At 39.4% G+C, this 144,179-nt stretch overlaps 4 protein-coding genes across 7 annotated transcripts; 1 reads left to right on the top strand and 3 right to left on the bottom strand.

Moving 5' to 3' along the window:
• Positions 1-29,983: 29,983 nt before the first annotated feature.
• On the bottom strand, positions 29,984-84,326 carry abcb7 (ATP-binding cassette, sub-family B (MDR/TAP), member 7). Its single transcript, XM_079892303.1, has 16 exons — positions 84,127-84,326; positions 77,655-77,735; positions 77,450-77,524; positions 72,537-72,656; positions 63,958-64,090; positions 56,520-56,788; positions 51,779-51,867; positions 51,607-51,694; positions 43,225-43,399; positions 42,099-42,256; positions 41,346-41,509; positions 40,762-40,891; positions 38,909-39,080; positions 38,687-38,790; positions 36,134-36,241; positions 29,984-30,810 (listed from the first exon to the last, which is right to left on the bottom strand). Exons 1-16 carry the CDS (start codon positions 84,274-84,276, stop codon positions 30,595-30,597), a joined length of 2,232 nt encoding a protein of 743 aa, XP_079748429.1. The 5' UTR covers positions 84,277-84,326; the 3' UTR covers positions 29,984-30,594.
• Positions 84,327-92,126: 7,800 nt separating this feature from the next.
• Positions 92,127-98,146, top strand: LOC307170983 (GTPase IMAP family member 9-like). Of its 3 annotated transcripts, XM_079892323.1 has the most exons (4): positions 92,127-92,304; positions 96,028-96,150; positions 96,291-96,408; positions 96,552-98,145. In XM_079892323.1, the coding sequence occupies exon 4, from the start codon at positions 96,560-96,562 to the stop codon at positions 97,523-97,525; it is 966 nt and encodes a 321-aa protein (XP_079748449.1). In that variant the 5' UTR covers positions 92,127-92,304; positions 96,028-96,150; positions 96,291-96,408; positions 96,552-96,559; the 3' UTR covers positions 97,526-98,145. The 3 variants fall into 3 exon arrangements, with proteins under 3 accessions (XP_079748449.1, XP_079748448.1, XP_079748447.1); XM_079892322.1 differs by lacking the exon at positions 96,291-96,408; XM_079892321.1 differs by lacking the exons at positions 96,028-96,150; positions 96,291-96,408 and having other exon boundaries at positions 96,552-98,146.
• A 9,613-nt stretch (positions 98,147-107,759) lies between these two features.
• LOC307171401 (kelch-like protein 10) lies at positions 107,760-110,720 on the bottom strand (the record flags this gene model as incomplete). Its single annotated transcript, XM_079893009.1, has 7 exons — positions 107,760-107,892; positions 108,014-108,105; positions 108,385-108,501; positions 108,677-108,826; positions 109,026-109,223; positions 109,645-110,124; positions 110,211-110,720. 7 exons carry the CDS (start codon positions 110,718-110,720, stop codon positions 107,760-107,762), a joined length of 1,680 nt encoding a protein of 559 aa, XP_079749135.1.
• An 11,340-nt stretch (positions 110,721-122,060) lies between these two features.
• On the bottom strand, positions 122,061-143,550 carry zdhhc15b (zDHHC palmitoyltransferase 15b). 2 transcript variants are annotated; one of them, XM_079892292.1, is made up of 12 exons: positions 143,396-143,550; positions 142,992-143,018; positions 140,642-140,736; positions 139,486-139,606; positions 139,275-139,344; positions 139,102-139,134; positions 137,531-137,651; positions 129,336-129,468; positions 129,014-129,140; positions 128,745-128,857; positions 125,648-125,711; positions 122,061-123,779 (listed from the first exon to the last, which is right to left on the bottom strand). In XM_079892292.1, exons 1-11 carry the CDS (start codon positions 143,511-143,513, stop codon positions 125,671-125,673), a joined length of 999 nt encoding a protein of 332 aa, XP_079748418.1. In that variant the 5' UTR covers positions 143,514-143,550; the 3' UTR covers positions 122,061-123,779; positions 125,648-125,670. The 2 variants fall into 2 exon arrangements, with proteins under 2 accessions (XP_079748418.1, XP_079748419.1); XM_079892293.1 differs by lacking the exon at positions 139,102-139,134 and having other exon boundaries at positions 122,064-123,779.
• Between the last annotated feature and the right edge of the window lie 629 nt (positions 143,551-144,179).

Here is a 144,179-nt window from a genome sequence, read left to right as displayed (position 1 = left end):
CTTTAGGGGCGTTTACTCTAAGACAATCCCTCTACCGAATGAGGTGATGAAAAGCCACTTCTTATTGAGCTCACCCAATCAATGATAGCATACAACCCCCAAAACAACACCCTTCAAGACCCAACAGGGGCCAATTCCCACTCGCACAGTGGCCCGTGACTCCGCCAGCTCGTAAAGGGACGTGCCATTTTAGGCTTAGCGATGGCCAATTAAAAGAGTCCAGTGCGGTGTGTGGGGGGGTGTGGGCATCCCATTAAGTGGATAAGGTTAATGAGTTATTTGTATGGTTGACGTCTTCTATGAGTTGGAAAGGTTAGGCGCCTCTACTCAGCTGCCCTTTGGAGTTGTGCTGAAAACTACCCCATTTACACGCTCTCCCAAGCAACCATAATGAGGGTCACGCTGGTCCATGTGTACGACTGAAAGCTCCTGGAACAAACAAGCCACTCGGAGACAAACATAAAGTCCCACTTCCTCTAAACCAATCTAGCAACAGGACCCCTCCATATATTCGGAGCACTAGTTTTAGGATGCATTTGAAGTCAATCCTAATAGTGCACATCCCTAAAATGTGTTCCCTTCAATACCATGTGGATGGTACAATAACAGCTCACAGACGCAAAAAAACCCCCACAAAAACAACAACAAAAAAATCGCACAATACGCTTGTCGCTTCCATCCGAGTGCAGTGTCAGTGTGATATTATTCGACTGACCGCAAGAACGACATGACTTTTGTCAGGTCTCTCATGTCAATGGGCAGCGGGTGCTTCTTAAGAGCAAGTATTGGACAAACACAAACAAATGAGGCAGCTTGCAGTGACTCAGTGCTCTAATGAACCAGTGTATTGACTCACTGAATTTGCGCTCGGTCTAAAATGTCTATGTGGCTCCCAGCTGCCACTCTGAATACCAATTACTGTGTGCTTACAGAGGGGAGGGGGGGGGGCAAACACGGCTAGATCAGTGCTACCTTTACAGAGAGAGAGAGAGAGAGAGAGAGAGAGAGAGAGACTAAAACACAAAACAACAAGAAGGTCTTTGCAGCTTCCAAGAAGTTATTTTGAAGCGGTGTTGCTATTTGACAAGCAGCTTGATGACTGGGTCTGGTTTTAGTTCATGAATACTAAAACCAACTAGATTGTAATGTCCCTTATGTATAAAGGATCTGAAATGAGTCCTGTCTCTGAATGCTGGATTTTCAAAAGTATGTGAAGTTTGACTCTTACATGCCGGTCTGTTATTGAAAGGACATCAACGTTACATTTCCACAATTTCCCTAAACATGACGCTGAACAAAACAAACTGTGATCGGTTGCTTTACATGTCAGTCAGATAATTATGTACAATTATACATAAAGAAACAACGGTTTTGTTTCTTACATTTCTTTGCATATTTATTTATTAATGAACATTCTTTAGATGTATTTATGTGTTCATTTATTTCTTATTTCGGCAGCTTTGGCATTCCCTTCTATGGAGTCGAGCCCTTCAGTCTACAGGTCTGGCTATAGACACAAGCATCAGGTTCTGCATGCGTGTTTCTAATACAACAGCTGAGGGAGCGATGGCAACCAACAATATGTTTACTATGAATGTAATCAATCTTTCGAAAAAAATCCTCTTTTGGAAAAATAGTATAAGTATATAGATAGAATAAGTGATTGTTGTTTGATTCCACATAAAGACCAGGGCCCGGTTCCCCAAAACGTTCTTATCGCTAAGTAGTTCTTAACCTATTCCTTAACCTCTCTCTTAACGTTATGGCACGATTCCCGAAACGTTCTTAGTTAAGTATATCTTCTGTAAGTCACACTTTCGGAAGGTTGGTCTGGACCACTCTTAGCTTTACCTTATCACTGTTGCAGGTCTATATGAATATAATTCTGAAGTTTTAATACACCAAGACAGTATTAAATTAGGCTAATTCAAGTGTTTTCATGCAAAGAATAAAATTGTCATTACACTGATTGTTGTTAGATTTTTAATTATATTATTATACAATAATATTCATTTAATTAAAAAGCACTTTTAAAGGCCAGTGAAAGCATAGGCTACTGTCAGTTAAAGCTATGGTCTACGATTTCAAAGATTGTTCATTATTAATAACCTCGTTTAGATGCTGGTTATGGTTCTACAGTACAGTCCTAACAATATGAAGAGAAAAAAGAATGAAAAAAATCCATTCACTCTATTGGGTGTACAGCTGCAGAGAAGTTGACCAATGTAAGCTGTCCGGCCGGACAGCTTACATTGGTCAACTGCTCTCATCCAATCCCCCGCTCCTCTTGACGCTCGCGTCTCCACCCCACCGCACCCCACCCCGCCCCCCTCCTGCGTCATGAAATTTCGCGGGCAAGCAGCTGACAGTCTATGGTAGCTAGCAAAGTAGCATCAGCTGAGCAATGGAGAAAAAACAAACCAAAAAAAACGACGCTGACACGGCTGACTTTTTGTTGAGCAGGTAAGCATTTATTTTTTACTTTTATGGTGTGAGGTGTTACATAATAGCTTTTTATCAGTCTGACAACATGCTTATGCTGCCGGTCGGCATTGGAATGTTAGCCGTTTAGCATCGCCTATCACGGGTCAAAGTGATTATATTTCTTGAAGTGCTTGAATATATTTCAGTATATATTCAGTTTCTGTTCGAGCCGATCGGAATTTGAACAAGATGCGCCAATGTTTACTACCGGTGATCACAGCTTGACTGAGTGACGTTGTTTAGGTCGTTTCCCGGTGGGAGGGATCAGGTAGCACAGAAGGGAGGGGGGTGTGTGTGGAGGGGCGGGATGAGTTTTTTAAAACTTCACAACTGTCTCAGCCTTTCTCGACCGATTTTCAACATCGTAGACTACAGCTTTAAGTCCTATTCGGACGCTAATATTATTTATCATGGGCTTGTATGGTATTTTAAACATTTATAGGGGTAAGTCGGTGATTTTAGTGCCGTCCGAATCCATAATATCAGTGTTTTTCTCACCCAACCCGCGTAAAAATCCCTGGCCAAATTAGTACCTTCTGTTTTTTGACAAACAGGTCGTGTGGTAATTTAATTGCCGTCTGAATCCACATCTCTGAGTTTACAAGAGATTCAAAATTCACGGTTTAAATCCTTTTTGATCACTGCCGAGCACCGTACGCAAGATGTAAACTTTTATTACTGAAATGCTGGAAAGTATTTACAAGAACAATATTTCATGCAGCTCCACCTCAGCGAACAAAAATGGGAAAGAGAAGAAAGCACGTAAATTTTTGAAAAGGTTATTGTGGCAGCAATATATGTTACAATTTTAAAATATGTAGGCTAGGCTATTATAGGCTATTATAGTTTGGATTATTTTTTATAATATCCAATAGTGCTAATAAATGCAATTTCAACTATTTCTGAAGTGCTTCATTTATAAAGATCACCGCTTTCTCACATAAACAGCCCCTGCACGAGAGAATAATTGATTCTCGAGCCATCGATATCAAACAATTCAGCAGCATCGCCACGGACAGCGCCGGGTAACGTCGCACGTAAGAAGGTATATCTTAAGCAGCTTCCTAAGGTATGGTTCGGGGAACACACTTAGGAACATAAACAACTTTGGTAAGATATAGCTTTCGAGTCTTCTTAGCGCGCTAAGAGTGAGCGTTATCGGGGAACCGGGCCCTGGTTTGTTGACAATTCTTTTTTTTTCGGAAAAATATTTTTTGGAAAAAAACAATCATCTGCATAATAATGATATTTCAACTGAACAGACTTGACAAATCAAATATGAATCCTGTACATTTCTTTACTTTTCACAGACCTGTCAGTAATTGGTCTTTTAAAGGGATCATTCAAACAAAAATGTAAAGTCTCAGTCCCCATCACTGTCACTCCATCGGAAAAAAGTTTGTCATTCTTCCTGCTCTATGGAAAAAAAGAAAGTTTGGGGTGAACTATTACGTTACCTATAAATGAAAAAAATACTAAATAAAAAAAATGTGGAAGGTAACATTCATTTCATTCATGTTTATGATCCACTAAAGGTGGAGAAACATGAGAGTCATTCATTCATTCATGAATCGAACTGCACTGCTCATGTTGCTGTAGATCCAGAGCTCTTGATCAGTAGTGTTTAGAATAGTGTTTGTTTACATCGGCAGAGGAATGTATTTCCAAAAATAGTAATGAGAGCATAAGTCATTTGCCAGGCAGTATTTCTGCAATCAGTTCTGAATAAGAATCTGAACAAGAATAAGTTATCAGTTCCCAACCCTATTCCCTTGCGATTACGACTCCTAGATATGAACAGCAAAACCATATGACGCATGTTTTGTAACAAATAATTGCTCAGGTGATCAGGACCATAAAAAAGCTATTAGTAACAAATTTAGAGGACATCTACTGTACGTGGTAGGGGTGTGACGATACCCTCATGTCACGATTCGATACATATCACGATACTCCAAGACATATGATAAAGGTTGACAAAAAATGCACTGTTGATTAAAATGCTGAATTTGATATTACATTGTGTGTGTAAATGAATAGTCTTGGACTTGGTGCTGGAAACCCAAAGCACAGGACAATAGAGACACCAGACTAACAATATTCATGATCCTGAAGATGAAAATACTGAATTATTTTAGACGAATTTGCTTGCACACTTTCACTGATTAGCTATATTTAAATTAATGTAAGCCACTTTTTTACTGGTAACATCAGACATTTGGCATTATCAGGATCCACAAATATTCTCCCATTGCATAATTATACATTATATTCAACATTATATATAGCAGTTTAATTTAGTACTGGCACTAAAACTCTGAAAGCTTGAATTTTTTCCTCACACAGTAATTAAACATTTTTATTAACTGCACACAATTATTAACTGTTCCACCCCTGGCCCGTGGTGGGCGTGGCCATTACATGTAGCATGTAAACATCTCGTTTAGCTCAGGAAATGAGGAATTTGAACAGGTTAATCCTGCTTGCATGTCCTACTGTGAAGTGACCACAGCAGCCGTCCTCATTTCTCCTGACAACCCTAATGAACATCCTCGCATTCTGCACGATACCACTAATTCGAGAAATTTCCAGCACAAAGACATAATTAGACAAACTAATTAGACGCAGTCTTCGCTGCACAGAGATCCTCCGCAGTTCAAGTCATCCGCCTACCTGGCGTGTCCTAAAATAGGCAGGAGCCGTCAAGAACATATATGTTAATTCTGCTCGGCAAACACGCTTCGCACCGTGTGCATGGAAGCGTGTGCACAACCGTTACAATGTGTCGAGGCAGCAAACATGTTGATCCGTAGGTTTTCCGTACAAGAACGAGACATATGGGAAAGACTTGTTCATTACGTCCAAGACTGGAAAGATGCAGTAATATGAATCTCTACAGAAGCATTAAACGAGAGTCAATAGCACAAGGAAGGCACGTATGGATATTCGAGTCTCTGGAGAGTTAATTATTTATCGCAAATTGCCCCTAGAAGGGCTTTAAAAATGTTCCGAAGAAGGGAGAACCTGAAATGAGGAGAGGCCGGGGAAAGTGAGAAATGCCGGACGGAATGAGATGTAATTGATTTTAAATGTGACGGGGGAAGCCAAGGTCTCCAGAGAAAAGTGGAGCTCGTCGCAGCGGAAATGGCAGTGGGAACGCGGCTCTATGAAGATTACAATTAACACTCCGGCAGTATTAAATACTCTGCTAAAATAGACATTAGCAAGAAAAAAAAAAGTGTTACGTGAAGCCTTTCAACCGAGAAGGGAGAAACGGAATATGTGAACATTTCTTGTTTGGGGGCTTGAAGTATGAAAACATAATTATTACAGCATAAATTCAAGAAATGTGGATCAACATTACAAACCTTCCCCGGATCAAGCTGGATTGATTTTACTAGGCAAATTCACGTCTTCTCATGAAATAAAGTCAAGTCAAGTCACCTTTATTTACAATACAGATTGTTTCAAAGCAGCTTTACAGTGATAACAGGAAAATAATGCAACAAAGTTTGTTTCCAGAAGAAAATAGTCACAGTCCAGCTTAAGCAAGTTCAGTGATGGTTCATTTTTGTTGTAAAAATTAATTTAGTTCATTTATATATTCAGCCGATCTGTAGAAAACAGTGATACCATCGTCCAGCTCAGTTCAGTTCTCATATAATGGGTGTCAATGCAGATCAATAATATTGTTGAATATTAAGTGTTCCCGACTAAGCAAGCCAAAAGCCATCAGGTGACAGAATGGAGGAGAAAAAAACCTTGGGAGAAACCAGGGCTGCGTTTCCCAAAAGCATTCTAAGCCTAAGTTGATCGTAGATAGCATTGGTGGCAATTGTTCAACGATCAACTTGAGCTTACGATGCTTTTGGGAAGCGCAGCCCAGGCTCAGTCAGATAGTGCATGTGCATAACCACTAGTTTGGGTAATGATTCAGGGATGTGCCGGCCGTCTCGATGAATGGTGCGAGTTGAGGGTGGGACTTCTCGTTTGTCCTGAACAATGGCAGTTGGGGAGAGAGGATGACTATAGTTTAAACAACTAAAGCACGGTTTGCCAAATAGAGGCTTGTGTATTAGACATATTAGAATTGTAACTTACAGTGTAACATAGTTTGTCGAATGGGTTTGGCTGACAAAACAATCCCTGATCTAAGGTTAGATGAACAATCTACAGTAAGTATAGCCCCAAAACTGCATCCATAAATTGACAAATCAGTAGGAGAGGGGTTCATCCAAGATTCTTGCACAGGCCTGAACCTTCAACCTTCAATCTTTGTTTACAATAACTCATATTTAAACGATGTGCCGGCTCAGTGCATCTTCATTAGAGTATTGAACTGACAAATAAGAGCAGGACTGAGTTTGTGCACTAGGCCTGAGTGTTGTTCTGCTTTGGCTTTTCCCATAAGCCCTGCTCTTGAGTCAGAGCCCCAGGGGCGGCTGATTTAACACGCCTGCTTGTTGTGAAAAACAGGTGCATGTGCAGGGCCTGTTCATCACTGGTGTAGCTACATTAACTCTTCCCTAAACATTCACTGTCCTGCAAACACATTAGCTATATGTTTTAAAGGCTAGTGCACTGCTTCAGGAAGCTTATAAGGCAGCATGCTCACTGAAATGAAACCTCATAATGCATATTTATAAATAAAATGTATTTAGACTAACTGGGACTAGTCACAATGTGCAAGTGCATATTGTTTCCCTATTGGTGGTTTGATTGCTTCTATTGCTCTCCTGATCTGTTAATCACTTTGGATAAAAGCGTCTGCTAATTGATTACAAATTCACACCCAAAAATGTTTTAAATTTACACAGCATTGCAGTAATGCCTATTATTAGAGATAGCCCAGTGAATTAAATACTTCACATGTGAAAGGTACTTTATCTCACTTGATTATTTTCTTACTTAAAGCATGATGTAAACAAGCCAAAAACAACTTCACATTATGAACAACCGAGTTAAAACAAGACACTACACATTAAAAACTAACATTATGAAATGTATATTGATGATAGCTGATTTACAAACATTAGATGAGTAATATATTAATGCAGCAAGTTGCTCAGCAACTATAAACTACCTGCAATTACCCTGAATCTAGACGTGAGTGGCACAATGCATCAAAACTGAAGTGTTCCCATTAAAATCAACAAAGCACCCATCTGCAACACTGTTTACATGCTAGACATGCCGGCCACTTCTACTCATCGATACAGTGATCAATAGAGTTTACCAATAGCATGTTGATAAGCTAAAAATGTAATGAAGTCCCTTTAAGCCAAGTCATTTCACTCGGCGGCCATCTTTGAAACGAGTAGAGCTCCTCTCTCTTTGAATGGGGAAACATCAAATTCGCCAAAACTGTTCACCAAGCTTGCGCTTACATTTCATATTTGAAATCACCAATGAAATCTGACAACAACTGTCTCATACCCCTTTTCCACCAACAAGAACCGGGTGCTGGTTCAGAGCCAGAGCCAAAGCTGGTTCAGAGTTGGTTCAACTGACGAGCTTACTAAGAACCGGTTTGCCTTTCCACCGGCTAGAGAGCCACAACAGAGCCAGATCTTACGTCACTGTATACGTCTCATGTTGCCCAGCAACCGCTAGTGCGGTAGCGCCAAACACAAACACGCCAGGCTTGTTCGAGATGCATCGGCTTCTCGCAGATCGATCGCCGCATGACATCAAAGCACTGCGATAGCGATCTAAAAGCACAAGGAGTCGTATGCTCTCCAAACACTCCCGCAGCTCCGATCGGTCCTCGCCGCTCCGATGCATCTCGAACAAGCCATCAACAATAACGGATGTTGCAATACTATGGATGCTCATGGGTTTACAAAAATACATCGGAATCCAACGCGTTCGTGCAGCTCGCCGTAACTTACATAGACGGATATTATAATCGAGCTGCTATTAGCTCGACTAGCTGCTATTTAAAAATGGCGGTCACAAGTTTCTATTCGTCTTGTTGGTCACGGTAACCCCGCCCCCAGCCCCTGACGCAACGCGGTTCTTTCTTGGCTCCGTTCTAGACCCTGCAATGATTTGGTGCTACTTAAGAACCAGTTTTACTGGTTCGGAGCTGGTGCTTTGGCGGTGGAAAAACAAAGAACCGATTTGAAACTAGGCTCTGGCTCCGAACCAGCACCAGCTCTGCCTTGGTGGAAAAGGGGTATCATAAATTTGGTTTCTAAACGCTTTAATCGTGACAGAAAACTACATTTTTCAGGCTGGATTAAGCTAATGCACATGTGCACTGGTGTTTCTATGCGATTGGCTCTTGTTTAGAAGGCGGGACTTGTTCCGCCATATTGAGCGTTGCACTTTTCCCCATTCAAAACAATACGAGTGAACCGTCTTTGCTTTGAATAGTCTTTGCTAATAAGTACAATAAATAAATAGTGCAAAAAACTAAATACTAGTTAAAATAGTGAGTTTTCAGTATTAAATTTAATATATAGTTTTAATCACCAATTTGGGATTGTCTTTCTCATGAAGGACACATGCAGTCCTGCCTTAGATATTGGCCAAAATGAGATCCATTGCAGAGCATCATGAAACAGCCCTCACTTTTGGGAGCAATGCCGTCTAGGAAGGCAGCTCACTAGGGTTTCATACAGAGTCATTGTCATCGCTAGCACAACTGAATCAGTCGGTGACTAAAGCGTGCAATGACCTCGGGTTAATGCGTGAGTCAGACTAACTAAGGAACACGAATTTAGAGTGGTGTTATTAATACAATTATGATTAAATACGCCACGTCTTAGTGATTTGACTTCCTACAGATTCATCAACGCTCTACAAATGAAGAAATTAAGCAAATTTGAACCTTAATAGAAAATTAATTGGTGGTGCTGAAGGCGTTGGAGCAGATACACGGATTAATAATGAATAAAAAGGAGTTTTCCTTCTCTTCCTCTCCTGTTTGGATCTGGTGGTGTGTTTGAAATGTCTTGAGTCCAGTGAGGTTGTGCCAGTGAGGTGGAGAAGCGAACCCTTGACAGGTCCCAGTGTGACACCGCATGCTGATGACAGCCCTGTCTGCCAGCTGGCTCAAGCTTCCCGGCCAAGAATGAGTCTACAAACAGGTGAAAGTCTCGCTGCCTACACTGAGAGATGAGACACCGTTTACAGAATAGGTTCACAGTGGGACTAGGAGCGATGGCGGTATGCTGTGCAATCAGAGTCTGAAATGAATGCATTATTTTCATATTTAAACCACCAAATATAAGGAAGCAAATCACAACGTGTCGTAATTTTTTAGCAGTGTGTCACTGAGAGATGTGGACTGGCTCATTTCATATAGAATTTGTGAAAACAAGAGGGGAGTGAGCCTTTGCAGCTGCCGACCCAAGAGTTTACCACAGTATATTAGATTATCATCAACCCTTAGTGAGTTCAAAAGGCATTTAAAAACATGTTTCTTACACGTTAGCTTTTGATCATACATGAGTGTCGAGGAACTGTTGTCACAGGTATTGGTTTTTAAGAGTCTGAAGATTTTGTAGGTGTATTTAGAATCTGAGAGTATACATTTTGCATATTCTTTATGTATAGTTATTTGTGTTTGTTATATGTTAATGTTTTATTGTTTGAGCAGCACTATGGTCAACATTGTTGTATTATCATGTGCTTTATAAATAAACTGGAATTGGAATATACAATGCTGCAAGTGACCCAATAACCTGTGCTGTTATATACTAGATGTAATATGCGAGGAAAATGGGCAAAATAATGCAATACAATGTAAGAAATGTCCTCACTGCATTTTGCATTGGCAGCTGTGATAAACACATGGACAAAGCATGTGTAAAAAGTGTTTAAAATGATATTGGCTTTTCAAAACATCCTTCAAAGTTCTCAGTTCTGAACAACTGAAATCATTTGCGGCACAGAGTAAAAAGTCAAAGGACTTCAAAACATGATACTGCCAACAATAAACGAGTTTAACGCTTATCATCTGACAGCCATACCACATGAAACAGACTAAGGGTGCGTTTACTTGACAACGATATGCTTGAAACGGAGAAGTTTTTCCTTTGAGCTTTCCGCGTTTCCATTGTCAAAATGATCCCCATTCACACGCGAAAACGCCTAACAACACTGTATTCTGCTGCCGGGCCATTAGATGGCGATGAAACACTATAGGCTGAATAAGTAATACGCATGTGCATGACGCCATCGTCTTCAGAGATTTGCGTTTTTATTGTTTACACGGAGACCGTTTTCAAAAACTTACTTTATGAAACCCGTTTTCAAAAGTTTGCGTTTTCAGGCACCAAAAACGCCGCTGTTGTGTAAACAAACGGCCAAAACGCATAAAAAGTTTGATGTTTTTAGTTGAAAACTGTCGTTTAAACCGCCCCTAAAACAATTTCCTACTGCTCCACATTACAATACATTATACTATCGTTAAATTACACCGAGAATATACAATATTTGGTCTCACTTTATTATTTTTAGGTGTCTTTAACTACTATGTACTTACATCAAAATTATTTTTAGGTACAATGCACTTATTGTGTTGATGTTGTATTGTAAGACACTTGTGCTGCTGTTGAGGTGGATACGGGGAAGGTTAGGACAGATTTAGGTAGGTTAAGGTCAACAGTGTAATTATAGATACAGAAATTAATTACAGCTGTAACTACATGCAGATATTTTTAAATTTACAGTAAGTACAATGAAACATTTATGTACACAAGTGCATTGTATCAAATGATTCATTTAAATGTTAGTGTAATGTAAAGTGAGGCCCAATATTCTTACTATATATACCAAAATAAACAATGTTTATCTGTTTTGATTGTTTTTGGTCTTCCACTAATGAGAAGACCATTTTTTAAACGCATTGGAAATTTAACCCATGAAATAAATCCAAAATGGTCACTAATTCCCATTTATTCCTTTTGCTTGACATCTAATTACGTACTAAATCTTCCCTCTATAAATTGACCCTACAGGGGCTTGAACTCAATACCCTCTGTAACAGCCGTGATCACCATCATACCAACCTTTTAAAAATTGGATGAAAGAGACGAGCATGAAAGATTATTACAGTGCTCATTTTTGGCGCTCATTTGGTGGTGTTTAAAGATCCTGAAACCAGAGCCGCCAGCCTCAGAGGCCGAGACACACAAAGACTCTAGTGTCACTGCAGTCCACTGATGATGGGGGGTTGGGGAATGGAAACGCCACCGAGCACACAATTAAAACCCCCAAGATAAAGCAGATCTCTTTCTGTGAAGCCTCTATATATAATGCATTATAAAGCTATTTTAATGTATTATGAAGGCATATAGCATTCATTACATTAATTACGTTATTTGTTGCCCGTGTCACTGCAGTTCAGAAATGAAATGTCTGGTAAGTGGCGCTAAAAGATTAAAGCTCTGTTGTGCTGGGAAATAACGTACCGCCTATATTAAACCCGACCCTAAACATAACCGATAGTGTTAACGAAAGCAAACGAGAGATAAAAACAGTACATTTGCTGAAGCAATCATGCCATTTTGAGCTCTTTTAATGTGATTGGTGTTTCACAGGACTTGCTTCACAGAGCACTGCTCTACCAGGTGAGCTTCCGAGCAAGTTTACTACAGTAGAAAAGCCTATGGTTTTACTATGGTAAAAGTGTTTTGAGGCCATAGCATAGTATTGTGCAAGGAATCACTAATCTGACCCTTATCATAACTGTGAAAAAGAATCTTTTCACGAGTTCTGCAAAAAATTTGATGTATATGCATGTTTTTCTAATGAGCCTGGGTTGATCTAAAATATATCAGTAAAGTCAATTAATCGGCTGCCATTTTGAACCGGCATAGGCCAATGACCAGGTTTGCTTGGTGGATTTACAGAAGCTTACCTTTGAGTCAGATCTACTGTCATCCTCATCAATGCATAACCAACAATTTTGAGGAAATTTAGATATATCTTTAGTTTGAACTGGATATTGAAAAACACATACAGCTTGAGTACTTATGTTGATCAAGTGTTTTGACACTCTTGCTACTCTTTTAATAGGTATAACTATTATTTGGTGACCATAAAGTCTTTTGTTTTGAATTAAGAAAATGTATAGGCCATAAATACTTCCTACTGGCCATTAAACTTTAATTTTTAGTTTTGTTTAGGTGGAATAACATCAAGAATGTGCTCTGTTGGTGTTAGTAAAATGTATAGTAAATGTAAATGTACATGTATAAATGTAACAGTTAGAACAGAGAAAAGACACTTTTGTCTTCCTAGCTAAACATCAGTTTTCAGTCACTGAACTTTTCTGAGGTCGGCTGTTTTTATCTCTTACAAAAATGCAATTACAATAATATTTAGTGTGGAGACGACCATTCACTTTGTGATTTTGCCTTCGATGAAATCAAGCGCTGCGTTGCACCTGCAGTCATCTCTACGTGAATCACCACTGTTGACAAGCGTCTGCGTCGCACATGGCTGGAATATGATTTCATCAAAGAGCTCTTGACCACAGCCACTACAACCCAGCAATTTACATACAGCGTAAAACCACCACAGCGTTCACAATGAAAAAACCCCGCTCCATCAAGAGCTACTTCAGCCGAACAGCTCTGCTTATTCAGATGTGTGCTTCCACACCAGATTCTCATATCATGCAGATATGTGTGTTCAGTACAGATAGAGCGTATTCCATGTGCGTGGCATTTTAATATGGTTTTAAATGTGAGGGAAACAAAGATGTGCGCTTTTAACATGTGCCAAGAATGAGCAGAAAAATGTGCTGTGTGCCAGAAAGACAAAGTATACAGCTTTCCTGAAGGCTTTGCTCACACTGTAACAGCATGGGGAACTGCACCAAAAGTCAAGCATGGCTGAAAATACCACTGGCTAACATGGCTAAGCCGACTCGAAACGTGCTTTGGACAGGCAGCTTATGTTTTGAGACCGTGATGTCCAAAGGTGTGGTTTAGATAGACTGCTCGCTAGGTCTTGAGACCGTGATGCCTAAAAGTGGCATAGACATTGACAGCTCACTTGATTATAAACCATGACGCAGAGTAATGTCATCTAGGTAGGAAGCTCACTAGACTTTATGACTATGGTGCCCAAAAAATGCTATGTTGGCAACTCACAATTCAGTCTAGGTAGGCACCTTACTAGGTTTTTTTTCAGACTGTGGTGCCCAAAATCCACTCTACGTAGATAGCTGACACGGCATTTTATACTAAAATGCACAGAAATTCTGTCTAGACAGCTCACTAGGTATTCAGACCACGATGCCTTAAAATACTGTCCAATTAGGCAGCTCTACTGAAGGGTTCACTTACACTGCAACACCATAAGAAAAGCATGGCTAATGCCCAACATTACTAGAAGCATCTCAGTAGAGTGCATTAGTGCATTCGTTTTCAGTGGCACTGGTTCCGTATTTTTCCCCCATTCATTTTTCCCCAAGGGATTTTAATGAAAGTTTTTGTTAAAGCATTATAAGCCACAAATCAACCAAACCAGCTAGGTTTCGATTTGAAGCAAAAAAAAAAGTACTTGAAAATCAGACAAAAAGGAAAAGGTACAAGACGGTGAACTTAACAGCTTTAATGAGGAGAAGAACTGCAATCCCATGAAGCATTGTAAAGGACATAATCGCATTAAAAACATGGTGAAATATAAAACTATTCATTTAAATCAATTGATTATATATATAGAAACAATATATTTTAAGGTTATTGATTACACACACATATATTTTTTTTTATAATATATATTTGTACTAATTTGACTAATTTGGCCCTGGATCGTTCAAGATTTTCCTGTGGGGTTTCATAACGTTTTTTTCAATTTATGAGTAAAATAAAGCCTGTGGTAAACATAACTTGACGATACTTTGATGTTTCTACAGATAGAATACTTTATGTTCTACAGCGTAAACTGCACACACTCGCACCCCAAGCAGTCTTATCTAGTATTAACATACTTATTTCAAACATAAACATAACTGCTTCAAAATTCACGTTTTCGCCATTTACGTTGTAGAACAAAACGTCAAGTTATGTTCACCACAGGCTTTATTTTACTAATAAACTGAAAAATAAACATATAAAACCTCATAGGAAAATCTATTACATCATTTGCAGTGCGTCACGAGAGAGGGAATTTTCTCTTCTGGCACGATTTGCTCGCTGCGAGTCATTGGTGGAATTTTCTGCACAGCATCATGGGTAATGTAGTTTTCACCACGCATTTCACTTTTAACCACAATTACTTTAAAAAATAAGTTGAAATAATGTGAACAGATGGCTTCAACAGAAGCATTTAGCATTGATTAACAACCTCTGAACTTTGTCTATTAAAGGTTTGAAGTTCTGGTTAAACATCTTTATTTTTTTAACTTCCAGAGCCCGAATGTTGCACTTTATTGTCAATTAGAGAACAAAGTCAAATCAAAAGCAAGACATTTTAACAGGCCAAACATGAATTATTATTAACATCTCTGTGATTGCCTTCACTGAGCTGAAACGCTAGCCTGGCTCCTGAACTTTAGCCTCAGGTGAGCCGGGTGGAGAGTCTCAGGAAGCCTGACGCTGAGGCCTGTGTCCCTCAGGAAAAGCCTGAGCTCTCTCCCCCTCCGGCCATGAAAAGCAATCAAGAAGCGGAACAATCTCCCATGGACCTCACCTCTGTTTAATTACAGCGCCGTCTCACTGAGCTTATCCACGCTCCGAGAGAAGACATGCTGCAATCTGACTCAAACACAGAGAACATGAAGCATGTAGCGACCGAGTGCTACTGATATCAGTGAGGACAATGCAAACCATCCAATGATTGGTGGACCTATTTTTGAATGATTTTAATACCTAGGAAACAGTGTTACTGAAGGCTACTACAATTTTTAATAGCGGTTAATCACCATTTTGTACGATTCGTCGCACACTTATCGTGAAATTAAGCATACACCATTTATCTTGTTTAACATGTTTATTTTGTAATCATTTGCTATATCCAGCAAAGTAGGGTGATTCTCACAAAACTGTATTTTCTGCAAGCTTTTTATAAGGTTCATTTAGGTGTCTTTTAGGGGTGTAATGGTACACGTATTCGTACCGAACCGTTTCGCTACAGGACTTCCGGTACGGTGCACATTAATGTCTCCTGTTTGGGAACACTTGGGTTTCCCAGTGAATTACGGAAGACAACGAAAACAGCGTTGTAGCCTAACCACCATTGACCACCAATACTCGCAATAAGCTCTGCGTTTTGTTCCTTTCGATATGAAACAAAGTGTCATCTTTCAAATACTGTCCATTTTATCACGTAATTAAACAGAAAAACGTATCATATCTTGTGTAATCGCTCAATCAGTGTTTCAACGGTGGAAAGACATCAGTAAAACAGCTTGTAAACAATATCCCACGCCACGTAGCATTACGCCATTCACCTCAGGAACGTCATGCAGTGTCCACAGCTTGTTAGTCAGCTAGAGAAATCAACTCTTTCGCTAAATATATACACCATATTAGCCTATATATTTATTATATTTTACTTAACCTGTTAGTGATGTCTTGATTATTTAATGTAGGTTTAAATAAATCTGTCATAGAAATGACAGCCACTGTGTAAATGATTACATTTCAACAACGAATTGGAGTAAAAACATATAATTAGATTTAGAAGTTAATGCAAAAACGTGTAGTTTACATTTTCGCATACAATTTGTTTTTTGAGTGTTGATTATTATATCTAAAAGTAAATAGCAACTGAATTTAGGCTAACAATTTAGTCTGTTGTTCACCTTTAATATTATAGTAAGTGCAAGTAAGAGCTCACACAATATAGTTTACAGCATTAGGAGAGATAATTTGATTATCCTTAAGAAAGTTTTAGTTAATTGAATTTATTTAAAGACAGACACAATTTGTTCAGTAAACCACTGTTTAATAAAAAAAAACAGTGACGTCAAAACCAATGTACGTACTTATTTTGCCATTTTCATGTTTTTGAATTTTGTGTTTATATATATATATATATTTGTGTGTGTGTGTGTGTATGTGTATATATATAGCTGATAACAGATAGCAAATAAAATAAACAAAAAAAAATATTGAATTAAAATGAACAGTATTTTGCACAATATTTATGCCAAATTCCATTCAAAATATTGAAAAACAGAAATCACATTGATTAGAAGACCCTATTAGAACTGACAACGTTTTGGTGCAATGAGCAGTTAATCAGGCATTAATAGCAGCTAATGCTGATAATCGCATAACGACTGAATAACGGCGATTAATCTGTCCGGGCCGTAACTTGGTCTCACTAATTGAAACATACTCAAGTTTCCTGTGAATCATCAAGGTAGCCTATGTTCTCTACTCACCACAAAACCACTTAGCAAAACTGTTGTTGTAATGTGGCTAAGAAGGGATTTTTCCCACTGCAGTGGCTTAGTAGTATAGAAGCTTTCAGAAATCCTTTCAATTAAACGAACAAAAACAATACATTCACAACGACAGCGACGATGCTTGCAGTCCAAGGCAAATCAATGCAAGAGAGCTGTTTTATGAAGAGATGCATGAAAAAGAAACATAACGGTGGAAATAATGAGTGGAATTAATGGAATGCTGCAAAATAAAGGATAAAAAATAAATAAATAAATAATAGAAACCAGACCTGGAATGTCATTAAATCAAAAAAGATTGAGAACAAATACAATGTGGGGGTGGAAGAGGTTGTTCAACACAATTTCACTTATTTTTATTTCTCTCGCAAACTGGTTCAATGCCATCTGGTCACCTCAAAAACATTCATCCTTACAGAGGGCATTGTTGAGAAGACCATAGGGAAGAAAACCAGCAGACGGTATGACTAAACGCAGGGAAAAGAGACCGAAAGAAACACACTAGTCCATTGATAGACTTGTGACTCAGTGAGTGAGCGGCACAGATTGAGCTGACATAGTGCTCAAAACTGCCAATGTATTCAATCAGAAGAGATTCGGTTCTTTTATATGACTACAAACAAACAGTCGTCACCACATCATTCTTCAAATGGATCGTGCATCAAGCAGCTCTGACACATGCTTTAGTCTGGACACAGTCACTGATGGGCACTAGGTTTTGAGACCATAATGTCCAAAAATGCTGTCTAGGTCAGTCATTAATTGTCAGTTCTTGAAACTGAAAGGACTAGAGCTTGATGAGACAAACACTGCATTTCCATACTGTTACTGAATAATGACAATAAGTTAATGAACTATTATGCATCTCGAAGGGACACAAGCATAATGTATTTTAGGACTATTGAAAGATGACCTCATATTTGTTTGTTTGATCTGATTTGAGTATTAGGCAAGAATGATCCAACACTACCTAGATAGCATCATTGGGCATATTTAAAACTGTGCCTATGATGGAGAAAATATGAAATGTAAGTAAGCAGTCCACTTATGATGACCATAAATGTAGGAACTCGTAATGTCCAAAAACGATTCCAAGGCTCAGTGGGGTTTTTTTTTTTTTTTTTTTTTTTTTGTTGGCACCATATGAAGTCTCCTAAAAATGTCTAATGCAGCTCTAGAGATCATGATGTTCCACAATGCTGTCAGTGTAGCTTGAGTCTATGGTGCCCAAACATGCTGTCTATGGCAGCGCACTAGGTTTTACGACACATCCCCCCCCCCCCCCCCCCCAAAAAAAAAATGCTTGGTTTTGAGTCAAGTGTCAGAAGTGAGCAGGGTTTCATGAAGCCAAAAGTAACATTAATACGCACATCATGAACACCTCCTCATCACATCTCACAATATCAATATGCACTGTATAAGAACAGTCATGCAATGCATGCATATTGGCAAAGTGGTGCGTTTTCGTCCGTATTTCATGCAGAACAGCACTTACCCATTCTTTATGCTGCCAGATAGTGTTTATTTCTTAACGCCGAGTTCTTTTGACCACAATGTTGAAATAATTTCCTTTAATCAGAGGCACTTGTGCATGTTTTCGCGCATCCCGGGCCTCCAGTGCGAGCGCAGGTGGACGCGCCTCCCGTCAGTGATGGAGAACAGCCCGCGGATTCTCTCTCCTCTATCGCTCCATCTGTAAGGACAGCGTCTTAAAAGACCACTCATCAGCTCCAGCGCGTCTCCATCTGTGCATCAGCCGCTGGATGCTGCCATTGTTCGGGCTGCGGGGTCTCGGTGTGGTGGTGGTGGTGGTGATGATGGGCGCAGTCTCGTAAGCGCGTCTCTCCGGCTCCGGCGCGTCAGAGTGCGCGCGCCCTCAGTGCTCAGAGGCTCGTGACGTGTGCGTGAAGGGGAGGTGCTACAGGTGAAAAGGCCACAAAGTTTTGATTCTCATTTTATCAAAATGGAACGTTACCAAACACGCAATATATAAACATAACAATGTATTGTGACTCTGCTGGTTCATGTTTCTTATGAATGCAGATGATGTATAATCTGATTAGATGTGTATTTAATAACGTAAAGGTTTTATGGAGAGGTCAGGGGTTAGTTCATTAATACAGCTTCAAACACTTTTTCACTAATGAAAATTACTTTCAAAAATCTACTAATATTTTTTTTTTCAGCTGATGAAAGATAAAAACATTGACAGCCAATCAGAATCCATCCTGCTTTAAAGCGCTTCAGCATTAAAAATGGCATGCAAAATTGTATTAAAGACCCACTGAAATGCATTGAAACGCACAGCATTATTCAATGTGTTGGTGTAATTTCACCATGTAGAAAATAGTTAATGTTTGAACAAATGACCGATTCTAGCCGCAGCTTCAGCATCTATTTGTAATGTAGGGGGCGGAGCCTCAGATTATAGAAAGCATTTGATTGGACAGAAAATCTGATGAAAAGCTGAAGTGCAGAATGATGTCTTTAAAATCATTGATCCATATTGGCGGAAGTGAGAGACTAAGCTTTGAAAGCTTATATCTTCTAAATGTGAATTGGGTCATTGTTTTGCAGCACACTAGCTTATAAATAACAGTAAGGCTAACATATTAATAAAAGACAAAAAAACAGAACAGTATTGTGCGTTGGTGTGGACTCTAATCTAGTTTGTTAAACTGTAGTTACTCACTTAATGATGTTGGGTTAAAAATAACCAAACGAGTAACCCAAATATGGCGTGGTATAGCACCTTCCCAGCTGTGGGTTATTTTAACCCAACACATTGGGTTAAAAGCAGGTTGGGTTGAAAGTAACCCAACAGTTAAGTGAACTATTTATGACATTATTTTAATAAATAAAACACACGTTGTCTTCAAATACAGATTGTTTATTTGTATAAAACACTAAATATGACTCAACAAATATATTTTTAAATTACAAACTAAATATTGGGGAGTCTAGAATTTAATATAAAAATAATTGTGTACATAAATTCATAATACACAAGTGTACATACTGTACAACATATGTATTTAACCCAACAGCCGGTTTATTACTAGAAATTACCCAACGATTTAAAAAAATGACCCAACATCTTTTGAAAATAACCCAACATAGTGACCCAATATGTGAATATGTGACCCGATATGGTTGTTAAAAAAAATAACCCAATGTTTTTTACTGTGTAGTTATCATTCTAGGTGTGAACGAGCCTTTAGACCAGAAGTGCTGATAGATTAAACAAACACACGTGACACAAGGCAGAATCGTGAACAGATATTTTAAAGTTATCTACAACTGATGTAAAAAGCCATTGTATGTCAAAAAACTAAAATGCTGAAATCCAATCTGTGGTGTTGAGCAAAGCAGCATATTAGAGGCAATCGTTCAAAGCTGCAGTTTGTGTGAGCGCTGCCCTCCTGCCGTCTCCGTTTCCATTGTGTGATTCCCAGCCTACGTATAGAAGCATTATCCTGGTAAACAGAGAAATATAGTCCTCATTAAGCTCTGATCTCTGGAAGCAGCACACACACATCACTGTAGACATGGACATCTGTGGATGCTAAGGTTCAGTTGGCCTTTCATCACAAACCAGCTCAACTAACAAACGCTTCTACAGTTTAACCACTTCAGCTGCCAAATACTCTATAAGAAATGGCAAGGACGTTGTTCTTCATCACAGTTACAAATGAGTAAGAATCAGCCCAACCAATTTAGAAATGTCCGTTTTGATTGTGCTTTCATCTACTGGATAATTAACTGTAAGAAAACTAGACTAGAAGACAAGCAAAATGTTCAAGTCAACATTCCAAAATATTGAATCGCAGATTTTTGTAAGTTCGGAGTTGAGATGAGATGATATACAGGGCACTGCATCACCTCTAAATCCCAGTCAGCGTGTGTATGAGGGCCACACATGCTGGATTATTCTTGGGTACCAAGTGGGCATTGGCTCAAAATGGGCATTTTATCTGCGGCAACTTGGGTAATTCCCAAAAAGCTCCCTATGTAAGTCGGGTCACTATAGGGAAATGAGTGTATGGGCTCAAAAAGCAGAATTACTGGTCAATCTCTACATTTACCAACTCAGCACCAATCATGCACATTTGCTGTGATTCTGCATAATAATTACACTTTCCTCAAATAAACCATAAGTTCATCACAGTCTGTTGCATACATTTAATCATCTGTTGTGCCAGTCTAATGATATGATTTATTATCAGCATTGGCTCTAAAATGCCACGATTGATGTTCATTGTCTATGATGTGGAAGTGTCTGTTGGTAATTTGCTGTTATGATGTGTCGGCTTACGTTAAATTTGGTGGGTTTTGTGTCATACATTTTGCAGCCTGTCCTGTTGTCACATTAATTCCGCTGAAATGCACACCCTGATTGTGCGATGATGCAATTATTTGTGATGAGGATTTGCATTTTATTACATTTTGTTTTATTTTGGTGATAACTCTCTGATTGCTTGTTGCATTTCTTGTCAAAGGTAACTTACAGAAGGACATGGTAATCTAGGCGGATTTTAGGCTGTTTACTTTTTTTCCTGACAAGGGAAGGGGATGAGAGGGCCACGGTTTAAGAGTTACGGTTTGCTATTATTACAGAATATCTCTGGAAAAAGATTTGGGATCACTGACCAGGTGAGAAGTAATATGAAGTTCTATGAATATGCAAATGAGCCCTGCCTCCACTCACTCACTCAGCTCAGAGATCCACTCGTTGGCGATCACACGTTGATCTGATTGGTTACAAGGTAGTTTGTGACGTCAGAAACACCAGCGATTTCAAAGCGTGTTTTTGAGACTGTCTTTGGTTCACTGCCGTTTTAAGGAGGAAATACTCAGCGATGGTGTCGCCTTATGAACTTACACATGGTGTGTCTTAAAGCATATTAAAAACACCACATAGACATATAAATTTTCACCAAAGGGGGACTTTAAAGGGTTCCTTTTAGAGGTTCCCATCATGGGATCATTTTATGGATTTAGTTTGAATTAATTAAAGGTAAAGTATGTAGCTTCAAAACAGGCTGAATGAAGAAGGCGAAACGAAGGGTCTTTGAGATGTCCTTTCAGGGAGCTTGATGACGTGCCAGCCGAGATATGCAGTCTTGAGACCCCGATAAACTCACGGCGAAGTACTTTTTTGTTCTTTGCTTAGGGGTAAAGCAAAGTTTGAAATACGTGATCAGCGATATACTGTTTAGATGAATATGTAAACATATGCTTTCCTCTCCATTACCAAATAAACACAAAACTAAATTGAGAAAAGGGAGGGGGGAGTCCAAGATGGAGTCTTGCTAACTTAACTTTCGCCGAGCTTTGCTGACAAATTTTTATAACGGCATAAATATCATTCTTTAAAGGTGCAGTATGTGAGATTGACAGCTAGGGGTTGAAATGGGTAAATATTGGAGATCGCTGTTTCCCCCGGCCCCTCCTCCCCAGACTCGACGCTCACGCGGGTTGCCAGATTGAGGACACGCAACAGGAACGAGCGCAATCGACAATGGAATGCGAGGAGACTTACACACTGTTGATATCGTGTTTTAATATGCTCTCGTTCATAGAGATTTTTTGATGGGTGCGGAGGCTTTTTAGGTCGGATAGAATCTGTGATCTCTAACCCAGTTTGTTCGCTGGCTTTCAAGGCTGCAATACGCTGTGTTTTCCACCAACTGGGAACCTGTGGTGGCGAAATACTATTGGCTGAACTGGCAGTGGGCGAGATTACAGACCAAAACAAAAACTGACATTCTGACACGGAAAGTAAAATAACTGGCTGTAGAATCGTTTTTCAGAAAAACGAGTATGTATATTTGCTAAATATCTGCAAACATATTATGATATTTTTATGCTTTAGTACAGTAAAAAAAAACAACTTACAATACAGCAACTTTAAAGTTCATTTTGAGCAAAATCATCCACGTCTATCTTTCTGCTTTCTCTGTGCTTTGAAATATTAAGTCGACCGCTGACAAAATGAAAGATATGTGGCGTTTCGTGGCAATCCGACAAGATGTGCTTTCACAGAGCTATGTGTCTGAGGAAACTCTGACTGGGGCCAAAACACTTCCAGATATCCCAGCTAAACCTGCATCCAAAAGAGGGAGGCAAATGATGATATCTCACCAGTTATCTCAACACTCTCTAATCTGACTAACACTCTCTTACACCATAGAGAAGATGCTGAGTGAAAATGCCCTAAAAATTGAAGGTTTGAAAAAAACAGTGGACTTCGTATGTGCTGAATTAAATGACATCAAAGGCAAAGTCAGTCATGTTGAGATGAGACTGAACACTGAAGAGAAGATGATGGGTTTTGTGAAGAAGTCTCACTGACTTGGAAAGGTCCTCCCGTCACTGGAGAGAATGTCGAGCGAAGTCTATCCGTATCTGTGAATCGACGTTCCCTGAGAGAGGAATCAGCCTAGCACACTAAACACACACAGTTCACTGCACTGATGGAAGCTCCAGGATAGTTCACGACCTTCACCCATCATTATTCAGTTTTCTTGGTGAGTGAGTGGCGAGGACGTCTGCATTTCTTCACACCAGTCAACTTCGCTTCACAGAGGATCTCGTGGATTCTGATTGGGAAAGAAGGCGGCTGGAAAGTGGCTGCAACCCTACTTAAGGCCCGTTCACACCAAGCACGATAACTATAAAGATAACGATAAAGATAACTATATATGCGTCCACACCAACGACCGATAACGGTCTTTTTATTCTAAGCGCGCCCGCGCTGCGGTTTCAAAGTAGCGGAAATGGATGACCTGCTGCTGCTTTACGTTATAAAAAAAAAGATCAAAAGAAAAACAGGCGCTTTTGGGTACACGATATCCTTAAAAGACGAGAGGAGTTGGGAGAATCCGTCACTCTGATTAGAGAGTTGTCGTCTTTTGAAGACAAATTTGAATCAACAACAGTTTCCTGGACATCGTGAAAGAGGACATCAGCAAGAGCCAAACAAATTTAACAAAAGTAAATGTAATGCTAGTCAAAACTAGCGCTGGATAGCCTACCTGAGGTAATTTTGTTACATATGCTAAACTGCTTAATATCTCATCGTTAATACTTCTCACCATTTATTCCCAGGATACGACCGATTGCTTTCCATATATCCATCTTTTTTAACGTATCCTTGAAAAGGGGGTTTGACTTGTCAAACAGTGGAGGATTTTTTTGTACCTCGACGATTAACTTCTCTGCAATGTCATCTGCCATTTTAAATGCGCGAGACCGTTAAATTAGAATGGATTCTGATTGGCTGTCAGTGTTTTATCGTTGGACAGCTGGAAAAAAATCGTTCTGAAAGTGATCCCAACGATATCGTTCCTCATATCTTTATCGTTATAGTTGTGGTGTGAACTCTGTTATTCTTTAATATGGAGAACGACTTTTAGAATTATATCTTTATCGTTATCTTTATAGTTATCGTCCTTGGTGTGAACGGCTGACACACACAAATACACTCTCTATAGTTGTTTTTGTTGAAAGGAAAGGCTGTGTTGTTCTCTGCTTTTCGCCAAATCATTTGCACACTCATCTTTTTATTTTCTTCCTTTTTTCCATCCGAAGCTAGCAGCAACATTGAGAGCTCCAGTCTCCGTGTTTAGCATGACTGCCGCCAGCTCGCTGTGCAGGACGGTCGTGCCGGAAAAACTATCCTTCCAGTTGGGGAACATTGTCAGAGCAGAAGGAAGCAATTTTTCTTTCATTTTTCTAATCTTGTACGTGGCTTGAGTTATGCATCCTTCACAAAAACAGATCTGCCAGATTCTAGCCTGATCCTGAAGAAGCACCAGAACATCACCAATCCTCCACCAAACTACACAGTGTGTGTGAGAGACTGTGGGCTGTAGGACTCTCCAGGTCTCCGTCTAACCATTAGAGGACCAGGTGTTGGGCAAAGCTGAAAACTGGAGGAATCAGGAAGATCTGTCTTTGTGAAGGACGCGTGACTCAAGGCACGTTCAAGATTACCCTGGAAGAAAAATTGCTTCCTTCTGCTCTGACAATGTTCCCCAACTGGAAGGATTGTTTTTTCCCGCAGGACAAATCTCCAATCCACACAGCCAGGACAATCGAGCTGAGGATGGAGGAGCACCAGATTGAGACCCTGTCATGACCAACACAATCTCCAGACCTGAAGCACTGAACACCTCAGGAACGCGATCAAGAGCTTCACCAGCCATTACATAAAGACAAACTGGGTGATGTTTTTCACCAGGAGTGGCATAAAGCAAATGTGCCTCAGCAATGTGACCGACTGATGGAGAACATGCCAACACATGAAAGCTGGGATTGGAAATCAGGGTTATTCCACCAAATATTGATTTCTGAACTCTTCCCAAGTTAAAACATTAGAAATGTGTTGTTTAAACATGAATATAAACTTGTTTTCTTTGCATTATTCAAAGTATTTTGACCCGTTATCATTTTCTGCAAACAAATGCTCTAAATGACAATATTTTTATTTGAAATTTGGAAAAAATGTTGTCAATACATTTTGAAGTAAATAAGTAATAAGTTTGTAGAATAAATTAAAAATGTTCATTTGACTCAAACAGACGATCAATCCAGAGAAGTGGTCTCTTAATTTTTTTCCAGAGCTGTATATACATATAAATACATTTAGACCACTTAACTTAATGATTGCTATCAGGATGTCAAGAGGCTTTTAACCAACATGACAAAAACATGTTTCTGGAACAAATTGCCAACCCTGCCTTTAATTAATTTTGTTTTAATTATTATTATTTATTTATTTTTTCAAATCAATTTTATGAATTAAACAGCTTGTATCACTAGGATTTTTTTTAAATAAGCAGTTATCATATAAGTCTATTATCTTTCTACGGATCCTTTTAGCATAAAGTGTTCTTTAAAAAATGTGTCAAGAACCCTAGCGCTCTAGAACCCCACTTTTTTCCCGAGAGTGTGGGACTTGATTTGATCCAGATCTGAATGTGAGCTGAAATGTCATGGCTAAACAGTTGGTCAACAATAAGCAACAGTTTATGCTTTACGTATGTTTCAGTTGGAGAAAGATATTACATTGTGATGAAGATAACTGGACTTTTTTTTTTTTTCAGTAACATGCACCAATGAATCAGACCAATGAATTCATGTTAACTTATAAATTGTTTTCTGTTTTCTGAATGTGAAAACTATTTCAACAGCACTTGTGTTATTGCATGGCTCCTCTGCAAAAGCAATAGGAAATGTCACATGAAAAGCACCTGATTCTGTAAACCTGCCTTTTGCAATGCCCTGAAGAACAGCGGGAAACTAAGAGCAGAGCATTTTCTTGAAGACAAGCCAAAAAATGACCATGATGTGGAAGCACATTAGGCTTGTCCACGTCCGCAAACCCCCATCTGAGTGGCAGCAGGGTTTGAGGAAGGCTGTTCTACTTAAGGCACTTATAAATGCTGAGAGCCTCTTATTCCCTTTCAGACAAACATAAGAGCTCATCCGGAGAACGCTTTCTAAGACCCAAAGAATGCATTCAACCGGTCCCACAATGTCAGAAAACCTCAGTTACTAATGCTCAAATTTACCATTTGAATCTGCATATGATTCATCTTGCTCTATATATTCCAGTGTAACTCATCAGATGTTGCAGACACAGGAGGTGTGCCGCGAGGACATTAATGAGAACAGCTTGAACAGACGTAAAGCAGGATGTGTTATTTGTGCTTCTCTCACAAAAGCTGAGAGGGGGGTCGGGGCAGGCTTTCACGTGCCCGGAGACGACACAATAGAAAACCTGCAGATCCCATTTGTGAAAAACAAGTGAGAGGACGAGTGAGAGTGTTCAGAGCAAATGGAGCTCAACCATAAGGACAGTTCAGTTCATCTACAATGAGGCGCTGTGCGTTTAAGAACGAGCTACAGGATAGAAGCTTATATAATGAACTCCTAATGACTAGAAAATATGGCCTACGATTGTATGATCTGCATTATAGTGTCATTTCCACCAACCCTTGTCAATATCTGAATGCATGTAATGCTATGAAGATATGCTTATCATTTCCCTATTGCCAGTCTTTATTACATTATTACACTGTGCAGTTTTTTCTCTCTCTTTCTTTGCTCTGTAAACATATGGATTTCTGCAGGTCGTTTCGGTGAAACACTGAACATCTGCACCTACACACACCATCAGCCTCCCATCACATCTGTAATCATATCATATCAGCACAGTCAGTCATTAACTGAGAGGAGAGCAATTCATCAACTCTGAAAAGTGTCACAAAGACATTCCAGCTTAAAGTTCAATTATTTGTAATTGTGTTTTTTTATTGTGCTCTGAGTCAATGCGAAACAAAGATGTCAAGATAATGGAAATTAAAAAGGTTTAAAAATCTAGATGTTAAAATGTCACATGTGTAACAATTAAATATAAAAGTTTTTCTAACATTTTGAATACTTATGAGTCTACAACTCTTAATGATAATTTTTTCTTTTATTTAAATCACAGTTGAGACACCTAGTCATGCATATAAATATATTTTTATTTGATAATCAAATGAATTAAATGCATAATGATAATAACTGGTTTCCTTTTTTAACAGTTTAATTTATTTTTCAGTTATTTCCAGTTAATAATATTAGTGCTTCAACTTATTTCAGTTTATATTGTCAAGGCAACATTTCTAGTTTTTCAACTATATATATACTGTATATATATACACTGCTCAAAAAAATAAAGGGAACACTTGTTAATCAGAGAATAGCATCAAGTCAGTTAAACTCCTGGGATATTGATCTGGTCAGTTAAGTAACAGAGGGGGTTGGTAATCAGTTTCAGCTGCTTTAGTGTTAATGACATTAACAGCAGGTCCACTAGATGGGCAACAGTAAGACAACCCCCAAAACAGGAATGGTTTTACAGGTGGAGGCCACTGACATTTTTTCCCTACTCATCTTTTTGGACTGTTTTTCACCAGTTTTGCATTTGGCTAGGGTCAGTGTCACTACTGGTAGCATGAGGCGATACCTGGACCCTACAGAGGTTGCGCAGGCAGTCCAGCTCCTTCAGGATGGCTCATCAATACGTGCCATTGCCAGAAGGTTTGCTGTGTCTCCCAGCACAGTCTCAAGAGCATGGAGGAGATTCCAGGAAGACAGACAGCTACTCTAGGAGTGCTGGACAGGGCCGTAGAAGGTCCTTAACCCATCAGCAGGACCGGTATCTGCTCCTTTGTGCGAGGATGAACATGATGAGCACTGCCAGAGCCCAACAAAATGACCTCCAGCAGGCTACTGGTGTGAATGTCTCTGACCAAACAATCAGAAACAGACTTCATGAGGGTGGTCTGAGGGCCCGACGTCCTCTAGTGGGCCCTGTGCTCACTGCCCAGCACCAGGGAGCTCGACTGGCATTTCCCATTGAACACCAGAATTGGCAGGTCTGCCACTGGTGCCCTGTGGTTTTCACAAATGAGAGCAGGTTCACCCTGAGCACGTGACAGACAGGAAAGGGTCTGGAGAAGCCGTGGAGAATGTTATGCTGCCTGTAACATCGTTCAGCATGACCGGTTTGGTGGTGGGTCAGTGATGGTCTGGGGAGGCATATCCATGGAGGGACGCACAGACCTCTGCAGGCTAGACAATGGCACCCTGACTGCCATTAGGTATCGGGATGAAATCCTTGGATCCATTGTCAGACCCTATGCTGGTGCAGTGGGTCCTGGGTTCCTCCTGGTGCACAACAATGCCCGGCCTCATGTGGCGAGAGCATGCAGGCAGTTCCTGGAGGATGAAGGAATGATACCATTGAAGGGCCACCACGCTCACCTGACCTACATCCAATAGAACACCTCTGGGACATTGTGTTTCGGTCCATCTGACATCACCTGGTTGCACCTTAGACTGTCCAGGAGCTCAGTGATGCGCTGGTCCAGATCTGGGAGGAAATACCCCAGGACACCATCCGTCATCTCATTAGGAGCATGCCCCGACGTTGTCAGGCATGCATACAAGCACGTGGGGGCCATACAAACTACTGAGTACCATTTTGAGTTGCTGCAATGAAATTTCAGCAAAATTGACAAGCCTGCTGCATCATTTTTTCACTTAGATTTCCGGGGTGTCTTTGAATTCAATCCTCTGTAGGTTGATCATTTTCATTTCCATCAAACGATGTGGCATCCTTTCGTTCATAACACATTACCCAGTCCATATTAGTATAGATATCCAGCATGATATTTTTCTCCATTGAGATCTGATGTGTTTTCAAAGTGTTCCTTTAATTTTTTTGAGCAGTATATATATATATATATATATATATATATATATATATATGTCAGTGTCACTGTTTTTCAACTATATATATATATATATATATATATATAATGTCAGTGTCAAGGATGCATAAAAACATTTATATGATAAATATTACAGGAAAATCTGAATCAATATTGTGTCCCATATAAAAAGATCTATTATAGAACCTTAGAATAATTCTGAAAAAACATACTTCCCAAAGAGCTTACAAATCTGGTATGACAGCCTCTTATATATATATATACACATGATGATAAATATGATCAACCTGCAGTGTCCCACTTTACCGGTATTCACCCTTAAAACACTGTAAAACAAAACTGCATTACTACTTATTTTTGAATGAAATCATAAACCATAAAAAATATATATGACAAAACAGCTCCACCACAATAAGTCTAGCCTTATAATAAGTTTTTCTTCATTACAATCTCAGGCTGAAAACACCTCGACACTTTATGCAAAACACAAGGTCACACTTTAGTTTAGGGTCCGCTTCTCACTATTAAATATTAGCTACGACTTTTGTCTCAGTAAACTCCTAGTTACTGCTTATAATTAGTGAGTTAAGTTTAGGGATTGGGTAGATTAAGGTATGTGGAATATGGTCATGCAGAATAAGGCATTAATATGTGCTTTATAAGTACCAATAAACAGCCAATATCCTATTAATATGCATGCTGATAAGCAACTAGTTAACAGTAAGAACTGGACCCTAAACTAAAGTGTTACACCCCAAAAACAAATTTATGTAATGATAAAAGGTTCATCACATTCAAGTTATTGTATGTATGAAATTAATTTGAATGTATTTTTCCAGGCAAAACACAAGTCACATAATTGACCCACTTTATTCACCCAACGTACCGTATTCATCTCAAACTCACACATGAATGTATTTGAGTGGCTGTAGAAATGTTACATTCATGGTCTAAATATACATATCAAACAACGACTGACAGCTTTTGAATGATTTCCACAGACGTCCTGTGGCCTGAAACAATGAACGCTTCTGCCAATCTGCCAATTAGAAATGTTGTAGATGAAGTATGATTAGCTGAAAGAAATAATTCTCAGACACTCAGTGAAGTAAGTTCATTTAATACAAGTTGTTAAATGTACATTCAGACTCAGATTTGGTATAAATTAACATTGGTTAAATATGAGACATCAAAGGTGTCACAGAAAAAACTCCAAAATGATCCATTATCTAACACACTTCAACACACAAAATATGTATTTGATGATATGTGTGCTATATACAATGTGCTTCTCAGCACTTTGAGACAAAAATATTGCATTATTAATATGTACATACCCATAATAAAAACAAAGAGTTCCAGATGAGACGCACAAATCTTTTAAAACAGGTCTGAATCACCTTGATGCGTGTGTAAATAAAGGCATGGCACTGGCCCTGGAGGCTCTCAGCACGAGCAGTTCCCGCAGCCCTTCACGCTGTTCATGATCTCCTCCTGCAGTCTCTTGCGCTCCTCCTCTTTCTGGGACATGCGCTCGGCCACGGGCCCGGGCTTGCCTCCGTCAGACAGGATCCTGCTGTTTTGAGTGTTCCACAGCTCGGCGTACAGACTGCCCTGTGTGTTCAGGAGAGTCTGGTGGTCTCCGCGCTCGGCCACCTTCCCCTGCGTCACGCGGATGAGAAGAGAAACGAGAGAGTCGGGTGAGAAACACGGGTGGAAAACAGGGAAATGTCTGGCATGCTCTCGATCACCACAGAATAAAACAGAGTCGTCTCTCAGTTTGTAAAAACTGCTCCATTGGTTGTGACATACAAGGAATGTGATGGAGGGGAATTTTAAGTTCAATAGCAAGTAGATTTTACTTCATAATAACAGGTAAGTTGTACAGAGCAGTAGCAGTAAAGTTTACTTCAAATGTGTTATGAGGATTTTAGTAAATCCCACAAGTTCACACAAATTCACATATGAGCTAATGTATTAAAGTTGTATTAAGTTACTGTGGTATGAAGCAGGGTGGGGCCGAGAGCCGTGGGAGAGGAACGAGGCCGGTGGAGTGAATGCTAATGAGAGACACCGGCACGACACACCAGTCTCGAGTCCCACGGAGGAGCGACGACAGTGAAGGGTGAGAGAGGACCAGGCCTGGGACATTTTACATTTTGCTGTTTTTATCATGCTTATTTGACGCAGCTGGCCTCTGCCACTCCTTTCTTTGTGTTGTTTGTGTTTATTGTATGGATAAAGTTACATTTAACGTTTACCGGTTCCTGCATCCTTCCCTGAACTTGAACTTTGTCAGTTAAATTCACATTCTTTTATTTCATGACGAAGTAAATCATTGGGGTAATGCAGAGCTGTTTTACTTGGTCAAAACAATCTGGAGTGTGCTGAAAGTTATGTTAAAATTACATAATATATAACAATTATTCGTTTTTCTGTTGATTAAGCTCTCCAAACAGTTGCTCACCTGTTTAATAATACACAATATATTAAAGCGTCTGTGTTTTTTTTTCCATGGAAGAAATCAAGGGGAACGCAGATGTGATGTCATTGACAAAGCCGTTGCACTGGTTAAAATTTGGGATTTCTCTGGATTTAAGCATTGTTGGAAACATTTGAGAATGTAAGTATTTAAGTCAACAAAATATATAATATTGTTCTAGTGGTTTTTGGATATTTTAATTGAAAAATCGAACATATTGTGCCTTTAGGGGCCAAAGTATACTTTGTTTTTTTACGCGTACGCTAATGTATGTGTACAGTCGAACGCATAGCCTTTCAAAGTAGTTGTGTGGATACTGTCATTCGCAATCACAGATTGTACTTTTTGGAGGTATGACCAAAATAAGAATTTTCACCGGAAAATGTTATCGAACAAATAACCACTTTTGTGCTGGCCAACTAACGTCAAGGGAAAAAACGTTGTTCTCAAATTGTTAATGTTAACAACAGCAGCAGCATTGCATGACTACATTTAATGTGTATTAGGGCTACCTGTAGTTCAGTTTCCATTTCTGTGCAGTTTAATGTCTAATTGTCATATCAACTTACCGTTTTGAATCGAGCTAAGGCAAGCAGATAGTTTTGAACACTGGCTGGTTATGGACTTGCTCAAATTTATTTTGGATGATTTTTAACCCCAAAAAAGTTACAGACTGCAGCTTTAGTCAAAACAGTGCAGATGCATATTCAACAGATTAGCGGTTTCAGAGCCATTCGCAATCAATACTGTACATTTATGACAATAGATTGCTAATAATCTACTTCTGATGAATTATGATTTTATCATCATATATGCTATAGATGAAAAGCGCATGATTTATCTCCCTCATCTATTTGAATGAGCAGCTGAAAGTAGTAAAGGGCAGACGTTTCAAAATAAGAGTCCTGGTGTATTTTGTGCTTGCTTATAATTAAAAGTCCTGCATTATACAGAACATTTTTTTCTGGTTATTATCGGTTACACAAACTACTACAAGCCATTCAATTTGTTTAAAATTTAAATAATTAGGCTATATTTTGAAGCAGAACTATTTAAAAATCTACTGTACCTTTTCATCTTTAAATTTTGCTTGTAAAAGTCTCCTCATACACCTTTATTAAGGAAAAAACAAATGATTTTTAACTGTGCCCCTAAAATTCTTTATGCGCTTCCTTTTTTCGTCTTCAAAATAGCACGTGCTCCTCGGGAAAAATTCATCTTAAATAAGCCAAGATAAGAACGTGTACAACAAAATAATGGCAAGATATGCTTTTCATTTGATTCTCTGTGGGCTGTATGCAAAAAACAATATACAACAGTGTGTTGGCAAGATTCCCAAACAAATGATTTTTCTGAGGCGGTTCTTTTAATGAATAATTCAAAAAGGTGAGTTTGAATTATTTCACTGAATTGAAACCATCAGAGCCAGTAACGAAATCAACATCTGACTCACTCACTGAATTTAATTTCTTTTCACCGTGTTTCTTTATTTGATCCCATTTCATTAAATGAACATTTCTTTGGTTTTTACGAACGGAGAGTTAAGCCTGACAATCGGCAGCACGTCACATACAGCTTAACCAGAACATTCATTTAACTTTCAATGAGATTCGTTAAGACCCCGCAAGGTTAACAATAATCATCTATTTTTCCACCAGGGTCGTTGTGTGAGAACAGCACCGATGCACAGCAATGTTCTGATAAACACACACACACACACACACAAGGAAAAAACCCTGAGCGTTTATGCAGGCTTTGCCTTAGGATCGTTTCAGGGGGCCAGAGGGTGTTTTTCAGCATTTACATCTTGGTTTCTTTTATTGATGCCTTGATATTCCCCAGCATAACGCTGCCTGCAGACAGAGAGACTGTGCGGCTGCATCCAAATTGGAAGAACTGGGCAAAAAACAAGAGATTTAGGGCCATGAAGGGGCACTGATGGAGAGAGAGCGTGTGCATGTTTGAGGAAGGTCTAGAGAGAGAGCAGAAAGACAGCGGTGTGGGCGTTCATGCAGCACTGCCTCTTAAAAGACTGCCAGCAACAAAGCAAAGTATGAAATGAGCTTGCACAATGACAACTGAATGCGTCTCCCGGCTGTTTGCTAGTTACTTGCATCAATTACGACGCCACTTTTGCCAAGCAAGACTCAAACACTGATAGCATTTTTAGCAGCCGTGTGGTTTACAGCTTGAATGCCGTGCAATTACAACCCGTTTTAGATATTGCTGGGCGAACGCAACGTTTCACAACAACATTTGAACGCGAGGTTTTTCCATCACGTGCTCCACCCCCACACCCGCATCCAGATTGAAAAGGTCTCCACACACGGGAGACAAACAAAGGTGTCGCTGAGCATTGGGCAAAAGGTATTTCCACTGTTAATGAGCTAAAAAGCTAGCGGCACACGGCTGAAGAGGCTGTGAGAATGCTCTTTATAGTCATGAGCGTACAACACCAGCTTCAGAAGTGTGCATCAACTCGCATACTTCTACTACACACTAAAAGGAGGAATACTACTTTTGAAAAGGGGAAGCTAAAAGTGCTGGCACTTCGGTACCATGCCAGTCTTTCTACAGTACAGACCCGTTCACACCAAGGACAGTACAGAACAATATTGTCAGAATCAGTGTGTCACGGAAACAAAGAACTAGTTTTTTCCAGCTGATAAACGATAAAAACATTGACAGCCAATCAGAATCCATCCTGAGCTTGAACATTTAAAGCTGTATATGATAAAACTGCAGCGCTTATAATAAACAGAACAATATTTGTTGTCTGGATTCTAAACCTCAAATAAATGCCACAATCAAGACCTCGAAGCAGATCTGAGGGAGAAACACCCAGAAACACCTCATATGTGCCTCTCCCCAGTATAAGGGGCTTTTCTTGCCATTAATGCTTGGATAACACACATACGTCTCCTTCCATTAATAATAATGGCTAGTGTGGTGACTGCGATATACGGAAACCTACCAACGTCCGTCGCCATGATGTTTGGAATGACTTATCGTGAGAGGGAAAAAATGAAGTTTTAGTCGCATAACATCGGTTAATGGAAACGCCATCATTTCGCAATAGTTTTTTGTAGACATTTAGAGAGAGAAAAAATAATAATATTCGCAAAATTTTTGCGCGCATATTGACAAACTCCACACCCATTTCAAGGGCACATTTGGAGGATATAGTCATTGTTTCATAAGCTCTGTTTCACCAACAGACTGAATGTTCAAGGTCACGAGGGCAGTGACAGCAGCGAGAGAGCTCTTCTTCATTCCAATGAAGGACACAGAAGATGTGAATGCTTTCTTCCAGTCCATCTGAACATCTGAAATTAAACTGATCACACCACTTGTTTCCATGTAGACCAGCAACCAGCAAAACATTTGCACCTCAATGCAATATACAACAATATATGCAAATATATTCATTTGAATCCATTATTTTAAACAATGTTATTGTTTAATAACACTGACATGCCCCTAGTGCTGCTTTGACCTCCATGTGAAAAGCAGAGCAGACAACATCACATAAAGGCGATTTCAGGAGGCTGCGTGAAAACGGGCTGCGTATGACATGCCTTTGTCGTGGTGTCATCCAACTTAATGTACGTGTCGACATCTTAACTGCATTCACTAGTCGATGCATTGGGTCTGGCTGAACAGTTGAGCTTGATCTACACGTGGCGACAGCAGAAGGACCATCGTTTGATCAAAAGCTGCATCAAAAGCACATCATTCTCTTTCTATAATAACCTGAAATAGTCAAACATATAAAGTGAACCGGATTCTTGCGAAACGAATGTCGCCCACAGGCTGACAGACACAATAAGCGAGTGTTTCTTTGCAACATTCATGGCAACACAAGCAGCATGAATCCTTCAATGGAGCGATGTGAGCTTTTGTTTCTCGCCTGCATCATCTCTCCACTCACACACTCTCGGTCGACGTCATGCTGGACTGGCCAGAAACAGGACCAGATGTCCTGCGTCACATGTGAACTCTACAACTAGTACACAAATAAAACTCAATAGCCATGCAATCCTTAATAATTTCCAGTCCCGCTTTTGTAAATCAATTTGCTTTGATTTTTCGGCACTGTATTGACACGGGTTCAAATAATCTCAGCTCGCTGTCATATATAACCATTTCCTACATACATTCAAACCACAGAATAAAAGGGAGTGGACTTTTATAGCTATAGTTTTTTACATGCACATTGTAGAGTAGATAATAAGTACTCCTTGTAATGTAACTCGCTATTTAGGTGTTCGTTATAAATTGACCAATAATCATTGCCACTGGGGTCAGGGTTCAGAATCGACTGAACTTTGACCTGGTGGTAACACTGTAGCTTCAGAGTCGAATGCATTGCAAAATGTTGGTGTGAAACTTCATAGTTTTTTGGATTTAACAAAAAATCAGTTTTGTTTTTAGCTTCCTGAACGTGATTTCTGTATGTTTCGCCATCTGTCACACATATTTAAAGGCTTCAGGCGAGCTTACCTGGTTTAGCACAATAATCTCATCTGCATCCACAATGGTGGACAGCCGGTGTGCAATAAAGACAGATGTTCTGTCCCTCACCATCTTCTTCATGGAAGTCATAATATTCTGCAAAGAAAATGAAAAAAAAATAAAAATAATAATCATGAGGTGTTTGAAAAGTGTTGTTTCTCTTTTATCCTCACTCCTCTGAATGAGAGTGCAAGGTTGAAGTGATATTTTTCAGATGTTTCTTTCATTAAGGAACCGTCTGCCTCATGACAGCAACATTTCTCTGCAATAACAAGCTCTGATATGATTGACAGGATTTATATGAAGACCTTCTGACAATAAGATACATTAAAACAGGAGAAAGCCAACAGAGCAAACACTTCCTTGACTATAATAAGGCATAAAGCCTCATGAAAATGAAAAAGCTTAGTGTAAATATCAAATGAAGTGTTCTCAAAACAGGGGAAAACTAGCAGGATTGAGCAGATATTCTTTCTTCAAAGATCTGTTAGTGATCTACTAAATAGTTTTAAAAAACGAGGCAGATAAACCTAGTGGCCCGGTCGAGCCAATGGTTCAAACTGCCCTGACAAAATCTGGCTCAGTTGCAAATAAATAAATATAATAGTTGTTGTTTTCATTGTTCTTGACCCATGTTACGCTGTATTCTAATAAATAAACATAGTATGACACCAACATTTTAGACATGTGACTTATGTGAATAAAAATTAAATCTGTTGGTCATATAAAGTGATCATGTCTCTTCAGAACATTTTTACTAAACCAGTCGATTTATATGGATTAGTTTTCCGATCTCTTTAAGAAGTGTCAGTTGCATAGCTGTCAATGGAGGGACAGAGATCTCTCAGGTTTCATTGAAAAATCTTTGTGTTTCAAAGATGAACCAAAGTCTCGCAGGTTTCAAATGAGTGATTAATGACAGAATTTAAATGTTTGGGTGAAAGATCCCTTTACGACCGAATGCACAGATCTAATTTACTGTTACACATTGTGTTTTCTCTAAACTGTTTGTGTTCAATTAAGACATGCATGACATTTTTGACATATCTGTGTATTTTAGTGGTGCAACGCATCACCAAACTCACAGTTCGGATCATTTTTGGATCAGCAAGAAAGAAAAAAATTTGGGGGGGGGGGGGTGTGTGTGATTGATGATACACATTCGGTTCCGGATTCACCGATTTTTTTTCTTAAGAAAATGAATGGCTTATTGGCTTTGGTATTATTTGATTGAAAGGTGGGTATTGCTGAAGACTTCCCGAATGAAAAACACCTTTACACAGACTATTTTTGTCCGTCTAGCTTAATGGGATTTAATCACTCAGCGCTGAGATTTTAATGCACCATGACAAGTTAAAATGAAAAGGGCCAGTGTCAAAATGCAGAGGTCTTTCCCATTAATTTGCGCTCTGTCTTTATTGCGCTCTTTCTTCAGTGAATGTGTCCTGTATCGGTGCGCTGCCTCGCTAGCTCTGGCCAGAGGGAACACATCATGTATACGCGTTCCCTCTATGATCCATCTGTGCCCTTGTCCACATTCCTGGCACTAGTAATACGCATTATATGCAGCTTGTATTTTGTTGTAATGCTTAATCTTTAAAACAACCCAACAAAGTCATTAATCATCTTACCTTTGGGGATTTGAGACAGGTTGGAGGTTATCCTACTGTTAAGAAGTTATTTACAATTATTTTTAAGAGCATTCTTTTCAGGAATATGAATACTCCTTAAATGTTGTCTTCAGAATGTTCTTAAGAAAAGTTTTTGTGAATACAAAATATTCGTATTATTTTTTTCTTAAATTAGAAAGTAGCACTGAAGAAGAATTTTATTCTAAAGAATGTTTCGTGAATCCGGCCCCTGATTCCTTTCTCAACTGTTTACGTTCACTTAACTTTTTACAAAAACGCTGGCAGGGAAAGAGTTGTAAGCCACCGCCAGCATTTTTGATCATTTTTACAAAAACGTCAGGGTCCCCAGAATATTTTGTTGTATGAATATCTGAAAATGCAATATATCAAAAGAAAGAACAGTCTCTGCTTTTAAACAAAACCCTTTTATTCTAGCTTCATGCATTATCATCAACACCTGAATGTGGGTAAATTTCATAAATCAAATTGCAAAAAGCTGAGAAAAACTAATTTTTTGTCAAAGACTACATCTGGATGGGATTCAGAACGATGATCAAAACACAGATGGAGTAGATCGAGTCCAACACCCCCAAAGCTTCACAGCCCTACAGCTCGTCAGTAACATTAGGCCATTTTGATTTATCTGCTGTTCTGATGTTGATGATCGTGTTATTTTACATATAATTCTGCTTACATATGCAATCGCTTGTTTCTGCTTCTTCGCATGCGTTTAGATCAGGAGATTCAATGCTCTTTCAGAAGATGTGTAATAGCGCCCCCTACCGTATAACAGTGAAAACACGGAAATTTCACACAGCTTGTGTGCACAGATAGACAGTACTGTGCAACTGTGTTTTCATACCTGTTAAGGAATCTACTATTTAATTGATAAAGAGTCCAAAGCTCTTACCTCTTCAGTGATAGAGTCTAGAGAAGATGTGGCCTCGTCGTACAGCAGGATGGGAGGGTTCTTGAGGATCGCCCGTGCGATGGCCACACGCTGCTTTTCTCCACCTGTCACAACACAACATGCACCAGATCACTCAAGAAGAAACTAACCCTAGTCCTCTAAACCCAAGGAGCTCGTCTTTCTTTTCAGAAATACTCCTGAGACAAAGAATGAGGTGTGTACCTGAGAGCTTCAGGCCTCGTTCTCCGACCTGCGTCTCGTATCCGTGAGGCATTCTGAGAACGGCATCGTGGATTCCTGCAAGTCTGGCCACCCGGTACACGTCCTCCGCTGTGGCGTTGATGTTCCCATACAGCAGATTGTAAAATATGGTATTGTGGAAAAGCACAGCGTCCTGAAATTATATTTACATTTGATTTCTCAGTAGATGCTTTTAAAACCAACATGGCATAAAAATAAGTTTCATGAATTTATTTATTTTTCTACAGCCTCAAATTAAGTCTGATTATGGTTCCCATGGTACCTTACTTATAAAAAAAGAAACTAGTTTCTAATAGAGATTTCTTAAAAAAAAAAAAAAAAACCCTGTTGCATTTGTTTTTTAAGGAGGTGATAATCTGATAGTTCTTAAGATGTTTACACTTCCAGTAATGCCTAGTAATGTTTGAGAATGACATTCACGGATGCAGTAGACTAGAGCTGCACGATTAATCTTTAAAACATCCCGATCTCGATCCAAAGACCCACACGATCTTATTCCTCAATGACAACGATTCGCCTGTCTATTAAACCTTTGACAAGTCCAATCATAGCGAACATTCAAATCTGCGTTCACGCCGTCACTGAACCAGAGAAAGCAGTTGTCATGCATGAAACTTCAGAGTCCTTTCGACAACTCAGAATCAGTATTTCCGTGTTACAGATGTTCAAATTATATCAGAAGTTCTGAGATTGAAGTTTATAGTTCGGATATAAACACTGATTTATGTCTACAGTAGCGATCAAAATAGAGCACATCACCTTTTGAAAGTTAATAAATGCATCAAATGAATAAGATTGTATCAATTACATCGTTATGCCAAAAGGTGGCGACAAGTGACTTACATTTAATTGTCTTTGAATCATTAATTCAAGAGATTAATTTAAAGGCGCTGATTCATCCAGTAAATGAAACGAGTGAAGGATTTATGAGCAAGTCATTGAATCATTCATTCAAATTTCTTCTTCGATTTCTTTTTTAAACATCTTAACTGAAGCAATTAACATTATGTCAGAACCTCTAGTACCTTGCATGTTTTTTTGTTTAGTTGTCTATTGAATCTTGTGAAAAAAATTGTGATTCTCAGTTCATCCAGAATCGTGCAGCTCTACTGTAGACAGCGAATCGGCTTTCTTGCCGCTAAAAACAAACATTTTGGAGGGAAGACTAAGATTAACTAAAAACTGAAAACTTTTTATGCGTCTTGGCCATTCATTTACACAACAACACAAACTTTTGAAATCGGGCTTCAAAGCCATTATCGATTTTAGTCGCTTTTCCGAAACCTTGTGAACGGTGATCGTTTTTTCACCGTTGTCGTCTGTACATGAAAAAAAACAAAAAAACATGTTTTTAGTACATAGTCGTCTAAACACCCTAAATATAAATGGAATTGATACATAAAATGCTTAATATTAAAGGTGAATGAGAAACAGCGAGTGCTCTTTGCCAGCTGTCTATCTGCAGTGAAAGCACAAGTCTATCTGGGTTCACGAAACCATTCACGTTTGAAAGCATTAAGTCGGCATGCCAAATACCCCAGTATGTACAGAGACAAATCATAAACTATAGGAAAGTTGCTGAACGCTAAAATAAACGACACTACAGGGTGTTGTGACGGATCATGTGCGCTTTAATGACTTCACTCCATATTGGTTGTCGTTGCAGAGTCGCTCTTCACTTGCATAAAGTTAAACTCAACTTTGCTACATCGTTGGACACGCCTATATCCTGTCGCCGGAAATCTTCAGCTCTCCATTAAAATGAGTGGGATCATGTGGCTTTATGGCTGGCGGTGTGAACGGCGAACCCTCACCTGCGGTATGACCCCCACAGCTTTCCTCAAGCTATCCAAACTAACATCACGAATGTTCTGGCCTGCGACGTAGATGTTGCCCTGCTGTGGCTCGTAGAAACGAAAGAGCAATCGGACAATTGTGCTCTTCCTGGAAGAAATTGAAAACATTCTTAAAGCACGGTCTCAACTGTGACCAACATAAAGACACTTTGCACGAACTCCGTACAAAACAGGACTTTTCAATTGTTCTGTTGTTTTAACAAAGGGTCAGCAAAGTTTATATCAGCTATTGGCATAGAGTTTTAAATGCATTACATTTTTAACAACTTAAAATATAAAAAAAACTGTGAAAATGCATCGTAGTCTGTGAAAACTGTCCGTTTCAAAAATGCTTTAAAAAGAGTTGAAATTATGAAATTTCAATCATATCACAGTTTTAAACGCCAATAATCAAACTTATCCAATAGTTCTCATAACTCTTGCCTTTATTGTTGTATTTCTAAGTAATAGGGCTCCAATTTGTACCCTATTGTGCCAAGATCAGAAGTTCAGTGAAAGCTGAAGGTAAAATAAAGCAAGTAAACCTTCCCTGGAGCACTTACCCAGATCCACTGCCACCAACAATGGCCACCTTTTTCCCTGCAGGGACTTCAAAGGAAACCCCGTCAAGCACCTTTTGTCCCTCCAAGTACTCAAAATACACATCCTCAAACCTGATGGTGGCTTCCTGGGGAGCAACGAGCAGCGGCGGGGCCATTTCCTTCTCCTTCAGGACACAGAGGTCAAAAAGAAGAGAAAGAAAACACATTTAGCAGTCAGAAGTGTACGCTTTGAGGCTTGAAAGTTTCTTCTCACACGGGTTTCGACGACAATCGATTGTAATGGCGTCGTCTAAAACAATAGAACTCGGCACATTTACTCTAATTCTACACACAGATGCGTTAGAGAAATCAAATTAGGGTCTCGCAATAATGGCTTGATGGGCAGTGCTGTCATGCGGTGAAAACCATTACTGATCGCGGCGAACAATCAGACAGATTTTATACACGGTAATTACAGGCTGCATTCGAAATTAGCCAAACGAAGAATGAGATTCATCAACCTCCCCCCCCCCTAATGCTATGAAAGACAGGAAACACTCGAATGTTTTCAAAATCAAAACAAATACTAGGACGAACGACATGCTTTAGAGCTTCAATTTGTAATATTCAAATATAAAAGAAAGCTCTTGTCATGGTATTTTAAAAAGCTCTGGCATTTTAGAGAATAATACAGCTCCATTCACAGGGTATTCCTTTCACATTAAAATAACCCAGTGAAGCGGCGAAGCAGGCCGCAGTGAAGGCCTAGCACACCTTTATTTTCGTGTCCACGTTGAGCAGCGTGAAGAGCGTGTTCATGTCGATGAGGGCCTGTCTGGTCTCTCGGTACACGGTGCCCAGGAAGTTGAGTGGCAGCGAGAGCTGGAAGAGCAGCCCGTTCACCATCACTAGATCTCCCACAGTCATGGTCCCTACAGCAGAAAGAAGCCAGAGTACCGATTACACCCTGTTTACACACACACGTTTACACCTGCTTTTATAGAGGGTGTGCACTGACGTCACTTTCCCGACGGACTGAGTGGCAGAAGAGCTGCTGTGTGACTGCGTTTAACAGGGGAAACTGAGTAAATCAAATGATTATCAGTTAAAACTAAAGGTTGGACTCGATATAAGTGTTCCTTACAACTTCCCAAAGATCCAGTGATCCATGGATATCGACATGCATCCAGGAATCGTGTTTCCTGGTTTTGACGCCGGGGAAATATATAAAGCAAATTTGCCTGTGAACGCTTTATATAAATATAAAATTTGTAGGTCTAAATCCATGTGATCACTTTTATCAATGTTATACATAACATATCGTCCAGCCCTAAAACCTGTATAGTTTTTTGTCAGTGTTTATTTAAAAACATCCAATTATGCAGAATATACGATGGTACATATTTAATTGATGAGTTGTCAATACAATATACAGGGTGTGATTTTACCCCTAAATTGAGCGTATTGACACACAATGATAACTGCAAATCCACGTTTCTCTGGCTGGATCCAGTTGTTTCTGTGAATTACAGCGATCCATTCGCTTCTCTGTTCTGAAGCTTTCAGCAGTCTGTAAAAATATACCTCAGATTTCTGGTAAAATCTAGTTGTACAGTCAATCTCAAATCTCTTTCCCGTTTTAGAAGTGTTTTTTGTCTCCAATGCTGCCGCTCAGTCTTTTTGCCACTCAGTGTGTGTAACGTCACATGCATTCCCTCTATTGGTTGGATTGGGAACATTCAGCTCTTATTTTATCATCGTACAACTGCATGTTGATGAAGCACTACAAAAGAAGCTATATGGTTCTAGAAGTTGAACCCATTAAGGTAAAAGACTTCAGTACAGCCCTAAAGCTATTTTGTGTATCTAGTGAAGGAAAAGAGACATCACTGATTTTCACCTGCCATTATGCCTTTGCTTGCCAGCACCATAATGGCGGTGAGGCCGACGGTGAAGATGGCGCTCTGACCGAAGTTCAGCAAGGCCAGAGTAGAGGTCGTCTTCAGAGAGGATGACTCGTACACCTTCAGGAAACCATCATACCGCTCAGACTCGTACTTCTCATTGTTGAAATACTGAAAGAGAGATAAAGAGAGAAAGACCTTGGGAAAAGAGCACAAAGAACTACTAAGGCTAATAAAGAAAGGTCATGACAATGACCCGTGTGAACACTAGTCAAATAAAAGACATTCTGTAAGAGCAAATCCGTCATTTTGAATTTTACTTGATATTGTATAACTAACTGGAATCAATCGAATGGTAATAACCATGGCATTTATCATGCTAATATAGTATGATAACCATAGTATATGATTACATTCATATACTATGACAATTTCATGCCAAGGTACTAAAAGAAACATGAGATAATCATTATTTTTATTCAACAAAACCAATAAACCCTTTTAAGTGTCATCATCTAAGCAGTTCTCAGGCCTCTGGGACGTGAGCTGAAGCGTGTAACAGCACCCATGCCACATGCTGCTGATGCCTCAATCACATATCCAGATGTCATTAAAGCTACAATTGCATCTCTCCAAATATCAGCAGCTGAGTAAACCACAGGCTAATGCCTTCACAGGCTCGGAGATGAGGCCGAGTGGCTCAAACATCTGACTCTTCAGCGGGGAGAGAGACGGAGTGCAGACAGATGCAGACAGTGTGTGCCTCTGAAACACAAGTGCGTCACAATTAATTAGCTCTGAAATGTGGCGAACGGAGGAGTGGCGATAAACAGAGACTGTTGTTTATGTGGAGGACAGAGACAGGATTATGAAGAGCACCAGAGCAAACAAGATAAAAAACTGAGCACTGCTTTTCTCCCCCAACACATTAATATACGGGCACACATCTGGCCTAACGATAAAACTCATAGAGGTCGACCGATTTATCGATTGCGGTTATCGGTAAACATAAGCGATAGTTTTTCCGGGTTGTGTCCATTACTGTGCGCTGTCATTAAACAGTACGAGAGCGGCCTCTAGAGGCCAAATAAAAGCTATCACCGACGCCTCGTGGAGTTTGTTTTGACACGCGAGACTGTACGCTGCACAGAGCGGGACACTTCAGTTTAGATGCGGATTTAAAACAAGAGAATGAAACCGTGTGTATACAGACCACCACAGTACATGCTTTCATATGATTATAAAGTAATTAAAGGTACAATATGCAAGATTCTGCCGCTAGAGGGCGCTACATTCCAAACATCAACAACGGCGTAGCTTGATGACGATGTAAAGGAGCGTGGAATGATGGGAACTGTCGTTTTCAACTCCACCGTGGATGTAAATCAGTCAGACGGGAATCGAAAAATCATGTTCATGGATGAGGTAAAGTTCTATTTTTATAAATGTTGCGTTTAATGACATGCTTTTTGTGGCGAGGGGGGCGTGGTTCAGCGCGGTCTGTAACCTGAGAGAGAGAAACGAGACGAGCGGGACGTAAATAGGTCAAGTGCAAATGACGAACACCTGTGTCTTATTGCAGTACTTGGCGTGGAGAGAGAGAGAGAGAGAGAGAGAGAGAGAGAGAGATGGACTGAGGACTCGTACGAGAGACTAGAGAGAAAATTGGACGCAGAGAAAGAAAACCGGTGGATCCGAGCTCTCATTTTTGAACTGTTTTGTGCCGTCGCGGTTGCCACGGTGAATGCGCGACTTTTGTTTGTTTTGTTTTATTTTAATAAAGTACGAGTCCCAGTCACGCCGACCCCTGTCTTCTTCCTTCCTGACTCTTGAACCTCATCACACTTTTATTTCATTAAAATGAATTAACCGCAAGAAAAGTATGGTTTAATACTAACTTGGTTATCATAGATGTTACTGTATTTGTCGAATTCATTCAGTTTTACGTGTTCTAAACAATTGTTGTAAAAGTACATTCGAACATACCGACATCATTTGCAAAAATACTGATTAATCTTTATGTATAACACATGCTATATTTATTTACATGGCCATAAACACCAGACGTGTGATAACAATGTCAATAAACTAAACACAAACCTAAAGCAATAATACTTTCCTTATGTAAACATAACTATTACCGAATGCTACATTTGGAAAATATAAAATTAAGCATGCTTTGTCGACAGAACCAGCTGCAATCGGTAAAGAATAATTGTGTTCCATAACGACTGCACGAAACAAGCTAACGTTTGTTGCTTGATAGACGCTACAACTACAACTTCTGCATTTGTCCAGGACTCCACGCAGTACGAGTGGAAACCGAGGGTAACACGGATATGACGCCATTGACTGGCGACTCCCAGCTCACACGCCCCGTTTCCTTGGTTAAAATTGCAATTTTCTCACGATTTAAAAATAGTTGGAAACATTTGGGATATTGTAAGTAAACAACTTAACAAAATATATAACACTGGCCTTGAGATTTTGGGATATTTTAATGCAAAAAAATCTTACATATTGTACCTTTAATTTGTTGACTGGACGTTGCATTAGTAGAGAAAGAACAGCAGTATGTTTCAATCGAGGCTGAGGGGATGCTAACATTAGTACCTCGAGCAGTTAAAAAGTGGGGTCTGTTTGCATTAGTTTATATCCAGCTAGCAGGGCCGTTTCTAGGCATAGGCAAACTAGGCGGTCACCTAGGGCGCAAACAGCTGGGGGGCGCCATTGAGAGCCCCCACCACATTTTTGCCCAAGCGAGTGGAAGAAAAATCCTTCTTTTTTTACATTTCCGATAATGGAGCGTATATTTTCACTAAGTGCTTGTCTTTTTTAGCAAAAATACGCCAACCACTAAATATCTACAGTGGCATAGGTCGTAAGGCGTGAGGTGCTTGAAAGTAGCTTTGGATGCGTTCAACCCGAGTTCGAATCCCCCTTGTGCCGAAATCGCTCTTCTCCCTTTTCCCAACACTTGAGATGTAAAATTTATAGCCTAACATAAAGGTCTCTAGCGTTATATTTTGTCAACGAATTAAAATCTAAATTGTGATATGGCTTTGTGCCTTTATAAAACAGCACAAGACTTTAATTAAGTAGCCTAGACATTTTGTTTGTGCTGCGTGATTTAAAGAAAAGTGCGCACTTTGCTCATGTGATCAGCATGGTAATCTGGTGTTTTTCTCCAAAATAAAAGCTCAAGGGTTTATTTCTTGCAAGTGAAGAAATTAGGAGGACAAAAGTATTGTAATTTTCCGATACTATAGTGTAATGTAAAATATACTTTTGAAATATTCATTTTAATTTATAAAGTAGCCTACATATTATTGGCTATATGGATTTTACATCATAGGAATACTTATATAAATCATAAACTCCGGTGATAATGTAATGTAGACTGAGACTCTATATCATGATAACTAATAAGATGTTTGAGCCCGCTAGTGTCCAGGTACAAGTCAATGGTTTTTCCTTGTTCAATGTGCACAGTTCATGGGTTGAAGCTCTTAATTTTTAGCTCTCAAAGTACCAGATTGATGCATTAATTTATCCTTAAAATGTACAAAATTTTCTTGCGGGGGAGCATGCCCCCGAACCCCCCTAGAGGGACAGTGGGGGGGGGGGGGGTTCAATAGGAATCTTGCCTAGGGTGCCAAAAAGGCTAGAAACGGCCCTGCAAATCCAGCTGGTCATTTTAATGCATTCCTTTGCATATTTAAAGCTAATTGACATGTTCAAAAGCTGACAGAAACAAACAAATTGGAAATGCATCTGATTTCAGTTTTTTTTTTTTATCGTCACTGTAATACATAATTTGATCAAGTGTTCTAAAACAGAAGCAAATAAAGTGTGAAAGTATACATACAATGTCTATTTTCAATGCTATGGCCTTTGTGTAGATATTTAAATATGATCTTTAAGCATGACTGTTTGGATTTATATGAAATGGTATGACACTTTATAATAAGAGTCCATCTGTAACATAAAGGTTAATAAATGCTGTTGAAATATTGCTCATTGACATAACGAACGCATTTTTAAATTTTAAAGTTGTATCTGTTAGCATTAATGCACTATGAACAAATGTGAATGAATAATAGGTTACCGGTTGACCTCTACATAATATATCAATTTCACTCAAATGATTCATTTAAAAACTACTGTGTGTAGCTCGAAGACGTAGAGCTTGATTTTCATAAAAACAAAAATAGACAAAGTAACTGTTAAATTTGTGTCTAAAATGTAAATTACCAAATACTAACTACTAGCTTATTGAATGTTATATGATAGCAATATCACACAATTGTGCTTTTAGTTGGAATATTAGCACAGCATATGGTATATATTGAATAATAATAAAAAAATCTCTCTACAGTGGTGATAAGGAGATAGATGGTGCATCTTGTTAGTATTACGACGATAATCTCAGCGCCTTTATGAAATCATAACGGACAGCTCTCCTGGACTGCCATGACATTCAGAACATTTCATTACAGCTCATCAAACTCAGCTAAGACTCCTGTGTCAATTATCAGAGCAAGCGAAAAGCAAGATTGTTTCGCAAGTGTGTCTTTAAAGACGTGCATAGTGCTGTCAGAAAGAGTGTTTAGAGAGAAGCAGACAGATATAGGTGCTAGTGTAACGGATTTGGAGTGGGTGGAGATCTCATTATGCATGCACACTGGCTTAAAGTGACATTAAATCCACATGCACTGACGGCAATGACAGAAAACAAAATATATCTGCTCTTGAACACAACAGACTGAGATGAAGGGCAGAAGATCTGAGGGTTGAGACACAAACAGAGCACAACAGCTGTTAGGAAATAAGATACTTTATGTAAAGGTCTTGAAGTATTCCTGACACAACACCTTTCACTGATTAGAACATATTATACGACTGCATAAATCAAATGTGTCTAACTGAACAACACTGCATGTGGAAACTTAAGTGACATGAATTTGCAGTACAACACAAAACTAATAGATATATAAAGAGAGATATAGAGTGCTGTATTTTAGAGTAACTTTTATATGCCATTGCTGTTAACTTCAAAGAAACCTTAATAAAAACAGAGCATACATGCATGAAAAGTGGCTTCAGTAGTTTTAGTTACATGCACACCAATACAGTGACAACGACCAAGCATAACTTGAAATATGAATAATGAAATAAATGTTTTACTGGTTTAGATGCAAACCAATAACCTGGTAATGCAAAAAAAACAAACAAAAAAAAAACACCTTTTTTTTAAAAACAGGTTATTTCCCAGTAGTGACATCAACAAATAATTATCTCTGTGTCTCTTCCAAAAATGTTGTCCCAAATGATCAAGCCGCTGCTGAGTGCGGCAAACCTGTTATTTGCAAACTTTTTCCATTTGTTAAAATAGAACGTAATAAACCAGATTTTTTTTATTTATTACATTTTAATTGTAAAAATTGCTGTAATTTAAAGGGATAGTTCACCTAAACCTACAATTCTGTCATCATTTACTCACCCTCATGCCTTTTGTTCCTTTTCGGAATAGAAATTAAATGAAAATATTTTTAATATTATCTCAATTTTCAGTCTATCCATTGAAAGTCAAGGCAATCCGCATTTTCAAGCTTCAAAACGTTCAAAAGACATTGTAAAAGTAATCCATATTAATTGGTGACTGTTTGAGACTGACAACCACATTTACTTAAAGGTGTGATTCTCAAAAAGACCTTATTGACAATAGTGTCTGAATCGAGTAACCGAAGTCAAGTCTGTGTTCTATTCGTGACTATCACATGTATCATATTATTGAAGACATCCATAAAACTGGAAAGTCTGATCACAAAACGACACAAGAGTCCAATCAAGGTGCATGTTCGTCAGTCAAATCTTAATTAAGAGCAGCTTTTATCTCGGAGTTAGGGCTGCATGATCAGTCGTGCTTTAATCGTGATCATTTCTGCTTCTCGATTCATTAAAAATAGACTTACCATTGCAATATCTGCCCCGCTGATTATTTGTTTTGAAAACGTTTTCTAATTTAGACATTTCCATTATATTGGATTGGGAAGAAGCCTCCACTGTCGTTCCTGCTTGGGGTTGCCAGATGTCAAGAGATTAAATCCCCCAAATAATGGATACATTTTCTGCCATGTTTTACTTAATCTTCTCAATCTGGCAATCATGCACACGCTGCAAAAACAAGCTCTAATGATCCGATAACACGTTTAGTGTTGTTTATTGTGAAATTCTGCTCGATTGAAAGTGTCATAGGGGTCTTCACGAGGCCGCGTGTGCGAGTTGCTGCTACTAAATGTGCGAGCGAACCTTCTCTGACAAACTGTAATAAATCCAAACATGAATCTCGACCATATTGTTAGCGATCATGGTTGATTAATAAATGCAGTCTGTGCAATCTCTGTGCTTCAATACAAAGTAAAAATGAACTTGGAATTAATATTGGGAATTTAATTTTACACGTTTTAGCTAAACAAAACTAAATTTGTTTTATGTAAACAAACAAAAAGCTTGTGTTTACACACAGCTTTTGTGTGTGTGTGTGTGTGTGTGTGTGTGTGTGTGTCAGATTAGGGCTGCACGATAATGGTTAAACTGATAATCATGATTATTTTGCTCAAAACTTATAATCGTGATTAATCACAAAACTGACTGGCGCAGCTCCAGTGGAGAGACTGCCTGAATATGAAACCTTTGAATGACACAAACGGCTCATATTGTCTTCTCTGCAAGCAAACGAAACCACACATGAAAACCCACAACACTCGTATGTGCCTCTCTAAAGCCAGTTTCACACAGCGCTTTGAACCCAGGAAATTGCCGGCAAATTGCCAGAGAGCCTTCTGTGTGAACGCAAACATGACCCGGGATCGATGCCAGGTTGGGGATCTAGTAACATTGCCGTGTTCAGTCCCGGAACGCGCGCTGTGTGAACAAAAGCCGTAATAAAGCCGTGTCGTAGTGATGTTGCTGAAGCCAGGATCGTTCGCCAACTGTGAAATGGTACGTAATGCACAAGTTTATGATCGAATCAGAGAAAAAATGCACAAGCGAGGTTTCTCGAGAGAGAGAGAAATCGCAGCTCATAAGCAAACTTAAGACGCTGCTGAGACATTAAAGTCACATCGATGCCACGTGTCTTTACAGGATTTTTATGGGTTGTGTGTGAACTCTCTGATTCCGGAAAATCACTGGTAGTGTGAATTAGGGCTGCACGATATTGGAAAAAAAATTACATTGCAATATTTTTTTCCCAACAATATATATTGCGATATTGCGAGCCATCAATCCAGGCTAAAGTCAATAATTACCATTCCATGATATTAATAATTTCACTAATAAGCAAGCTTCATTACAAGTGACAAAAAGGCCACTTAATATTTTATTCCAAAATTAGAATTCCAAAATCTCTCTCTCTGTCTCTCTGTCTCTCTCTCTGTCTCTCTCTGTCTCTCTCTGTCTCTCTCTGTCTCTCTCTGTCTCTCTCTGTCTCTCTCTCTCTATGTTTTCGGTGCTGATGCAGTGACGCGTTCAGGTAGAGTTAAAAAAAAATTGCTGATAACTTCTGGATTTGAAATAAAAAAAATTGTGAGTATGTGTTTCTGGTACAGCCGCGGATCGGTTAACCTACAAACTGCAAACGCAGTATACGTGAAAGCACTATAGCGCGTGCTGCTCCTGCAATATTGTAGTTCCAGGAAATTGGATAATGAAACACTGATTAAAATTAAGATACAATTAATACAAAATGAAATTCGCTTTAACGAAAGGCTTTGTGCTTTCTGTTTGAGGTCTCTGTGAAAGTTTTAAAGCAGTCTGTGCCGCTTTCATAACGGTCGCATTTATTTCCTCATAAATGCGAACACGAAAAATAAAAGACTTTTTAAAAAAGACAACCATCCACAACTTTATAACACTCCAGAAAAGTACCTCTTTTTGGTCAACATCCTACTTTTTGTAGACGAAATAGTCCCAAATAGCTGATTTTGACTCGTGTTTACTGTGTGCTACCGTTCTCTTAATACACTGTGGGTGCTACTACCCTTCACATCACATGTTCCGGCGATGTGACTATCGCTCATTCGCACATCGCGATGTCGATGTTAAAACAGAATATCGTTCAGCCCTAGTGTGAATTAACCAAAATCAAACGAACCCGGGGCAAATCCCGCGTCACTTTATCCGTGTATTTTCTGGAATCTCTGTGTGAAAGGGACTTAATACTGTATGACATGGCAGACAATTAGTGATCCAGCAAAACGCAATCCCTATCATGTTTTTTGCTAGAAAACAAGCAAACAAATAAAAAAACAGTTGACTTTCCTCAGGCGTGTCACAAATGTTGCAGTGACAATGCAGATTATGATGTGACCCACCTTAACAGTCTCATAATTGAGGAGAGAGTCGATTGCAGCATTTCCAGCCTCATTATCAGCCTTATTCATCTGGATCCTGAACTGCGTCCTGATCAAAGACAGACGAGAGATTAGTACAACAGTTTGTTAATGTAACAAACAACGGCTGCTATTTGACAGACACATACAGTACCTCCATTGTGTGAAAGCGACTGTGAATGCGCTGTACGCCGAGAGGGTCCCGAGAGTGACCAGAGCAAACTGACCCCCGCATTTATAATACTGCAAAGAAACAGCAAAACAGCTGTGGGTTACTGAAAGAGCAACTGAATATCAGGCACATCAGCACATGTGGGACACCACTATACAAGATTATCACGGGTCCTGGCGTTAATACCTCCTGTGAACGCATTTCAATGAAACTTTGGATGTGTGCGCTTCACATGATCGGTGTCACATGACGTTAAAGGGGTCATATAATGGTACATGCACTTTTACAAGTTGATTGTACTGAAATGTGTGTTGGCAGTGCCTGTGCACAACCATCATATAATGATAAAAATCCATCCAGTAGTCTTTTTAAAATCTCCTTGTATGTTTTACCCTCTCTCAAATCAAGCCGTTCAACTTTGTGACGTCACAAAATCGACGCCCCTCCCACGATTGTTGATTGACAGAAGCGTTTCAACACAGACCCGTCCTCGCTCGTGAGCGAGCTGTCTGTCATCATAGTCCGCACGTCATTGTTGATACCCTCACTGGAGCGCTGTCTATGAGCAGAATGGCGTCTGTGATTGTGGTGTTCTGTTCTTGGGTGTAATAATGAACACAGCATCATTTTGATGTTCCTAAATCCGAACCGCTGAAGACGCAGTGGCTGAGTTTGTTTTCAAAGGGAATATTCCCCACGATCAACGTCAATGCTTTCATGTTTGCGCGAATCATTTCACACCAGACAGCTTTACAAACGAGAAAAAAAGGATCGGTACCAACGTGTTCCTGCTGCACCTCCAGAAGAAGTGAGTGTAATGTTTTATTAACCTTTATATTAAAGCTCCAGTATGTAACTTTTGTATTTGACCACAAGAGGGCGCAGTTTCCAACAATAACAAAGGCGAAGCTTGATGACGCTATCAAGGAGGTGACGATGGTAGATGTCGTTTTTAATGCGTTTTCACCATCTAGCGATGTATCTAAATGGAATTAATGAATCATGATCACGGATGAGGTAATTTATTCGTTTTTGTATTACCTGTATGTCTGATCGTATTATTTTATGTCATCATAATTAATGAACTGCAAGGAACGTGAAATGTTATGCTATATTATCCCGTTACAACATACAGCTATTTGTCAAATGATTTGTTTGGTTTATGTTGTGCAGTTTTACGTTTTTATGGTTAATGCCGTGTTGTTTAACGTGTTCAAACCAATATCTAAAAGTCAATTTGAACGAACATTTGCAAGTAATGACTAAATATATTTTTTTAACAACATATCCGATTGTATTTAATTGTACTGCCATAATCTCGGTCACCACACGTGATAAAAAGCCTTACCGAAGTACAAAGAGCAATATAACTTTGTTTATAAGTGCTACTATTGACAGTTGCATGTCTTACCTGTCTATCAATACACTCGCGAGAGCAGAGTCTCTGTCAAGTCCAAGATTGTCGCGCAGCTCTCTCCATCTCGAAAACGCCTGGCCGACATTTATCCGGGTTTTATTCCTTCGTTTGTCACACAGTCCGTGACTCCGCGTGTATCCGAATATGGACGCTTTCGTTTTGTTGGCACTTCAATACTTGCCAAAGAGTAATCGTGATCCATAACAGCTATAACCATACAGTCTATGGCTTTAACGCTTTAACCACCACTTCCGCACATGTGATATTCCGGTGTGGTGGGTCATATTTTTTATTTTATTCTTTTTTTATTCTTTGTCAGATGTCTTTATTGTTTATTGTGATAAGAAAAAAAAACTCAATAAAGTTGTTGTAAAAAAATTAAAAATAAAAATTAAAAAAAATCCGGTGTGGTGGAATATCCTATCACATGGTCCACACCGGAAAAAAAGGATAGAGCGGACATTGCGTCACTGAGGCGCGACATTTCTTTTCCGGGACGGCCAATTATTTAAAATCGGAATTTCTCTGAAATAAAAAATCTTTGGAGACTTTGGAGATATTGTAAGTACACAACTGGAGGAAATTTTCGGAAATTTTGTTACAAAATTCCTACATATTGGAGCTTTAATATTTATATTAATATTTGCAAATCGCTTGCACGCTTCAAGATGAATGAGTCTAAGGTTTACACTCAGGGTACATTACGGCATGTTTTCTATGTACAACGTTCTCAATATAATTCATAATCCCATGTTTATAATGAACAACACGTTATAGTTATTGTGTTATTACAAACTGTGTACGCACAGAACAGAGGGGCGGGGTGAGCAAAGCTCATTATCATTTAAAGACACATGCACTTAAACGGCGTGCTGAAAACAGAGCTGTTTTTGACCAGGTAAAATGAGTGTTTTCTTACAATACTAATGAGAATTTTTAATTAAAGTGTATTACAAACTTTTCATTTAGACCCTAAAGAATCATATTAGCTTGTACAAAAATGGCATTATATGACCCCTTTAAGAATACTGAAGATGTCAGGTGAAATCTTGTACATGTCTCTGTATGTGCTCATCTGGTTCTCAAATGATCTTTTCATTGAAGGGGAAGATTATCAGTGAATAAATAACACAAAGCTATCATTTGACTTCAGGAGATTAGAAAAACAGAGCTGGACTTCCGAGCTCATTCTTGAACACTAGCATTAATGATGTGTTATACCAGGGGTGCCCAATCCTGCTCCTGCCGATCGCCTGTCCTGCACAGTTCATCTCCAACCCTAATCAAACACACCTGAAGCAACCAATTAAGGTCTTCAGGATCACTTGAAAATTAAAGGCAGATGTGTTTGATTAGGGTTGGAGATGAACTGTGCAGGACAGGCGATCGGCAGGAGCAGGATTGGGCACCCCTGTGTTATTCTCAAGAGTGTCACACTTCTGATGAAGTCTCATATTAAGCCTGGGGAACCAAGAATGATTTTTATTCTATATATTCACTGTGATTTAATATATACATGTTCTGGTGAATGTCAACAAAAATAGTCATTTCCAGTGCAAATTTAGTACATGAATATCCACTGAAAATAAAGACAGCGCATATCATCATAACAACTGTATTTGACTATCTATAGTTGTAGTGTTCTTGTTAACACAGACTCAGAGTGTTTTATGTCATAATGCACAGGCAGTGAAATTCTTGTCCTGCTGATTATCTCTAACAAAAACAACTAATTTTTAACGACTCCAAGCTTTATAGACTAAACTGCAACAACTGAAGGAAAATTAAATTTATAAAGCAGATTCATCTCAGTATATTTTTTGGTAAACCGTATTCAAGTGGTTGTAAAATGCTGACCACGCATCAAATGAATTTTCTGTAAATGTTGCTTGTTATTGCAATTTCAGCTAATACTGAATTGATTCCTCTGTCACGTATTCTTGCGTTTGAACGGACAAATACACGCAAAATTGTCACAATATCCTTGTAAACAGTCTTATGTATTAAGTGAATGTAAACAATTGAGAAAGAAATCATGTGTAACAGTACATTGGATTCATGCATTAGTCTTAAAGCAGCCTAATATTCCTGCTAGGGCTGCGTGATATAGCTAAAAAAATGTATCACGATTTAATGTTTCATATCGTTCGGTATCGATAATTATTGACATTTTTTATAACCTTGTTTTTTTTTTTACAGTCAAGTAGAAAGGTTTGAATTGAGTTTTTTTATGTATCCACATTATTAAGGCAAACAACAAATTATATTAGTTTTAGCAGTCAAAAACAAAATAAAATTTAAACTCTATGTCTTATATTAAGATAAAAAAGTAAGTGTTAAAGAAACACTTGAACTAAAATAAAATGTTACAAAATGTGTGCAATGAAGTGTAAACTTAGAACAATCAAGGCAAACTTTGAGGTAGATTAACACGCTAATTCACGGTTCGGTTTGAGAGGACACAGTGGTGTCACGGTGGTGTACCGTCGATAAATACTGATACCGTTTAATCGCTCAGCCCTAATACCTGCTGCCATCAGTGTCATTAATGTTAATCAAGGAGAAAAAGAAAATCACTCCCTGATCTTGACTGAATAACTGCTGTAACTTTAATAAGGATTTATCTATATTTTATTTATAAAAAGGAAACATGCAGGGTTATTTTACATTTGATTTCAATTTCTGAACTTTGTTTAGTTATATTTAGTTGTGCTATTGCTAATTTGCTTATTTGTTCTTGTATACTTGTCTTTTTGAAATGTATTCGAGTTAGTCTAGTTTTAGTTAATTGTTCTTTAAGCTGCTGTTTTTTGTTCATATTATTCAGCTGTAACAATCCTTTGCAAACAGACAGAATACATGTTTGCTATCTATGTTTGACTTGTTTTTACCATATTGTAATCGAAACTGGGAATTGATAAGAATCAGAGTCGATAAGCAGAATTGGTATTGAAATTGCTAAAAAATGCAATCAATACCTAACCCTATGTAGACAAGTCCCTTTTAGTCATGCGTCAATTATATCAGCCCTCCAAAACAGTTTTGGTCAGAAATGAAAATTAATTTCCGGCTGAATATTTTAATCTGCTAAGATTACGGTACATATAGTATAATCAACAGCAGCAATGAATGCACTTTTTGAACATTGTTCTCTTTTATCCTATTAATGTTGTATTATGAAAGCAACAAGCCATTGTACCCCAGTTAAAGGGAGATTTGGTGCTCTTCATTTTGTCCAAGACTCCAAGAACAGACTTTATCTGTGGTAGAATTGTGGTTTAATATGAAGATTTCATTTGGACTTACCAAAATGCTGCTGACTAGTATCATTTCAAAGAGCGTAGGCCCCAGGTTAAAGACCAGGGCACTGAGCACAAAGCTAATTCCTCGAGTGCCGCGGTCAATGGCTTTGGACAGCGCTCCGGTCTGCCTGCTCAGGTGGAAGCCCAGATCCAGGTTATGAAGATGGAGAAACACGTTCTTGGCTATCCTCCTGATGGAGCTCTGAGCCACTTTCCCAAACACTGCGTTCCTCAGCTCATTGAAGAGAGCCGCTCCGGCACGGGACACACCGTCTGAAAACACACACACATTCTCAATGAAATACTGCCAACAGAATGAAAACTTAAAAGTACAGAAAGGAAAAACAGCATGAAGTGTGTGCCAGTTAATTTACGTAGTTGCTGGATAAACAGAGGGAGTCACTGCGTGCGGCAGAGACGACTGCCTCTAATAAATCCTAATATATCGGAGGCAGTCGTGGCACTCTTAAGCCCGTTAATGACAAATATGAAGAGCCTAACATTGCATGTATGCATGTTAACAAGCTTCAGGGAATATATTCACAGTCATAGACAACAGTGCACTTCTTCACTCAAGAGCCTCATTAAACCAGCCAACATCCCATCACATACGGGTGCAGTTTAAACACTTCTTGACCCATTAGTATATCTGACTCACTGTATAGTAGGGCTGTGCGATATGAAAAAAAAAAACTATCATGTTCTTTGTACCATATTGCAATGTCAATTTTAATCACGATTTTGAAACAATATTTCTCTAGACCAGCGCCTCGTGTTTTTAACTGCAAATACGTGCTCTGTGTGGATGACCTACTCTGTTTTACCAGAGTAATTTGTCATGTAAATCTATGATACATCGTCTCTCCTGTATCCAAAATATTCCCAAACCTCGGATGTTGATTTTATTTTTGGGCCATGAATCCCTTTCCCTGTTTCTGTGCTTTCTTCTATGTTGTTATGATGAACCCGCTCTCTTCTGTTCTCTACGGTTTAGAAATAGAGCATGATCACATCGTGATTTTATTACCATTTCGATTAAATCACATTGCCCTACTCTAAAGCAGCTTTCCAACATTAACACAGTATAGATAATAAGTGCCTGCTATAATTTCAAACTAAATTAAGGAACGAGCAAAGTTGAAAAACGTTGCGCCAGCATTTAAACGCCTCTGAACTGACATTGGTCCATGACGACTGTGTAATAGGCAGAGGTGTTGTAGTGACTTGGGAGGTGGGCATACTGTAACATTTACCTCACCTGCATACACATGCAATTATTCTAAGTATATTATTTAACCACTTATTTTAAGGTATTTGAGGCCCTGTTTACACCTGGTATTAAGATGCGTTTTGGTCGATCGAATCACAAGTAGACGAGGGAACCAAATTCCCGTTTACACCTGGTGTTTTAATCAGTCTCTTTCATTTGTGTCTGTTTTCGTATGTGTTTTGACTACCTCTGGAAGTGGTCGAAAGTGGACAAGCTTTAGACCCCATATTTATCGTCGTTCCCTTGTGATCCGATCGACCAAAACTCATCTTAATACCAGGTGGAAACGGTCTTTGTTAAGCTGTTTGTCATTTTTTTTACTGTACTAAAGCATAAAATACAATAATAGGAAGAAGCGCAAGCAAACAGCAGGCAGAGGATTCTGTTTGTTCCCAAAGCCTTTCGCAAATGGCCATGTTCACAAACAATAGTGTTTCCATTACAGATTTGCACAAATCTTTTGCGATATTTTCTAAATGTCGATAAAAAACTAATTGCGAAATGACGGCGTTTCCATTAACCGATGTTATGCGACTGAAACGTAATTTTTTCCTCTCGCGATAAGTCATTCCAAACATCATGGCGATGGATGTTGGTAGGTTTACGTATAGCGCAGTCCCCGCACTGGCCATTATTGTTAATCGAAGGGGACGTAGGTGTGTATCCAAGCATTAATGGCAAGAAAAGCCCCTTATACTGGGGAGAGGCACATATGAGGTGTTTCTGGGTGTTTCTCCCTCAGATCTGCTTCGAGGTCTTGATTGTGGCATTTCTTTGAAGTTAAGAATCCAGTATTACTGTAATACTTTTGTCTTTTTTACTTTTTGTCTCGTCTTCTGTCCAAACAAACAGCGTCATCTTTAAAGAATGATTGACGTTTATGTATGTCAGGTGATCTGTAAAAGCGCAAAAACTGTTTCAGGTGCAGTTTTGCGAAATATTCCTTTTTCGACTGCCTGAAAAAGCACCTCATGTGAGTGTAAAACTCTTTTGGGAGTTTTTGCGGAATTGAAATGTGTTTACATTGGGCGTAGGGCTGGGCGATAAAACGATAACGATAATTATCGCGATATAATTTTTCTCGATAAAACGATATCAAGAGTTCAATAAATGTTCGATAATGTTTATGCGCCAAACGAAACTCATTTGAACCGCGCGCCACACGGACCATTTATCCGCTCGGCTCAAAGTCCAAACGGCAGCGCGAGCTCACTAGAGCCGATGCCTTTACTCTGATCGGTCTCGGTCACGAGATCCAGTGAGAAGCGCTTGAATTCAGCGAGGAACACAATGTCTCAGTGATTTAAACCAGTTTAAAGGCAGATGAAACAGCGCTGACAAACAGGAGAAACTCTGTGCGCAGAAGGCTTTTCCGTCTACAAATTCCCATCATTTACCATGGATTTACTGTAGCATTAGCCTAGTAATATTAACTGCACTATGAAATGTGGGATATACATATTGAATTGTATTATATTATTAATGTAGACGATGTATTAAAGGACTGATGGAATTTAATTACAGTATTTAATGATGTATTTAGGCTACTGTTTTTCATACAAATACCATAGAAACCATAAAGTTGCATTTTGCCATGAGTGAGGTTATCATGATCTAAATGCATGATACTGGATGACCAATGGTTAAGTTTAATAAAACTCAAACAGTCAGAATATTACATTTTACCAAATAAAAATTAGCACATGCAGAAACTAAGAAATTAATTTTCCAATGAAGATATTTATTTTGTTAAGGAAAAATGACAAATGTTGAATGTTCTACCTCAGATTTGTGAAATGTTCTCCTGTTTGGCAAGTGTTTGTCCTGATATGTTCTGACAATAAAGAGTAGTTTAAAACCACAATTAACGCTCTGGTTTCTACAACTTTCACTTAGGAGCAAAAATCTGCCTTTAAACTTGAAAGAAATAAAGATTTGATTTTTATCGTGATAATTATCGATATCGACTGATATAAAAAAAAATTATCGTGATTTTTTTTTTGGCCATATCGCCCAGCTCTAATTGGGCGTATTTGCAATTTCAATTTGCGCAATATGAAGGGTAATGGAAACGTGGCTAATGACTTGCCCAAAATGACTACACTACTGGAAATAGGTGAGAGTGCTCTGGAGACACGAGCTAAAACACGAACACACTGGAGGGCTGCGTTATAGCTTAAGTTGTAATTATAAATTAAATTGCGATTCTTGAAAGTGAAGAACTTTACAACACTGACAGTTCTTTAGGTGTAATACTGTAACACTGCTCCAAAGCAATCTGTTTTATATAAAGCCCAATATAAATAAACATGACTTGAATAGTGTGTCGAATTGCAGAGCTATTGCTGTGATCAGACGCTTTCCTAACTGTAGGAAAGCACACAACGCATATTTACATGCTCATCTAAACGTCGCTCACAGCTGTGCTGGAAAGTTTGCATACATTTTACTGTTACTTACTTATTTTGTAATAGCTCACGCTTATTATGGATGCGTCAAGATGGTTGACTAGTCATCCAACAACCTACTAGTCGACCAGTGAGGTTAACTTATCAGTTGATTTAGATGCATGTAAATAAGTTTTGTTTTGTAAATAAAAAAAAGTGAAGAATTTAGACATATAAAGCTGTGTAATTACACAGGGCTGGTTTATAATCATTAATTAGTTCATTTTTAAAATTATGTTAGAACTCAGATTTCAAGGGTCAAAAATGAACTTGACCTGAACATCCGATTAAGGTTTTATTTGCTTGTGGCATTAAAAACCACTCATAGTGCATCACATTCACAGCTTCAGGATGAATAGTGCCTCGAATACAATATCAATCAACAAAAATACTGCACGGATAATCTGTGCCTTGCAGCGCAACACAAATCACACAAGCAGCAGCACGGAGAATAATGGTCTGTGTGCACAGGACCTAATGGCTCTCATTAAAACACACAGTTATGGGAAGACAGTGAATTTTCATTTTAAGACACAATGACTTGCTAAGTGTTTAGTTACCATTAGTCATCATCTTCATTTATCTTTATTTAAACATGCACTTGGTCTCCATTCAGTGGCACACACTGACAACTTCAACAGAAGCAAACTCTGAATTGGGGCTGGGCGATATGTAAAAAAATATGATACTCGTCTTAAAAAAATAATGCAATATTCAACTATATCATCTACCCAAGCCCTGCCCGCTCCCCCGCTGGAGACAACACTTCCGACACCGTAAACACACATCATGTTGAGTTTGGCCGCACTTTATCTAATGATAGCCTGCGATTCATTTAGTTTAATTTAATGAGTGACACATTAAAGGTTTTACTTTTGCTGTTATGTTAGTAATTTCCACACTGTTCTTATCGAATTTGTGTTTGAAATGAATTTCGTTTCGTGAGGAGAACTGTTGTATCCAATTGAACAGAACAGAATCCAATTTGGTGATTGTAAGAATGATAAATGCATGTTGATGTCACATAGCAATTTGCCTATTTTTTTTTTTTCATAAGGTCTGATGTTTTCTCTTTCTTTTTGGCGGTATCGCCTTAGTAGACACATTTCATGATGATAAGTTTAATTTACTTAAAGCCACAGTATGGAATTTTTCGCCACTAGGGGTCGCTAACCTCTTTACAATGACAAAGGCATAGTTTGATGACGCAACACATGCTAAGAATTATGGATCTTGTCGTCAACGTCAAGCCGACCGATCTAATAATGTTTATGGATGACTGAATACATCGATGCTTTTATCATGACTGTGATATGAAGCAGTTCGGGATTGCTAAGATACAGCTATCAGCTCCACATGACGCGAGTCCCGCGGATATAAAAGGAATATGGACATTTCATTCTACCGAACTACACGTGCAGAATTACAACTCTCAGGTCAGTTTATTAGACAAATTAAACTTGTGAGGTAACGCAGCGCTGTTTCACTTGGTCTAACATTACACTATCACACTAAACTGCATTTAAATGTGTTGAAATGTATGTGTTAGTTTGTCTGTATGAGACTAGCAGTAAGCTAGATCAACATTAGAATAACATACAGATCATATTCTAACATTTTATCATTGTTGAACTATATAACATTGATTAGTTTTATGTAAATGTGCTCACCTGTTTAATAAAGCACATGTAGGAGCGGTCGAAGTCTCGGACGTGGAGCTCTCGTTTATATACTGTCTATGGGAGCTCTCGGCATCTCGAAAACACCGCGCTGATATTGATTCTCCTTTTAGTTCTCCTTTTTTATCCAAAGTCTGCTTGCCATGGTCCATAATGTTTGAACGAAACAACAACAGCGTGAAAATAGACATTGCGAACTCCACAGTTGTCTGCGTCTGTCGCTTTGGTTACTATCAGAGGGCTCTGGTTCATAGCTCTGGTTGCTATAGCAGTACGAGCAGAAACCAGGGACAACGCGGATATGACGCCATTGACTGTGACAAACCGGAAATAAAGAAACGTCCCGTGTCTAAAAATTAAATTAAAATTTCTCCTGGTTTGAACGTTGTTGGAAACAGTCGGGATAATGTAAGTACACAACTAAAAAAAATATATAACATAGATATAGTGATTTTTGCTAATTTTAAAGCAAAAAAGTTACATATTGTGCCTTTAAAGTCCCCCTGTAGTCAATCTATTTATCCCTTAAAAGTCATCTCTGATCACCAAAATTACATATTTAAGCGTTTTTTTCCTTGAAAAAAGTCTTCATTTAGTATATGCGGTTCTATGAATATGCAAATGAGCCCCGCCTCCACTCACTCACACAGCTCAGAGATCCACTGGCTGACGATCACACGTTGATCTGATTGGTTAAAGGTAGTTTGTGACGTCAGAAACACCAGCGATTTCAAAGCGTGTTTTTGACACTGTCTTTGGTTCACTGCAGTTTTAAGGAGGAAATACTCAGCAATGCTGTCGACTTATGAATTTACACATGATTTGTCTTAAAGCATATTAAAAACACCACATAGACATATAAACAACATTAAAAGCTTGATTTTCACCACAGGGGGACTTGAATTATAATGTGTATTATGTAGCGCTGTTTTTAAACTTGTATTCAAGCTATAATGTATTTGGTATTCATCTAAAATTGGGGATTAAAAACAAATTGGTTCGTTCTGCATGAAAAAAACGGTATGGTTATTTTTCCTTTATGGTTAGAGTTCCAAATTTGCTTATAAAAAAATAAAAATTACAGCTTTATTTATTTAGAAACAGAAGTAATTAATGATATTTGAGTTTTATTTTTATCATTTTTTTAATCTACAGCAAATTAAAATGCTTGCGATATGCTATAAATGGAGCTGCCAATATTGGAAACACCGGACACCACAATAATACTTCATCCATTTGCAATATAGCTAAATTGCATTTATTTGTTGCGACGGAAGCGAATCAATCAAAACTAACTTTAACTGGAAAATAACTTTATTAAAGAACCGCTATAAAGCCAAAACAACCTCTGTTACCATAAATTCTACGTTTATCTCTGTAAAGCTGCTTTGAAACAATCTACATTGTTAAAAGCGCTATATAAATGAAGATGACTTGACTTATAAAATAATTGTAATTACAATGGTCATGTTTGTGATTTGTTTATTCATTATGTACTCTGTTTAAATTAATATTCAGAAACAGGTGCAGTTACTGCTACCATTTCATTATTTATCAGACTGCTAACCTAAATAAAATAGGCCTACTTGATAGTAGTATTGCAGAAATGCAAGTTAAGTTAAACGTCATGCAGTGAAGTGTTCTACGCGAACACTTGGATACGCGGCTAATAATAGCACACATTAATGTAGTAGGATAACGTTAGAGCGAGCCGCCATGTAAAGTGGCTAATAACGTCAGGCTGCTACTAGCGTGTTTCAAATGATAGAACACATTTGTGGAAGAAGAGTGATATGCAAATGTTTGGCAAGTACCAAATATGAAAGTATTGCTATCGGACTCGTTCTGGTGAGGAGCCAATGAAATGCAAAATTAAAAATTGCATTAGAACCTAGAGCAGACGCATGCATGGCAAAACGCATTACAATGAATCTAAAAAGCCATATTGACACAAGGTTTGCAGGAAAGGTCAGATGGCATTTAATATGCAGCACACTTCCCAAAATGAAGTCAAACACCTGCCAAACAGGAGCAGGCAGAACTTACAGCCAATCAGAATAGCCGTTGCCATGGTGGCCACCGTGTTTGGCGCATCGCTCAGGTTCAACATGTGTCCCGACATCTGGTTCAGGTCGTCCACCGCATATTTAAACATGAAGGGCACCATCACATTGGTTATCTGGAGGACAAGCAGAAAAAAGCAAAGGTTGATGTGAGCACACCAAATGTTGTTCTGTGTTCTGAGTGCACTGATGGGCAGAAGCTCAGCACTGCATTAACAGCAAGCTGTGTGTGTGTGTGTGTGTGTGTGTGTGTGTCCTCCTGCAGACTTGCTTGATGCATCCACTAATGGAATTGAAATGGTTATTAAAGCTAATTAAAAGCTCGCAGAAAGCTGCTGGGTCGTGCCAATAAACAGCAGCACATTAGCCGGACGACATTTGCCTTGAATTAGGCCTCACTGTTGCTCACCCCTTTTTATTGTATATGACTCATTTCAGGTGAATGGCAAACGTCTACGCCACACAATGATGAATCTCGAAGGCGAACGTCAAGCAACCGGTCAAGAACAAGTCCTGCTCGTACTTTACTCTGAAGATTATATTTAGTTTTGCATCATTTATTTTCTACCCCAATTCCTAAATGACTATAAAGCAAAAATACTGATATACAGTCAAACCAAAAATTATGCAGACACCAGATATAATTTGTTATATTTTTTTACTAGTGGGTGCAGGACACTATAGTTCACTTATGTAAGTGAGGATAGCAAAATAAAGTAAACTGTGACACATTATACCCAAAAATTATTCATACAGTGACTACCACTAAAATTTGGGACCAAAAATGATTCAGACACTTTGACCAGACCATGTTTTGCTTGAATGTGTTTTTTCTTTAATTGCTAATGCGACCTTTTTACACCACAGACTCAACAAAATTAAGCACTACTTGGTAATTGGTTGTGTTAAATTAGTATTATCTAATTGTGTAGTTAAATTTAACAGCTGACATCTATTAAACCTAATTCATCTGTGAGACAGTCTAACAGAAGGATGGCAAAACCAGTGAAATATCACCCGATCTGATAAGTTCTTGACATATTTTATTATCATTTCTAAACTATAGCGAATAAACTGTGATATTGTGAGAAACATCGAAGTCTAGATGAATTTTGGTTCGACTGTATCATACAAATTGTGAAGCAAATTAAACATACTGCTTTGTGACTGCTTTGTGTCTTGACAAAAGAAAGTGAACCAAATGCGAGACAACATAGCATTGACCCTATAGGACAGTTCGATCCCAAACTCATTCACCCTGCGGCCGAGTCACCCTTATTGTTGAGCTCTGCATGGTAATATTTGTTGTGCTGTCTCTCATTTATGCGGTTTTACATTAAATTGAATTGTACAGAAGTATGTTCAAACATATTGAGAATCACCACTGAGAAAAATGAGAATTATAAAACAAACAAACTAAAACAAATCTTAAAACAAAACTGTGTGAATTACATTAAAGTGCCCTTATTTTGCTATTTTAAAGGTTCCTACTTTTGTTTTGGAGTCTCCTGCAATAGGTTTGCATGCATTCAAGGTCAAAAACACTTAAATTCTCTCATAATATGCATTTAATATAACCTCATTTCTCAAAGATTCTCAAATGATTAGTTCAAAGCAGTGTGAAGATTCAATCTCTCTCTAAACCCCTCCTTTCCGTTAGCCTACTCTGCTCTGATTGGTCAGATGGCCCAGTCTGTTGTGATTGGTCTACTCTGCTCTGATTGGTCAGATGGCTCAGTCTGTTGTGATTGGTCTACTCTGCTCTGATTGGTCAGATGGCCCAGTCTGTTGTGATTGGTCTACTCTGCTCTGATTGGTCAGGTGGCCCAGTCTGTTGTGATTGGTCTACTCTGCTCTGATTGGTCAGGTGGCCCAGTCTGTTGTGATTGGTCTACTCTGCTCTGATTGGTCAGGTGGCCCAGTCTGTTGTGATTGGTCTACTCTGCTCTGATTGGTCAGGTGGCCCAGTCTGTTGTGATTGGTCTACTCTGCTCTGATTGGTCAGGTGGCCCAGTCTGTTGTGATGGGTCTACTCTGCTCTGATTGGCCAGGTGGCCCAGTCTGTTGTGATTGGTCTACTCTGCTCTGATTGGTCAGGTGGCCCAGTCTGTTGTGATTGGTCTACTCTGCTCTGATTGGTCAGGTGGCCCAGTCTGTTGTGATGGGTCTACTCTGTTCTGATTGGCCAGGTGGCCCAGTCTGTTGTGATTGGTCTACTCTGCTCTGATTGGTCAGGTGGCCCAGTCTGTTGTGATTGGTCAGGTGGCCCAGTCTGTTGTGATGGGTCTACTCTGCTCTGATTGGTCAGACGGCCCAGTCTGTTGTGATGGGTCTACTCTGCTCTGATTGGTCAGGTGGCCCAGTCTGTTGTGATGGGTCTACTCTGCTCTGATTGGCCAGGTGGCCCAGTCTGTTGTGATTGGTCTACTCTGCTCTGATTGGTCAGGTGGCCCAGTCTGTTGTGATTGGTCAGGTGGCCCAGTCTGTTGTGATTGGTCTACTCTGCTCTGATTGGTCAGATGGCCCAGTCTGTTGTGATGGGTCTACTCTGCTCTGATTGGTCAGGTGGCCCAGTCTGTTGTGATTGGTCTACTCTGCTCTGATTGGTCAGATGGCCCAGTCTGTTGTGATTGGTCAGGTGGCCCAGTCTGTTGTGATGGGTCTACTCTGCTCTGATTGGTCAGATGGCCCAGTCTGTTGTGAGTGGTCTACTCTGCTCTGATTGGTCAGATGGCCCAGTCTGTTGTGATTGGTCAGGTGGCCCAGTCTGTTGTGATTGGTCTACTCTGCTCTGATTGGTCAGGTGGCCCAGTCTGTTGTGATTGGTCTACTCTGCTCTGATTGGTCAGATGGCCCAGTCTGTTGTGATTGGTCTACTCTGCTCTGATTGGTCAGATGGCCCAGTCTGTTGTGATTGGTCTACTCTGCTCTGATTGGTCAGATGGCCCAGTCTGTTGTGATTGGTCTACTCTGCTCTGATTGGTCAGATGGCCCAGTCTGTTGTGATTGGTCTACTCTGCTCTGATTGGTCAGATGACCCAGTCTGTTGTGATTGGTCTACTCTGCTCTGATTGGTCAGATGGCCCAGTCTGTTGTGATTGGTCTACTCTGCTCTTACTAGCCATGTGTCCAACAAAGCGTTTCTCCTGTGGCCGCGGCTAGGGCATTTATTTATTTCATTTTTTTTTCAAACGTAAAACACAGCGCTCATTGCTGTCACTTTTCACCCTGCAGCCATCCAATCACAGTGGAGAAGGGGCGGGACAAATCCCACACCAACCAACAGTCACATTCTGCTTGTACAACGATAACAAATGACAACGATACTCGATACTCTGACGATATTGAAGAAAATTGCGATATGCGATAACTCATTAAATAATGCGATATTCGACATGCGGTACGATAATGCTTAAAGTATGTAAAATAAACTTAAATTATCTTTAAAATATATTTAAAATTATATAACCTACATGCGTGTTTCACATTCTTTTTGTGACAAGAAAACATCTCTACAACTTCTGACAGTGAACCGCAGTGTTTTACTGCAGCATAAGAAGTGTTATTTTAACATCAGTGTAAACCACAGGGTTCAGGTTATCCTACATCAGGTCTATTTAACAACAGAAACTGAATAATCAAATGTAAAAATAAAACACTGCTTAGTTTTCACTGTATGAATTAAACGTATACTGATTCTTATTAAAGCTACAGAAGTTATTAAGCCAAGAGCAGTGAGTGATTTTCTCTTTGTCTTTTGTTCATGATCCCAGTTATTGCAAGCCGTTGCGATATGCATATCACGATTTATACATTTGCGATATTTCGACAATTTCGATATATTGTGCAGCCCTAATCCAAAACTAGTGCCAGAGCAAGTACGTTGCATTGTGTCGCCATTTTTATATTCAGAAACAAACTATTAGCACAATTAGATACCAGTTCTGCGGTTAGTCCGTATCACAGCACGTGCATCACTCTCAAGCGCCCGCAGCGTTCAGTTTTTCAGAAGAGTGCTGGTGTTTTCAGCTGGCTAAACACACTTTTGTGGACACACAACCTTTCTCCTGCGCAACACAAAGATACTATGAACAATGTTGGTGTCCAAACACATTGGACCTCGCTAACTTTAAATTTAAAGTACAAAAACTGAGACATTTCAAAGGAACGTTTTCCGCAGAAAAAAGAAAGTCATGCAGGTTTGCAGGAAGTAATGTCGTTGCAAAGCAAATCACGGATCCGTAACTTACCAATTACTACACTGAAGCTTAATTTGTGGAAGATAAAAATGAGCTGCCAACACCTCAGTGATAATTTGCTTTCAAACAGCACACATCCATAGCAATGCCCTTTTCCAAGAGGACAGAGTCAGGAGGCAAGTGGTTATAAACAGGTTTTAGTTACCAATATCACACACAGGATGACACAACAGCAGCCTCTAATGTACAGCAAGAGGCAAACAAAGCCTGTTTGCAAGGAAGATGAAAGTTTGTCAAGCTTTTCTCTTTTGGGTCAATAATAGTGGAAAATTCCCTCCATGTTGAACTCACATGATAGGGATCAGACCAGCTAATACAACAGGGAGTTATCCGTTTATAGAGAGGAAGAGTGTTTCCACATGACCTCTGGTGGCCTACAAGTCTTAACCCTCTACAATGAGACTAAATCTTCACTCTGGGCAACTAAATAATGTCTCTCATTAGACACTGGCTAATAAATTGTACTCGCCTATGTGTGTGTGTGTTAAGAGTGCTAAGTTTAAGTTTAGCAGAGATGCATTTTCACTTGCTGAGTTTCGCTCTCCGTCAAGCGATCTGTAATCCATTCTGCATTGAAGAGCTCCAGCATTTAAAGTGGCAGACGATGAAACTGCAGTACATTTAGAATGAACAGTGTTATCGTTCATTGCTGTGGACGCTAATGTAGTTACTAGGGCTGGGTAAAAAATATTAATTTCTCGTTTTAATCAATTCTCATTTTTACGAACTGATATCGATTCTTAAATCCCAAGAATCGATTAGGTTAGTCATCCTGTTTTCATTTGATGAATGAATGGAAGATTCTAGCGCGCATCCCATCCAATAAATCACAATAATCTTTGTGCTTTGTTACTATTGACATGAAACAAAGTCTCAGATTTCAAATTACGTCCATTTTCTTACAAAATTCAAAAACATAAATAGCGTTTAAGCGCTGTGGCGTGAGATCGCTCTGACTCAGCTCAAGAGAAGCACATGATCTTCTCTTCCGCCTTCACACCAGTGACAGCGCGAAATAAACATGAATGAGCATCTGAAAGTGTGTTTAAAGAGAGTACAACTTATCGAAGTCCGTATCATGTCACATGGAATCGCTCAATCAGTGTTTCAACCGTGGAAAGACGTTAGTAAACAATGTCATGTAACGTCACATTTACCTCAGAAAAACCATATCCAGCGACCATAAACTCGTCAGTCAGCAAGAAAAATTAACTCTAGAGAGGAGCATTTTGCTAAATATATGCACCATATTACATATTCATTATTATTTTTAATGTTCTTCAATATTTAATGCATGTTTGAATAAATCTGGCAAGTTTTTATGACAGCCACCATTTAAATGTTCATATAACTTTGTTATTATAAAAATAAATAAAAGTGTAATTTAAGTGTTTGTATACAAATCAGTTCATTTTTACCTTCAATAACAGTAGGCTAATGAAGCCTAGTCGGCTACAACCATAGTTTACAGCATTAGTTAAGAGATTTGTTTTCCTTGAGAAAATTTGCCATGTATTATACCTGATATCCAAAATAATCAATATCGAATTGAAATCTAATCGAATTGTGAAATTTGTGTCAATAACCAGCCCTAGTATTTACCATTATAGTTATCTTTATGGCTATTGTTCTTGGTGTGAATGGGCTTTAAGAGTGTCACCCTACTGGGTCTGCATTTACTTTTTGGCTGTTTGGCATGTTACAGTGCCTTTCAACTGTCCCTGTTCATGGGCATCTTAAACAACAATGCAAAGATGCATTTAGGATATTTGTCAGTGCTAAACATTAGGGTTGGGTATAGACAATAAGTTCAATAAGTTGTACTCTATCTTTAAACACACTTTCAGAAGCTCATTCATGTTTATTTTGCGCTGTAACTGGTATTATTAAGGCGGAAGAGAAGATCATGTGCTTCTCTTGAGCTGAGCCAGAGCGATCTCACGCCACAGCGCCTAAACGCTATTTATATTTTTGAATTTCGTGAGCAAATGGACGTAACTTTAAATTTGAGACTTTGTTTCATGTCAATAGTAACAAAGCACAAAGATTATTGTGATTTATTGGATGGGATGCGCGCAACAATGTTCCATTCATTCATCAACTGAAGACAGGATTACTAATCGATTCTTGGGATTTAAGAATCGATATCAGTTCGTAAAATTGAGAATCGATTAAAATCGAGAAATCAATATTTTTTACCCAGCCCTACTAAACATTCCTCATTTATCTGTAATATAAATCAGATGCTAAATTGTTGTTTATACAGTGATCCTGTCATTCAATGTAATGGATGATACTTTGGTGTCACAGAGAATTTGCTTTACACTGAATGACAAAACTTCTACTTCTGCTTATATTGCAGGCAATCAACGGGCCACCCATATCAAACGGTGAGCTTGACCAGTGAAGTTCATCACAATTTTTCACAACATCTACATATTTAAAAAAAAAAAAAAAAAAAAAAAAAAATATATATATATATATATATATTATATATATATATATATATATATATATATATATATATATATATATATATATATATATATATATATATATATATATAAGTGTTTTGGCATTTCACTGAATGACATGCGTGTTAGCACAGCATGAAAAGGTGGATTTATTAAATATTTAAGTGCAATGATCTCACTTTTCTGCAGCACCACACGGCCTTCAGGGTGTATTAACTATTATTTAAACAAATATATTTTTAAAAATATGTTTATTTAAAGATGTAATGGCAAAATCAAAGTCCGGACGATTACACTGAATAACACTTGTACACTTTGGAACATTATTTCCCCCATATGTCGACATTATATTTTTCACAAAAGTTATTTGAAATATTAAAGTAGACACTTTACTTGCATTTAACATGTTTTTTATGCATGTAAAATTACTTTTGTAAATTGTATTTGATGCGGACACAAAAAAGGTGATGTCCTCCATTTAGCATAAAGGCTCATCTCCATTAAACTTCACTGAAGAAGCGCTGGCGCGTCAAACACAGACCGCAACAGAATGGGAGCACAATAACTCTGACTCAAATGTACAGTTTGCTCAAATATTTTGCACTTCAAATCTGCCAGATCCAGCAGTATTGACAGACATTTTAATGTAGAGCCAGAGTTTGTTCAGTAAACAGCCGTTTAATAAAAATAAATGTTGTTTCTAGCCCCTGCTGTACTGAAAGCAAGCCGAACCGTGACTTCAGAACTGTCAGCCGTGATTTTAAGTGTGCCATTACACACCTAAAGGCCCTTTCACACCGGATGCGTAACGAAAAAGCGAAACGAAAAAGCGAATAGTTCGTGTGCGAATAGTTCGCATCAAAACCATTCACATCAGCCGCGACGCGAATTTGCGACGTCTGTGACGTTCAGAGAGCTTCAACATTCCAAAACTTTCGCGCGAATCGCGCCGACAGCTGAGAAAACATGGACACTTCATCATCATCATCATCATCATCATCCAGTCATAGTCATAGCATCCAGTGAAGACGAGCTTTTCATTTTATTTAAAAGACAGAAAAGAAGGTTTTGGGTGCACCCAATCTTACAGAACAGAGAGTCTGAAGGGGAGTATGCTTATGTGCACAGTTTTGTTTTGTTTTTTGCGTCTTCAACAGTGCGTTTTGTAATGTAACTACACATTACATGTAACACACGAAGTAAGTAAGTTAAAAATCATTCGACTAGAAACTGTAGATATCACACAAAGAATGTATAGTATAGCCTACTAAAAGCAGCCCTAAATATAGTCTCACTGCATTTTGTTACGTGTTCAAAGTAAACACGGTCTCTGTCTCTATCTTTGACGATAATAGTGTTAGCTTTCTATCCCAAATGTAGTTTGGTCTGCTAGCCTACACAGCACAGGACTATACAACGACTAAAACTATCACACAACACACTCACAGTCGTGATAACCGGTTGGTTGGCAATGCTACGCCACACATTGTCTTTCAAATCATTGTTCTTGTAGTATGTGATTGGCTGAAGCCTATTCTGTCGCCGCAAAAGTAAAAAAAAATCGACATCGAAGCGAAAAAAATAAAAGTCGTTTTTTCGCCTCAGCACATTCGCGTTCGGTGTGGAAGCGCTCATTACACAAACAGCTGATCAAAAAATAAACCCATCGCGCGAATTATTCGTGCGTCAAAATCGCGTCCAGTGTGAAAGGGCCTTAAGGCACATCATGTCAAAACAGCCTGAATGTTACATTTTTGTCTCAGAACTAGAAGTGTATAAAAAGACAATTGAGCCATTAGGTGATATAGTGGTGGGATAGATGAACGCACCTTAGATCCAGCGAGCAGACCCAGTGATATGGCCACTCGAGCACGGAGGTCGGGTCTGTCTTTGGGCCAAACGTACATCAACATGGCTGAGAGAATCTTCGTTGAGTTCACTTCCTTCAGCTGGAAACACAAAAAGAAAAGTTATTTTTTTAAAGGGTTTCCCACTTTTAAAACCATAAATCTTAAAGAAAAAGAATAAAAAAGGAAGAAAGAGGTTGCAGAATTTCATTCTCTTTAAGTCCCCCTGTAGTCAATCTATTTATCCCTTAAAACTCATCTTTGATCACCAAAATGGCATTTAAAAGTTTTTTCCTTAAAACAAAAATTCTTCCTGCCTTAAAATATCTTGAATGTAACTCGACACCCTTGCCTCATTTAGTATGCGCGGTTCTATGAATATGCGAATGAGCCCCGCCTCCACTCACTCACACAGCTCAGAGATCCACTGGTTGACGATCACACGTTGATCTGATTGGTTACAAGGTAGTTTGTGACGTCAGAAACACCAGCGATTTCAAAGCGTGTTTTTGAGACTGTCTTTGGTTCACTGCAGTTTTAAGGAGAAAATACTCAGCAATGGTGTTATACAAGAATAATATACAAGAATATTAAAAACACCACATAGACATATAAACAACATTAAAAGCTGGATTTTCACCACAAGGGGACTTTAAAACATGCGTGTTCAGGCCAAAACAAAATGTATCTCAACATCCCAAGCATTTTCTGTAATACTCTTGTACTCTTCTGTAATAACTTGCTGGTTGTACATGATTATGTGACGCTGTATCAACATCTGCAGGAGGGGGCAGCAGAGATCCACAAAGCTGCTCAAGACTGCTCAGTTCAGTCCGCTGGTGACAGGTTAACCAGCACATCTACACCACAAGAGAGCAACACGACGTGCCAAACCAGAGCGTCCACATTACAATCAAAGCTCTCTGCAAGCACACTAATTCTAGTTTATCACATTTGTTAGAAGTGTAGATGAGGCTATTGTATTCAAAGAAAAGCATAAACCACAGACACATGTGAATATGGTGAGTTTTGGTATGGGAACATGTAAATCCACTTAAAATAGGAAACATCTGAACTTTACCATATGCAAATGATCCAATCATACGCAAATGCACTCGATAGTTTGAAAGCTATAAGAGGAAGAGGCTCTGTTTGTTTTAGATGAAAGAATTATTGACCATTTGCACTTAAATGTTCAAATAAATCTGCACTCAAATACTGGTCACCGAGTAATCAAATGAGGCCGTTACATAATCTGACAACTCTTAGCAACGAGGACTAGACAGATCTGAACCTTTATCTTTCCCCGAATTCAGCGCATTACGCTTAGATTGTTCTGTTTTAAGGCTTAAAAAAATAAATTTAAAAAAATTATATATATATATACATACATACATACATGTATGTATGTATGTATGTATGTATGTATGTACATGTATGTATATATGTATATGTATGTCTGGAGCCCTGATTGGTTGTTTTTAAATAAACACTGACAAAATATATTTTTAGGGCTGGACGATATGATGATATATATAACATTGATAAAAGTGATCACATGGATTTAGACCTACAAATATTATATTTAAGCGTTCACAGGCAAATTTGCTTTATGTATTTCCCCGGCGTCGAAACCAGGCACATATAAATATCAGGAAACACGATTCCTGGATGCATGTCGATATCCATGGATCACTGGATCTTTGGGAAGTTGTAAGGAACACTTATATCGAGTCGAACCTGAGTTTTAACTGATAATCATTTGATTTACTCAGTTTCCCCTGTTAAACGCAGTCACACAGCAGCTTTTCTGCCACTCAGTCCGACAGAGGGACGTGATCCGACGGGAAAGTGACGTCAGTGCATACCCTCGGTTTCTTAATGTTTAATCAAACTATTTTGTTTCCATCGTAAAGACCTTTGAGTTTTTGAGATTCCATGTTACACATTAAATTGCATCTGAATCCATGATTTCAACCAGAAGTGAAAAACCCCTCTACCATACACACACACCCCTCTACCACACACACACACACACACACCCCTCTACCATACACACACACAACCCCTCTACCATACCATACACACACACCTCTACCATACCACACACACACACACCCCTCTACCATACCACACACACACACACCCCTCTACCATACCACACACACACACACCCCTCTACCATACCATACACACACACACCCCTCTACCATACACACACACACACACACACACACACACACACACACACACACCCCTCTACCATACAAACACACACACCCCTCTACCATACACACACACACACCCCTACCATACACACACAAACTCCTCTACCATACACACACAAACCCCTCTACCACACACACACACACCCCTCTACCATACACACACACACCCCTCTACCATACACACACACACACACCTCTACCATACACACACACACCCCTCTACCATACACACACACACCCCTCTACCATACTAGGGCTGGGCGATATGGCTGAAAACTGTATCACGATATAAGTGTTTCATATCGGTCGATATCGATAATTATTGATATTTTTTATGACCTATTTAAAATAAGGACCAGGAGACAAATATATTACATTTAAACATTTTTATTTTAAACTTAGCCTTCCTCTGATTATAATCCCCTCAGTTATAAAGGCAGAAATGTCAACACAAGCATGGAAAACACTCAAATAACTAAAATGTAAACATAAGTCTAAAATCACGATGAAACCTTAACAATTATCTCTTAACATGAAGGTGCAAAATTAAAGAATACGTAAGAAATGCTTAATAAAGTGTAATAAAATAGTGCAAAGTGTTAAATATAAACAGAGAAACCGACAACGTTCTTGTATGATTTGCAGACGACATTGGTCTGACTACAGTCAGACTTATAAAATCCAAAAAACTGCCATACTGGCGAGCTGACTTTTCCTGCTTTATCAACAATCGCTGCTGCACTCATTTTCCACTTATCACTCCACGCCGACTCTGTTACTGAAGAATCCAACACGAGACAACGATATGGTGCAACCATACTGTTACATGACCGGCTGTTAGCGTGTCACCCCCTACGTTGCTAGGTTACCAGAGAGTAAGTGCCTTTGTTCATGCAACCAAACTTGCTTCGCAAGTTTAACGAAGAAAAAAAAAATTGTCGAATGTTTTATCGAACGCATTTTTTATTGATATTGATTACGTGTCTATCGCGATTAGTGTTGTCACAGTACCAAAATTTCAGTATTCCGTACCGATACCAGTGAAAATCCACGGTTCTCGGTACCAATTTCGGTACCAAACCAAAGTTTAATTTAGACTAAATTTACCAGTAAAAATTCAAGGTTCTCGGTACCAAAGCAAAACACAAAAACATGCAAGCTGAACAACACACTATTTTTATTAATAAAGTTAAGCAATGCCATTCAAATATATTCACTCACTGTAAGTTGATGTTAGATAATGCATGAAGTAGCATAATGTTAGTGAATGGTATCATAAGTTTTTTAATGCACTTTTATTTAATCAAAATGTGTTCATTTATTTTTTTATTTTTTTAAACCTGCTAGTTATCCAGCCAAGAATAAGTCTAGGCTAGAACTGCTTTTTTGACAGACTGATTTTGAGGACATAAACACTGAACCATACATGTTTGTACACCTTTTGGATATACAATCATTAAAAAAACCTCTAGTGTGTAAAAGCAGTAAACGCCTTTATGTCGTCCTGTTTGTTTGTTTTTTACCCTAATTAAGTGTATAGGAGCTTTAAAGGTGCATTAAGCAACTTTTCATGTTAAAAATACCCGTTTTCTAACCCATACATGCTTAAACAATTGCTTGATGGGCTGAATGAGCCCTTCTCTGATCACTGAGATTGTCTCTATAATCCTGTAAAGTAAAATAAATAAGGGGTCGAATTTTAGACTGGGCGTGACGTCATGCGCGTTCACGGCACGCTCACATAGCTATGCCTGGCAGGTTTGTGTATTCGCCGGCATTCTCCGTAGAAGATGGATTGTAAGAGACCTGCTTATAGTTCATTTCAAACACCAACGCAAACTCCACGTAAGATAAAAAAAAGAAAACTTTTGTCCGTGAGCGTGCACACCTCTGGTTGCAGCTTCGCTTGCCGCCAGAGGGGGCATAGTTCTGCAAAAACTCAGAGACTTGCTTAATGCACCTTTAAATAGTTAATAAAGAATCTTAATTCTAACACTTATTATATTAGCGTTAGCCGCATCACGGATGCTCCGATTTACTACACAAACGGCTGTTTATTTCTATCCGACTGATTCCGACATTCAAATTAAAATATGATATATAATTCATAACAGAAGCTCTAAATTTGAAATTAGTTTGAAACGTAACAGTTACCTGCTTGAACTCTTTCATCAGATCCGGGTGTCGGTCTTTGAGGTGTTTTATTAAGTTAGCTAGATGTGTTTCTTTTGAGAGAAAACTTCGATGACATCGTTTGCAAATGGGTTTTTGATTATCAATGATGTTCCCATCGTCATCAGCCGCACATCCGAAATAATTCCACACATGGCTCTTTCCTCCTTTTTTATCAACAACTGGATTTACCACATCAGCTGCACCGCCGGTCGCCATGTCTCAGCGCTTTTAATAAAGAGGACGCGCAACTGCACGGGAACCGGGTTTGAACGGGTCCTCGGTACCACCGGTACTTGGTAAAACTTGGTACCGTGACGTTTACATTTTTTTAGTACCGACTTGGTACCGAAGTGCCGGGTCTTTTGACAACACTAATCACGATACATATCGTTATCGTTTTATCACCCAGCCCTCTACCATACACACAAAAACATATCGTTATCGTTTTATCACCCAGCCCTATAACAATACCATACACACACAAACCCTTACCACATTTTTGGGATCTGCGCTGAGGCCTCCGCCCGCATGCCCGTGCCAGCACTGTCTCTCTGGAAGATGTAAATGCTGGAACACACCAACTCACATATTAACACTTTTCCCCCAGCATTTTAGTTATTGAGATGAAGCATGCATCAATTTCATGAAAAATCAAGCACAATGTCTTATATTATGCACCATTTTAATAAAGACTTACTTTGGCCGCTTCTAAGATCTGTTGGCTGCTCTGACCTCGGCTGTTGGCCCATGTTGACGACGCACTCCGCTGACTTGACAGCTGAAAGAAAGTGAAGAAATATGAGATATGAAAATAAATGGGAATCAATAAGATTGCTTTCACACTGCATCTCTACTTCCCCTCATAAGCACATTTAGTTTACCGCTTTTTATTATTCACTCACCATTCTCCTCAAGTAACTGTTCAGGATCCGAAAACAATCAGTTTCTCTGAAAGTTGCAACTGTGTCATGCTTTGTGAAATATGACATAAAATGTGATTTGTGCCATATAGATATTTAGCCTATTTATTAGTTGAATACCTGTCAGTTATCTATTGAAGGGCTGTACATTCTTCGCCTGAATCTACACACAATTAACTGTTGACCGTCAGTGAGACTCTTGACTAAAGGGGTCATATGATGCTATTTTAAAAGTTCATTATTTTGTTTATTGGTTAATGGAATAGGTTAAAACATTATTTTTTAACATTCATTATTAGGGGTGTCACAATATATCGCAATACAAAAATGCAACAATATGTATTGTGGAGTGACAATACGGATTGTGTATAGTTCACCCAAAATGAAAATTAGTGTGTGAGGATAAAAAATTCAAGTTTACAGAGTTTTAGTGTCAGTACTTCATTAAACTACAATATAATGTTGAATATAATGTATAATAATGCAATGGGGGAATATTTGTGGGTCCTGATAATGCTAATGTCTTATTTTACCAGTAAAATGTGACCTACATTATTTTAAATATATCTAGTCAGTGAAAGAGTTCACAGCAGTTTCCAGCACCAAGCCCAAGTTTCAAGTTTATTTATAGAGCACATTTAAAAACAACCATAGTTGACAAAAATGCTTAACAATATCAGGATACACAAACAAATAAACAAACAAACACAGTAGAAAATGTCAGTATCTAAACTCAACTCTAAACCAAAGCTACTCCAAGTCTATTCATTTACCCACAATGTAATACCAAATATAGCATTTTAATCAAGTTAAATTTTTGTTAACCTTTTCCCATATGTCTTAGTGTATCGCAATGATATCGTATCGTGAGTTCAGTATCGTGATATGTATCGAATCGCGATATGAGGGTATCGTTACCCTATTGCAGCTCCTCTATTAGTCTGTCTGAAACACTGATTTCCACAAAGCCACTCCTTCTGGAAAGCTCAGAGTGCTCTGATTGGCCAGCAGACCGAGTGCGCTGTGATTGGCCAGCAGACCGAGTGCGCTGTGATTGGCCAGCAGACCGAGTGCGCTGTGATTGGCCAGCAGACCGAGTGCGCTGTGATTGGCCAGCAGACCGAGTGCGCTGTGATTGGCCAGCAGACCGAGTGCGCTGTGATTGGCCAAACTCCTCAGTTGCGTGTGGGAAATGTTAACGCCCCTTACCATGATCGCTAGCTTCAGCTTCCAAGGCTTCTAAAGCAATTGTAAGCAGTTAGTAGTAATGTAGTCCGTTTTACCGCATCAATTCGAGCCCGAGTCGGGTTCAGAAAACGAGGTTGATCAAGCCAATCGATCGGAACCAGTTTTGAGCAGAATATTTCACAGTGGAAAGCCAAGCTTCTTCTTTTCCTTTCAATGACAGTTGGCAAACCCACTTGAAGGAGCATAACGCCCCCTACTGCACATGACAGATGACGCAAAATAAAGGATCGGGCTCGGGATAGCCGACACAGATCAGTTTAAAAGTGCTTTATCGGCCCGATACCGATCCTTGAGATCCGCTCGGGACATCCCAGGTAAGTGGTCTGTGTTTATAGCTGGCGTTGTGCTCTCCCATGTTCAGCTGTCCTCTGTAAAATGTGTTGTGCACGAGCAAACCATTGGGTTGTGCTGCTCAGGAACAGCCTAAAGGGCCGTACACACCGGGACGAATATCGGCACGTGTTATTCGCCAGCGTTTTTCAACGCGTTTTTTGTGTTCACACCCAAGCGATTTTCGCTGACGATGAGCCGAGTGAACATGCAAATTCATTCCCTGACATTAGATGGTGCTTAATGTAAAACAGAATTACCCCGGTACACAAGGTTTGCTCTGCAATACCACTCCATAACAGTTCTCTTTTATCAAGATTTTTGCAGTCGCTGTCGCGTTTGTCATATAGTTCATGTTCCGACACCAACGAGACCAGCAGCTCTACAATCATCTTGCCTTGCATCTTCCTCGTCTTATTTCTTCCCGGCAGTGTAGACCATAGACAGTATATAAATGGTGTAGACGCTACTTGGTGTATATCTTCTTTGCCGTTACGTATGTGTGCTCGGCAAGACCGTTTTGTGTTTGAGCGCCCCCAAGTTGTGTTTTACTGTAACTTCAGAAGCTCCAGACACGTGAGCAAAAGCGCCAATCTCATTGGTCGGACAGTTTTTGACGCGGTGCGTCAAACCAAAAAAACGAACCCGAGGCGTTTTTTAAAAAATGACGCTTTTACGCGTGGCGTTTTCCACGTCGGTGTGCACACTCACATTGGCGCCCTTTGTTTAGTCACGAGGCATTAAACGTCGGCGAATATCGCGCGCGAAATTCGTCCCGGTGTGAACAGGCCTTAAAGCTTAACCTCTGAAAGCAAAAGCACAATTCGCATCCAAACCATGGCATCTCCGCAACATCATGACAACACTACAATTCACTGATAAATTTAATACATTTGGTTGTCACAGTCACTTCACATTTTAGTGCCCAATCCTGCTCTCTACACCTGAGTTCAGTAATTTACAAAGTAAAGGCCCGTTCACACCAAGCACGATAACTATAAAAGATAACGATAAAGATAACTATATGCGTCCACACCAGCGACCGATAACGGTCTTTTTATTCTAAGCACGCGCGCGCCCGGATGATCCAGATCCATTTTAAATGCGCGAGACCTTTAAATTAGAATGGATTCTGATTGGCTGTCAGTGTTTTATCGTTCGACAGCTGGAAAAAAATCGTTCTGAAAGTGATCCCAACGATATCGTTCCTCATATCTTTATCGTTATAGCTGTGGTGTGAACTCTGTTATTCTTTAATATGGAGAACGATTTTTTGAATTATATCTTTATCGTTATCTTTATAGTTATCGTCCTTGGTGTGAACGGGCCTTAATTCTACAGCTGAATTAACCGATGACAACCGCACTTACAAAAGTGCTATGTAGTTTGTACGGAAACAAACCACAGTGAGCGTGGCTGAATCTTTACTCGTACACACATTGACACTTAAAGCTGGGGTAGGTAAGAATGGTCTAAAAACTTATTTTTCAAATTTGTTTAAACTTTATGTATATATCAATACATAATTAAAATGTAAGTATTCTGAAAAAGAAAGTATAAAAATCGAGTGTATGTAGACCTCTCACGACTGTTTTAAAGACAGCACATTATTTCCATTCAGTCCACCCTCTCCCTTCTGGGGTCCTTCCAAAGCCACGCCCCCAAAACACATGAACGCGCGACTCCGACAGCTGAGCTGGAGACGCATTATTTACCTGAGACGAGCGGAGAGGAAGGAGCGCAGTGCATGTAGCATCATGTCAGAATCACATGTAATAAAAAAATCCAACTTTATCATTATGAATATAAACAAATAAGATGTATTTTAGTAGCCTACTCACTATCAAGCTATCATATCGATATTGGTAAAGTTTAAAATATATATTTTTTGATTCGCTAACGAGCTAGTTATAACTATAAGGCAAAGCTAAAAACAGGTTGCATTGATACACGTTTTTCCATTTCCATTAGTTGCACTGTGATGAAGATGAATTTCGTGTAAGATTCATAACATATAACGTTAGGCCTACTAGCTGTTAAACATGTATTTTGTTATGTAAAGTTCCCCCCACAGCGGAGCCTGCCGTGAGCGCGCAGGCTAGTAAACATGATGACGATGGATAAACCGATGACGACGGATAAACAGTTATGGCACATTCACTGGTAGGGACGAAATGCTTTACATTGACTGGCCTGCCCATACTTTGACTACAAACTTGGTCCTCAAATCATTACGTATTATGCAATACATGTAATGTAACTTTATAACGTTGCACTCTTTCTATGAGTTATAAATAGCTAGTAAGATAATATAACGGTAACTAACGTTGCAGTAGGCTATGTAAATAATTATTCTAGCGATATGTAATGCTAAATAAGGTTTGCTAGTACATTATTTTAGCAACATGACAAGCCAGTGAATTAACAGGTTTCAATTGTTGCTTTGCACAGTGCGTGACATTTTATCTGTATGTTATGCGGCTAGAGTTTTAACACTGAGTCAATGGACTCCGACGGGCTTGATTATCGTCATCGGTCTTTTCCCGTTTACCTGTCTTTGTTGTATGAGCAGGTTCCACTCGAGAAATTGGTAGTTTTGGTTGTTTGTCCGCCATTAGCACAGCTGCTCTGCACACCGGCAATCTTGATTTTGAATGACGGTACGCGCTGTGCAAGAGAGGGGCGATCAGCGCGTACGCGAACTTGATTGACACTGCTAAGACACTCCTTCTGGCTCTGAAGGCATCTGATTGGTTCTTTACATTCGCACCGAATGGCAGTGATTGGTCAGAGTTTTTACTGTCCTGCAGCTGCTACTGAGGTCTGATTGTTTTCATTCCTTTTTCTGAACACATAATGTATTGACTACTCTCGGGATGGAAGGACCATTTCACCCAGTATAAAAAAAAGTGTTTCTGAACAGGATTACCTACCCTAGCTTTAAAAGACACTTTCTGGTAAATTCATGACTTACTAACTTACAACGCAAGTACGACAATTTCATTTGCTCTTTATAGTGAACTGATATATAGAAAATGGCCTTTTATTTCTAAATTATGACAGATTTTGATGTAAAAAACATTATAAGCGTACCTTTGTGACCCATTCAACCCTCGTGCATCAATTAAAAAGAGTTACTCTGAGGTTCATAGAGGACAAAAATGTCTGTGTCTAAAAACTGCCATAAAAACGTGAAGCTTCAGAGCACAGACTTAAGTTTGGCCTCGTTTTCAAGACGACCCATGGCCGGTTTATTTTGAAGTGAATTTTTTAACGGGTTTCAATGGGGACATTTTTGTCCCGACGAGTGTAGGGGTGTGCGATATCACGATTTTTGATCGTGGACGATTAAAATGTCTCCACGATCTGCTTTTGAAGAAATATCGTAACATTTAGTAAATTTTGGGAGAACTATCCTATCCCTTTAATGCTAATTAAACAACAAAACACAAGGAGGAAATCACTCACTGCTCTTGACTGAGAACTTAAATAGCTTTTATAAGTATCAATGTATAATTTTTACAATGAAGTCTAAGTTGTGTTTTATTTTCATATTTGTTCATTTAAACACTTTCTTCAATGCTACTGTTAAATACACCTACTGTAGATGAAAACAAAGCACTGTTTATTTCATTTGGACATTAGTTTGGCTGTAATGCTCAGTCACAAAATAGTAAAACTAACATGAAAAAGAATCGTGATAAAATCGTGAATCGTGATTTTCCTTAAAATCGTGATATGATATTTTTTGCCATATCGGCCACCCCTACCCGAGTGTAACTATTTTCTGTACCCAGTGTAAAACAGATTTATTAAAGGAAATGAGGGTGAAATAGTAAAATTCCAATAAAAAATACACACTTGTGCCAGAATTTATACATTTGTCATTAACACGGGCAAAATGGCCAAAAAACAAAACTGAAAAAGACTAAAATGTCCTTAAGGATGCAAAAGGGTTAAGATTGACCACTTGACTAGTTGTTTTTAGACAACTCAACCACTAGTAAAAGTAATATATAGGCTAGTTCACACACCTGTTGAATCACTCATATCGTGCAAACTTGGTTATTGCCTATTTATCAAAAAGTGCTTGTGACACTATCATGTCTATGTCTTGACCGTAAATCATACTGCAATGCAATCACAGATCCTTTGCAAAACAACACTACATGAGAGTGTTTCTGGTGTAAATGGAGTCTGTCACGTGACTCTGATATGAGCTGAAAAGAGGGCGGGATTCAGTCTTATCTAAAGCACACATGTTGTTGTATGTGTGTTACTTATATATCATGTGACCTACAGGTTAAAGGAGTTAACTCCAAACCAACAGCTAAAAGTTAAGTTAAACCATCAAATTAATCTACAAACTAATGTGACCTAGTCATGTGACATTATATATCAGAATACTACAAGTTCCTCCATATTAGCTAGCAGAAATGAAGACATTTACACAACAGAATAGGGACAACTTCATTAGTCACGATGGACCACGTCAACTTCCTACTTAACAACAACTAGTCACAAACAACACAGCACAGAGGTGTATGGTCAATACTTCTGCTGTGTGTGACACTATATAGTGTAAGGTGGTGTTTGTAAAGTTTGAGGACTGCCCTTGTGTGCCGGTGCCGTGTGTCCTGAAGTGTGTGTGTGTGACAGAGGTGAATGTACCTGATAAGTGCTCCGCTGTTTCCGATGGCTCGTCGCTCGGTGGTCGTGACAGATCCACGCGTGGACAGATCGACTCTGCTGGAGCAACAGGGACAATTTACGCCTTTGAATGTGAAATCCACATTTCAGCGGGACCAACAGCGGCGCCATGCTGAACCGAGGGGCTGAGGCGACGTCATGCGTGACGTCACTTCCGCTCAGCCGCGTCCTGTAGCCACTAGAAACCAGTCTATGCTAGAAACACGACCGCGGGTTTCGTACTATTTTGTACAGTCTATGGTTTCGTAGGAAAAAAGGAAGGAAAAAAAAACCCAAAAAATTATATTAATACTTTAATTTAGCAAAGGCGCGTTTAATTTATAAAAAATAAAACCGGTAAAGACATTTATGAAATTAATAAATATTACAAAAAGTTATATTTTTAATAAATGTTGTTCTTTCTAATAATCAAAGAATCCTGAAAAGAATATCACAGTTTCCACAAAAATATTAAGCAGCACAACTGTGTTTAACATTAATAATAATAAGAAATGTGTCTTTAGCATCAAATTAGCATATTATAAATGACTGGATCTGAAGGATCATGTGACACTGGAGTAATGATGCTAAATTTTTAGCTTTACATCACAGGAATAAATTACGTTTTAAAATGTATATGTGGTGAAGTGAGTGACTCGTTGCCACGTCACCCTCATTACATATATGGCCAATAGGGTTCTGCCCCTTGGTGTATATAAACTCTTTGGATGTTCCCTGGGATACGTCATTGAAAGCCCGCCCCTTTGTCATTCATTCCAAGAGACCGCGGAGGTATGTGTGTCAGCCGTGCAGCCGGTTGTTTTGATGTTAGTATTAAGTGATGTTTCATTGTGCCTTCATCTGTATCTGTTTAGTGTGACACTCGGCCATCGAGGCTGTGCGCGTTCTCGTGGCAACACCCACATCGTGGTAAGTTTTAATGTTAGTTTTTAACTTTTTGTGTAGTTCGTTTGTTTGAGCGACCTGCAATTAGTGATGGCCAGATCGAGGCCTCGTGAAGCAATGAAACAGTTGAACCAAATGTGCCATATTGTTTCGAGGCTTCGAATCAATCCGACACCCGTCTCAACGGTGACACCTAGTGGTCACTTGCAGGTGTTGATCTAAAACAACCTTGACAAGCCATTAAAAAAATGTATTATTTTTATTATTGTATTTTTCTAATATGTGAAGCTTGTAACCTATAGGCTCCTCACTGTGCATAATGTTATTTTGGTCCTGCAAAATGAATATTAATAAAAGAAATCAAGCCACAATGTCTCACTTTTCTTAGAGATTTTTTTTTCAAAAATATTATTTCTCTGCTGTGGAAGGACTTAGCCTACTTCTTTTTTTACAGATAATTTCTCCACCCTTTGAAAAAATTCTCTCACAAGGGACACTTGTTGCTGGCATGCAAAGATATTTTTTAGCTAGGACATACAAATGAGGAAAGATTACTGCTCTCTCTTTCCAGTAAGTTAGTGGATCATGAGTTCTGGGCAAATATGCATTGCTGATGTATTTTTTCACTTCCACTGTGGCATCAGCTGTAGCATTGTGTGTCTCATATGTAGACCTATAAAATGTATATTCACACAATATTATATTATATTATATTATATTCACATTGAAGCTATTTTTAACATGATTGGCAGTTGTGATTGGGACATTAGATTGTAGGGCATAGGGCTATGGACTTTCTAAACAGTGTCCCAAAAGTTTGTAATTATATTTCAATTATAATTATATTTCAAACAGTGCATTGCTTAGATGGCCCAGCAGTGTCAGTTGCAGGCCTTGGGTAATGATACCATCCTCTGCACCCTGCACAATGGCAGGATGAGTGCTCCTCAAATGGCGCATAATGGATGATGTATTGTTGCAGTAGGCTAGATACCGATCACAATACACACATCTCACTTTATTTGGGGTTTCTAAACGGAAATGCTCCCACACCACAGATGTACGGCATCTCTATACTGCGGAGCCTCCATTTTATCTATCTATCCAAATCTATCTATCTGTATCTATCTATATGAATCTATCTATGTATCTAGATATGTATCTATAATCTATCTATGTATCTAGATATAATCTATGTATCTATATGTATCTACCTATAATCTATCTAGATATTTATATATGTAGCCTATCTATAATCTATCTGTATCTATCTATTAATCTAGCTGCCTATATTTATATTTATGTATTAATGTGTCACTATATACTCTGTCAGTCTCTAGCCTATCAGTCAATGTGTTGTGTAAATTTAAATGTTAGCCTAACTAATCAAATCTCACTATGTCACTATATAATAAAATCCGCTATCTCAAAATCAAACTCCCAAACAAAAACCCACGAGGTCAATATGCGTTGATTTCACTTTTATACAGATGTGCGATTGTGTGGTCTGTTCCCGACCGTGTCAATCAAACGCTGATTCGGCGGACCACACCTGATGAAACACTTAGTGAAACACTTCGAGGCTTCGTTTGGTCATAGTCACGTGACATGGGTGTTTCGAATCACGCTTCGGATCAGTGTTTCGAAACATCTGCGCTTCGGGATCTCGCAAAGCTTCGGAACGACTGTTTCGCGTCAGCCATCCTTACCTGCAATGCATTTTAGTGTGGCGTGCCTTCGGTCTCCCATTGGTGTGACGTCTCCTCATAGCTGCGTCGGAGTATCAGCTGTTTATTGACTCGCTAACATCAGATGACTGTCATATGACTTCCGTGTACCTGTGATTTGTGTGTGTGCGCGCCGAAATTGAATCAGGGTGAGTACATTTACGATCGTTTCTTTTAATCTGCAACTGTTTTTAATTAGATAGTTAATGAATATTTGTGTTTAGGAGTTCTCTTTTGCTCGTGTTAGAGCCAGGCTGAGCAGCTACTTTAACAACGTGCTGTCAGCAACCCATGTTTCATTGAGCCACGTCTGCTGCTTTGTGGAAGCCGAATATTACTGCTGGACTCCACTTTATCTATTGCTCAGGCAATTTATTTGTTCTTTCGGGCTCAAGTGGGCCAGAAGGGTTACTTTATTTAATCTCATAATTTTGTGTTTTTTTGTTTTATGAATGTGGCTGGTTTTGTTACCAGTCCTTAGCCGCATGATCATCACTATTATAACTGTGATTTATTACATGGATTGATAATTAGCCTACCAAACCGGTCCCATCTGTGTAGGTTGGACTGATTGTGTGACTTTTGTGTTGTGACCGTTTGAATGGTTTATATTTATTTATTTTTTTTGTCTTTATTATAGATGACCATTTATCTCATAACTTGATTTTGTTTTCATTATTTGTCTCATTGTGATTTGGTTTATTTCTAATCATTTCTATATTTATTTCTTTTCTGTATTCTGCAGGAGCTGGGATTTCCTGGAGGCAGGCTGGTGGTTTTAGCTGCAGGCCTTCACCCTAAGTAGGGGTTATAAGTGTGGTGTGATTCTTAATCACTATTTTGTAGTGGAGTGATTCTTCAAAGTGTGTTTTATTGCCATATGCAGCTATAGCTAGCCTGCTTCTCTGTGGTCTCAGCCCCTGCAGTGATCATATTCTTTTTTTTGTTTTGGTTACCTTTTTGATTATGAAATGACACAATTGATTGTTTAATTGTTTTCTTTAATAAAACTTGCCTGTTTCAATGTGAACCCACGTCTCTTGCCTCTCCTGAGCAAACGGACTTGTGTCCTATTTATTAGATTATTTCCCCGGCAATTCGGGGTGGCGTAGTCACTACTAGACGGCCACGTATTGCTACATATATCACTGTTTTTACTGTAATTTTGATAAAATAAATGCAGCTTTGGCGAGATTAAGAGACAACTTTCAAAAACATTTAAAAACCTTAAAGTGTCCAAACTTGACGGTACTGTCTATATGTATTATTTGTACAGTCTTTAACGTCCATAATAAACAATCAAAAAATACAAATATCTGAAAAAATCTTGAAATTGGACTTTTACAGACCTTTTCTTATAATTATAACCAATAATATCAAGAATTACATTTTGGGATTTAGAACGCCCCAGCTGTTTTCTTAACTATTCAAGTAAATGTGTCATTACCATCACATCATCGAATATATGTAAAAAATAAAACTTAAATGATAAATCAGTGCTTTTAAAACTTTTTGTGGTTTCACATGGAATCTATTTTATCTTGAACTTAATGGGATTGTTGATTTTTACTTGCAAGATGAATTATAGTCATTTAAGTATCTACATTTCTGATTCATCAATCTACCCTGGCTTGGAATATAAGCTTATTTTAAGTGAATGCCATATATCAAAACTTTTTAATACAGTGATCATTTAGACTGTCCAACATTGTCAGAAATATATAATTGTAGGATGTTTTTGTAATTTATACATAATTCATTGGCAAAAATATGTATGGTGATGGTGTTGACATTGCAGTTATGGTAATGACAATTTGTTTCGGTAATGACAAATCACTGATCATAAGCTATTGTAATTTAAGAGCCTAAGTGACTTCAGACCAAAAAAAAAACAACAACAACAAAAAACACCAGCTAGTAATCTGTTTAAACATTAAAACATAGTTTAATCTGATTATGGAAGACCAAACATAAACTGTGTTCCTTGTGAACAGGATTGGTTCAGTATAATTATAGTCTAAACAGACTATTTAATCATTTCATAGCCATGTTGAATAAAAAAAAAAATCATGAAACAGGAGGGCAGTTAAGAACAGGTTTTCACAGTTGTGTTCTGTTTGTGTTTGTCCTAATAGTCCTATTTTGGTGTGTGTAACCTTCTGCCTGTCTGTACACATAACACATTATAGACTTCAATAATTCAATGTTAGGCTGCATAGTTTAGATTAGCCGGGACCGGGAACACTTCCCATAAATCCTGATGTACTTGGTACATCATAAGAAGGATGGCATCTATGATAATATTAGTCTCTCTGTTTCTCTCGAGGTTTACCGCTGTCCACCGGAACCAGGCCGTATCCAGATCTGATGGAGGACCAGCGCCTGGACACGATGACACCGCTGTCCTGAAGTGTCAACCAGTCTCTCCCCCTCTGCACTCCGACTCCAACCAGCTGGAACTGGACAAATATCTGATTCATATGATTCATTCAAATATCTGAAATAATCTGATTCATTCTGCCTTCTGACCTGTAATGCTGCCATCATAATCATTCACTGTTCGCTCGTTGACCAGAGGAGAACTGGCCCCCGACTGAGCCTGGGTTCTCCCAAGGTTTTTTTCTCCATTCTGTCACTGATGGAGTTTTGGTTCCTTGCCACTGTTGCCTTGGCTTTTGGCTTGCTTAGTTGGGGACATTTAATATTCAACAATATTATTGATCTGCCTTAAGGTGGACGATGATGCAATTTTGTTCTAAAAACAAAATTTGTTGTACTATTTTCATGTTATCACTGTGAAGCTGCTTTGATACAATCTGTATTGTAAAAAGCACTATATAAATAAAGGTGACTTGACTTGACTTAATCTTATCCGGGGCGTCCGCGCCGAAGAAGGAACTGTCCATCCACTTCCTAGACCGCTGTTCCTTGGGGGCTGCCCAGTCGAACCCCAGACCCGCTACTGCCTCGCTGAGGATAGCCATGAGCTCCACGTCCATCGAGGCCGGGGTGGCCTCTGAAGGCACCCGTGGACATGGTGTCGTCCTCACCATATCTGAAAGAGTTCATTTCCCACGCTTCCTTTGGAGGGCGGTAACTAGCCTCAGCGAAGGTGAGAGGTTCTGAATCGTGAGGGTGGCGTGGACGTTGGGCCGACGCTAACTCCTCGACAGAGTCCACTGACGGAGCTTTCTACAGTCTCTCGGTCCGCGGCTCGACGGCGGTGGGCGGAGGAGAGGCAGGAGTCATAAGGCCACCGTTACGGGTAACGGCCAGCCTTGAGTGAAGGATCTTGATGGGGAGTTCCTCACAGGCTCGACAACCTGATCCTTCGAGTGCTGCTTCCGCGTGGGCCCGACCCAGACACAGCACACATTGTTCGTGTGCGTCCGGGAAGTCGATAGGACCACCACACATGCGGCAAAGAGAGATTTTCTTTCCTATTTCAAGAAATCCGCCGGAACGCGAGAGGGGATATTCCACGTTGTCCACTCTGATTTCGTGAGTCTACGGCGAACCCAGGCTCCAGGTGAAGAAGAAAGATTCTGAGGTTTTTGGCGCCCGTCGTCACCTATATTGGAGGCTGTCAGCCAATCAGGCGAGGGCGCGGGCGCCATTGGCTATTTGCAAGCAAAAGAGTTATTCAAATCAGGCTTCAGCATTCGAGGAAAATGGATTTCCCATACGTAATGTCGAGGGACCGACTCGATAAGGGAACTAATATTTCACTTTTTCTTTGCTGATGCATATGTGTCATACTGTCACAGTGGCCAAAAAAGACCAAAAGTTTGAGCTAAGAGTTAAAAAGAGTTAAGAGCCCAAAGCCTAAAAAGAGTTAAGAGCTCTTAAAAAGAGTTGAGGGCCCAAATAATGCAAGCACTAATCACAGTTATGGTGACTTCAAATGAAGCACATTAGAGTTAAACCCCTGTTAAAGCTAGGGTAGGTAATCCTGTTCAGAAAAAAAAAACATTCCAAATTTGTTTAAACTGTCTTTATATACCAATACATAATTAAAATGTAAGTACTCTGAAAAAGAAAGTATAAAAATCGAGTGTCTGTAGACCTCTCACGACTGTTGTAAACACAGGTCATTATTTCCATTCACTCCACCCCCTCCCTTCTGGGCTCCTTCCAAAGCCACGCCCCCAAAACACATGAACGCGCGACGCCAAACGCTCAGGCTCAGCTGAAGACGCATTTATTATTTACCTGAGACGAGTGGAGCGCAGTGCATGCAGTGACATCATGTCAGAATCACATGTAATACAATACCTAACTTTATCACTATGAATATAAACAAATATGATGGCTTTTAGTACTCACTATCAAGCTAGCATATCGATACTGGTAAAGTTTAAAATATATTTTGTTTGATTCGGTAACGAGCTATATTTAGGCTATAGGTAACGAGCTATATTTATAAGGCAAAGCTAGGTTGCATTGATACACGTTTTTCCATTACCATCAGTTAAACTGTGATGAAGGTGAATTTCGTGTAAGAGTCATAACATATACGGTGTTTTGCATGTAAGAGTTTCCATGATGAAAACATTGTTGACTCTGATGAGGACTAATGTTACACTCCGGTGACAAGTACCGCTTCGTCGGTTCGAGGACAGGTCCACTCCGGGGTCGAGGGCGAAGCAGAAGAGGTCGTTCAAGAGTGCGGGCAGGGTCCGAGGAAGTAGTTTAGCAAAGTAGCAAAGCTGGCATTGGTACTTTTTGCTGCATTTTCTCAGCCATTGTGCCGCAAACTCCTGCTTACTCGGTGTAGTGAGCTGAATATTTCCGGGAACGGTGACATGTGATGATGAGTGCACGCAGGGCTGTGCACGCAGTGGTGCTCGGGCACGAGACATGAAGGCATCTGATTGGTTCTTTACATTCGCACCGAATGGCAGTGATTGGTCAGAGTTTTTACTGTCCTGCAGCTGCTACAGAGGTCAGATTTTTTCCATTCCTTTTTCTGAACACATAATGTATTGACTACTATCAGAATGGAAGGACCATTTCACCCAGTATAAAAAAAAATGTTTCTGAACAGGATTACCTACCCTACCTTTAATTCTCAATAAAGTCTTGAGAGAAAAATAAAAAAAGATCTTGAGAGATTTAATGTCCTTTATCTTCAGTTGATTTCATCTAAGGCTGTGTCTGAAGTCAGTTGTAGTTCTTGTGTTTCTGCTCGTCTCTTTTTCTGTTCTCTTGTTTCCTTCAGTGATTCTGCTTGTTAACAGGCTTATTAAGGGTACCATCCCAGTGATGGCCACTTGTACCTTAAAGGGTAAAATTGTGTACTTCTTGTTTGTATGTTTTTTTGAGAGTGTATGTTAGGGAGTTGTCTGGAATGTATGCCAAACATCAAGTCCAACCAGTTTCTGTGTTGTCATGAGTGCACAACTTTTGATTTAAAACTCGCTTACAGTAATGCAAAGGTCGCTGTAACAGCTTGTTTCTTAATGTCTGAAGTACAACAGTGACATTTGTGTGAAGATGGCCAAATCGAGCAGATCCACACAACCTGGTGAGTCCGTTTATTTCTGTTCATTAACTTCTTTGAAATAATGCAGTGTTTTGAGAGTGCGAACACAAGGCCTCTGGATTTAAAATCTAAATATTGTATTAAGAGTAAATACCTTACAGTTCCCTCAAATTAAACCAAATTATGTTTTGCCTGTAGCGCGATATTGTCCTGTGCGCATTTTGCCAGCACGGGTCACATATCTTGTTGTACAGTACTACGCTTTTTTTTTTTTTTTTTTTTAATTCACTGTTTAGAGGCTGACATTTGCTTCCTCTTTTGGCAAATAATCCTGAACTTCCCTGATTTTCACATGTTACAATAAAGTATTATCATCATTAATGATGAAAGAATGAATTGAAATGTCAGATCAATAATACTGTTGAATATTAAATGTCCCCAACTAAGCAAGCCAAAAGCCAAGGCAACAGTAGAAGTCTTGTCACTTACTGTAATATTACTTCATGTCATTGTAACCCACATAATTTAATATATATATAATTTTTTGCAGTGAGAGAGAACAAGCCTGCATCCCAATGTGCATACTATCCATCCTAAATATTATAAGATTAGTAATCCAGTCTATTTTTAAGTGTGATAGTTTTGTTTTTTTTTAGACCCCAGCTCGGTCACATTCAAATTCCACTAATTACATAACTTGCAGTTCAGTAAGACATTTGAACTACCACTTAATTGAGGTGTAGGAAACTGGGACATGCAATTATGTAATAATAAGATTTGATTTTGATTAAATATAAGATACATAGCCTTGAAAGTTAATAGTGTAAAAGCCATTAAACAAATGTCTCTTCCACCATGTATTTTCCTCTTCCATTGTAAATTATGGTCTGTTCTTATTAAATTGCATTTAAAAAAATATTTTTTTTTAATTCCTCTTCCGCTGTCGGCAATGCAGGGAGTCTTGTGATTGGTTGTCAAGCCAGCCAATCAGGATTTAGCAGCCTCATCTCTGATTGGCTGGGGTTTATGAGTATATTGTAATGCAGGGTAGCATTGAGCAAGCCGTCGGCGCTTAGAGAGGACCCAGGTTGGGTATCAACAAGCAAGTGAAACAACACCGAATAAACGTATTTTAAATATAAAATGAGTTTTCGTTCACTCGAAATACGCTGATTCTTGATGTCTCTCTTGATGTTCAAATGTTTGAATCTTATGCATTCAAAATACTAAAAAAATCAGTCAGTTGTATGTTTGGAGAACGTTCTTATAAGAAAAATCTGTTATCTGGGTGTCCACTCATACTGTGAGCTCACCATGTGACACCATTGTGGCATCACTGTGATAGTGTTGAGAAACAGAAGTAGAATAGGCTTGTTTGAGATGTGCCTTGCCTGGCCTGAAATGAAATCGAGAGTAGTCACTGCAGTGAGGGGAGGAGTGAGAAAAGTGCAGGCAAGCCGGACAGATCTCTCTTCTCGTAGTGGATCAGACACCTGTGAGATCAAAGACTGAAATCACAGGATTCACACTCGTGCACGGTGTTGCTAATAAACTGGATGTAATTTAAGTTCTGTTGCTTTTATATGAAAATAAATATAATGAACAAGACACCCAAAGTAGGCTACTATTTATTTCCATTAGAAAGATGTGTTTATCAATCAATTTTACTTTAATTACAGACATGTTTTTATATTTTCTTTTAATAAATATGACAAGAATCAAATAACCAATATAGAGATCGCACTGTCAGAGAGTTTGAGAATATTCACACATAATGTATACACATAGAACATGAAATCAAACATTTTAAAAGAGATCAATACATCATGGTTGTTTAAACCAATGAGCATTAAGCTGTGTTGTCAGCAAGTCGTTTCCCATCATGCTTTTGATCAGCGCAGTCGGTGGAGAGCAACTGCGCTCGACTGCAGAATCCGACACGGCCGCCTCGTCATCGCGAGAGTTTTTTGACATACATCAGCATGACATCAGAGCAAGGCGGACTGCACTCGGACACATTTCTAACCGGCATGCATCTCGCGGTGATCACCGGTGATCGGTTCTGCGCAGATTTTGCTCATCTCAAACAGGCCTATTGTCCCCCCAGTGACCGATATTTGAACCGCATCCTCTCAACCTGATCAACATTTTGAATTCACAATGAGCTCATATATTACTCACACTGTGAGTATCACCATATGAGAATGGTGTGATGTCACTGTGATCATCACATTGTAACACCTGCTTTTATAAAAACGCTTTTGATGCTACATAAAGAATTAAGAGACCAGAGACTTTCACGTGTCAATGAGCCATGTGTATTACACCACAAATCACCATACAGTCAGTAAACATACATAGTCATTCAGTTGCAAGAAAAACATCAAATAGTTCAGACTTGTATAGTAGCGTCTTTGGCTACCAAGAGCTCAGTCTTAAGAGTAGTAGGAGCAAGATGAAACAGTACTTAAAGCTTCCGCAACTTTTTTGGGATAAAAGTTATCCAAAACAAATTTTTGAGCAAGTACATAACCAGCCAGTGTTCAAAACTCTCAGCTTGCTTTAGCTCGATTCAAAACGGTAAGCTTGTAATAATGTTTTTAATTCCAGTGTTACTGGTAGATTTCCACGGGAAATTCGAGCATGTCTTTGCGTCATTACGGCACATCTGTACACATAAAGAAGGAGTCTCGGCCAGTAGAAAATGTTCATAATTTTAACGGAAAACTGTAAAAAAGCAACGGAAAAGACATGTTAATTGTGTAACAGTATGTACCCTTACTATAAACAGTGAAAAACTGTAATAGCTCTCACGGGACATTTCATTTCGTCTTAAAAGTTTGGTGAAAATCATCAAAAATGCTGGCGGTGGATGGCAACTTAAAGGTCCCGTTCTGCGTGATCCCATGTTTCAAACTTTAGTTAGTAATGTTGCTGTTAGAGCATAAATAATATCTGTAAAATTATAAAGCTCAAAGTTCAATGCCAAGCGAGATATTTTATTTAACAGAAGTTGACTACAAAAAACGGCTTGATTGGACTACATCCCTCTACTTCCTTCTTTAATGATGTCACTAGAACCGTTTCTTGACTAACCTCCGCCCACAGGAATGCTCCCTCAACTCTACTGGCTACTTGCGCACTTCTTATAACTTAGGCTACTGTGTTTACTCAGCTCTTACGGTGATTTTCTGAAGTAAAACTGACGCTTCATCTTTTGTGTGATGTACAATAAACTTTATTAAACTCATCAGTATATGTTTGATCATCATTCAGACAGCAGACTTGTAGGCTATTAATAAATAATGGATACATACAAGCAGATGACAAATACGTTATAATAACCGTAATTAAACTACTAAACTATACCTGTTTCATCTCTATACAGCTCTCTGACTCTGTAGGCATTATTGTCCGACTCGAAATGAACGCAGTTACTGAGAGTTTCTGATATTATCATCATTCCGTGAGATGAATTTGTCCTGACAGACTGAGCGCGAGCTCATGAAGCTCCGCCCCCTGTGTCGTCCAGCAGCAGCTCATTTGCATTTAAAGGGCACACACTGAAACAGCTCGTTTTTCTGAGCCCCAAAAAATGTCAATTTAAACATGCTGTAAAAAATGATCTGTTGGGTATTTTGAGCTCAAACTTCACATACACACTCTGGGGACATCAGAGACTTATTTTACATCTTGTGAAAAGGGGCATATAACGGGACCTTTAAAGCAACACTAAGGAACTTTTCCTCTTCTGTCGCCCTACAGGTTGGAAGCGGAATTGTTCATTACCGATGTCGTAAATAATTTAACCTACCGCAGCCTACCGTCGCACGCACGCTCGCTGTTTATCCAGCATCGGCTTTGGAATGAACGATGTCCACAGATAAGGTAGAGTATGTTGCATGATTTAATTAAAGTATGATGTATTGCGACATCAGAAACGAAGAAAAACTAAATAATGAATACTGTAACGCTTGACGTAAAGCAAGTCAAATTTGTAGTTTTCTTTTGTCTCATTCGAACTACAGAAACGCGACCCGGTTTGGCAAACTTGCATTGTGTGGTTATAGCAGATATAGGGCAGAAAAGCGAATCCAGAAGTGCCTTTCACCCTGTTACGACTTGATGAACTACTGATACGATTTGGTAAAAATTTTTCCTTAGTGTTGCTTTAAAAAAAAAAAAAAAAAACACTGGCGTGGAAAGAGTTAATAAAAATTCACTGCATTGAGTGAGTGTTGTGGTTTGTGGTAATGTAATGGTATTGTTTTTTTATTATGTTATAAAAGGTACAGAGATGCTGAAGCAGAATCCAATGAGAAGAAAAATACCAAAAGATTTTGACCCAGCCACTCCTGCTGTCAATCTCTCATCCAGACGGATTGTTCTTCTGGGTAAAAGTGGAGTTGGGATGAGTGCAGCTGGAAACACAATACTGGGAAAGAAAGTGTTCAGATCTGAGATGAGTACGAGTTCAGTAACCAGTAAATCCTCAGTGAAACACGCCACTGTATCAGGCAGATCTGTGTCTGTAGTTGATACTCCTGGATTATTTGACACACAGATGAACACTCATGAGTTAATGAAGAAGATCATGAGATGTGCTTATTTATCCAGTCCTGGACCGCACGCTTTTCTTATTGTGATTTCTGTGAATAACAGATTCACTGAACAGGAGCAGCAGATTCCTCAGAAGATTGAGATGATGTTTGGTCAGGAGGTGTTAAAATACTCCATCATTCTCTTCACTCATACAGATCTGCTGAGAGGAAGGTCTGTTGAGAAACTCATTGAGGAGAACTGTAGATTAAGAGATCTAGTTGATCAGTGTGGAGGCAGATTTCACGTCTTCAACAATAGAGATGTGAATAACAGAGATCAGGTGAATGATCTACTGAAGAAGATTGACACAATGATAGGGGAGAATGGAGGAGGACACTACAGTAATCAGATGTATGAAGATGCTAAGAGATTCAGACAAGAGGAAGAAGAGAAGAGACAGAGACAGAGAGAGGAAGAAGAGCAGAGACAGAGAGAGGAAGAAGAGGAAGAAGAGCAGAGACAGAGAGAGGAAGAAGAGGAAGAAGAGCAGAGACAGAGATATGAAGAAGAGCAGAGACAGAGAGAGGAAGACGAGGAAGAAGAGCAGAGACAGAGATATGAAGAAGAGGAAGAAGAGCAGAGACAGAGAGAGGAAGAAGAGGAGAGACAGAGAGAGGAAGAAGATGGAATACAACAAAATAATGAATGTGTCTGTAGTTGATGATACTCCTGGATTCTTTGACACAGAGTTAATAACAGATCATGAGAAGTGTTTATATATCATAGAAAACCTCATTGAGGTGAACACTAGATTAATGCACACAATAAAGACAACAGAGATGAGAATAACAGAGCAGGAGAATGATACTGAAGAAGATTGACACAATGATAGAGAAGAGAGGAGGAGGACACTACAGTAATACAGATGATTGAAATAACTTGAAAGCAACTTGAATTGCATATTAATAGTAAGAAATTGTAATATGTAAAATAATTCTGTAGTATTTCAGTATTGGTGTTTCGTACATTATGATGCATTTGTAACGTCATAATCTGTCAAATTGACTGTACACACTGTAAAAAAGGGATGTGTTAAAAAACAACACACAGCATGTGTTGATGGTATTTTGACACACAATGTATATTTCCTTTCCCTATCCCGTCCCCCCTCTCTCTCTCCCCCCTCACTTTCTGTCTAGCTACTGTCCTATCCTAATAAAAGGCAAAAATGCCACAAATAAATCTTTAATATATATATATGATATTGCTTGTATGTTTCGAAGACACACATAATGAATTTGTACTTGTAACACAAATAAAGTACACATTAATCTCACTATCAACAATCGGCTCAGGCAGTTTTTGAAAGAAATGAACACTAGAGGAGTAAAACAGCAAGCACGGTTAATGGTTTTCACACACAATTATGATTACAGGGGCAGATTATAGATTAATAAAGACTTGTTTTCAAGCGGCTCCTTGCACAATTATGTTATGACCTCAAAACACTTTTTACCATAGTGCATGATTTGTAACCTAATATATTTTGGAGTTTGCATCAACCAGCTCCATATGTTCAGTTTTACTGACGCATTAAGCTTTCTCAGTTGCTATAGAATTGTTCTTGAGACACGAAGAGCTCGGGTACAAATCCCGTGAAAGAAAGAAAGAAATCATCGTGAACGAGCCCAAAGTTCAAAATCCCAGTCAACAATTTAATCTCAGTGATCTCACAATGAGCTCAGAGGATATGCGTGATGTGTTCATAATCTGAGGTCACAGTGATCTAAAAGTGTAACCTCAGCGCACTCACTGTGTGCTCATACTAAGGCCACAATGTGAGGTCAAAGTGCACAGAAAGACTAGATACCCAATATGCATTGCAGCATGAAGCTTTTGATCGTCACCATTGTTGAGATTCATACGCTGATGTTCGATGCCATGGTTACGGATATGTTTTTATGATGCATTTGATTTTGTTAACACTATCGAGTAGGTTTATAGGCCATAGTGTAGTTGTGCATTATTTTAAAACGTAAAGGAGCATTAATCTTTTAGCGCCACTCACTGGACATTTCACTTTGAAACTGTCACAAAACGTGCACGACGCAACGTATTTTGCGCTTTGCAAAATTGTTGCCACAGGTATTTCCAATGAGCCAGTAATTAGGCCCTACACAGGCATATATTTAAAGTATACTAAGTATACTTGAAGTTGTTCCAATTTAGTACACATTATGTAGTACACTACATATTCGTCTAGTTCAGGGGTCCTCAACTCTGGACCGTGAGATCCACTTTCCTGCAGAGTTTAGCTCCATCCCTAATCAAACACACCTGAACAAGCTAATCAAGGTCTTCATGATTACTACAACGTTACAGGTACACAACAAAATCCCCAGTGTTAAATCAACATTGCTCAGGTAGCCTACATATTGTCCCAATCTACAGAGTGTTAAAAGTGTTAAAGTTAATGAGATAATTAAGTGATTAATTAAGAGATGATTGAGCATTAGTGATGAACACCTGATGTTAACAAGCAGAATCACTGAAGGAAAGAGAAACACAAGAACTACAACTGACTTCAGCCACAGTCTTAAATGAAATCAACTGAAGAGAAAAGAAGACATTAAATCTGTGAAGATCTCAGCAGAGGAGGATTAAACAACTCCACAAACAGCATTACCAGCTTCACTTATTACTGACCAGACTGATTTGATTTTTGCCATGCTTCTACAGAAGTTATTTTTGAGAATTAACAGAGGTTTAGATGTTGATGTTTTATTGGTAAAAATACAATGCCACCATTATGGAGATCAGTGTTTGCTTTAGTTGGGCTGTTGACCCGTCACTTTCTATGTTAGATTTTCTCTGCAACAATGTATATAATGTTTGTAAAGCAGTAAAATCAGAAGACGATAGCATATCATTGGAACCTGAACTTATTGAATGTAAAGTATTTAATCAATGTTTTGTTATTAATACATTTGAGAGTTTTGCGTTGCCTACTCTGTGAAACTGCAGCATGAGAAATAAGTTTGGCATCAATCATTTATCATTTATCATTTATCATCAAGTGCATACAAGATATTATTCTGCAGTTTTAACCGGACACAGACAGCAAAAATCAGCATACGAATCTCAACAATGGTGACAATAAACAAAAAGGTTCATGCTGCAATGCATGCTGGGTATCACAATTTTACAAAAATCCCAGCATGCACTGCAGTATGGATAATTATTGTCACCACTGTTGAGGATTGTATGATAAGTGTTGATGTCTAAGTGTATATTTTCAGAGGATGTAGATGTCAATTTTTAGCATTGACAATTGTTTAATAGAAAACAAAATAATTGTTTAATATATATATATATATATTTTTTTTAAAGATTTGCTATATCTGAATCTGTCAATAAACAAAATTAAATAAATAAATTTGAGTGACAATTGATCATTAACAAAGACCACTTTATGATTTTCATTTAAAGAAATTTGATTTTCATTGCAAGCATAAAAGCTGATTTGCATTTTTAACCTTTTTGTTCAGCAATGCCCAAGTGTTTATCATGAAACACTATTGCAAACAATTAAAAGAAGCTTGCTTTAGAAAAACAAATGGGTCACGAGCCCAACTAAAGCAAACATTGATCTCCATAATGGTGGCATAACTTTCCCCAAATTATGCCACCAATCACCATTGGTGGCATAATTTGGGGAAAGTTATGCCACCATTATGGAGATCAATGTTTGCTTTAGTTGGGCTCGTGACCCATTTGTTTTTCTAAAGCAAGCTTCTTTTAATTGTCCCATTGATCCATTGAGGTCCCATTGATCTCCCCAACACCACGGGACTGAACTGGAGAGAAACTGTTCTCCGGTGTCTGAAAAGTGTCGGGCTTTGATCAGGAACACAGCCAGAGCCAGGGAATCCTCACGTCTCACCGTCTGAGCCCTTAGCCAAGATGGCCGCCGCCTCGCCGCCTGAACCCTCAGCCAAGATGGCCACAGCCACGCCCGTCCAGAGTCTCGTCAAATATTGAGTCTATTGAATCATTTAATTTGTTCAAACCGGTTCAAACGGTATGGTTCATTCAGGAACGAAGAATCTAATTGAATCGTTTACTCAACAGATTCGTTCAAAACGCTGAATCAGTGTTGCTCGGAGACGCAGAACGGTTCTGCTGTGGATTTGTTTGGAAAACTATTTTCGTTGGCGAAATAGAGCAATGACAGAAAACCCTACGTTATGAGGACAAAATGTCCTAACAAAGATGGCAATATCCAAAATCCTTGTCCTTGTGGGGACATTCTTAGACTACATTATAAATCATACTAAATTATTTATTTATTTATTTTTTTTAATTGTACAAAATGCAGAAAGTTTTCTGTGATGGGTAGGCTTAGGGTTAGTGGGGAATACAGTTTATATAGTATAGAAATCATTATGTCTATGGAAAGTCCCCATAAAATATGGAAACCCAACATTGTGTGTGTGTGTGTGTGTAATAGAGTAATTGTGAGTGTGTGAGTGTCACGGATCACAGAGGATGCAGACAAGGTTGGTAAGTTAATAGATTTATTTGCAGATAACGGAGATGCAGACAGATGGTGAGTAATAGTAACACAGAACAACAGTGATTGCTTAGCTGGAATGGTAATGTCTTTCTCTTTCGTTCTCTAGGCAGATGCAGGATGGACTGAAGGCAGAACAGGATGCAAGAAGGACGGACCGGAAAGGAGTTCAGCAGGTAGGTATCCAGGTGAGTGATCGGGAGTCTGTGAGTCATGTATTGACGAGACCAGACACTGAATGAAGGGAGACTGTGGGTTTTGTAGGGAGTGCTGGTAATGGGACACAGGTGATGGTGCTCAGTAATCAGGGGAGAGTGAACGGGTGACGTGATGACTGGGCGGAGAGAGAGAACGAGTGGGCGGAGGTGAAGGAGAGCGTGGTGGTGAAGATGGAATCCTGACAGTACCCCCCCCTCCCAAGGCGGCTCCTGACGCCTGAGAGGAGCGCTGCCGACGGCGAGGTCGACCCCGACCTCTGGGTGCTGGACGATCAGGATGGTCTTCGTGGAACTGGGATAACAGGGCAGGATCCAGGATGTCGTCACGAAGAACCCAAGAACGTTCCTCTGGCCCGTAGTCCTCCCAGTCCACCAGGTATTCCAGGCGGGGACCTCGCCGCCGGGAGTCCAAGATGGTGTGGACGCGGTAAATTCGTTCCTCTTCGACTGGAACGGGAGGAGGAGGTACGTCCGAGGAAGAGCCATCTGTGGGAACAGGAATGACAGGGTCAGTGAAAGGTTTGAGTAGGGAGACATGGAAAGACGGGGAGAGCCGATACTGAGGAGGAAGGTTGAGCCTGTAGGTGACTTCGTTCAACTGCCTCTGGATGGTGAAAGGTCCGATGAATCGAGGACTCAGCTTACGGCAAGGCAGTCGGAGGCGGATGTCCCGGGTAGATAACCAAACCTTCTGTCCTGGTTGATACTGGGGTGCCTCTAGTCGACGACAATCCGCGTGTTCCTTGTGCCTCCGAACAGCCTGTTGGAGGTGCACGTGAGCTGAGTCCCATACCCTCTCGCTCTGATGGAACCAGAAGTCGACAGCTGGAACCTCTGAGGGCTCAGGAAAAGAGAAGGAGGTTGATATCCAAGGATGCATTGGAAGGGGGTGAGCCCGGTGGTGTTCTGTCGCAGGGAGTTCTGAGCGTACTCTGCCCAGGGGAGGAAGCGGCTCCAGCTGTCTTGGTACTGGTGGCAGTATGATCGCAGATATCTTCCTATCTCCTGGATCTTCCGCTCAGTCTGGCCGTTCGTCTGAGGGTGGTATCCAGAAGAGAGGCTGACAGTGACCCCGAGGAGCTTAAAGAAGGCATGCCATACCCGAGAGATGAATTGGGGTCCTCTGTCCGAGACGATGTCCTCAGGGATGCCGAAATTCCTGAAGACGTGGTTGAAAAGGGCTTCCGCGGATTCCAAGGCAGTGGGGAGACCTGGTAGAGGAATTCGTTTACACCCCTTGGAGAACCGGTCCACAACAACGAATACGCAGGTGAAGCCCTCAGAATTGGGTAGATCAGTCATAAAGTCTATACTTATATGAGACCAAGGTCGCCGAGGAATAGGCAATGGCACTAGCTTGCCTTCGGGAAGCCTCCTCGGGGTGTTGGTTATGGCACAGACTGAGCATCCGCGGACGAATCTGGATACATCCTGGGAGATGGATGGCCACCAGTACCGTTGACTGAGGAGCGAGAGGGTACGCTTGCTACCCGGATGTCCAGAGCCCAGAACGGTGTGTGCTGAGTCCAGAAGGGGTGTCCGCAGATGTTGAGGTACGAAGAGGCGCCCTTCTGGACCTCCCGGCGGAGCGGGTTGGCGAGCTGCCTCTTGGGTGATCTGCTGGTCGATGTCCCAAAGGATGGGACTCAGGATCATGGCTGGAGGGAGGATGGTTTCAGGTTGAAGGTCGGTTTGAGATGCATGATGGAGTCGGGAGAGTGCGTCCGCCTTACAGTTCTTGCTTCCAGGTCGGTACGACACTACAAAATCAAACCGGGTAAAGAAGAGAGCCCAGCGGGCCTGACGAGGGTTCAGTCTTTTGGCTTTTTTGAGGTATTCAAGATTGCGATGGTCAGTTATTACCTCAAACTGGTGGTTGGCTCCCTCCAGCCAGTGTCTCCATTCCTCCAGAGCCAGCTTGATGGCCAGCAGCTCTCGGTTGCCGATGTCATAATTTAGCTCCGCCGGGGACAGCTTTCTGGAGAAGAAGGCACATGGAAGGAGTTTACGTGACTCACCCTGCCGCTGAGAAAGGACAGCTCCTACCCCGGTGGAAGAGGCGTCCACCTCTACCACGAATGGAAGATCTGGATCAGGATGAACAAGGATAGGAGCTGTTGTGAAGGCTTCCTTCAACTGCTGGAATGCTTGAATAGCACCGGGAGACAAGGACAGAGACTTGGGTCGGCCCTTGAGTGCAGAGGTGAGAGGAGCACTGATCTGACTGTAGTTTTGGATGAATCGACGATAGAAGTTCACGAAGCCCAGGAATCGTTGAAGGTCCTTTATGGTAGAGGGTTGTGGCCAGTGCTGGATGGTTTCCACCTTCCTCTGGTCCATCTGAATGCCTTGTTGGTTAATGATGTAACCCAGGAATTGGACAGTCGAAATGTGGAACTCGCACTTCTCCAGCTTCAGATATAGTCGGCGCTCTCTCAGTTTTTCTAGAACCTGAATGACGTGATGGTGATGTTCAGACATAGAAGAGGAATAGATGAGTATATCGTCGATGTAGACCACTACGAATCGGTTGAGAAACTCTCGTAGGACCTCGTTCATGTATCCTTGGAACACGGCAGGAGCGTTGGACAGCCCGAAGGGCATAACCCGGTATTCGTAGTGGCCTGAGGGAGTCACGAAGGCAGTCTTCCACTCATCCCCTCGTCGAATACGAATCAGGTTGTAAGCACTTCTGAGATCTAATTTCGAGAAGATGCTCGCACCACGAAGCTGTTCCAGGGCGGCTGGGACCAGAGGAAGGGGATAACGGAACTTGATGGTCTGAGAATTCAGTTGACGATAATCAATGCACGGCCGCAAGCCTCCGTCCTTCTTGGCCACGAAGAAGAAACTCGAAGCGGCAGGGGAGGTAGATGGTCAGATGAACTGCTGTTCTAGTGCTTCTTTGACGTACTCCTCCATGGCCTCTGTTCCGGGATGGACAAAGGATAAATGCGGCCCTTGGGAAGGATGGCTCCGGGTAGCAAGTCGATAGCGCAGTCCCATGGCCGGTGAGGTGGTAGCTTAGTTGCCAGGACCTTACTGAAGACATCCTGGAACGCCCGGTACTCCACTGGGATCTCGACTTGCGTTGATGTCTCGGGACTTTCCACCGAGGTTGAACAAACAGGGAAACTGGACTCACTCATTGAAGACTTGGAACGGACTGAAGGTCGAGTTTTCTTGACAGAACTAAGACAGGATACGTGACAATCCTCACCCCAGAGAAGAACCTCTCCGGATTCCCAGTGGAGTGTTGGCTCATGTTGGATTAACCAAGGGCGTCCCAGGATGATATCTGCAGTGGACTCCTCCAGCACCATAAACGAAATCTCCTCAGAATGAAGACATCCGATGCGAAGAGTTAATGTTGGTGTGAAGTGACGAACACGACCTCGCCCCAGTGGCTTGCCCTGGATGGTTTGGATTGGCAGATCTTGAGCCAAGCGTTGCCGGCGAACGTTCAGTTTTTCAAGACACTGGGTGGATATAAAGTTCCCCGCTGACCCGGAGTCGATGAGAGCTTGCGCTGGGATACACATAGAATACGTCAGGATATGTACTTTAGTACGATTTAATGCTTCAATCTTAGGAGTGAGTTGGATTGAACTTACCGCCGACCGCGGTGGACGAACTGGACAGGAACTGAGGAAGTGTTTATCCGATCCACAATAGAGACAGAGATGATGCAGAATCCTGCGCTGACGCTCAGAGGATGAAAGATGTGTGGAGTCGATCTCCATGGGAACTGGTGCTGGAGGAGTATTGGAACTGACCGTGGGCGGAGAACTTACAGTGGGTGCAGATAGATCACAAGCAGAGAGGCGTTGCGAGATGCGGATGGATTTCTGAATCAGGTTCTCCAAACCCATGCTGTCCTCATACACCACCAGCAGATGGCGGATGTTAGGGTTCAGGCCATGGCGATATGCGGTGATCAGAGCGGTTTCGTTCCAACCACTGGATGAGGCAAGGGTTCTGAACTGTAAAGCGAATGTACTCACCGATGAATTCCCTTGACGGAGATTATACAGTTGATCATGGACTGATAGTTCCGAAACAGTTTGTCCAAAGACCTCCTTGAAATGCCGCGTGAATTCAGTAATGGATTTTACCACCGCAGACTCAGAGTTCCATAATGATTGAGCCCACTGTAGGGCTTGGCCTGAGAGGAGAGAAATCATGAAGGCGACTCGGGCTGCATCGTTGTGAAACTGATGTTCATTCATGGTGAAATATAGTGAAGTTTGAAGAAGAAACCCACTGTAGTTCTCCGCCTCACCGGAAAAGGTCGCTGGCCGGGCCATGGGACTCGCGGAGGCAGTGAACGAAGTAGTGGGTGAATGCGGAAGTGGACGTGTTTACATCAATGAGATGGATGGAATGGAAATGGCAGGAATGTCCGTGTACAGGTCTTCGGATGACTCCGCTTTCTGCATGTTGGGTCTGGTCTTCTGTCACGGATCACAGAGGATGCAGACAAGGTTGGTAAGTTAATAGATTTATTTGCAGATAACGGAGATGCAGACAGATGGTGAGTAATAGTAACACAGAACAACAGTGATTGCTTAGCTGGAATGGTAAAGTCTTTCTCTTTCATTCTCTAGGCAGATGCAGGATGGACTGAAGGCAGAACAGGATGCAAGAAGGACGGACCGGAGAGGATTTCAGCAGTGATCGGGAGTCTGTGAGTCATGTATTGACGAGACCAGACACTGAATGAAGGGAGACTGTGGGTTTTGTAGGGAGTGCTGGTAATGGGACACAGGTGATGGTGCTCAGTAATCAGGGGAGAGTGAACGGGTGACGTGATGACTGGGCGGAGAGAGAGAACGAGTGGGCGGAGGTGAAGGAGAGCGTGGTGGTGAAGATGGAATCCTGACAGTGAGAGTGTGTAATAGTGTAATTGTGTGTGTGTGTGTGTGTGTGTGTGTGTGTGTGTGTTTCTGTAAACGGTTTTCTTTTAATACTCAACGTGGTTGAGTGTTTTCCCTCGTTATTATAATTATTGTAAATGTCACTGTTCTCAGCACAGAAGCTGTAGAGGTTGGGGTGCCAATTTTTCTTTGTTGTGAACTTTGTTGTCTTGTGCTTACCTTTACCAATTTGAACAACTTGTTTCAAAAATAATAAAAAGAAAGAAACAAGAAGTCAGGTGTTATGAAGTTATTTATTCTCCTGGACCCTAGACCTGGGACGTAACAATGTACTTTCAAGATAAAGGTGTGTTGAAAACAGATCTGACTTCCAAAGAAACAGAACTAGAGGCTTCACTACTCGCAAAGCCTGTAAAAATGAGACTGTTTATGAACTGTACATTTGAAATAGGGATGCACTGGTATGAAAGTTTGGCCGATACGGATAACCGACAATTCTTTGTTTGAAAGCCGACATGAAGGCAGATAAATCTAAATCCAAAATTTGATGTAATTTTTGAGAGCCTGATTACAAAAACAAAAGTCTCATTATTAAATGCCAGGTGTTATGGAGCAGGCAGTGCAGGCGACCAGGGCGGAGCAGGCAGTGCAGGCGACTCGGGTGGAGCAGGCAGTGCAGGCGACCAGGGCGGAGCAGGCAGTGCAGGCGACCAGGGCGGAGCAGGCAGTGCAGCCGACCCGGCCGGAGCAAGCAGTGAAGGCGACCCGGCCGGAGCAGACGGTTCAGGGGGACCAGGCGGACCTGGTGGTTCAGGGCTACAGGGCAGACCAGAAGGTTCAGGAGCGCCACCATGGTTCTATCAAGGGTCCTCCTGCGCTGCCATGGTCCTATCAAGGGTCCCCCCCCCAAAAAAAAGGGACAGGCGTGGCGGCGGCCATCTTTGCTGAGGGCTCAGGTGACGTGGCATCGGCCATTTGGTCCGGAGACACTGGCTCGGTGGCGGCCATCTTGTCCGGAGACACTGGCCAATAAGCCAGTAAATTACAGTAATTCATACAAAGTTTAATAAAGCAATAAATAGTTTACTCAGTAAAAATAATTCTCAATATTATATGTTGGTTTGTTGAGCTGTAGAGATCCCTTGCAAGGTTTAATTTTTTAAATGAACAACACTAAACCTGAGAGAAAGTTTAACATTTAGAATACAGCCTCTTTTTTTGAATGCATTTATTCAGGAGACATGACTCTCCATTTGTAGTCAGACTGTCAGATCTGCTAGAAGGAGATCATTGACTCTCAGACTCGTCTTGTGTCTGTACGGTGTCTCGTAGGGCAGCATACTGTGCCATGTTAGGCAATCCTGATGCTACACAACAGCTCAGAGCACTGCGGGAAATGTCCATTTCATTTGCATCAAACCTGTGTAGACAACAGATGCAAGGAATGCAATGAAATATAGTCTGTATTAGACTTATAGACTTATAGTTATATCAAATGCAGTGTAAAATGATCTGTAAAATTTAATGTTTGTGGAAGTTACCATTGATCTGTCTTCCCGTCGTAGCGCTCCACTTCAGAGGTGGTGCTGAATCCATTAAAGCCTCCGACAGCAAACAACTGACCATCGACTACCTGGATTTTGAGGAAGGTATAAAGGAAAATAAATAATGTACAGCTAATGTCTTTAACTTTACATTAATAAATCTTATTATAGATGCATGCATCACTTAATTTAAACATAGTTAGAATGTTTTGACACACATTGATCATCGAAGCCTTCTACAATTTTAGAACCAATTATTCTCAATATGGAACCAAAAAAAATTCCCCCATATTCAATATCATCAAATCATTGTTGTAATGTTATTTCATAGTTTCACCAGATACAGATTTTAACTGTCCACATCTCACCTCAATGCCAAAGTTGCTGCGTGGGTTGTACATAGATGCAACGTCACTCCAGACGTTAGTCAGCGGATTGTAGGCCTCCGCACACCGCAAACGACTGGCACCATCAAAACCACCAACCTTTAAATAAATACACTCTTTATTTATGTATTCTGTGCATTTGTAAATGCACATCCATGCATGCATTTGCATAAGTGCAACCTTTAAACTGTGATTCTTCCATATTTCTGTATTTGTGTCATGGTTATCATAGTTAATTAAAACTATAACACTGATATGTGTGTTTAATACTCACAGCATACACTCGATCTGCATAAGCGATCACACCAACACCACTGCGGCGGATACTCATGGGAGCGGTGAGAGTCCACTGGTTTGTTTCAGGGTCGAAGCTCTCAGCAGAGGAGAGACACTCGGTCCCAGTAAAACCACCACAGATATAAATCTGACAAACACAAACATAACATGCATGATGTTCGTGCACAATCATTACAGACTGATCAGAAAACCAGTGTTTAAAACACTGTTCAAATTTTATGATATTCCTTTCCATATTAACACTATTCCTTAACTCTATTTCCCCTTTCCTTCATGCTTTACAGGCATTAAGAGTCTCCAGCAGAAGAGTGTGGAAGTGCTCTTACCCTGCCCTGCAGTGAGGTGGCGCTGGCGTCACTCCGTTGTTCATTCATGGGTGCCATCATTGTCCACTGATTGGTGTTCGGATCGTAGCGCTCTACTGTTTTAAGCCGTTGTTGTCCATCAAAACCACCAATGGCATAAATGAGCCCGTCCAGAACAGCAACACTAATATAGCAGCGGCGTTCATACATGGGGGCCACCTACAACACACCAAATACATCAGTGTGCGAACACACACCAATACACCATTTCATTGGTTCTGTCCTATCAGTTGCAAATAAATACAATAGTATTACTATTATTATATTTTTTAATGGTTTTTTTTTTTTGACACAGTCATGATGGTAATTCTATTCTATTCTATTCTATTCTATTCTATTCTATTCTATTCTATTCTATTCTATTCTATTCTATTCTATTATACAAAGCTACAACAATTGCTGGAACACACACAAAAAAAATGTATCATGGTTTTACCACTTTTTAGACATGTAATACGGTAATACAGTGGTATTCTTTGAAGTAATGTGGAGTACAGCACATCATTCAGCACTATGGTCCATATCAAAGTACAATCCGGTACCATCACTGTACCACAATACTGTTTTGTGAAGGAAGCTAAATTAAAGTTACATGTTGACCTACAGCATTACTCACCTCATGCCAAGTCTGAGTGATTAGACTGAATTTCCTCACGCTGTTGAAATACTCCACATGGTCAAAACCACCAATACAGTAGACAAACTCATCCAGGACTGCTGTACCGTGATAGGCTCTGGGACGCTCATCCTCTTGAGTCACACTGACCCAGCAGTCTGCCTTCACATCATACGCCTCAATCTCATTGGTGGGATTGCCGCTGCTCCATCCTCCGATGGCCAGTAGGATCGATGAGGGCAGACGTGGGCGTGTCAGTTGATGCATGAGTTCTGAGTTGGTGGGTTCATCCATGTTGAGGTCAAACAAAGTCTTCATTGCATCGATGATAACAGGCATGCAGGCTTCATTCTCCATCACTAGTGCATTGCTCTTCACATTATTGATGAAGTATTCTGGTGTTATCAACCCCAATCGAACCTGAAGCACAAGGGAGAGTTTAGACTTTCAGAGACTGTTGCAAGACTGTTACTAAGCAGTTATATGGTGTTCAACAACCAAAAAGGATTTCCAAAATGGCAAAATTTCTAACATTTAACTAATAGCAGAAAATGTATCTCGATTTTAAGAGTTTTAAGATATTTGTAATTAAAAAAAAAATGCAAAAATCTCTGTTTTACCTTTGGCAGAAGCACAGCAATGTGTTGCCTCCTGTTTTCTGGTGCGTGATTAATCCAGTGGAGGACGGCTTCAAAAGCCACCTCCTCCTGTCTGACGTTCAGCTCATCCTCATCAATGATCTCCTCCAGCTGTTCCAGGGAGAGCTCCAGGAACTCCTCAGATACGTGCAGAACCTCCTCAAAGTGCTGCAGGATGTAGTGCTGTGCTTTACAGTGCAGCTTTGAGCAGGAGTTAAAGTGCTCTGTAAACTTGCAGATGCCAATGCAGTTCTCTGGGCATAACTCTGACTCCAGGAACTGACAGCAGGCGTCTACAAGACCTGACACCAAGATCATTTCAGCCGCCACCAAGAGCTCCAGCACATTCTCTTGAGTAATGGGTACAGATCTGGTGTACGCATACTGGATAATAAGAGGCATGATGTCTTGGGATATTCCTTGAATTTCACAGAAATGTTGTGCTGGGCTGCTCCAGTTGTTGGAGAAAAGAGTCCTGTGAACCATTTTGACAAAGAAATACAGACATTAATAATGAGCATATATGATTTTAATTTCAGCCAAATTTACTTAGAGAAACAGATTAGTTTCCTGTATTAACTTTGAAATGCTGGGTAAAACTTCATTCATAGCCACTTCCAGAATCAAATTTCAAGAATGTTGTTTCCTAGATATCATAGTTACATTCTTTTCTCTGGCAATACACTCATTTATATATTTGGACTTTGGCAGTTTCAACAGTATAATGTTGGCAGTGGAAATTATGTATATAATTATAATCATTTCTAAGTAATTTGCACACAATTGCAGTTCAAATGCTTCTTCTCACCTAAAGTAGGAGCTGCAGCCACACATGATGATCTTGTGCACTTGAAATTCTCTGTCATTGGACTTGATGATCATGTCAGTGTGTTCGCCCAGTAAACGTGCTTCATCAAACACGTCAAAGGCTGTTGCTCGTATGTTCTCCATGTTCTCTCAGGACTGTAAATGTATTCAGTCTTCTCACCTCAAACTCTGAGTAAAGTCTCCTTGAGTCTCCTTGAGATTGAGTGTCTGTGGGACTTTTGCTCAGGAGAGTTCTATAGAATGTCTCTGTGACATCATAGTTGTAGAGCTTGAATATGTCTCTTCAGTTTGTGTCACATAATTATTATAGAGTTTTGTTTTATTGATTCCTTTTGAATGAAACATCTTCACAGTAACAAAGATATTAAAATTAATTTAAAGAAATTAACTCAGTGACAAATAAAATAAAGCATTAGTCATTTGAATATGCACTCATCCATTTGTTATTGCACAACAAACACACTAGTGAGTTTTTGACAGAAGGACAGATTTTTCTTGCATGGTGTGACTGTGACCCCAAACAAGTTTACCAGAGGCCTGTATGAAGAGGATTGTTCTTCACAGATCTCATATTCCCATTACATTTCAAGGTCACGCAGCATTAGGCCACATCATGAGTGCAATGTCTTGCTTTTATTGGTTAAATCTGTAAATTCAGAATTACTGCCATTATAAGTAAAATTACAAATAAATGGGCAAGCTGACTTTTTTTTTTTTTTTTTTTTTTTTACAATATTTACAACTGGAAAAATTCAACAAACAAGACTTTGAACAGTCACTAAGACACTACGGCTGTATCTGAAATTGTCCCTTATACTGTACCAGCAGTTCTCAACTGGTTTGGCCATGGGACCCACATTTTCCCATGGACATTAATATTATTATTGTTTTTTTTTTGTTTTTTTTAGGAATTTGACCGAATATATATGGTATTATCACGATATTGAAATGAGCATTTTCAAACAATAACAGGTTTTATATTTTTTTTTTATTAAAACAAAAATAACTCTAAATTATATTTAAATCAATAAAGTAACACACACAAAAACTACATAAAGTAAACAAATGTTTTAAACTGATTCAAGTGTTATAAAGAATTATAGGTAACACTTTACAATAAGGTAAAGTCAGTTAATGCATTAACCAACATTAACAATGAGCAAAAGCTACATTTGTTACCATGGTTATTCTTTGTTAACATTAGTTTAAAAAAATACAACTGATCATTGTTAGTTCATGTTAGCTCAGGTCCATTAAATCCTTCTGAATTTAATAATGTGTTATTAAATGTTGAAATCAACATTAACCAAGATTAATAACTGCTTTAGAAGTATTGTCCATTGTCAGTTTATGTTAACTATAGTGAATTAACTAATAAAGCCTTATTGTAAAGTGTTACCCGTTACAGAATGCAGATCCAGACACAAAGAAATACATTGAAATGTGAGCTTTATTAACAGCACTGAGCAGAATGGAGAATACGGATGAGTATGCCGTTCAAATAGACTTTGAAGAATGAGTAGTAATGAAGACCTTCCTTGTTTTACAGGTGCAGGAGATCATGGAAAGCTGGACGGATGGCTGGATGGACGCACACACCACGTTTTTGTTTGTTTTTAAACGTAAAAATGCAGAACATTTTCTGTAGGCTAATGGTAGGTTTCAGATTAGGGGATATAATTTGTACAGTAAAACAAATCATTATTTCTATGGAAAATCCCCATAAAACATGAAAACACAACATGTGTGTCGGTGTAAATTAGTCTACCACAAACTTCCTTAACAGTATTTATGCTTAAAGATCAACAGCAGTGTACCAATGTAAAGAACATGTACTGTAGGTCTAACAAAAAACAATGTCAGTGTGTGCGCGAGATTGTGTCTATGTGTGAATATTCTCAATCAAACAAATGGTGAAAAATCAAAACTTTTAACCCTAGAGTGCAGGCTTGGTGGGCCTAGAGACTGCATTTTTCCTACACTTCCTTAGGCTTTAAATGACCAAATGGCTCCATATAGACAACACAAACGTTTTAACTGTCTGAGGTCTCAGAATCCTCACGACTGGCTTTCAACATTTTCTTCGCAACTGCTCTGACTGTCCTGCCCTTCTTTGAAACCTCATCAGTTCCTTTTTATTAAAACACTGGCCGGCGACACATCCATCTGCCTTTATTTTCCACTGTCTAGGCATTCAGTAAAATTATTAAAAAGAAATCAGCAACCAACATGCAGCATCCCATGCTGGGACCAGCCGTGTTAACTGAAAGCAACTTGCACTGAAACACCTTAAAGGGGTCCTATTATGCCCTTTTACAAAGTCTTGATGTTGTGAACTTTTGCAGCGTGTTTCTGTATTGTTGTGAAAATGATGAAGATGTTTTCTTAATTTGCGGGTGTTTTTCTATTTGCATGTGTTTTCTTCAGTCGCAGCGCATTGAGCTCTCTTGGCCACCGTAGTAAACTCTATATATTTTTGCAGTGTGTGCATGTCAAAAAATCTATTCTGATTTGAAGCTTGTAACATAAACGCGCACATCAACCTGATCACTTGTTTAGCATTCATGTAAACACTACATTCAGATTCATGAATTCAGGGTGTCATCAACACTCAAAATGTCCCTCAGTAACATTTACTAAGACTGCCTCTGACTAAAGGTTTTTTAAGGTTGACCAGTAGTCATTCATTTAAGCCATTAATCGACTAAAAGCTTGCCTCAAGGAACCGGTAAAAGTAATGATTATGAATGTGTCAAAAAAAATAAAAAAATAAATAAAAATAGCAGGGAGATATTTTTTTAATTTATTATTAAACTAGTGTTAAACTAGAAGAAAGAAACTTATTTGGGTTTAAAAAAAACTTGAGAGACTTAATGATGGAACTTTCCCTTTAATGTTAATAAAACAACAAAAAACTAAGAAAATCACTCAATGTTCTGAAAACTTTAATAATAGCTTCAATTCACGAATTCACACGTACATTAAATCAGATGCAGTAATTTATGTGTATTTGGCGTGCTGTCCGGGAGAGGCCTCCGAGCTCGGAATTTGGCCCGAACCCAGAGTACTCCCCCCTTTTGACTGGGATAGAAAACCAGCCGAGAGTGAGGTGCTGGGGTGGTGGAGGGATGCTGTGAAGTCAAATTCAAATTTGTCAAAAAGTCAAATTCACGTTTTCTGCCGTCTTAAGTCCGTGACGGTGCTAGTGTCCGTGCTGGTGACCGTGCCGGTGACCGTGCCGGAGATGGTGTTGTCTGTGTCCGGGCCAGAGACGGTGGTGTCGGTGTCCATGCCAGAGACGTTGGTATCCTTGCCGGAGATGGTGGTGTCCGTTTCCATCCCGGAGACGGTGGTTTCGGTGTCCGTGCCGAAGACGGTGATACCCGTGCCGGAGACAGTGGTGTCCGTGGTCAGGCACAATTGCTTGCCTTTTGTTACTCTTATTGCTAGTTATTATTGCACTTAAGTGGCGTACTGTCCTGCATTAGTTTTGATTTGAGAAGTACCAGGTATTTAAGTCAGCAGAAGAATTGTCAGCAGTCAACATAGCTGACTTCATTCCAGCCTTTGCAACTCAATCTGCTCTCAATATCTTGGGCTTGACTGAGACCTGATTCGTCCAGAAGATGCAGCAACCTCCTCTGTTCTCTCTAACAACTTCTCTTTCTATCACACTCCTCTCCAGTCTGGGAGGGGTGGGGGCACAGGTCTTCAAATTTCTAACAATTGGAAATACTCAACCCACTCTTCTCTATGCAATAAAAATGCATTTGAATTCTATGCTATTGCAGTTACAACTTCTATTAAAATCCACATTGTAGTAATTTATCGCCTCCAAGGTCAATTGGGCTCCTTTGCAGAGGAGCTGGATGTGCTGCTGTCCTCATTCCCTGAGGATGGCAGTCCACTTGTACTCTTTGGCGATTTTAACATACATCTAGAGAAGGCTTATACTACAGACTTCCTCTCTCTCCTAGCATTATTTGATCTCAAACGGCTCATCACCACAAGTACTCACAAATCAGGCAACCAACTTGACCTAATTTTCACATGCAAATCAAAAGACCCATCTGACCTGAGTATGTATCAGTGTCTGTCTCATCCTTTTCTGTTGAAGTTAATGCTGCTAAATCTTCATATTTCCACAACATGATACACAGTGCTTCAAACACACGCACACTTTTCAAAACATTCAACTCTGTCCCCCTCCGCCACCACCCACCACCTCTAACTGCTGATTATTTTGCTAATTTCTTCACTGACAAAACAACAACCATCAGCAGTCAGTTCTCAGCTCCAGAAATCTTCTCTCCTCCTTCTCTCCACTCACTGAGGCAGAAGTATCTAAACTTCTCCTCTCCAGTCATCCTACCACCTGCCCACTAGATCCCATCCCCTCACACCTTCTACAAGCCATCTCTCCTACACTTTTACCAGCACTCACACAGATCATCAACTCATCTCGCCATACTGGCATGTTCCCTACCACATTTAAGCAGGCTCGGGTAACCCCACGGCTTAAAAACCCCACATTAAACACGTCACTTGTAGACAGTTACCAGCTGGACATCAACCAATCTGGTTTCAAGAATGGCCGTTCAACCAAGACTGCATTACTGTCGGTCACTGAAGACCCGCGGTTTGCAAAAGCTGATTTCAAATCATCGGTTCTCATTCTTCTCAATTTATCTGCTGCCTTTGACACTGTGAATCATAAGATCCTTCTGTCCACCCTCTTATCACTGGGCATCACAGGAACTCCACTTCACTGGGTTGAATCTTATCTCACAGGTATGTCTTTAAGGGTTGACTGGAGAGAGGAGGTATCCAAATCACATTAACTGATCACAGGGTTTCCTCACTGTTCAGTTCTTGGACCCATCCTCTTCTCCATTTACACTACATTAAGTTTCTCTTATCACCATTGCTATTCTGATGACACACAGCTCTACCTATCATTTCAACCAGAAGATCCCACAGAATCTCAAGCTGTCTGGAGCACTTGCATCTCAAGCACTTGCAGCTCAACCTGGCCAAGACTGAGCTTCTCATTTTCCCTGCTTGCTTGCAGTATTCCTCATTTGTAAGTGGCTTTGGATAAAAGCGTCTGCAAAATGAGTAAATGTAAATGCAAATTAATTCATTTAATTCAATTAATACTTTCAAACCCATTCCTTCCACTCAGCATGGACTGATGGTAGCTTGGATGCCCAAAGGCTCTCAAAGGCTGAGTTTGTTTTCATCTGTCATGACGCTCACCGAAATTCTTTGCCGCCCTCGTACGATGGGCCGTTTCGAGTCGTCAAAACGTTCCTGGTCGACATCACAGGCCGTCCAGAATGAGTCACTGTCGATCGACTTAAATCAGCTCATGGAGAGCTAGGTCAGCTGATGGTCGTCCAGCCACCAACAATGGGACAAACCCCAGGGAGAAATCTCAAACTGTTAAGGAGGTTTAACCTCACATCACTGCACATGTTCAGGAAGACAAGTTCGATCTCCAAGCAAGCTGATGTTGCTGGTGTTGGTGAATTCTGGCGGGACCTGTAGGGGCAGATATAAGCAACCCACACATCACTGATCCATAATGCACACATAATTAATACATCATTGACATAGAAACACACATGCATATTTGACAGTCCCCTATAAGAAGCGGGAGAGTTTGAGAGTTTTGTTGATGCGTTGTTTCGCCGCAGAAGTTGACAATAAAAATACAGTGGTTTTGGTCAGTTTAATTTTTTATATTGAAAATATCAAAAAAGCTACACCACTGCTATTGTTTTGTTGTAATGTTTTTTTTTTCTTTGTCTAAGGCACGTTTAAAAGTGAAGTATGCTGGGGCAACTATAAAACCACTGACCATTTGTTACTGTAAACCTGCCCCACAAAACTGTTGAGTATCAAATACAAAGAACAAAATTGTAAAGAAAAATGCTTAAACACAAACATTAGCCTGTACTAAAATGTATAAATTTAAACAGAGTAGGCTACTTCAACATGTTTGTTAAACCAGTTTAACACACACACACACACACACACACACACACACACACACACACACACACACACACACACACACACACACACACACACACACACACACACACACACACACACACACATTTGAGGTCCCTTTATGGGTCAAGAAACTGTGTCAGGACTCTCCTGACCCTCTTCCCTTCAGCTGACATTCCCTCTCTGACAGTTGGTCATATTGAATAGCCTCTGTAACCCTGGTGTCATCAACAGTGTCCATAGCAGCCTCGCAGTAATTATGCAGGACGAAGCATGCATATACGACGAAGGGAAGGTCATTAAGGTTAATGTCCATTGCTCTTCTCAGGGCTCCAAACCGGCCTTTCAGCCTCCCAAACGCGCACTCGATAACCATCCGTGCACGGCACAAAGACAGTCCAAAGTACTGCTCCTGAGCATTGGTCCCCCCATTCGCATACTTTTTCATTAGGTATGGGAGCAGAGGATATTCAGGATCTCCAAGTAAGTACACTGGTATGCCTCTTCATCGTCAACTATTTGCTTGGGACATGGTGGGATTTTTCCATCTTTCAGATGGCCGTTGAGTGTGGAATTTGCAAAAATGCGGGCGTCGTGAACGCTCCCAGGCCTTTTAACTACCACATCAATGAAAGAATATTGATAGTCGCAGGTAGCCTGCACGTTCAAACTGAACATCCCTTTTCTATTGACATAATCTGTGGAATTTACAGATGGCTGCTTTATTTCCACATGTGTGTCATCCACAGCACCTATGCATTGAGGGAGGCCATGCACTTCTTCAAATTTCTGCACTAGTTTCTGGCACTAGTATTATTGACACGGTCGATCGAGAAAGACCGAAAGCGTCGGCTGTCTTGCGCAGTCTAACTTTTTTTATGACACCGACAGGGGACCGCATGACGGTCGTCTCAGCCTCGATGTAGGGACGCAGCAATTCGGACAGTGACAGCAGCGATGACCTTGACATCCTAAAATTTTCACGCCACTCATCCGACCACTTCATTTTCGAAGTTCTCTCACCAGACAGCAGTTCGCCCAGGTCCAGAGCCGCCTTACCCTAATGTTAGGCCCCGGGGCGGAGAGGTTTTGTAGGCCCCCCCATCCCCTCGATTTATAGAGTCTCATTTTAAAAAAGTGTAATATCTAGGTAATCTACATCACAAAATGCATTAGTTTCTTTCGAGACCTACAACAGTGAGTTTTCCCTCTTTGAGCCAGAAAACACCATAATATTGTTATTAACATATCACTGAGCCCACTTGAGCATAAACGCAAGACACTTTATTTAACAACCACACACAGCAACTAAATTTCAACTTTATGCAAATGAGAAGCGATTTTCGCGAGTGATTTTCCTTTCAGTGAAGCTCAGCTCCCTTCACTGTCTCGAGTGCAGTGCAGGCAAGACAGAAGAGTTCGAGGGCGATTTCACTGTTTTATGATTTGACTGTAACCACAAACATGGATATAATAAAATGATGCATGGAAAAGAAACTGTCGACAGTCTCAGTGAGTTTAATTCATACATTTATAGTTCGAGTGTTGTAGTTTTATGATGCAAGTTTAGCACTGCTGCAGTTCATTTTACAGTTTCCCCTGCATTATGTTGACTATTAGGGACAAGAAAATTGATTATTTGTCAAATTCGGATGACGTTTTAGTAATTTATGACAGTATGAGTGAGTTTAGTTTGTAGATCGATCGTTAATCTAGTAAATTATTTAATCCACTGTATGGTAATATAAAAACACTCTCCCGACAGCATACTGTTTCTTTTGAGCCTATTTCCTAGCCAAATTAAAATATTATAGTTCTATCACTTGTGATGGTGTTTTGTATAGATGTGGCCAGACGAGCAGTCTACCAATAACATTAGAGCGACAGCACTACCAATGCCCACAAGCGACTTCACAGTATAGAGACTAGCGACAAAATAGACAAAATGGCTGGCTGTGTGAACGGGGCTTATGGGGCCACGTGGGTCACTCAATCAGCAGATATGTAACGTGCGATTAGAGTGATTGACAGAAAACCTGACAAGTTCCAAAACAATATGACCATTTCAGATCATGATGAACCTGAACATGGGAGGCCCCTGGGCTTCAGTCCAGGTAAGCCCGTGCATTAATGCGGCCTTGCCCAGGTCGGACCCAAAACCGGCGACGCTGGCGGGGACGCGGACTGGTTCTTCGTGTTGGAGGGAGGAGAAGTTGTTGCAAAATTTCTGACCTCCGAGCACTCATTCGTCTCTGCTCCTCGACATAATGGAGCAGCTGTATTTGCAAATGCAAACACACGAAAAGAGTTTGCACCAACATAAATGTGACTGCTACTCTGAACGCTTCCATGATCACCAAAGCCAAATGAAAATGTAAACATAGGTCGCACTTTTGGCGTAGGTGCGAGCTCTGGCGCATACTGTGACGTTGGCTGAGTTTTTATAAAGAATCGGTTTCAGAGGCGAATTCTCAGTTTGCGTGTAAACGAAGGGAAATGTCTCCGTTTTTATATAATGAAGTTGTGACACCCCATTGTCTGAGAAGGTTCTCTGTTTCCTACACCCATTCCCATTCTGCAATTGATAATGACCATTTGCTCAGGATGTGATCAACCCAAATGGTGAAGAAACAATATAACTTAACTTTATTTTATCTCTATGATAATTAAGCCATTTTGGGGATGAGCTCATTCTAAAATATAGTTTGGAGTGGAATCTGTGTCGAGGCAGACTACAATTTCTTACAATAGATAGACAGACAGACAGACAGACAGCTTATTGTAGATCAGTATTGTCTTCCCTGAATATTCTGTCCGTTTTGGCCTCCTGAAAAGTCATGTAATTATCTGCCATTAAAAATGTGAAATCAGAAATCCTCCACCTCTCTGTTCTGTTCCTGCTGACCTTTGCATTCTGTTCAACATTTCAAACTCATTCAACATCCAGCCAGCCATCAGTGATAATTGTAGACCTGGGGAAATTACACAGTGCCTGGTAGCCAGCCAAGTAACAAGTGCTGAATGGTACAAAAATGGTCCTCCAAAATAGCACAATAATGGACAGTTCACGTCGGCCATTTTTACACACAATAATTCTGAGGATTCAATTTTAAATGCTCAGCTTCTACTTAAAAAAAAAAACACAAAAAAACATTAGTTCACTTTATAATTCGTTACATTTATATAGTGCTTTTCTGGGTACTCGAAGCACTTTACATAAAGAGGGGGGGGGGGATCTCCTCCAACACTACCAATGTCCAGAACCACCTGGAGGATCCAGATCTTTACCACCACATACCAGCTTACTGGTGGAGAGGAGACAGAGATGAAACCAGTCGGCATATGGGGATGATTAGGAGGCCATGATGGACAGAGGCAATTGGGCAAATTTGGCCAGCATGCCGGGGTTAAACCCCTACTCTTTTTCCGAAGGACATCCTGGGATTTTTAATGACCACAGAGAGTCAGGACCTCAGGTTAACGTCTCATCCAAAGGACTGTGCTTGTTACAATGTAGTGTCCCCATCACCCACACAGAGCACAGGGTGAGCAGCGCCCCCTACTGGCCTCACTAACACCTCTTCCAGCAGACACATAGTTTTCCCAGGAGTCTCCCATCCATGTACTGACCAGGCTCAACCCTGCTCCGCTTCAGTGGGCAACCAGTCTTCGGCTTCAGGGTGATATGGCTTAAAAAAATTATGACTAAGGTTCAGACACTTCCATGTGCACAATACATGCAGAAAATGTTATTAAATCACATTACTTAATCACATTAATTGTGGAAATTGCATCAATCTGAGTTTGTAGCTGGAGATTTTACTGATGTTGTTTAGTAATGCAGGGCTGAGAAACTCAGTGTCCTGCAGAGTTCAGCTCCAACCCCACAAAGAATATTATAATATTCAAGAAATCCTGAGAAATTTGGTTAGATTTTTCAGATGTTTTATTAGTGTCAGAAAGGTAAACTTGTGCTGTTATTGTGATATTGTGTTGGTCATTATGGAAATGATGCTGTGTCTGTGTACTTCAACACTTTTTTGGAGTTGCAGTCTCATGCTAATTTGCCCTGTTTAGTGAATCTAAAGTCTTTATAGCTATTTCTATTACGCATTTTCTTGTTAAATTGCCCTTTTAAAAATAATTATTTGGTCTTTTTTGACAAAGAATAAATTGGACATTTCCAGCAGAGGTTGGGTTCATTTTGATTACTCACACATGGGCTTGATAATATTTCAGCTCTGATAGGAGACACAAAAATCTGAACAGTAATTTACAAATTTGGGTAACACTTTACAATAAGGTTCATTAGTTAATATGAACTAAGAATGAACAATACTTCTACAGCATTTATTAATCTTGGATAATATTAATTTCAACATTTACTCATACATTATTAAAATCAAAGGTTGTATTTGTTAAAATGAATGAATGCACTGTGAACTAACATGAACAAACAATGAACAGCTGTATTTTTATGAACTAACATTAACAAAGATTATTAATACTGTAACAAATGTATTGCTCATTGTTAGTTCATGTTATTTAATACATTAATTAATTAACCTTATTGCAAAGTGTTACCCACATGATAATCTTTGCTTGTTAAGACTATTATCAGCCATTTTTGCTTTGACCTTAAAACCTGAAACATTTTGAAAGACAAATATATTGATAGAAGTATTGCGATTTTCCAATTATAATGTGTGACTTAACATTATCCCCATATCTTTTCAGTACCATACAATGTCATTGTTTTGTCTAATGTTTTTTTCTTTTTCTAAGGCATGTTTCTAAAAGCTTTCTAATGTCTTTATCTGAGTCTATCTCCTGGCTTAGTCTAAACCCTGTCTGTGAAACCAGGCCTTAAACTTTATGAAGTGAAGATCACCAAATAAGTAAAGAATCTTGTTGATATTTAATGAGCGAACAGAACTTTCAAACAATACATATTTTGTACCATTTGAAAAACATTGGCATGTAATGACTTGAACATGTAGTGGATATGGAGTCCAGTAAAAGTGTTTGAGCACATACACAGTCAAAGGAAGCAATAATCGCCCCAAAATTAGGGTCAGTGCAAAAAAACAATAAGCATTGGCTAATGAGGATCCTCGTAAGAGAGAACCATATCATGGGTATATATGTATACAATTACAGTCTCTGAAAAGGGGCACACAAACGGGACTCAAACATACAAGTACTTTCAAAGAGGACAAAATTCAAAAGGATTACTCGCCCACTTACAATACCATACTGCTATCCCATATGTTTTTGTACTAGAGGAAAACAAGGTAATTATTTCACCATCACCTCACAAGGTAGTCCCATAGTCTGAAAACAGCCTGGTAATAAACATATCCCGTATTAGGATTTACATGCTAGAAGTCCTAATAAATACTGACCTCAGCAGTCTCTTCCTAAATATATACAGAGAGAGGTATCAAAATGTGTTTACATTGCATCACAATGCAAAAGGAACGAGGTGAATCCAGACTGCTCTCTACTGACCACAGGAAAACAGTCGGGATTACTCATTAAGGATTAAAAAAGCTTCATAAAAATGCCAGCCAAAGTATACAGTGGATAAATGCATAGGATTGATTTCTTACCAACTGAATATGGAAACTCATATTGATGGTGGCAACACACACACACACACACACACACACACACACACACACACACACACACACACACACACACACACACACACACACACACACACACACACACACACACACACACACACACACACACACACACACACACACACACACACACACACACACCCCCCCCAAAGGCAGAGCTCTCTGTACTTCTTTCTGTTTGCACCATTAGGTGAATGTCATAAAACAGTTCTAGGTCACATTTCACCCCAAAATGAAAAGAAAAAGGAAATTCGAGGAATCATATTGTGCATAAATAACAAGAAACCTATTTTACTTTGTGACATCCCAATTTTCATTATAGTAATGCATCCAGATATTTTCATTTTTTAAGATTTGCTGTAAGCCTCATTATTCTCGATGGTTTTTCTCATTATTGCTATACAGACTTTGTTTATTGTAATACAATGCTTTTAATTTAAATCAGCATAAATTAAAGCCAGGATAAGAAGTAATACCAAAATGTTTAAATACTTCACAGTTTAAACAACTTAAGTTTTGCTTTCTTTCGGGTGGAATATGATCTGGACAGGTTCTCTAGGTTTTAAAAGATTCATTCAACTATCTGAGAAATAAAACTCGGCAACCAGAAACATTCTAGAAATACCTCCAAATGGGTGCTGATAAATTTGATCCGAGACGTGTCCGTATGTTGTCCTCAAAGCAAGATAATAAACAGTCCGACAGGTCTATGACCTCTGAAAATGCCAGTGATTGTCCTGTGGCTCTCCTTTTCATAAAATATGAGAAATATACTTGATAACATTCAGCATGATAAGTTCTAGGTAATCAGCATAACAAGAAAAGTCCTCACTGTTCCCGATATATTTGGCTCTCTAAAAACATGCTATCCAGGCATGGTCCAGGGTTTGGAATGCAGTCGTCTCATTCAACGATGGGTGCTTTCTTAAACCACTCTTGATGCTGAAGTCAGTTAAGGGTCCCACTAGTAAAATAAATAAGAAACCAATGTTAGTGTAAAATCAGTGAATAGATTAGATACAGTGAGGAAAATAAGTATTTGAACACCCTGCTATTTTGCAAGTTCTCCCACTTGGAAATCATGGAGGGGTCTGAAATTGTCATCGTAGGTGCATGTCCACTGTGAGAGACATAATCTAAAAAAAAATCCAGAAATCACAATGTTTGATTTTTTAACTATTTATTTGTATGATACAGCTGCAAATAAGTATTTGAACACCTGAGAAAATCAATGTTAATATTTGGTATAGTAGCCTTTGTTTGCAATTACAGAGTTCAAACGTTTCCTGTAGTTTTTCACCAGGTTTGCACACACTGCAGGAGGGATTTTGGCCCACTCCTCCACACAGATCTTCTCTAGATCAGTCAGGTTTCTGGGCTGTCGCTGAGAAACACGGAGTTTGAGCTCCCTCCAAAGATTCTCTATTGGGTTTAGGTCTGGAGACTGGCTAGGCCACGCCAGAACCTTGATATGCTTCTTACAGAGCCACTCCTTGGTTATCCTGGCTGTGTGCTTCGGGTCATTGTCATGTTGGAAGACCCAGCCTCGACCCATCTTCAATGCTCTAACTGAGGGAAGGAGGTTGTTCCCCAAAATCTCGCAATACATGGCCCCGGTCATCCTCTCCTTAATACAGTGCAGTCGCCCTGTCCCATGTGCAGAAAAACACCCCCAAAGCATGATGCTACCACCCCCATGCTTCACAGTAGGGATGGTGTTCTTGGGATGGTACTCATCATTCTTCTTCCTCCAAACACGTTTAGTGGAATTATGACCAAAAAGTTCTATTTTGGTCTCATCTGACCACATGACTTTCTCCCATGACTCCTCTGAATCATCCAAATGGTCATTGGCAAACTTAAGATGGGCCTTGACATGTGCTGGTTTAAGCAGGGGAAACTTCCGTGCCATGCATGATTTCAAACCATGACGTCTTAGTGTATTACCAACAGTAACCTTGGAAACGGTGGTCCCAGCTCTTTTCAGGTCATTGACCAGCTCCTCCCGTGTAGTTCTGGGCTGATTTCTCACCTTTCTTAGGATCATTGAGACCCCACGAGGTGAGATCTTGCATGGAGCCCCAGTCCGAGGGAGATTGACAGTCATGTTTAGCTTCTTCCATTTTCTAATGATTGCTCCAACAGTGGACCTTTTTTCACCAAGCTGCTTGGCAATTTCCCCGTAGCCCTTTCCAGCCTTGTGGAGGTGTACAATTTTGTCTCTAGTGTCTTTGGACAGCTCTTTGGTCTTGGCCATGTTAGTAGTTGGATTCTTACTGATTGTATGGGGTGGACAGGTGTCTTTATGCAGCTAACGACCTCAAACAAGTGCATCTAATTTAGGATAATAAATGGAGTGGAGGTGGACATTTTAAAGGCAGACTAACAGGTCTTTGAGGGTCAGAATTCTAGCTGATAGACAGGTGTTCAAATACTTATTTGCAGCTGTATCATACAAATAAATAGTTAAAAAATCATATATTGTGATTTCTGGATTTTTTTTTTAGATTATGTCTCTCACAGTGGACATGCACCTACGATGACAATTTCAGACGCCTCCATGATTTCCAAGTGGGAGAACTTGCAAAATAGCAGGGTGTTCAAATTCTTATTTTCCTCACTGTATTTTAATAGATTGCTAGAATTCGATTTTTACATTGAGAGGTGTTGCCAGGATTGCACTGTTACTATATTTAATTCACATTTTGAAGTATCATTCATGTCAATAGTCCACACTGAGCAGGAGTTACACACTTAACTTTAATACTAAGTGCAAGGGAAACTCTTTAACCACATTTTAATTGTGATAGTGGTGCTAAAATCGATACTCACCAAGGGTTCGTCCACTCCAGTGATTATGATTCAGTCCTAATAATGACTGAAGGTCCATTTTCATCTGAAACAACATTTGATTGGAGAGATTTATTTGATCCACTCTTTTTCATATTTATTTGAACAATGTGATCTGAGAATAATTGACTACATGTGACGCATGCTGGCAAAATGAGTGGAAATGCGGACGGGCTAATTACGAGCTACAGGCAAAACAAATGAAATTGAGGTTTTCACAAAAATGAGTTCATTAAGCCCTCGTCTAGCGATCCCAATGCTCCTAATAGCTATTAAACATCTAAAAGTATCTTTATTTGTACGTTTTCTGAGAGGAGTATCTTTCCCTTGTCCATGAAAACCTGCATTTTTCTCTGCTCGTTTCTCGCGCTTCCCCTCAGCACAAGTTTGGTATCGTTTTAAAGCCAAACATTCCAACTTTGTGAATATTCATATGAATGCTTGATGGCACAAGTCTGAACCAATAAAATGTGATTTTCAAACTCATACTGAAAACTGAGACAGCGCGCGATCCCGATATACACATACAGAATTACAGTATTTCAAAATTTCTGTCTTGGCAAGTATTCACGCTGACATTATCAGTTATGTGTCAAGTGAACGTTTGGTTAACTGTTGGGGAAAAACATCTGATGTGTAACATTATATTAGATCCATGCGGTACAGTAGGTCTGAATATACAGTATAGGCTGTCTGTTTCATTAATGTTAATCAAACAATTGTGGTTTCATGGGGGAAAAAAAGTTGAATATATATTTTTCCTATAGATGTTTGGTTTTGACTTGGTGTGTGCTACATTTGGTGTTATTACCAGGGATTTTAAGGTATGGTTGCTATATGATTTTGTTTTGGAATCTTCACAAAACTTGAACTCGATTTTTCTCCAAATGGATTTTGCTGACTCTATTGACTTCAAAAAGGTGTTGCTCATCATTTAGAAGGTTTTCTTAAAAGAGAATGTGAAAATAACAATAACTAATTTTTAAAAATTTGCTCATTGTGACTCATTTTGCCAGCACGGGTCACAAATATCAATTCATACTGAACCCAAACATCCCTAAAACCTAAGAAGTGCACTACTGTAACTGAAAATATTACAATATTATAATTGTTATTGTGAGTGCAGTTCCTAATATTACATATTTTGATTCATGGAAATGGGCAAGTTTATAAATGCAATGTAAATGTACTTTTCTGTGAAAATAAAAGTTTTTACAAGGTGGAAAAAATGTCAATATTCTGACCATGCGACTGAATTTAGACTTTATAGCCGTTGACTCTAACAAACTTTACCATTGTTCTTCTACAGTATCATAAATTTGTAGATCATAGTAACAATAGGTCAAACTCAGTGGCTCAGTAAAAAAAACAAAAAAACAACAAAAAAAAACTATATATTATATACTACAGTATGTGGTTTGCAAAACACTATAGTATTTGTTATGAAAATAGTAGCCTAAAGACTTCTAGTATAAATACAAATGCATAATACTGGCATAGCTTCATAACAAATTGAAGTGCTTCTAATTGGATCTTAAAGAGCTGTATAATAAAATACGTATAAAATATATAAAAAATAAATAAAAAAAAAAAAAAATAAAAAAAAAAAAGCTTTTAAAGCTTTGTTGTTTCTCATAATCAGCAGAAATGGCAGAGCATAATCAAAGAGACTCAGGCAAAACTACAGTGGCACCAGTGCGACACCTCTAACAAAGTGCTGTATTTTTCAAAGTGCTGTATTAGCATCCGCAGGGGAAAAAAGTGGAAAAATACACAGTCTGGAGGCCTCAAATAGAACATTTCTTTTAATTACTTATTTATTTTCAGGCTAGGGTTGGGTGTCGTTTGAATTTGAACAATTCAGATTCTGCTTATAACAATAACAACGATTTCTCATTTTAATTCCAATAAGGTAAAAAAAAAAAAGTATATATCATTCACATTTATTCTAAGAATTATTGCAAAACATTTCATTGTAGCCGAATACCATGAACAAAATTCAACAGGCTAAAGAACACTTACACAAGGAACTTTTACCTATGGTTTAAAAATACCATAAAAACAACAAGCATAACTAATATAAATTTCAAGCATAAACACTCAGTAATTAAAAAAGAACAAATAAACAAATTAGCAGTTGCACAAATAAATACAACTGAACAAAAATAAAATTGAAATAAAGATTTTAAGATTTTCAGGTACAGAAACTGTAATGTCAAATAAAATGTCAAATTTAAAATAACACTATATTTATAACATACATTTTATTTATAAAGTGCAATATATTTGCTTTTATTGTTTGTTTAATGTTGTTATAGAGACGGCAGCAGGAATATTAGACTTAAATATTAGAATATCACTTTAAGAGCTGCACTGATCCAATATACTGTTACACGTGCGTTTTCTTTCTCAACGGTTTACGATTTTATAACAAGTATTCGATTCTGGAATTCTTCGACAAGGAATCGAAGTATCTGATTCCTAACCTTATTTCAGGCAGTATAATTTAAATAATTTAAAGGGTATTTTAATGGAATACACTATAACATTAACTATATTTTTTTCTCTGAAGTCCACTTATAATGTGAATTTAATAAAGTTGAAAAAAGGTAATTTAAAAAAAAAATTTAATGTAACTTGCCAGTCAGACTGAAATGGTCAAGGGTTCACCCAAAAACAAAAATTGGAATATACGGCACGTGTCGCATGGGATCATTGATACTTGCGCGTCTTTTTTTTAAAAGCTTGATCCTGGTCGATATTCACTGCCATTATATGGACTAGCATGAGCGGGACATTTTTTTTTATTTTCCTTTTGTAGTCCGAAAAAGAAAGAAGGGTATACATGAGGGTACATGAGGGTGAACAAACGATGACAATATTTTCATTTTTGAATGAACTATCCCCTTTAAGTTGTGGAACAACTGACATTTGGTGGCACCAAAGTATTTCAGATATAGCCAACCTGATAGTGCATTGAAGTTCAAAAATACATACTAAGCTTTAGCTGCTGCATTTAAAGATACATTTAAATGTATAACATTCAATTAAAATCACTTAGATACATTGTTGATCTCACCTGCGCTTTCTTCATCTGATCCACCGTCCTCTAACCATTGCTCCTCATTGGCCAATAGAGGATTCTCGGATTCACGCAGGGTCCTCAGCGGGAAATAGTGCCCATCACCCTGGCTATAACATACAAACACACGGAAAATATTTACATAAGGCATAATTCTTCATAGTGTATTTTGAAATTTGCATCCATTTATACATCTAGCCAGTGTGACGTTTGTGCTTGAGCCACACAGTTGCTTTTGAGTGTGACCAGTTTTGATATGAGCTCACCTTGTGAACACAGGAATAAACCAGAGCTTTTTATCCTCCCCGAACACCTGCTGGAGGTTTCTGCTGAGCCCAACATGAAAGCCATTCCTGTCAGGCCCGTTCTGAAACACTGGTGCAGAAAACGCCTCTGGAAAACAGAAACGTTCATGGAGGTCAAACAGTCCACAAAAAAAAAATAAAGAGCCACATTATAAATCACATCTGCTAACCAAAGGTCATGCAAGTGGTATACGACTATGACCTTTAAACGTCTTGCAGAAACAATGAAAGGATAAATGAAAATCAAGAAATTCAGTACAAAAAGAAGTGAAATCTTCCTCACCTAGCGTTGATCTGTTTTTAGCCACCAACCAACAGTGGTAGCCAAACAGGAACATGAGACTGACAAAAAACATGAGCGCCACAAACAACAGGAAGAGCACGTGGAATTTGGCGGAGCCATTGGGAAGATCTCCCTAACAAACAAATACAAAGAGACTTGAAATTTATGTGTTTAACAAAATTAACAAAAACACATTTTTAATATTTAAAAACTAGCCTAGTTATTTTTCCAAGTTATAATGACGGAACACAGTTTTAAAGAATCTCTTTGCATCTACAAGTGCACACACCACAACTTCATTCGCATGCAAAAACTGTAGCTATCATCAAAAAGCCAATATCATTCTACTTGCCCGTAAAGGGATTGTCATTATTTATTAATTCAGTCATCTCTTTCTTCTGCAGAACACCCACAAGATACAATATTTAGAAGAATGTATAGACAAAAACAGTTGAAAAAAAATGAAAGTCTATGGGGTCCAAAACAACACTGTCATTGAATGGACAAAAAAACTGTGTGTTCCACAGAGAAAATGAATGCTCAAAGGTTTAGAATGACATGAGGGGGAGACAATTATTAGAAAAGTATTTTCATTTTCCTTTAATTTGGCTGTCCTACACTGTGAGCTAATTTCATGTAGGCAACAATTAATTGTTTTTGACTGAAATACTGCAGGAATATTGATATTGCTAAAAATATGCCATCTTGTGAATGTTGTTCACAGTCCTTCACGTGTCGTTGCAAACCCATAAGACTTTTGTTCATCTTCAGAACACAAATAAAATGTTGTTTTTTTTTTAAATCTGAGAGCTTTCTGTTCCTCCATTGACAGCTACGCAACTGACACTTTGACACTTTAAAAAGTTCATAAAGAGATCGTAAAACTAATCCATCTAAATTGAGCGGTGTAGTCCACATTTTCTGAAGAGAGATGATCGATTTAACCCTCAAGCCTCCTTCACATAGCAGCCGTTAATTCCACCTTCGTGGACAAATGTGGGCTTTGGATCAGGTGTGATCCAAAAACATTTTTTAAAATAAATGTTATATCACTATCTTCGATAAAATAAAAACAATCAATTTATGTTATATTTAATATTTCTTTAACTTCAGTAAAAATAAATAAATAAATCATTCCAGTAAGTTCAGACAGCCAAAACCGAAAAATTTGGTGACTTTGGTGTCATCTGGTGTGAGAGTGAGTGTTTGCCACATTGAGAATGTTGTACAGTCTCACCTCTTCATTTATGTGTATGTATGATCTGCATTGTGTTGGATCTATTGATTTTTATTCAACAAATAAAAAACCAAAATGCTCTGAATTATAGATTTTCCCATTCATTCCTATGGGTGCCCATTTTTGTCCACAATTTCAGTTAACATTGTAGAATCGAGTCAAAAAAATTGTTGTGTGTTCAGGTGGCAAACTTAGGAAAAGTAGCCAAGTCTTGTACTGCTCAGATTAAGGAAAGTATAAAACAAATATGCAAAAAAATGCGACTTGAGGGTTAAATGATGAACAGATTTCATTTAGGCTTTTATTCACATATAAACATTGATCAGCGAACATAAACAGAAGCTCAACCGAACCTGCTTAACACACGAGAATGAACCTCATTGCTTTTTGCAGAAGCTCAAACGTGCTGCGTAACACAAGAATGAACCTCATTGGTTCTTGCTGAAGCTCAAACGTGATGCGTAACACAAGAATGAACCTCATTGGTTCTTGCAGAAGCTCAAACGTGCTGCGTAACAAGAATAAACCTCATTGGTTCTTGCTGAAGCTCAAACGTGATGCATAACAAGAATGAACCTCATTGGTTCTTGCAGAAGCTCAAACGTGCTGCGTAACACGAGAATGAACCTCATTGGTTCTTGCTGAAGCTCAAACGTGATGCATAACAAGAATGAACCTCATTGGTTCTTGCAGAAGCTCAAACGTGCTGCGTAACACGAGAATGAACCTCATTGGTTCTTGCTGAAGCTCAAACGTGATGCGTAACACAAGAATGAACCTCATTGGTTCTTGCAGAAGCTCAAACGTGCTGCGTAACAAGAATAAACCTCATTGGTTCTTGCTGAAGCTCAAACGTGATGCATAACAAGAATGAACCTCATTGGTTCTTGCAGAAGCTCAAACGTGATGCGTAACACGAGAATGAACCTCATTGGTTCTTGCTGAAGCTCAAACGTGATGCGTAACACAAGAATGAACCTCATTGGTTCTTGCAGAAGCTCAAACGTGCTGCATAACAAGAATAAACCTCATTGGTTCTTGCTGAAGCTCAAACGTGATGCGTAACACAAGAATGAACCTCATTGGTTCTTGCAGAAGCTCAAACGTGATGCGTAACAAGAATGAACCTCATTGGTTCTTGCTGAAGCTCAAACGTGATGCGTAACACAAGAATGAACCTCATTGGTTCTTGCAGAAGCTCAAACGTGCTGCGTAACACGAGAATGAACCTCATTGGTTCTTGCTGAAGCTCAAACGTGATGCGTAACACAAGAATGAACCTCATTGGTTCTTGCAGAAGCTCAAACGTGATGCGTAACACAAGAATGAACCTCATTGGTTCTTGCTGAAGCTCAAACATGCTGCGTAACACAAGAATGAACCTCATTGGTTCTTGCAGAAGCTCAAACATGCTGCGTAACACGAGAATGAACCTCACTGGTTCTTGCTGAAGCTCAAACGTGATGCGTAACAAGAATAAACCTCATTGGTTCTTGCAGAAGCTCAAACGTGCTGCGTAACACGAGAATGAACCTCACTGGTTCTTGCAGAAGCTCAAACGTGATGCGTAACACAAGAATGAACCTCATTGGTTCTTGCAGAAGCTCAAACGTGATACGTAACAAGAATAAACCTCATTGGTTCTTGCTGAAGCTCAAACGTGCTGCGTAACATAAGAATGAACCTCATTGGTTCTTGCTGAAGCTCAAACGTGATGCGTAACACGAGAATGAACCTCACTGGTTCTTGCAGAAGCTCAAACGTGATGCGTAACACAAGAATGAACCTCATTGGTTCTTGCAGAAGCTCAAACGTGATACGTAACAAGAATAAACCTCATTGGTTCTTGCTGAAGCTCAAACGTGCTGCGTAACATAAGAATGAACCTCATTGGTTCTTGCTGAAGCTCAAACGTGATGCGTAACACAAGAATGAACCTCATTGGTTCTTGCAGAAGCTCAAACGTGATGCGTAACACGAGAATGAACCTCATTGGTTCTTGCAGAAGCTCAAACGTGCTGCGTAACACAAGAATGAACCTCATTGGTTCTTGCAGAAGCTCAAACGTGATGCGTAACACGAGAATGAACCTCATTGGTTCTTGCAGAAGCACAAACATGTGCGTAACACAAGAATGAACCTCATTGGTTCTTGCAGAAGCTCAAACGTGCTGCGTAACACAAGAATGAACCTCATTGGTTCTTGCAGAAGCTCAAACGTGATGCGTAACACGAGAATGAACCTCATTGGTTCTTGCAGAAGCACAAACATGTGCGTAACATAAGAATAAACCTCATTGGTTCTTGCTGAAGCTCAAACGTGCTGCGTAACACAAGAATGAACCTCATTGGTTCTTGCAGAAGCTCAAACGTGATGCGTAACACGAGAATGAACCTCATTGGTTCTTGCAGAAGCACAAACATGTGCGTAACATAAGAATGAACCTCATTGGTTCTTGCAGAAGCTCAAACGTGCTGCGTAACAAGAATAAACCTCATTGGTTCTTGCAGAAGCTCAAACGTGCTGCGTAACAAGAATAAACCTCATTGGTTCTTGCTGAAGCTCAAACGTGATGCGTAACACAAGAATGAACCTCATTGGTTCTTGCAGAAGCTCAAACGTGATGCGTAACACGAGAATGAACCTCATTGGTTCTTGCAGAAGCACAAACATGTGCGTAACACAAGAATGAACCTCATTGGTTCTTGCAGAAGCTCAAACGTGCTGCGTAACAAGAATAAACCTCATTGGTTCTTGCTGAAGCTCAAACGTGATGCGTAACACAAGAATGAACCTCATTGGTTCTTGCAGAAGCTCAAACGTGATGCGTAACAAGAATGAACCTCATTGGTTCTTGCAGAAGCTCAAACGTGCTGCGTAACACGAGAATGAACCTCATTGGTTCTTGCTGAAGCTCAAACGTGATGCGTAACAAGAATGAACCTCAAACGTGATACGTAACAAGAATGAACCTCATTGGTTCTTGCAGAAGCTCAAACGTGATGCGTAACACAAGAATGAACCTCATTGGTTCTTGCAGAAGCTCAAACGTGCTGCGTAACATGAGAATGAACCTCATTGGTTCTTGCAGAAGCTCAAACGTGATGCGTAACACAAGAATGAACCTCATTGGTTCTTGCAGAAGCTCAAACGTGATGCGTAACAAGAATGAACCCCATTGGTTCTTGCAGAAGCTCAAACGTGATGCGTAACACAAGAATGAACCTCATTGGTTCTTGCAGAAGCTCAAACGTGCTGCGTAACACGAGAATGAACCTCATTGGTTCTTGCTGAAGCTCAAACGTGCTGCGTAACACGAGAATGAACCTCATTGGTTCTTGCAGAAGCTCAAACATGATGCGTAACAAGAATAAACCTCATTGGTTCTTGCTGAAGCTCAAACGTGTGCGTAACATGAGAATGAACCTCATTGGTTCTTGTGATGCTCAAACATGATGTGTAACACAAGAATGAACCTCATTGGTTTTTGCAGAAGCTCAAACATGATGTGTAACACAAGAATAAACCTCATTGGTTCTTGCAGAAGCTCAAACGTGTTGCGTAACACAAGAATAAACCTCATTGGTTCTTGCAGAAGCTCAAACGTGCTGCGTAACACGAGAATGAACCTCATTGGTTCTTGCAGAAGCTCAAACGTGCTGCGTAACACAAGAATGAACCTCATTGGTTCTTGCAGAAGCTCAAACATGATGCGTAACAAGAATAAACCTCATTGGTTCTTGCTGAAGCTCAAACGTGTGCGTAACATGAGAATGAACCTCATTGGTTCTTGTGATGCTCAAACATGATGTGTAACACAAGAATGAACCTCATTGGTTCTTGCAGAAGCTCAAACGTGCTGCGTAACAAGAATAAACCTCATTGGTTCTTGCAGAAGCTCAAACGTGCTGCGTAACACGAGAATGAACCTCATTGGTTCTTGCTGAAGCTCAAACGTGCTGCGTAACACAAGAATAAACCTCATTGGTTCTTGCAGAAGCTCAAACGTGCTGCGTAACACAAGAATGAACCTCATTGGTTCTTGCAGAAGCTCAAACGTGCTGCGTAGCAAGAATAAACCTCATTGGTTCTTGCAGAAGCTCAAACGTGCTGCGTAGCAAGAATGAACCTCATTGGTTCTTGCTGAAGCTCAAACGTGCTGCGTAACACAAGAATAAACCTCATTGGTTCTTGCAGAAGCTCAAACGTGCTGCGTAACACAAGAATAAACCTCATTGGTTCTTGCAGAAGCTCAAACGTGCTGCGTAGCAAGAATGAACCTCATTGGTTCTTGCTGAAGCTCAAACGTGCTGCGTAACAAGAATAAACCTCATTGGTTCTTGCAGAAGCTCAAACGTGCTGCGTAACACAAGAATAAACCTCATTGGTTCTTGCAGAAGCTCAAACGTGCTGTGTAACACAAGAATAAACCTCATTGGTTCTTGATGAAGCTCAAACGTGCTGCGTAACAAGAATAAACCTCATTGGTTCTTGCAGAAGCTCAAACGTGCTGTGTAACACAAGAATAAACCTCATTGGTTCTTGATGAAGCTCAAACGTGCTGTGTAACACAAGAATAAACCTCATTGGTTCTTGCAGAAGCTCAAACGTGCTGCGTAACAAGAATAAACCTCATTGGTTCTTGATGAAGCTCAAACGTGCTGCGTAACAAGAATAAACCTCATTGGTTCTTGCAGAAGCTCAAACGTGCTGCGTAACAAGAATAAACCTCATTGGTTCTTGCAGAAGCTCAAACGTGCTGTGTAACACAAGAATAAACCTCGTTGGTTCTTGCAGAAGCTCAAACGTGCTGCGTAACACAAGAATAAACCTCATTGGTTCTTGATGAAGCTCAAACGTGCTGCGTAACAAGAATAAACCTCATTGGTTCTTGCAGAAGCTCAAACGTGCTGCGTAACAAGAATAAACCTCATTGGTTCTTGCAGAAGCTCAAACGTGCTGCGAATCCCTGTTCTAATTTGATTAAAGGTGGTACTTGGCCTGAGAGGTTTTACCAATTTCATTAATTTTTGTAGAGGGTTCTTCAAATCAACCTTTTTGCTACTTTCTGTTTTTTTTACTTTCTTTAAGAGTTCATAGCTTGGGATAGATTTTGTTGTTGTTGTTGTTGTTGTTGTTGTTGTTGTGCCATCAGCCAATCAGCACTGTTATAATCTCATTTTCCTGCAGCTCTAGGGTCATCATTAGCCACATGGCAAATACAGATCTGAACTATTGATGGCAGATTTCAAATTGCATTCTTCAGCACCAGCCAAGCAACTAAGATTGTAAATGCTAATGCATTCTCAAGAGAGAAAAAAATTGTAAGTGTATATCTACTTGCACAGTAGTTTATTAGCTTTAAAGAGTACACTAGCATAGTGTCATGTGAAAGAGAAGGCTCACCCTTTAGGGTTTTTAGAATTTTATGGCTTTACATATCAGAACATAATAAAAATCATATGGTCGTTAGCAGGTCTTACAATTAGGTAAATACAAAGTTTAACCACCTAATTCAAATTGTGAACTCTTACTTTTCTACAGGGTTCACACTCTTTTTGACCAACTAAAACTAAATTTCCATGCCTAAACATGTAACCTTTTATTTAGAAAACAGCACTGGTGTGGTGTTCTTATTTTGCAAATGTGCGGTTATGTGATTTCATTGATAGGAATAAATGCTTATGACAGTTTGACTGATAACACTTTATATTAAATACAATCCAAACAAACACACTGCAGAGCTCAAAGGATTATCAAAATTTGTTCTTAAATGGAGTCAAAACTTGAAAGAGAATTAGAGACACTGATCAAAATCAGATGTGAGAAACAGCTGTATAAAGTATCACGTGCTATCGGAATTATCGTAAAAATTAGCATGAACATGAGCGCCCTCTTAAGTTGTATTTACCACTGGGAAGCTCTGGAATAATTTTGAAACCAAGTTCCTGAGATAGACATGCCATAAACTTTAAACATGGTGGAGGAGAGAACGATTGCTGGCTCTGAGCGCTTTTCTTTTTAGTTTTTCCACAACAGCTACATCACCTTGTCTTGTCATTAAAGTTTATTGTATGTTTTATACACAGTGAAAATAGCCTATATTTGACAGAAAATCCAGAATCGTCAGCAAGCTGACCATCTATTCTAGATATTGAGGTGAATGTTTATATGTTTGTCAATGAACGGGATGCTACATAGCATTTTGGCTTTGACAAGATTTTCCCAAAAAATAGGCAAGTATAAACCTGGTGTCCTCCATGATTCCTGTTTTTTCTGACAACAAAGCACTTGAATTCAACGAGCTGGTAATCACGACTTCAGAAGAGGGAACTAGGAAATTTCCGATAACACGTGAAGGCAGCATAATTATTTATATTACATTCAACATTATTGGGAAACCTTTCACATCCATTTACCTCAAATGATCACTTATAACCTCCATCACTGAAATAAACAAATAAGGCTTATTCTCTTGTGCACAAGTAGAATTAAATGGTTCAGTGACTGGTAAATACCAAACAAATTATGATAATAATTATATATAATGATTTTAGTAAGTGACAATTAGCAAAAGAGAGACACACTTCACTGAAATAAGTAATTAAATGGCAATTAGCTTAACAATGCAAAAGTATGTTGTTGTCTTTAATTGGACAGGCAAGATGAAGAACATGATATTTTAACTGTGTGGGTTAATTGACTTCAACATAACGCTCTGATTAAATATTTTAGTACAAAGCATTATAAAGAATACATTAATAACTATATACTGTATATAAAAAATGACCTTCCATGATTTCTCCATGACTTTCCCAAGTCCCAAGAAATATAAAATTCCCTGTTATTTCCAGGTTTTCCATTACTGTATGACCCCTGTATCTATAAGTTTTATAGTTTATAATACTTGCCTAAGTTTATTTGAGCTCAATTGATTTTAAAAGTCAAAACTGCTCACCACCCAGAACTTGAGGAAGTACTGAAACACTGTTGCTGCGATGAAGACGCAGTAGATCATGGAGTAAGACAGGAACAGCAGAAAGAACTTATAGTTGGAGAATCCAACACAGTTGTTAACCCTAAAGAGTACAGAAGACAAAAACATCACATATCCAACATTCAAGATCATTCAAACTATAATATTGTTGCTTATGAGATACACATTTAAAGGTACACTATGTAACTTTTGGCCCTCTAGCATTTAACTGCATGCATTCTGCTGAAGAACATTGTTTTGGTTGATCTTCGGCTCTGCGTGACTATGCGGATGAATATGATTCTTTCTAATAACTAAAGACAGAGAGATTATCCTCCTGCTCATAAAACATATTACTAAGCTTAAGAGAAATCAGCAGTTTAGATGGAAAGGATCTCAAGCTGACTAGATGAAGACATTACTGGAGCTTTACTCATCAATAGACACGCTACTTCTTTGAGAATAAACTCCAGCACAACAACCATAATGAAACTGTCTTCACAATAGATAATGCTTTACAATGTTAGAGAGACACATATGACAGTTTATCTGTTCAATAAAACACTTACTCTCCTGTGGAGTAATAAAAACACCATCATCTCCACCTCACTTTTACAACACTTCAAATCCCTCAGTTCTCTCCATCTCCTGAAGCCAAGCTGATGTTGATTCTTGTTTTATTACCAGCTCTGACTCGTTCTCTTTTCTCCAGCAGACTCTCCTCTGTTCCACACACACACACACACACACACACACACACACACACACACACACACACACACACACACACACACACACACACACACACACACACACACACACACACACACACACACACACACACACACACACACACACACACACACACACACAGGATCTGATCTGATTTTGATTCTTGTTTTATTACGAGCTCTGTCTCGTTCTCTTTTCTCCAGCAGACTCTCCTCTGTTCCACACACACACACACACACACACACACACACACACACACACACACACACACACACACACACACACACACACACACACACACACACACACACACACACACACACAGGATCTGATCTGATTTTGATTCTTGTTTTATTACGAGCTCTGTCTCGTTCTCTTTTCTCCAGCAGACTCTCCTCTGTTCCACACACACACACACACACACACACACACACACACAGCGGACTCAGACTCTCCTCTGTTCGGCGTTTGTTTAAACGGGTGATTCTCCGGAGGTTGAAAATTTAGCGGCTCCATGTCAACCTTTCTTGCTCGTTGTGACACTAACCCCTGACTCCCACAGCAGACACACACACACACACACACACACACACACACACACACACACACACACACACACACACACACACACACACACACACACACACACTCACTCACTCACTCACTCACTCACTCACTCACTCACACTCAACTAACCTCTGCCTCTCTCTCAGGAGTGATTATGTATTGGTTAATTTTGAACTAAAAAAGTTACATAGTGTACCTAACAGAACAGAAAACAATAAATGACTTGATTCCTTATATAATAAATGTTTATATACCATGGACAATGGTGATCCATTTTCAAAACACATCTATAAAAACACAGGGGAAAAAATACACAGTGAATCCAGGTCATTTTGTTCAACTGCAGCCTGTAACTTTAATTAAAATAAGGCTTATGTGTAGAGAGATCTGTTATCAGGAACTGGGACTGGTGTGGTGCTCGACTTACGTTTCACACACGGAGCAGTGGTGACAGCGGTCTGGCTTTATCACCTGACAGCGATCACAGAACCTGATAGCTGAAGACATGGAGATAAAGGAGATCAGCTGCCCGCCTTCACATCCGATCACATGTTTACCTGGCAAACATTCTGCTAAATGACTATATAGCTGCAGCTGCTGTGGAAATGTACACATTAAAGACAGGTGGCTGTGTGTACCTCCAGACTGAGCGCGTGTGAAGATGGGAAGTTTCTTGGCAATATCCACGAGAATCTGCTTCTGAACATCCGGTCTCTCTTCCATCTCATATCTTTCTTTATCAGTGTATGATAACTGGAACTAGAGCACAGACAATTTCAAAGTATATCAAACACATGAATGAAGAAACTGAAGTCTTATAGAGCATCATTAGGATGTTTTGCATGACAATCAAGAAAAGTTCACCTACAACTGCCATTTTTTTTGTAATTGCCATTATTCTCAAAGGTGATTCTCATTATTGTAATACAGAACTACAAAAGGAAATTACAGTAATACAATGTTTTAAATAAAAAAACAATAGTAAACAGGCAGTACAAAAAGCACCACCATACATTAGATAGATTTTATTAATAATATTATTATTCATATATAATTATTATAATAATTTCACATCACAGTAATTATATAGCACTTTTCACAATGGCCATTGATTCTAAGCAGCTTTACAAAAATAAATAAACAAATAAATAAATATAAATTATATATATATATATATATATATATATATATATATATATATATATATATGTGTGTGTGTGTGTATGTATGTATGTACATATGCATGTATGTATATATATATATATATATGTGTGTGTGTGTATGTGTGTGTGTGTGCATAAGTACATAAATGTGTGTATGCATTTATATACACTCAAATATAACCTTGAGACTTTATTATTGCAATATATATATATATATATATATATATATATATATATATATATATATATAGCAATAATAAAGTCTCAAATTCTGTAAGGTCTTCATAAAATGATGCATTAATAATATATTTGTCTGTAAACTGCCAGTAAGCAAGCCAAAGGTGACTGCGACAAAGAAAGAGTAACTGCATAATGTGTTCGTAGTGGGAGAAAAGTCTCCATGCTAATTAACTAAGTTCAGTTCAGTTAGTCAACTAAACTAGTCACATGGTAGATGTGAGACAATTCAGGGGAAATGTGCTTAATTATGAAAATAATGCAAAAAATATGAACTAATGCAAAAATTAAGTCAAATATAATTTTACATGGAGTAAAATATGACTGTCATTGCCACATTCGGATTCTCACAAGCACTATTTAAGACAACTAACATAACATAAATCACAAGCACCTTTTTAGACGGTATAGATGGTGGAGTAAAGATGGCCTTCCAATAGGTCCACCAAAACATTATAAAGCACACATGGAATATCAACAAATAGGCCACTGTGAAAAAAAAAAAAAAAACACACATTACATGCTATCACAAGTAAAATTCATGATATGTCATTACATTTGTGTCATAAGTTGATAGATGCTCAAGTTAAACAGCATAAGACCAATGAGGGTGTATAAGAACAACGGCTGTGTTTACACTGGCACAAAAAATCTGATTCTTTTACTCACATCCGGAATTTGTTGCACACAGTTAAACAGAAAAAATCTGCACGAGACCTAGTTTTTTTTTGCATCAGATCTGAGACACTTCTGGTTTTAAATCAGATAGGCTATATATCCGACACCTGGACATCTGACCTACATCTAAACATGCATATCCGATTCCCCTTTTAATTACAAGCCACCACAAGGCGAGAGCGACACGTTTCCCACAAAGATATTTTTTAATTTTGCATTATGAATCAGATGTGACTGTATGCGCTGGCGGGGGGTTTTTAATCGAGGCGGAAACTTCATAAAGGAAAGAAATTACGCCCACGCTGAAACATTCAGGAGCTGGTTTTCAACCTCTGCCCTGTGTGCTTTATAGCCTAGATAAAACAGCTTCACTACTGAAAGCTACATTACATTTCTCAGGGTTTGGTAGCCCGAAATGAATTATACTAGCCCAAATAAAAAAGACAATTTTAATGTAGAAAATTGGTTAGGAGTCAAAACATCAATCAAAGACTTTTTCGAATCATCATCAATGTGTGTGTCCAGTGTGTGGATCATGAATCAGTCTGTGTCAGATTCTGAATCGGAGATATAGACTGAAGTGCGCAGCTCCGTTGTTTTAAAGTCTGACAACGTTAAAGGTGTTAATTTTCTGATGGAATAATTCACATATTGAAGTGTAGCAATCAATAATAATAATAATACCAGACTTTTTTGAGCCAAGTAAATGGTGCTGTAATTATTTGATGCTGTTTATATAGCAGGATATATGATGGTCAAGTCACCTTTATTTATGTAGCGCTTGTTACCATACAGATTAGTTTGTTTCAACGCAGCTTTACAGTGATAGTGTGTTATCACATGGATTCAAACATATCACGTTCATTCACATTCACGTGAAAGTGGAGCTTTCATTTGTATTGATCATGTGCATAGGCGTAATTTGCGGGTGGGACATGTCCCCACCACTTTTTCTCAGGATCGATATTGTCCCCCACCACTTTTTGAAACATTATGATGTACCTAATACAAATAAATAAAACATCTCCAGTCAACTAGCAGAGCATTCATTTAGTTCGTTATTAAATAAGAGACGATCTAGCGCTAAAATGTGTTGTTTTTGAAATCAAGCTCAATATCTGGATAGTGATATGGATAGTGTTCTCTTGTGGCTCGCTCACAGTCTTCACTCGGACGCGCTCTTCAATCTATCGCCGTTGTGGAGACTCTCTATTCGTTCTGGTGAAATCACAAAATAAAATGCACACAAACGTGTCCCTGCTTGATATAGACTGTAACCACTGGTGATGAACATATTCGGTTTTGATGAGAAAATAAAAAAAAACTATACGAGTGTGGACTGGAACCTAGAACCTCTGACACGCTTGGCAAAACCATTTTTTTCCTAAAATTGTTATCGTATATATATCTGATTTAGCATTGTAGCAATACCAGACATGAATTATAAATCATTTTAATAGCATGACCATTCAAAACCAGAGGGTCTACTATGCGCATAGTAAAGTGATCACCCACGATAATATTGGGTGTAACTGATGTAAACACAGATATCGAAGTGAATGTAAACAGGCGGGCCAAAAAAACGGATATGGTCAGAATATCGGATCTTGCAGTGTAAACGCAGCCCTAGGCTCAACCGCAGTCGCAAACTGTTATTTTTGTTTTGTTTTGCAATGACTTTGAATCAGCTGGTGTTTTCGTGTATGATTGTGTGGACCACAGAGTAACCACAGTTGCATAAACTGCTTAGTCAAGTCAAATGAGTCTTCTGATTTTTTTTCTTTAAGACTTAACTGGCCATAACTAAGTCAGTTACATAGAGACTAAGTTTATGTGAGAGACTAAGTTTATGTATAGATGAACTACAGTGCTGCTAACATGTCATTATGTTTTTTACCCCATTATGTGTGTATAGTTGTGTTTTGTGCACTTTGTTGATGTTGCAGCTTAGTTCAACTGAGAGAACATGAAAATGATATTTCCATTTCCACATTTTAAACAAAAGCCCATTCATGAATCAAGAAGGCAGGTTTTTGTCTAATAAGCAATGACTGAAGATCACTTACCCCTCTCCAGATGATTACTGAGAGTAACTGAAAAACAGGTAATCAATCAGGATCAGTGTCGTGAAACATAACGTGTGTCTCAAAACCAGCAGAAAATAGGCAGAAAGCACTGAAATCATGTGAAATCATGGCCTCACAGGGATTATTCACACACTGTGATGCTGTATGGCTTCTAGACAGGCAACTCAATAGGTTTGAAGACACAGCCCATGTAAACAACGCTATGACACAGGTATAACCGCGGATACAATGACTCAAACCGATTTATTTTGTATAATAATAGCACAAATATAATAAACTGGCGAACCATTGTGGAATAGCCAAAACATGACACTTCCTTGTTTCATACAAACAAGAACCATAAGCGAATTAAAAGGCATAAATGGTCAACAGTGGAATCTTACCGAAGCACAGCTCAAAGACATAGGCGTAATAAGACCAGAGGACCACAGATGAGATGATGATGACGGGAATCCAGGAGAAAATCCTCTGACAACATCTGAGTGCTCTCGACAGAGCCATGATCAGCCCGCTCTGACATCTGCTAGCGCGCCTGGCATTTGCATATTACCTCACAACGATCTGCTCTGGCATCCACTAGTACACCTGGCCATCCAAGCCACAGCAGTATGTTCTGCGCGACTCATAGTAGTTTTTTTTATTTTTTTTTATTCCAACATTAACATAACAAGACTTCACAGACTGAGACAAAATATATATATTTATTTTTTAAAAAATATAAACATTGTAGGGGGTTAAATAAAATCATACTGGTCAAATAAATCAAATAATTTCCTGGCTTTATACGTTCTCATAATTCTTAAGGCATCAGTTTATAGGGTTAGCTCTTTTTACACAATTTAAACTGGGTGCAGTTTTTAAAAATGTACATTTGTGAATGAAATATTTTACAATATGAAATAGACAATGTATAACAAAGTCGCATTTTTGTCCTCCAAATGTACTCCAAATGTCACCATCAGAGGCGGACAGAGTACACAGCTACATTACTTGAGTAAAAGTACTACAGTCAGATGTCTACTTAAGTAAAAGTACTAAAGTACTTGTTTTTAAAAGTACTTGAGTATCAAGAGTACAAGAGTACATTTTCTAAATGTTGCATTACTACTGCCACAGTGCTTACATTGGTAAACACAGCAAACACTCGAAGCGAAAACTATCATTAAC

The sequence above is a fragment of the Squalius cephalus genome (genome assembly GCF_949319135.1).
Source record: "Squalius cephalus genome assembly, chromosome: 14".
Classification (NCBI taxonomy): domain Eukaryota; kingdom Metazoa; phylum Chordata; class Actinopteri; order Cypriniformes; family Leuciscidae; genus Squalius; species Squalius cephalus.
Note: the sequence above shows the minus strand (reverse complement) of the source record. Positions and strands in the feature narration are given on the sequence as shown.

Bases quoted from the DNA above. Each gene is read 5' to 3' on its own strand.
- abcb7 (XM_079892303.1), bottom strand. From the start codon at position 84,276: ATGGCGCCGCTGTTGGTCCCGCTGAAATGTGGATTTCACATTCAAAGG. The intron at 77,525-77,654 runs GTAAGTCTTTAT...GGTGTGTTCCAG, and splicing joins AGATCTTAGAAGCGGCCAAA to CATTTACATCTTCCAGAGAG. The intron at 40,892-41,345 runs GTAAGTGCTCCA...AATTTCTTCCAG, and splicing joins GTTGGTGGCAGTGGATCTGG to GAAGAGCACAATTGTCCGAT.
- LOC307170983 (XM_079892321.1), top strand. From the start codon at position 92,274: ATGGCCAAATCGAGCAGATCCACACAACCTG. The intron at 92,305-96,551 runs GTGAGTCCGTTT...ATGTTATAAAAG, and splicing joins GAGCAGATCCACACAACCTG to GTACAGAGATGCTGAAGCAG.
- zdhhc15b (XM_079892292.1), bottom strand. From the start codon at position 143,513: ATGGCTCTGTCGAGAGCACTCAGATGTTGTCAGAGGATTTTCTCCTGG. The intron at 140,737-142,991 runs GTAAGTGATCTT...TTTTTTTCACAG, and splicing joins CAGTAATCATCTGGAGAGGG to TGGCCTATTTGTTGATATTC. The intron at 125,712-128,744 runs GTGAGATCAACA...ATGTTGTTTCAG, and splicing joins ATCAGATGAAGAAAGCGCAG to ATGAAAATGGACCTTCAGTC.